This window comes from Rhododendron vialii, chromosome 2a, assembly GCF_030253575.1.
Source record: "Rhododendron vialii isolate Sample 1 chromosome 2a, ASM3025357v1".
Classification (NCBI taxonomy): domain Eukaryota; kingdom Viridiplantae; phylum Streptophyta; class Magnoliopsida; order Ericales; family Ericaceae; genus Rhododendron; species Rhododendron vialii.
In genome coordinates this window covers 33,877,245-34,021,423 of record NC_080558.1, presented here as the reverse complement: position 1 = coordinate 34,021,423, position 144,179 = coordinate 33,877,245, and the positions used below count along the sequence as shown (strand labels likewise).

Genomic DNA, 144,179 nt, shown 5'->3' with positions numbered 1-144,179 from the left:
TGGATCTATGTACCGGCCGTGGGAATGATATCCCTGCCGATGTTCTTCCTTACACCAGAACGAAGAGTTAATTAGGAATTAAAATACTACGATTAAAGTATAAAAACAGAAGACGAATCAAACCATAGGCCCTTGGACCTCACCACCTTGATCCCTCAGTGCTTGATTGCTTCGGATTGAGGGTTATTGACTGATCTTCTTCTCGAAACCCTAGGATTAGGGTTTGTACTTCAGGGTTTGATCGCTCGGGATGCGGTTGCTCACAAAGGTTTAGGGCTTTTGTAGAGAGGATATGAGAGATGATTTATGCAGAGCTTGGAGGTATGATATGGAGGAATTGAATATGAATTTTGAAACCCGAAGGCCTCTTTATATAGGCAAATAGTGACTTACTCCGGCCAATCAAATGGCATGAATCAATAAGGTAGTTTAGGGTAATAAGATCTCTGCTTGAATCTGCTTTCGTAGCTCTAAAGAATCGGAAAAAGGCTGCTCGGATTTTGGTGCGTCGATCAAACGAATGACAGAACATTCCAGAATTCTTGAACAAGACGATCTAGCGGCCAAGGAATGGATCTGGTGGCCGAGGATTGGATCTGGTGGCCGAGGATTGGATCTGGTGGCCGAAGGATAGATCTGGTGGCTGAAGAATCAATCTTACGGCTGATAGATGTATTTTCCTAAGATGCTGTATTTCTGTATTTCTGTCTGAAAGGCTATTTGGTTCTGAATTGGGTCCTCTAAGTGGCTAAAAGTACTCACCGAAGGTCCTAAGGCTCACAAGAAGTTAATCAGCAATCACTATATTCATTCATCATCGGGATGGTCCCCAAGGTGGGACTTGAAATAATCATTAGGCCAAATTGGGGTGTCTATAGATGCCCCTCTTTGACTGAACTTAGATGGATCAGAGACATGTTTAAGTAAGAGTCAAAGCTGTAAAAGGAACTCAATTTGGCCCAACCATTATTCTAAGGATTTTCGAAAAAGGTTTTAGTTATGGTCGGTTCAGGAGGCTGCCTACGTATTGCACGAGGGAACTTTAGACCAACCATAGTTTGGAGGCAATAGAGAAAATAAAAAGCTCACAGGGTTAGAAAAAGAAGACGTACCTTCGGGCTTAAAAAGCCATAGTGCAACGTACCTAGGCTAGGCCAGGATTTTGGTGGAGAGTAGTTGAAGGAGCGTGGGGCTGCTAGGGAAATTTTTGCGGAGAGCATCTTCAGTATTTTGGGGTAGATCAATACACAATGGGTGAGTCATTTGCTTTTCATGATCATCCTTACATTGATTGAGGGGAGCTCGATAAAGTAGCCTATCCTTGCGAATGAACTTGATGGAACTGATGTAATTAGGGTGGAATCCAAACCATCTTCTGGAGATGTTTTGACGCTGGTTTAGGAATATGGGGCACTAGGCTAGTAGCTGAAGGTGAGAGAATTGAGGTGTAGAGCCGGTTACAGTTGTAACACCCCGTCCCACATCGGAAGTCTACATGGATGATCTTGGGCATATAACAAAACCTTGTGGGCTACTACTAGTACCTTGTGCTTAAGCTTTTGGGCCATGTGGTGTGGCTTGTGGATCAAAATCAGGGTACTGGGCCAGTGGTCTGCTTGGGGCGTTACAAGTGGTATCAGAGCCATCCATGTACACGACCGTGTGGGCCCTTGGAGTTTGGTTTGATTTGGTTATTGGTTTGATTTATAATGGTGATTATAGTGCTCAAGCCCACGCGAGGGCGCGAGGCTATAAAGTTGGGGAGATTGTAACACCCCGTCCCACATCGAAAGTCTACATGGATGATCTTGGGCATATAACAAAACCTTGTGGACTACTACTAGTACCTTGTGCTTAAGCTTTTGGGCCATGTGGTGTGGCTTGTGGATCAAAATCAGGGTACTGGGCCAGTAGTCTGCTTGGGGCGTTACAACAGTCATGAGGCGAGAGCCCGAAGAGTTGGAGCTTGGAGCTTGACGTGATGGAACCGAGGTGTAGAGCCGGTATCAATCATAAGGTAAGAGCCTGAGGAGTCGGAGCTTGGAGCTTGGAGCTTGAAGTGATAGAACCGAGGCGTAGAGCCAGTTGTAACCTGTTTCAAATTCAAACATAGGGTATATTTGATAGCAAAACGCATTCAACTAGTGAATCCTATGAGTGTAGCACCAGGTTTCATTCAAGGGAATGCTCGGGCAAAATAAGTCTAGTGACTCATAAACATCATTATAATGCATCAAGAGATACAACGCCATGAGGCGTACAAGACGAGAGACATAATTTTGACTTTTGTGCACTCTATTTGGAATTTAGAATGTAACACTTATTCTATTACACCTCATGCTTCAAATCGTTTGACATGTGATTAGCATATGTCAAGTGACATGCAACAAAGACATCAACCACTGCAAGCTATATTATTCAAGACACAATGGTGTAAGAGGTATGTGCACATTATTTGGTTAATGGAATGCTTAGAGTAAAATAGGTCATACCACATTATAGGATGCCAATGGGCAAAATATGTCAAGAGACATAGTACACCACAATACCACATCATTTAGGGGCCAATAGGCATAACATATCGAGAGACACAACATATCAAGAGATGCACGGCCACAAGGCATTTAGGTCAATAGACTCAGGCGTCAAGGGACGCAACACCGAGAGGTGTATAGGTCAAGAGACCTAATACATCGAGAGATGTAATGCCAAGAGGAATAGTGGTCAAGAGACCTAATACATCAAGAGACGCAATGCCAAGAGGCATTGTGACCCAACACATCGAGAGATGCAAATGCCAAGAGGCATTGTGGTCGAGAGACCCAATACAACGAGAGATGCAAATGCGAAGAGGCATAATGGTCGAGAGACCTAATGTATCAAGAGATAACGCCTATTTTTTTTTCTTCAGAGCCAAGAGGCGTCACACCAACAGATAATCAAACACATTCATAATGCAAGCAACATGTAGTAGTGAAGACAAAAATCAACTATTAGATCAAGAGACCAATGCAAGACTAAATAACCACAAAGACATGAAAGCGAATCAAATGTGCTGGCCAAAGAGGCCCAAGAAAATGTCTAGATAAGACAAAACAATGAGGTGCTCATGTAGACAAATCAACTGTGTGGGCCAAGAGGCCAATGCAACTACCTAAACTACACATCAAGCAACCACGTGATTGTGGTGATATGCAAATAAGTGTTTTGGGATATCTCAACTTTTACGTACTCAAGCTAGTGCTTCTCCTATACCATAAGATGACAACAACCTCTATACTAGCCAAATGGCTATGACAAAGTAGACGATGAGACCCAAGAGACTTGAAAGATTGTAACACTCTAGCGACGCTACTAACATACTGTATGGCGAAGGGACCTTCTAGCTACACTCCTCATGAAATGGAAAACCCATGTTATCTCCGCGAAAATTTGCAAATAAGTTTTTGTGCTTGTATTGCTGTGTCAAAAATGCTTAGGATAAAATCAATTTTGAAAGTTTCTCCTTGAGGATTTCAAACCATATCATTTTACCTACATGATTCACATTCAAACCACTCAATCGTCACGAGACACAAAACTGTTCCACGAACCCATGACCCACGGCCTAGCGAGTTTACTGCTTTAGGAATTGACTACTTTGAATTGGATTGATAAGTGACCACTGCGTGCTTCATGGGAGATTGTGTGCTTCTAAAAAGGGGGATGTAGTTGCTCCCCTTTGCTTCATACCACTTTTCTTTGTCCACACCTTCCACATTGGTTATGCCCCTAGTATCTAGGACCTTGTTGCTAAGTCGTGTTCTTCAATCCGAAAGGACTTTATTATGGACCGTATTGTAGGTTAGGGTCTTGTCTTAAGAAAGGAAGGGATATAACGGCTCAAACCTACTTTCTACTCATGCTTGGGTTCTAAAAGCTAGCAGCCATCTAATTGCTCTATTTTGTATGAGAGAGAGAGATGTTTCTTCAAAATGCCCCCTATTTTTGGATTGGAAGTGATGATATTTTTCTTTTCTTCTTGCAAAACCCCTTTGTGTGACGGGATGTTTACTTTTTGTTTTATAGTCATCTCTCATTGCATTTTTATCTACCCCAGTGTGGGGGATGGTTGTCTAGCAGGCTTTATTTGAAAGAAACTATTCAAAGGCTCAATGTGGCTAGCAAGGGATAAGTGTTTGGATAGAGAAATGATGGCCTTTCTTCATTTTGAATCACACGACAGAGCAACTAGAATCCTAACCAAGAGATTAAGAAGCTTTGATGTTTTACCAAGTGATTCTTCAAAATCGAGGACAAGTGACTCAAAGTGGGTGCATGGAGACATGCTTAAATTTTCATTTTTTTTATATGCTTTAACTTTTGCCTAGACCGCCCTTGAGGGTTTTCAATCTAGCGAGCTCATTTTTTCCTTTTCTATCTTCAACAAGTTTCTCCTATGAGTGGCTCCATGAGAGCACACAAATGTTTTCAACTCCCCCTCAACTCAATCATGAATGACATGGGTCATAACTCATTCTTTGCATTTGACAACTCGAGTGATTTTTGATGTGTTTCAAGCGATATCATGAGATTACTTTGAAACCCTTGAAAATTATTTTCAACACTTTTAATGTCATCATGAGTATTCCATGGCAACAAATTAGCACAAGAGAAAACATTTTCAAAAATGTGGCCGACCCTAAGGTGCCTACGGATCTCTAAAGAGAATTAGGCCATTCATAGTTCATGTCTAAGGAGATTCAGATTCACATTTCATGTTGAGTGCAAAGAGTTGGTCCAAAACCATGACAAACAAAATGACTTTAATTTCAAGAGAAAATAAACTCAAGACTCAAATTCCTAAAGGAGAACAAACTCGAGACTCAAACCCTAAAAAGAAGCAAATAAAGGCCAAAAGAAATGCCTAAACTAAACTGACTCAAAACACATGACAGAATTTGGCCGCCACTTCTCAATCATCCAGCTTGGTTGGATCAACTACCCCTTGATCGATGAGATCTTGGACTGCATTCTTGAGAGCCCCACATTGTTTAATGGAATGACCACTCACTTAGTGATACTTGTGATACTCCTTTCCACCCTTCTGTGCAAGATTACTAGGAAATTTTGGTTGCAATGGTTTCAGATCGCCTGTTGCTTCTAAGATGCGGAACACATCTTCTAACTTCATTCCAAGAGGAATAAATTCCCTCTTACGCTTGTGATGAGATCTCACCATATTAATACCATTATCGTTGTTGGTATTTGTGCTTGTCTCTACCTCATGGCTGACTTCTCCATTGTAAAGTAATCCTTGATTAAGGCTGTTTTCAACTTGCAATCCAGTAGCATAAAGGCACTTAAAAGTAGAAATTGCTTGGGAATACATATGCCTCAAGAACTGTGGTTGTAAATTTCTCACCACCATTCTGACTTGGTCTTCTTCTAAGGGAAGAGTTTTCATCTATGCGGCTTTCTTTCTCCACCTAGTAAGAAAATTGGCAAAGCCCTCATTTGGATTTTGTTTGAGCATCTCCAAACCTCGAGTGGTTACCTTAATCTAGACATTGTAGGCATACTGATTGATGAAAGCATTGGCAATTTCTTGCCACCCCTTGTACTTGGTGAAGTCTAGAGTGAGAAACCAGTTAAGAGCACTGCCTGTGAGAGTCCTTTGAAAAGGTTGGGCAATGAGTTCATCATTCAGGCCCACAGGTTTCAGGGTGTTGATGATATGACAAACATGGCTGGTGGGATTGCCGGTGCCATTGAACTTCTCAATATTGGGCATCTTGAACTTTTCTGGCAGTTTGGCATTTGGGAAAAGGTAGAGTCCATCAAAATCAAGGATTTGATCTCCTTTTGAGCAAGCCAAGACAGCTTTGATGTCCTTGACTTATTGGGCAAGCTCATGGTTTTCCATTATGATCGCGACACTGTCAACTTCTGGAGGAAAGGGCTTCTGAGAGATCGGCGGCCACAACTGTCACAGCTAAGTCCAAAAGCAAATCTAAAAGAAGCAAAAGCTCAATTACATTTATGTTGAGACATCCAAAATCAAGAAAGAAATTTGTAAAACCTAGAGGAAAAATGAAACTCCTTTTTTTTTTTTTTGGTTTTTTAGGAAAGATCCTATTAAGGATTAAGAAGAAATAAATAAAGATATTTATAAATCCTAGAGGAAAAAGAAAACCCTTTTTTAGAACTCCTAACGGTTGAGAACTGTGGCAATCTCTCACAAGTCAAAATTTATCTCAAAGAGAGATAAAGTTATGCAAGGACTTTTCTTTATCTCAAGAAAGATAGACTTCATCACAAACTCTGAATAAAAAGAGCATGAAATTCATGTTCTACAGCAATTAAAACTTTACAAAGTGATAATCATTGAATCAAATAAGAGTTTGAGATATAATGCAACATATAGTCCTAACCTGCTTGGGATTTCCTGTCCTAGTTTGGAAAGAGTTCTATGGCTTTCTACAATATGCAAGGTTTCGGGTAGTCTCGAAGGGTGCTCTGTTAGGAATTTTCTGGAACCCCTAACATAGCTCGTAACATGTCGGGATACTAGGTGAACTCAGCGTGGGTTGCCCACTCGATGCACATGAAAAGAATTAAATAAAGTAAATATTAATTCCATGCTGAACTTTTTGGTTATGGCTCTCAAACCCTAGCAGAGTCGCCAAAAACTGTAGACACCTCCCAAACGGGGCATTGCCATACAGATTGATCATGCTTGTTTGTTCGCTTTCCACTTCATAAACCAAGATTGTGGACATTCCCATGGCTAGGAACATCGCCACACGATAGCGGTTATTATCAAAACAGAGTCGCCACCTAGTTCATAAAAACTAGAAAAAATAAATAGAGATTCCGGGTACAAGAGCCAAAAGTATGATCAGGGGAAGGTGTTAGGCACCTCACTTCATCCAGCCATGAGACTGGCCCATAATCATTCAACATACGATTATTACTTGCTTTATTTAATTCTAAACACATAGACTGGTTTTTAGCCTTTTGTAGGGGGATGAAAACAAATTGATGCTTCGGATCAATTTGGATTGCAATGGCTTATTCTTGCCTCTTCACCGGAACCCTAATTCGTCGTCTGAACCCTAATCTGCAAAATAGACAGGGGGTGAGTGCACCTTTGCCTCTCGTGGCAAAGGCCCTCCGATGCCTTAGTTAGTATCACGTACTAGCAATCAAACCCTAATTATCAGAAGGAAAGCAATAAGAATGCAGTGTATTGCGTACCTTTTACCTCTAGATTTACCTCGTATTTATAGATTTGGGTATGCTTGCTGCCCAAGCATCCCTGTTGCCCTAGGATTCCTAACTCGTATAGGAAACCCAGGATATCAAGGATTCTCGTTTCCTTTATCAGTTTAATAGAAAAGAGTCCTTTTAGGATTCTTTTCCATTACTGGCCGAACATCCCATTCTCAATGGGTATCTTTTTCAGATCCTATATTCTCGGGATCTTATTCCTTAACGGAATACCACTGTTTCTGGATTCTTCCAGAATGTTCCTTATAATTTGATTGGAGTTCTTTCCTTGTTCGGCCATCTCGTTGCCGAACAGACTGTCTGGACCAATGACTTCACATGTAACTTGGTCCAAACGTAATCAGAATGTCTCTATCTGCCAAACAGTTTAGTTTTCGCCATTGACTTCTCATGTCATTGGCCTTTAAATAGCCGAACAGACAGCACGGATCAATGACTTACGATATCATTGGTCCATATCGCTGTTCACCATACTGCTCGGCGATAAGTCCTGTCGTACTTACCACGTGCTCCTCAAATATCACGTGTTTTGGCAACTAAATGTAACTGCTTGGGGATACCTCCCTACAATTGCTCCCCAGCTTCATGTATTTACCACTGTTCGGGGGCAACATATGAAGCTTAGAAACAAAATTTTATTTAGACCAGATTCTTTTGATCCCGTGCAGCCATAATTTCAATACTTCATTGATGCCTTTTGGCGCCTCCGTCATTATACCATTTCGGGGTAATAACTCCACATGGCACGTTTCGTATGCCTATCATTAATTTCGAACTAACGTTCTTTGAAACGGCGTCAGAACAGACTTTGCTTTCCGTCACTTTAACCTGTAACGGCGTAAGAGGAGACGTTTCGTCTCCGTCTCTTGCCCTTAAACCCCTGAAAGGGCTGCTTTTTGGGTTTTCTACCCAAAACTTAAACTCGAACCCTCTGCCTTTCTCTCTCTAAGCTTTCCGCCATAACCACTGTCTCGAAGCTTTCGGTTGTACTTGCCGCTGCAAAACATCGTAAGATTCCTATTCCTTTCTTGTATCTCGTACTAGGATTTCTTTGTTTTGATTCATCCATTCCCTTAGGGCTTCAATCGTACCCGTTCCCTAGATTTTTCCTTTTAAAATCGGATATATCCATGGCGGGGGATGATGAGAATCCTTTGAGACCCAGCAAGTTTAGGAAATTATGTGAAACCCCTACTGCCATGGCGGCATTTAGGATGGAATATAATATTCCAGAAAACGTTGGTCTTGAACTCGCCCCCCTGGGTGCAGATAGAGACGAAGGTTCATGGGATAGAACGTGTATCCCCATAGTGGCCATTGTCGAAGGAGGAGTTCGATTCCCCCTTCACCCATTACTCCGTCAAATCCTGAACTGGTATCGACTCACACCAATGCAGGTTTCTACCAATTTCTTTAGGTTAGTGATGGGAGTAGTGGCCTTAAATAAAATCTTAGGAACCCAACTGGGGATTTGGGACATCCAGTGGTGGTATAGCATCGTGCTAAACCCCGATTATAACACTTATTATTTCAAGGTCAGAAGAGCAGAAAAGTGTTTCGTGCTCAACTTGCCAGACTCTGCTCGTGACCATGAAACTGATTTTCTCTACGTAACGGGAGCGTTCGAGCCAATAGGGGAGGACGGCCAAGTATTGGGTTTGCATTGCCCCCACATATGGGGCTATCCACGTATGCTCTTGCTTTTAACTCTGAAATTCTTCATTTTACTGCCTTCTCGTAGCTGTTCTAAGTGTCTAATTATAACTTTGAATTCTGATCTTGCAGCTGAAAATGCTAACAAACGTCCTAGACGTGAGCCAAGCTACGTCCGAACAGAGGACATCAACAAGATCCTGAAATACACAGGAGAACCAGGTACCCGAACAGCAGGTCGGGGTCGCAACGCCGAAGTGTTGCTGGAATACGATCCTTCGTATAAAGGGGTTATCGACAGAAGGCTCGCTCACCCCAGCACCAGCACTGCTTCTACCTCCACTGCTCCCCAACCACGCAATTCCAGGCTTCAAGCTGGTGTTACTCTTGCCGGTCAGTCAGGCGAAGTTGTTATTCCTGAAGGTGTACCTCAAACACGTATGGTACTCAGAAGATCTGTGCGTAGGCCAGTCATTGCCGAACAACAACCCGTTCCTCTTTGCATTACCAGTCAGTCGTCCTCCTCCGGCCACTCACGATCCCCCCTAACACCAGGTACGATGACTCGTCAACCAGTAAATCTTAGCACTCTGCTCACTGTCTCCACACGGGGACGTGGTGGTGCCAACAGGGTGGCTTCAACTGGTGCTCCCCCCCCCCCCCCACGATCACGCCGTAATAGGGGGGGATCTGCAAGATCATCATCGTCTCCTCGGGAACAAGATAGTTCCCTTGAGGCTACAGACGCTCATTGGGACAAACGACCTAGGTCTGAGGACCTAATTGGTACTGCTTCTCAAGCAGATACTGAGACTCATCCTCCAACTTCTCCAACTACACAAATGCTTCCCCAGACGTGGACTCCTCCATTTATTAGAGGAGACCGTCCTGTACACGTTGGAGATAGTGCCAGTTCATCAGAGACTGCACTAGCCCTGGCTCAAGGGTTGATGCTCCCTATTGATTTGCAGAAGGAGTCCTCGTCTTCTCCTGATCGGCTTGTGTCCACTGGTCTTGTCAGTGGAATTAAGGTAACAAAAATTTCTTCTTTGTTTTTCAAGCCCCCTCTTTGTATTGGTTAAAAAATTGTAACTTACATGTGGTATTTCTGCAGTTCATTCAAAAGATGGTCACTCTGGGCCAAAAATATCAAGAGGCTGATACTGAAAGAGTCAAGCTGATGAATGACAACACTCGGTTGCTCCGAACAGTCTCTAGGTTGGAAAGGGAAAGGGACAAAGCTAAATCTAACTTTAATGAAGCCAAAGGCAAACTCGAAATTGCCGAAGAGAGCCTCAACCAGGCTTTGTCAGAAATTGACAGTACCAAGAAAGCCGCCTATGAAGAAGGGTATCAGAAGGGTTTTGATACTACAACTGCTAACTACGTCGAACAGATGCCTACTATTCAGGATCAGATCTAGATTGCTTGCTGGGAAACATGTTTAACAAAAGTTGGCATTGTAGACGACTCCCCTCTTTGGATTGAGAATGAATTACCGAGCAACCGGACTGCAGCTCCCCAAGAAGATTTTGCTGGAACAGAGGAAGATATTCCATCTGGATCTCAGCCCGTCTAGTCTCCTGCTCGTGATCCAGTTGATGAACCTATCAACCTTGAAGAGAATCCAACTGGCAATGTTGCCACCGCTGAAGTTCATGCAGAGGTCCCAGATGAAACTGCTCCTGAGGTTCAGAATCTAGACTAACAGGTTAGTGTTTGGCATAAATAGTTTGACTGGTCCTGCGTGACCGTAAGCATTGGCCCTGCGTGGCACTAGTACTTTCAAAACTTTTGTTTGATACAGGTATTCGGCCCTTTGTGCCACAACTTTACGTTTTGCTCGGCTTTCCTCTTTGTTGCATCTGTTCGGATGCAAATTAGTTTAATCTAAGTATTTCGTACCTTTGATCATTTTAATCATATGTTGTGCTTGTTTCCATACAAGTGTTTCGTACTTTAGCAAATCCTAAAGACATGATTTCTTTGTACTGAATCTAAGTTTTTCGTACTTAAAAAATCATTTGTTTCTTAGTTTCTCGTACAGTTTACAAGTTATTTCATACTTGTACGTTTCACGTAAAAATACATACAAGTGTATTCATACTTGTATGTTATAAATAACACAAGTGTTTTCATACTTGTGTTTGTTAACTTTTAAGTGTCACGTACTTAACTAATTTAAGTTTCTCGTACTTTGAAGAAAAGAGTAAGTTTCACGTACTTAAACAATTTTAAGTTTCTCGTACTTGAATAAATATGGCTAACATATACTCGTTATGTTTTTAAGCCAAGCCAATTGCTTTATAAAAACGTTTACAAGTGTCTCGTACTTGTACTCGTTAAGTTTCACGTACTTAGATGTTGAAAATCACACAAGTATTTCATACTTGTGTTTAAGTTTCACATACTTAAAATGTATACCCTGCTCCCCAATACGAATGAGGAAAACTAATCTCGGAGTTCGTATTTAAAACAAATACCAAGAACACAACAGTTATACTAAGAAGTGACTTTATTCATATTTTGTAAAACGCAAGAGGGCGTTATTCGTACCCCTTGCAACTTAGAATAATCAAAACTAGAACAAGGGAATTATATTCGTAATTCCCACACAAGTACGTAGTGCAAATCTAAAACAGAACTTAATGCTTCTTTTAAACAAAGAATTTTCGTAGATTGTGGACATTCCAAGGCCTCGGAAGTGGATTACCATCCAAATCTGTCAATTTGTAGGCCCTTATACCTACAATCTCAATTACTCGATAAGGGCCTTCCCAATTGGCCCCCAACTTGCCTTTATTGGCCACCTTGGTGTTGCCGAGCACTTTTCGTAGCACGAGGTCCCTAACACCAAATTCTCGAGGATGAATGTGTTTGTTATAGCTTTTCATCAGCTGTTCTTGGTAAGAAGCCAGATGGACCAAGGCCTTTTCTCTCCTTTCCTCGGCGAGATCAAGCTCGATTTCAAGGGCCCTGTCATTGCCTCCACTTTCAACCAAAGCGGTCCTATTGGTCGGTAGACCCACTTCCAGAGGTATGACAGCTTCTGTTCCAAATGCCAATGAATAGGGGGTCTCTCCCGTAGACCTCCTAGGCGTTGTTCGGTGAGCCCACAGAACCAATGGTAGCTCATCAGGCCATTTCCCCTTGGCTTTGTCCAGCCTCTTTAGGGCAGCAATTTGATCGGGATTAGCCTCTATCCCCCTCGTGGTTACTAAATGACCCAGAAACTTTCCTGAACCAACTCCAAACGCACATTTCGAGGCGTTGAGTTTCAGTTTATATTCCCTCAGGATTTCGAAGACTTCTTTTAAATCAGTAATATGTCCCTGCTTATCTTTGCGTTTTACCACCATGTCATCTATGTAAACTTCCATAGTCTTTCCAAGCAGCCTCTTGAACATGATGGTTGCAAATCTTTGGTATGTTGCCCCAGCATTCTTTAGCCCAAACGGCATAACGCTATAGCAATACAACCCTCGTGGTGTAATAAATGAAGTCTTCTCTTGATCAGGCCCAAACATGGCAATTTGATGATACCCTCGATACGCGTCGAGAAAACTCATTCGTTCATAACCAGCGGTTGAGTCAACCAATTGGTCAATCCTGGGCAGAGGAAAACTATCTTTAGGGCACGCTTTGTTTAGGTCTGTGAAGTCCACACAGACACGCCACTTCCCATTCTTTTTCTTCACCACAACAGTGTTGGATAACCACTCTGGGTAGTGGACTTCATGTATTGCTTTAGCCTCCAGTAAACGATCAACCTCCTCAATTACTGCATCCACATGCTGCACGGCTGCCCTTCGTTTTTTCCTGAATGACCGGCTTGTGCTGAGGATCAATGTTTAAATGGTGACAGATCACATCTGCATCCACCTCGGGCATTTCTTCTGGTACCCATGCAAATACATCAATATATTCTTTCAGAAATCTTATCGATTCAGCCTTTTCGTCTGCTGGTAGTGATTCCCCAATTAAAAAATATCTTTCAGGATCAATCTCGTTGATCTGAATTTTCTCCAAGCCTTCAACCACTTTTTCAGCCGGACTTCTTCCAACATCCTCGATAGTTGGTTGATCTGGTATTTCTAACGTATGAACATGGTGGACTTTCGGGGCTGTTTTTATGATGGAAATCAAACACTGTTGGGCCACTTTCTGGTTGCCTCTAAGTACCTCAATCCCATTTGATCCTGGGAACTTCACCATCTGGTGATAAGTTGAGGAGACTGCTCTCATTTTGTGCAACAATGTTCTCCCTATAATCGCGTTATAGGAAGAAGGAACGTCAACAACTAAGAAATCTGTCCTTAGCACTACTGACCCAGCCCGAACAGGTAGTGTTACTTTTCCAAGAGGCCAGACTGCTCCTGCACCGAACCCAATGAGAGGTGTTGTAGACTGCTCTAAGTCTGTTTGGGCCAGTCCCAGCTTTTTGAACGCATCGTAGTACAACACCTTTGTACAACTCCCTGAGTCCACTAGAATTCTCTCGATGTCATATTCCTCAACTCGTAGGGTTACGACAAATGCATCGTTGTGGGGTATTTGGACCTCCCCCAAATCATCATCAGTGAATGCTATGCTCTCATTGCACACATCATTCTCTCGCCCTCTCTTGTTTCCCAATCGCATCACATGCTGATCATGCTTAACCTGCCTTTCCAACAGCCTGACCTCATTTCTCGTATAAGGTGTGGCCAACCCATGTATCATATGGATTACTCCTTTAGGGTTTTACTCGTAACCCAGCTCCATAGCTTTCCCTTTCTCCTTTGGGTCCTCCTGGATGAATTCCTTGAGATAGCCCCGTGAGACCAAATCATCAATATGCCTCTTGTACATCTCACAGTCCTCAGTCATATGGCCCCAATCTTTATGGTAACTGCAGTGCTGATTCGTAGCACGTTTTGCATCTTTGTCTCCGCCTAGACTTGGGGGCCATTTAAAATATGGCTGATTCTTTATTCGATAAAGAATCCTGTAAATTGGCTCTTTCCAAACCGTTGTGACAGAAAACAAAGATTTGGGGTCAGGAGCTTGCTTATCCTTGTACAGCTCTTTCTTAGCCTGCCCATACTCCCTCCTCTCTTTATAAGTCTTGGGCTCTGGCTTATCCACCTTTTTGGGAGGTATCTTAGGCTGCTCAGCAACAGTCCTGCCATCCTCTCGGAGTATGTCATCCTTCATTCGGGCATGTTGCTCTATCCGTTCCATCAATTTGGCCAGTGTGGCTACTGGATGTTTATTCAATGAACGACGCAACTCTCCCCGAACAGGCAAACCAGTCTTGAAGGTAGCAATTGCGTACTCCTCACTGCAACTTTCAATCTCGTTGAAAGTCTCCCAGTACTTCTTTGCATAATCCCTGATCTGCTCATTCTCCTCCTGTTTCATGGTGGAAAGACTCTCAAAGGTCTTTGGGGCTTTTCTTCTTGTCAAGAACCGAGCAGTGAATTCCTCGGCCAACTGCCTCCATCCTCCTATGGATCGTAAGGCCAGTTTATGAAACCAGGATAAAGCCACCTTGCCAAGACTGGAGGGGAACATCTTGCACAAGATGGAATCATCCCCTTCATGCATAAACATAGCCTGTTGATAATGCTGTATGTGAGCCACGAGGTCCGTATTTGTCTCGTAAAGTACGAACGCACCGTGCTTCACTCTGCTCGGCAACCTAGCTTCTTGTAGCCTCTTTGTAAAGGGTGAGACTGCAATATTACTCAGGGCCTTGCGTGCTGCTTCTCGTGCAGTCACTGTCCCATCCTCTAGCTCCTTTGACTTGTGAGCCGTAGCTTTGACCCAATCAGCATCAGGTCTCTCGTACCTATCTCGATGGTGTTTCCTAGTTTCCTCCTCTTCGGGGGTGGAACTTCGGTCTCTATCTGCTCCTCCTTTTTCGTGAAGAAGCCCTTCTCTCGAGTGTTCTTCCCCTTTTTCGTGGAGAAGCCTCATGACGCCCTATAACAGGACTTTTGCTCCCTCTTCTTCTTGAATGGGTCTGCTTATGGACTACCAGAGTCCGTCCGTCTCTCTGGGAATGCCTACGAGAGAGTCCAGAATTTTCTGGGTGCTCTCGTACCCGCTGTAATTCCCGTATCTCATACTCTCATTTTCTAATCAAACGAGCGTACTCCTCGATTTCCCTTCTCTTCTTATCAAGGACATCGTTATCATCGTGTATACTCCTTGAATGGGTAACTGATTCTTCTCTTCGATGAGACCTACTCCTTCTCGTGGAGCCAGTAGCAGTTTTGTCTCCTTTTTCTTTGGAGTTATCTCTGTTATGTCTACCAGTGGGCTTTCTCAGAGCGCCTGGTGGGGATTTATCTCTTCCCCCACTCAACTGGTCCTTTGGACTAAACGGAGTAACTGGATCTTCTTCCATCATGACTATTTTTTCAGAGAAATTTGTTGACTTCCCACAGACGGCGCCAATTGTAGGGGGATGAAAACAAATTGATATTTCGGATCAATTTGGATTGCAACGGCTTATTCTTGCCTCTTCACCGGAACCCTAATTCGTCATCTGAACCCTAATCTGCAAAATAGACAGGGGGTGAGTGCACCTTTGCCTCTCGTGGCAAAGGCCCTCCGATGCCTTAGTTAGTATCACATACTAGCAATCAAACCCTAATTATCAGTAGGAAAGCAATAAGAATGCAGTGTATTGCGTACCTTTTACCTTTAGGTTTACCTTGTATTTATAGATTTGGGTATGCTTGCTGCCCAAGCATCCCTGTTGCCCTAGGATTCCTAACTCGTATAGGAAACCCAGGATATCAAGGATTCTCATTTCCTTTATCAGTTTAATAGAAAAGAGTCCTTTTAGAATTCTTTTCCATTACTGGCCGAATATTCCATTCTCAATGGGTATCTTTTTCAGATCCTATATTCTCGGGATCTTATTCCTTAACGGAATACCACTGTTTCTGGATTCTTCCAGAATGTTCCTTATAATTTGATTGGAGTTCTTTCCTTGTTCGGCCATCTCGTTGCCGAACAGACTGTCTGGACCAATGACTTCACATGTAACTTGGTCCAAACGTAATCAGAATGTCTCTATCTGCCAAACAGTTTAGTTTTCACCATTGACTTCTCATGTCATTGGCCTTTAAATAGCCGAACAGACAGCACGGATCAATGACTTACGATATCATTGGTCCATATCGCTGTTCACCATACTCCTCGGCGATAAGTCCTGTCGTACTTACCACGTGCTCCTCAAATATCACGTGTTTTGGCAACTAAATGTAACTGCTCGGGGATACCTCCCTACACCTTTAACTGTTAATATGGTGAATCAAGACAGTAAGTAAAGCATGCATGAAATAAATAGGAAAATAGCAGACTGTCCTAGGGAATGGATCCCGCGGCCGATGAATTGGTGTCACGGCTGCAGGATCCCACTAGATCTATGTACCGGCCGTGGGAATGATATCCCAACCGGTGTTCTTCCTTACACCAGAACAAAGAGTTAATCAGGAATTAAAACACTACGATTAAAGTATAAAAACAGAAGATGAATCAAACCATATGCCCTTGGGCTTCACCATTTTGATCCCTTAGTACTTTATTGCTTCGGATTGAGGGTAATTGACTGATCTTCTTCTCGAAACCCTAAGATTAGGGTTTGTACTTCAGGGTTTGATCGCCCGGGATGTGGTTGCTCACAAAGATTTAGGGCTTTTGTAGAGAGGATATGAGAGATGATTTCTGCAGAGCTTGGAGGTATGAGATGGAGGAATTGAATATGAATTTCGAAACCCTAAAGCCTCTTTATATAGGCAAATGGTGACTCACTCCGGCCAATCGAATGACATGAATCAATAAGGAAGTTTAGGGTAACAAGATCTCTGCTCGAATTTGCTTTCGTAGCCCTAAGGTATCGGAAAAAGGCTGCTAGAGTTTTGGTGTGTCGATCAAACGAATGACAGAACATTCCAGAATTCTGGAAAAAGACGATCTGGAGGCCGAAGAATGGATTTGGCGGCTGAGGAATGGATCTTGTGGCCAAAGAATGGATTTGGTGGTCGAGAATTGGATCTGGTGGTCGAGGATTGGATCTGGTGGCCGAATGATGGATCTGGTGGCCGAAGAATCAATCTTACGGCCAATAGATGTATTTTCCTAGGATGCTGTATTTCTGTTTGAAAGACTATTTGGCTCTGAATTGGGTCCTCTAAGTGGCTAAAAGTACTCACCGAAAGTCCTAAGGTTCACGAGAAGTCAATTAGCAATCACTATATCCATTCATCATCGGGATGGTCCCCAAGGTGGGACTTGAAATAATTGTTAGGCCAAATTGGGGTGTCTACAACTTTTAATTTCCAGCCTTTATTAGTTTAGCTTTGCTATTGTTCAGTTTATTAAAGTTGTAGACAATCTTCCGATCTATCGTTTAATCTAGTTTTCTTCAAGTCTTGTTATTTCAATATGCTAAGTAGATTTTTGCTTGTCCTTATCTTTTTAGATATGTGTAAGTAGTTTTCCAAGGTTAGGTCATGGGGTGAATAGCACCTCATAGCTTGAGTAAAAATTGTATTTTTCACAAGTTAGTTTGAATCTTTGATTCGAAAATCGATGTGTAGTTCGGATTTGTTTATCAAATTGCTAAGGTGTTAACCTCTTTGATCATGTGTAGGCAAGCGCATCGCTTACTTGCCACACATACTCTTGCCTACACATGATGCTTGGAGCTCTGTCGCTTGAGGTGTTTGCTAAATAAATTCTAGAGCTAGCTTGGTAATCGAACCATTTTATCCTCCGGGTTAAGAACCTTAGTTGAGTGGCTTAAACCGTGTTATCGGGTGAAAAATGTAATTTAACTCGAGTTGCGGGTGTTAGTTATTCCTTGACCTAACTTGCTTTTTTATCCTAGTTAATTTGCTTTCAATTTAGCCTTTTTATTTCCATGGCAAAGTAAAACAAAGTTGGCTGTCTAAAAGCCGAAAATCCGTGCTTACTTCTACATATCCAATCAAGCCGTATTAATTATACCCGTGGGTACGATTCCGGTCTTCCGGATTATTATGGTTCAAATGACGTTTTTACCCTACGCTTGGGGTGATCTTATTTGATATATCAACGAACGAAGCACCGAGTGGAAGAAAAATTCAACCACACACAGAGCATTACAATGCTAAAATCCCCCAAAGCAGCCTTTATTCTGTTGCACACTTTGCAAAGTGTTGGAGAGAGATCGATACACATATTTCTAACAAGCCTTTCAATTACTTCGCTCAAAAATCATGTAGGAGCATCGATTGTAGAGTATGATACAAGACACCTCAAAAACAACAGATATTATGATTACCAACACTTAATCATGTGTAGGACTCACAGTGAGCTAGAGGATTAGTCAAGCAACAGAGGTAATTCCATATCCATTGCGCTATAAGATGAACCTGCCAAAGTAGAAGCAGCCTCCCGATGTCCAGTAAGGTCATCCTCTGTTGTATACTCAACGTTATCACAACTTTGTTTAACATTGGCGGTTGCCCCATTTGACATTCTGATCCGAGCCAACTCCATTACCACCTCCTTCATTGTCGGTCTGCTGCTTCCATTCAAGTACAAGCACCTTTTTGCGATATTAGCGACTGCCCAAATCTCTTTTTCTCCACCCTCTTTCACAACTCGAGCATCGAGAATATCATACAACCGGTTCTCCTTCATTGTCAATAGGAAGTATGATGTTAGGCTTCCCCCTTCATTAGACTTGCCTGACAAAATCGGTTTTTTTCCAGTAAGGAGCTCAACAAGTACCACCCCAAAGCTGTAACATCGCTCTTTTCTGTGAATTGGCTGGACTGGAAGTACTCCGGATCCAAGTAGCCTAGGGTACCCTGCACTGCTGTGGTCAAGTGAGTTTTATCAACAGAAATTGACCTTGAAATGCCAAAATCGGAGACTTTTGCTCTGAATTTTTCATCCAAGAGTATGTTTGCGGACTTGATGTCCCGATGGTAGATGGCTATGGAAGCTAATGAGTGAAGGTAATATAGAGCTCCTGCAATTTCTGTAGCGATCCGTAATCGCAAATCCCAGGTAAGAGGAAATTCTTCATTTTGGTCATGGAGACACTGGGAAAGGGTTCCATTAGGGATGAATTCATAAACCAGCATAGGAACTTCTGTCTCCAAACAACATCCAAATAGCTTAACAATATTTCTTATGTTTATTTTGGATAAAATGACCACCTCATTGATAAACGGCTCAAGGTTGCCTTCATCCAATGCTTTTGACTTTTTAATCGCTACGATTCTCCCATCTGTCAACATCCCCTTGTAAACAGTCCCTTGGCCTCCCTGGCCGAGGATTCGATTAGCATTGTAATTGTCTGTCGCCTTCTCCAACTCCTTCGATGTGAATAACTTGGTTGTCTCAAGATTACCCTGGTCTGATGATAACTGCTGCCGTAATAACAAACCACCATTTCGTTTGAAGAATTTTTCCTTGAGCTTTGCTTCCTTTCTTCTATTGACTTCTCGGTACAACCACCACATACAAATTAGTAGAAGTAAAGCTCCCAGACTTGAGAAAGTACCCGCCGAAGGTGAACAAAATAGTAAGGCTCATTTAGCTAACTTCGCAAAGAAATAGAGAAAGTCCATCTTTTTTTTTTTTGAAACAGGAAAGTCTATCTTACTCATACAATGAAGCCGATGGATATAGACGTGTTATCGGTTTTATCTTGGTTCTAATGACCATGTAACCATTACAAAACAGAAATCAACTCTTTTTTTTTTTATCGGCAAAACAGAAATTAACTTATCAAAGCACCACCTAATATTTAGAAATCAGAAACCTAATTTTCTCTGGGTTTAATTAATGGAACCGAATTGAAACATACCATCAGTTAAGCCCCTATCCTACATCTATAAAGTTTATTCAATTTGCATTTGTTTGTTTTGCCTCTTTTTTTTTGGATTATTGATTTGTCTCAACGAGAGGAATCCAAAAACTAAAAATTATTGTCGAAAGTAATTTTTTTTGAATAAATTAGGACAATAATCCAAAAAAAATTGTCTGTTTCGGCCACCACTGCCTGTAAGTCACTTGCCGCCGCGATCACTCACCGCCTTTGACATTTCACAACTTGTACCATAGCCACCCATTCAAGTGACCACCTCATAGAACCCACATAAATGAAGGCAAAAATCAAAAAAGTTGGATTACTTTTTTGTCTTTGTTCAAATTTTTTTTTCATTTTTAGTTTTGCATCCACTTTTCGTGGAAAGGGGTATAGAACCCCAAGTAATAAGAGGTTGGATAATAGGTTCTCGTACTGTGACCTAGACCTTATTCATTTATCTCGACAAGTGAAGTCTAAAATTAGGGTTTAGGATTTAAAAACTTATTAACCAAACTATTTTTTTTTTTTTTGGAATAAAGACAAAATTTTGAAATTTTTTTGCGAATTATTGGTTGATTTTTTATGAACTTTTTAAAGAAGATTATCTTAATTTTTTACTTTTTAGATTCCTCTTCTTGAGACAAATCAATAATCCATAAAAATTAAATGAAAAAGTAAAAATTAATTTTTTTTTGAATAAAGATGAAACAGTAATCTAGCCTTTTGATTTCTCAAAAATAGGCCTTAATATATGTGCATTCTTTTTTTATGCGTATATGTATGTTTATTTACTTTCTAACTCCTTATATATATCTATGTATATACCACAGGAAAAATAACATAAATGACCCATTTTACTGTATATACATGTACACACACACCAATTAATAAAGCAATGGATGAGGGCAAGGGGGCCAGGCAATGTCGTGATAACGGTGGAGTCAAACTTCAACGGTTATGGGTTCAATGAGGTGGTGACTTGAATGGGTGGCTATGGTATAAGTTGAATTGGCAAAGGCGTTGGGTGATTGCGGCAGTAAGTGATTTACAAGCAGTGGAGGTAAGTTGTGGCTAGAAAAGACAATTCTTTTTGGATTATTGTCGTAACTTATTCAAAAAAATTTACTTTCGGTAACAATTTTTAGTTTTTGAATTTCTCGACGAATCAATAATCCAAAAAAAATGATGCAAAATAAACAAATGCGAAAAAGATTTAAATAAACTTTATAGAAATAGGGTAGGGGCTTAACTGATATACAGTTATAAATATAAAGGGTGATATTTGTAATTTTCACTATCATTTTGACGGAAAGAGGTTACGGAGTTAATGGTGGGAACCTTTTAAACGCAAAATTGAAACGTTGGGGACCAATTTCACGCAATTGGTAGGTTGATGACTAAAACAGAACGCAAGTAAAACTTTGGGGACTAAAAATGTCAATAAGCCGTCTAACCTAACCAACAAGTTATGGGTAAATGCCCCTACAAATGTGTTTATTGTGGCATTTGAAAAGGGCAATCTAATTCAAATGTTCTGCAATGATTCAACGAATACGCATACTTTTTTCCTTTTCTCCCTGTCAAGCGAAGATTGTTAAAATCTGGATTTTATGTGGAATCCTTGGGAGAGATGGTTGGTCAAAGAGTAGATACAAAACGAGAAAACCGGGAGTCAATACGTACCGTATAAAGTAGACAGAATCGATAAAATTAGATACAAGGCAAATTTAGTTTTATTGAAATTTAAATGCATTTTCTAAGTGAACGTAATTGTAGTAGTGTTGTAGGACTTTTAAAATATGGGAAAAATTTCAAAAAAGTCCTTGAACTTTTAGAAACTTTACAAAAAATACCTGGACTTTAATTAATGACAAAAAACACCTAAACGTACCATTCCGTTAATAATTAGGCCCCCGTTGTCCAATTCCATCAAAATGTAATGGATGGAGCTAACGGAAGGCGTTAACCTACTTCTTTTTCTTACTTTTAAAAATTACTTTTAACCCTTTCTTTTTTTAGTAGTAAATAAATATACAATAATGTTTTATCAAAAATTACTATAACCCCATTTTTTTACTTTCAAATTTTACTCCTCTCACTCTCTTCTTTTTTTTTTTTTTAGAAATTCAACCCCGCACCATCAATCAACCCCATAACCAACCGCCAAAACCCTAGCCCCAATTTCAAAAATTTGAAATTACTTTTAACCTCCTTTTTTTTTTTAATTTTTACTTCCAAAAATTAACTTTTAACTGTTTTTAGTAATAGTTAGAAAAGGGGTTAAAGTAATTTTTGATAAATAGAAAAAAAAACTTTATTGCATATTTTTTTACTACTAAAAAAGAAAGAGCTAAAAGTAATTTTTGAAAGTAAAAAGAAAAAAAGAAAGGTTAAAAAAGGAGGTTAAAAGTAATTTTAAATTTCTAAAATTGGGGCTTGGGCTTTGGTGGTTGGTTGTGGGGTTGATTGGTGGTGTAGGGTCAAATTTCTATAAATAAAAGAGAGAGAGAGAGAGAGAGAGAGAGAGAGAGAGAGAGAGAGAGAGAGAGAGAGAGAGAGAGGTAAAATTTGAAAGTAAAAAAAAAAGGGAGAATTAAAGTTATTTGTAAATAGAAAAAAAATTGGGTTAAAGTAATTTTTAATAAATAGTAAAAAAATAATTTTATTACATATTTATTTATTATTAAAATAAAATAAAGAGTTAAAAGTAATTTTAGAAAGTAAAAGTAAAAAAAAAGGGAGGTTTAACACCTTCCGTTAGCTCCATCCGTTACAAATTGACAGAATTGAATGGCGGGGGCCTAATTGTTAACAGAATGGTAAATTTAGGTGTCTTTTTATAATTAGTTAAAGTCCAGGTGTTCTTTTGTAAAGTTCTTAACAATTTAGGAGTTTTTTTTAAATTTTCCGTAAAATATGCCAATGAGAGTCAGGAAGAAGCTTACTTGCAATAATAATCACTTTGGTACGAGAATTGCCGTTGTTAGGTAGAGCGGAGGCTGCAGGCATCTATAATTTATTCTAGTACCATTATCAACATCAAAAATGAGCTCCCCAACGGGGCAAGAACAATTGTAGCCCCCAGGAGTATTCGAGCAAAATTCCCCACAAGGGTTGAGACTAGGGTCGCTGCACTCATCAATATCTGTCATAACAAATCAAAGAAAAATCATATGGCAATTTTAACCATTTTTGAAGTTATGATCGGCGAAAGTCAATATTATTGTTAGATTAGAATCTTGGAAGAGGGGCCTAGGTGGCCAAAGACCATTTGGCTATACTAGTATGCAAATAAGACCAGAAACAGAGAAACTTTACCTCGACATCCACTAGGAAGATATGGGTTCCCTTCATAGCCTTCATCACAAAAGCATAAATAATTCACATCCATCGAAAAAAGGGCATAGTTTTTTTTTTTTGATCCGCAAAAAAAGGGCATAGTTTGAGCAGTGAGCATTAGCGCCACATAAATTATCGCTCATATTGCACCTCCCAATACCACACAACCAATCCAGCACTGCAGGAACATATTCCATATCCATTACATTAAGGAAGTCTTTATCGCTAAACCATTGGTACTCAACCATGAATGCGTACTTGCAACCATCTCGATTGTTGTTCGGACCAATGCTTCTTAGAGAGGCATTAACGAACTTAAGGCCACGCGGGATTCTGGTCTGGCAGCATTCTATCCCATAGCAATCTTTTTCACTCAGTTGAAGAGGGTAATTGTTGCAAATCGACATGCAACCGGTTACAGTGTCTGATTCATGGACTACTAGCGCGAGGTTGTCGCAACCCATGCCTGTGAGTCTATTGTTCATGTGAGAGAACGTAAACGGCGTCTCCAGCAAGTTAACGTCTTTGCCGTCGGCTCTATCGGGACAATTGGAAGTGATAACTGGATTGTTAACATGGACCGTTGACCCATTTACTGAAATCTTCAGCACTTCTAGATTGATGCTATTAATAAAAGGTTTGGGTGGATTGAAAGAGTCGTTGCAAGTTACTGCAAAACCTGAAGCAAAGGAGCAATTGGACCCAATTCCAAAGGGGTAGGGGATGTCTATGTCCCCGCATCTTTCTGGACAGCCAGGCTTTGCAAGAGGATATTTTGCTACTGATTCTGCTGTGGTTAGCCACAACAATAAGATGATAATTTGAAACATTTTAAATTCCAAAACCTCTCCCTCCCTCCCTCTTTCTCTACAGTTTTGCGTGAAATGATTGCAGAGAGAGTACACACAACAACCCTTTATAATAAGTACTCCTCGTTATAGAATAGTGAAGTTCCTTGAACCTTCTTTCCCATGTCAAACTGGTGCCATTGGAATTAATTAGTTTTGAAAAAGTAGTTGTCTTGGGGGCGTTCCGTTTTCTTATAAAATGAACTTTTAGAAAATGAAGGTAATTTCAAGTTAAAAAATCATATGTTTACGCAAATAATTTTTCTACAAATATGGATCTTGTTTAATAAATTTCATTGAGATCTTTTAAACGATGCAAAAAAAATTAAAAAATTAATTTCCATTTTTATTATATTTGAGCATGAAATTACTTTTTTTTTTGAAAAATAAGGTTTAAAATATTCCATAATTTTTAAATTATTTTTTTATCAGATTCAAGGTTCTTGTAGCGAGGTGGGACGCTACAAGGGTGTAATGCCACATCCCAACCGTCTAAAGTGTTTTCAATGTTTAGATTTTGTTAAAAACAAAACTCTTCCTCGGAAGAGACTACTCTTTAAAATCAAAACGGTTGATTTTAGGATAAAGGCGCTGAGATGCGACACTAGACTCTTGTAGCTACAAGTACCCTGAATTGGAAACCTTTCGTATCTGATCTGATTGGTGAAAATCCATTATATAGTACTTGTTATGTGACCAAAAATTCAAAGACGCGGACCTGGCTGTGCTTTTTGACTACACCACACGTACTACTACTACTACTACTAGTCTACTGCTACTATTACAATTAATTAATGCAAAGACAGCGAGGAGGAGTCCAATTTGGTGGATTTGTAGGTGTACCACACGCCAACTGAGTTTTACCGTTTCAAAGTCAAAATACGCGGATGGAATGGAATGGATCTTCCAACTTCACACATTTAGGCGTAACACCTTCATCCAACCTCACACATTAGGCGTAACACCTCTTTCGTTACTATTATTATTAACACCTCTTTCCTCAGTAGTATATTATCAACATTCAGAAAATAAAATATGAGAATCATAAAAGGAATATGATTCTTACACGGAGAAAGCTATGGTAAACATAATATACCGTATATCTAAATTATGATTTTTATTATGCGAATTTTTAATTTTCTAATGTATATTTATGATGTTAGTTACGACTTGTATTTTAAAATTAACCTGTCGAACAGGTCATTAACAGGTTACTCATAATTAAAAAAATATTGTTATTATGTAACAACAATTATTCGTATCAGAATCCATAATACTTATAGCCCAACCAAATATATACGTGCAAGATCAAAAATTAAATAAAGCTACCCACAAATGTTATAACAACACCATAAATTGATGTTATCATACCACAATGGGTCATACAAAAAATTCTTTGACAGGTATGATATTTCATAACAAAATCAAAATATATTGTACCAAAATCAATAATTGTTATGCCCAAGCAAAATGCATGTGTAAAATGCCACAAATTATTGTTAATTTTGATAATACCAAAATTTGTCATTTTATTAACATAATGTGTCGTATCAAAAGAAAACATGTCATATACCACAAATTATATGACATAATCACAATTGTTATGACACTATCAAAAATTGACGTTTTCTTACCACAATGTGTCTTACCAAAGGAATTTGATTAAAATATTCCATGACACGACCAATAAATGTCGTACTACAATAAAAAATTGTCATTACCTTAGCACAATGTGTTGTAATAAATTTAAACTAATTATTTTTAATTCCCGCCACAGTATTTTTCAGATTTTAAAATTTCCTCCATATTATCTTAATTTTCAATTCCATCCATACTATTTTTTCAAATTTTAAACTAAAAATGAAATTCCCGCTCAAAATTTTCATCCAAGAAATTCACCAAAAAGTAAGTACTATACCCAAATTTTTGAATATAACTACAATTTCCTCTCAAAATATTTTTCCAAATCAAATTCTCTGTCTAAAAATTCAATCCAAAAAATCAAAATCCCTCCAATTTTTCGTGAAAAAGTGAGAGTTCACTAAAAATTAATTATCCAACTATCTCAAGACAATGATTTGGGTTCGACCTTTCTGGTGAAATCGATTGAGTATGACCGTCAAAAGTATGACCAATTTTAACTTAAGTTTTGTTTTTTGATTTTTTGTTAGGATGATTGATCTAAATCGTTAGGATATCAAGTCTTATAATATTCAACATTGTTACTAAAATCAGAGATTATTGGATATTGATAAGTACGTATTAGAAGACATTGAAGTTTAATAATGTCATGTTGATCTAATTGGACTAAAAAATTGATCATATCGAATAGTCTAACTTTATTGTTTCATCACATTCATCAAACGCTTCCAATTTGATCATTTAACCATCTTAATAAAATCAAACTGTTCATATTGTTAGCTCATTAATGTGACAATTAAATAATGTAAACATAGTGATCATAATTATTATTATACTATAATAATGGCATTGTTTGGTAAAAAAAAAATTTATTTTATGGTTTTTTTTACTACTCTTTAACATACAGAGTCATACATAATTATGTGTTCAAATCGATATGAACACAATCAATAAATTACAACAATAAAAAATAAAAAAGATCAATTATTTTCATAATTTTAAATTTAATAGTTTAGAAAGTAAAAAAAATATTTCTTAAAAAACCAATTTCTAGTCCACCCAAATTGATATTGGATGCATGTGAAAGCCTATTAGAGATAGAAGAGAGATAAACTCAACAAGAGAGTGAGGGATGACCGGTTAGACATGTTGCCCTTTTTTTAATTAAAAAATTGAATGGTTAAGATTAGATTATCTAAAATCCAAATGAATATATAGAGGGTACGTACGATACACGCTTATTAAAGGGTATGTATGTACCATAGGTCTTCCCCTATATTTCTTGTTTATTCAAAAACTTTATAAACCATCCCCAGCTAAAACCTTTTACCAAAACCGTCAAAAGGGCATCTATAAAAAAGAAGAAGAAGAACTAGGAGAGAAGGCCGCCAGATGCGACGGCCGCATTTGCGCTGCGAGTCTAACACAAGAGTAATAAAACAAGTTTCGAGATGCATTTCACCCTGTATTAGAACTGTATACATAAATCAACTGGACAAATGATACTCTCAATATTTTTAACCCGTATCATGCACACGAGTTAACGAAACCATTTTTTCAAAAACTATAGAAAGATTTGTCCTCAACATGTGATAGAATTATTATATCAGCGCAGGCCTTAAAATTTCTACCCCATTAATTTATTATGAGTACACCATCATCTAAAAATGACGCATAAAAGATGTATTGATTGAATGCGATCAAAGTATTCTTCTCACTCGAACAACGACCTAGGTAAATTGGATATACAAATATAAGAGATGGAGAAAAAATTTACTTTCCGATTCGAATCAAAAAGTCAAAGCATTTGGACACAAAAACAAAAAAACGCGAAAAAATTCAAATAAGGACAAAACCAGACTTTTTCTAAAAGTCTTAGCGGAACACCACCTTTTTTCTTTAGAGCTATATTTGGAGAGGGAGAGAACCTTTGACGGCCTGGGTGAGAGAGAGAGAGAAGTATTTTAGTCATTTTAAATTTTAGCATATAGTATGTAATTGGGTTAATAGGCGAGTCAAGTTTGTTTCTAAATATATATAAATGGGTTGGATTGAGTATGAGTAATTAGACTCATAATTAATAGGTCTAAATGAGTCAATGACCCATTAAAGACCCAATTCACTTATAACTTATCTAATTTGATCTAAACCCACTCATTTGCCACCCATAACTAGACGTAGGTGTTTGTAGTCGTTTGTGTTGTGATGCAATCTGTTTGTACTTGCCGTTTGCCGTTCTGAATAAAATTTCCTATGCTTAGAAAAATCACAGTTTAGGTAGGATATGAGCTTCCCGTAATGCCAGATTTTTCTACATCGCTGCCATCAATCTGCACATCTCATTGTAAAGAGAGGGTGAAAATGAGAAGGGCCGACAACAGGAATCAAACTTTTTGACGATTTCCATAAAGGTAGCAGTTGGGTTGTCGTTTCCAATTAATTATACTAGAGGCTTGGGCACACGCGATGTGTGTGCAAGTCGGATTTTCGTAACATTTGTGAAAATTTGATCACATAATAAGTGAGAAGTATTTTTACAAAAATGTTGTGAAAATCCGACTTGCACACGCATCGCGCGTGCCCAAGCCTCTAGTATTTGTTATTAGCAAATACACACATTAGGTAGAATGCATCATTCCAAAGTAAGAACATGTTCAGCGATTTAAAGATTGTACACTGATGTTTTGCCTTCATTAAACATCGGTTTTGCCTTAATTATCATGTCTTGTAATTAGCTTTTCTTATTATGCACGGGCGAAATTAACATAATCTATCTACATAACTAAAAGAAAACATCCATACTGGAAGCAATAAATATGGAAAAAAATATCCAAACTGAACAGTAACAAAAAAAGAAACAACTCTTGGTACGATAATGCTAAATTTTAAAAATGAGTTATGATGACAATCTCATACTCATATCTGAACTATTAAAGCACGATGAACTCCTAAAACAAAATAAATTGACAAATTCAAATAATTGGATAGCATGCAACTCCAAATATTGTAGAGCTATATAGTTCATCAAATTCCAATCTTCGCTTCGCTACCTGCAAAAGGAACACATAAGAACATTTAGGTTGTGTTTGGTTGAGAGTTTAGTTTAGTTTAGTTTTGGTAGTGGGTGGAGAGAGAAATAGAGTAATGATTGAAGATATGGGTAATTATTGAAGAGAGATAGAGAGAGATGGGAAAGTAATAATTGAAAAAATAGGATAATGATTGGAAAAAGAAATAGGGTAATGATTGAAAACAAAACTAAAACTAAAACTAAACCACGAACCGAATTAATCGTTTGTTAGTGTATGATTTGTATTGAAGTAAAAATTTACTGAATGGGTAACAAACAATTTTTTCTTAAAAAATATATATTATTACCTTTTGTTGAGGTTTTTTTCCCTGCTTCTCCTCTTGTTCTGTAAATTGTTGCTCCACTTCGTCCAAAGCTTCTAAACAAATGATATCAGTCTCAATCTCCTCAAGCATAGCTCCCAATGCTCTCATATCCATGAAATTTAGTTTCAAGTTTTTGAAGATTGGTGCTTTAGGCCATGTGGGCAGGAGGTTATTAACTATAGCCTGAACCAAATTCTCAATGTTTGGCTTGCAGCCTTTTTTCCTTAGACTATGAAATTGGTTTTCTTTATTTAGAATGTGCGCCCTCACAGTTGAGTTTGGCATCATTGGCCCTTGCTCAAACTCCATCCACAAATAGTGGACATTATGCTCGTCTTCCATCAAAGCATTCATTAAATGTGTAGCATTTTCTATAACATGTCTTTGAAATATTGTTCGCTTTACATGCATCTAGCTTGGTGATAGAAGGTCTACTATTTTTCCTATAAGGTATTGTTCACTTATATTTTCTCCAACATTTTGCAAGGCTCGACATGTCTCTATTTTTTGTCGAACAAAATTTTCAACTGGTAAGCCCTCCCTCTGACGTTTAGATTCAAAATCATATACTGCATTCAACATATCTAAGTGATCATTACGACGCAAATATTGAGGAGGCCTCATGAAAACCTGCATAAAATATTATATGTATAATTATTTGAACCTAAAAGTTCTCAAGCGAAACAATTTACGACCCATGTAAGTTTAAAAACTTATTTAGAATCTCCGTTGGGGTAAAAAAAAAGAAGGTGTCCATAATCATGTACCGGTTTAGCCTCTCCATAAATCGCATCTTTCATTTGAAGATTTAAAAAAAAAAAAAAAACACCAACTTGCATGCGTATATAACAAATTATCTTTAAAATGTGGAAGGGAAAGAAAATAGAAGTTATAAGCATCATACTTTTTTCTTTTTTTCCATTGGCACCACTTGGCTACTCGTTTTCCTTGCCCTTTGTGGTTGCTATTTGTCTTTGTTGTGTCATTTCTCCTTACCTTCGATTTTTCTATTAATAATTGAATAGACGAAAATATTGGTTACAAAAATAATGTTGTGAGCAGCCCCCTCAAGTAAAGGGAATGAAATATAGGGAAAGAAGGGCTGTAAATGCATTCAGTCCTACGTCATTTTTTTGGTCACTACCCGTTCTTCACATTTGACAATAGAAAAATATGAATTATGTATATTTGTACGGGAAACAAATCTAACTAACCAAATCTTTTTTTTGGAATCCAGTTGCATTTCTTTATGCACAGGAAACAAATCCAACTAACCAAAATCCAATTACTATATACGGAAAACAAAACACAGCTTTAGTCACTACAATAGATGAAGCAGAGAGGAAATCATACCTTGTGGTTAGCAGAACTGAGTGGTGCGAGTTCCGAATTACTTTCAATTGTTAAAACCTTAAACCTGCCAAATGAATTCGCACATAAGGAAGAGTGAAGCATGGGTTATGAACTCATAATACGAACAAAAATGCATCCGAATTCCAGAAATTTCGTAACAAATGACATCATAATTGTTCAGTTCAAAGAAAAAGAAATTGAGAATGAGCATACTGCCATGAAAGGAATTCAACCACCTATGACATCAACTAAAATTTTAGTGAACCCAAATGGATAAAAGGTACGAAACAGTTTCTCGTTTCTTTCTTTTCTTCCATGTTTGACTAAGACTTAGTTTCTAAATTGCTAGTTTAAAGAGAATGCTCAATTTCTAGACCATAAGATCCCCCTTTTTCTTTTTCTTTTTTCTGATTTTTGAAAATGAACCTCCACAATAACATTCATAAGCCGACTTGATATACCCACCAGGCCACCAAAATCATCCTAATCAAACTTCGAAAACCTCTAAACAACATCAAAACCAAGGTCATACTGTAAACCCCAATAGCCAGAATTCAGAAAAATTACAAAACCCAGAAGCATTGGTGCATACCCAGTTCACAAAATAGCAAATTTTCACACAACCATCAAAAACCCAAGAGAGATTGGCAGTCAATTGTACCTACAATTTTAGGGGAAAATCGAATCAACGTACTTGGTTGAAATTCCTGAAGGCCTGTGATCAACAATTGATTCCCGTCTCTGAACCTCGTCTCTGGAAGATGGCCCTTGTCTCTGAACCTGGCCTCTGAAAGGCGCATATGAGACAAAATGGGGTATTCATAGCCCATGAGAGTGAGAGAGAGAGGGGGGTGGGGTTGTGGGAGAGAGGCGTGGGCGGTTGAGGAGTTGGGAGAGAGAGAGCGGTTGAGGAGTTGGGAGAGAGAGATGGATGCCGGCAGGTGTGTTTCAAGAGTAGTGGGATTTTGAAGTAGTAGTGGGGTTGGAGATGGACCGGTTTTTTTTCCCTCCCCCATTCTCTCTCTCTCTATTGAGGACATCTGGACATGCCGGCAGGTGTTTGTTTTTTTGTTAAAATGTCTAATATATCCCCAAAACTAACTATTTTGTTTTGTGTGGTTTTTCTCTTTAGAGAGTATTTTAGGAAAGAAAAATACATGACAAAGGGAGGAGACACCAAAGGGTGCTCTCCCTTTATATATTAGAATAGATGCGATAGATCCTAAAGCTACGTTGAACAAAAAGTTTGATTTCCTCATTGGCTGTATATGCGGAGACGCGCGAAGACCGAGACTCTGAGTCTTTGCAAAACTTGCTTTAGTGGCATGTGTTGTTATTATTATTATTAGGGAAAAAAAATGAAATGGTCTTCGTAGTTAAGTGTTTGTGTCAATTTGATTCTTGTAGTTGTAATTGACTCGATTTACACTCTGTATTTTCCATTTTCTTTCAACTTGGTCCAATTACTAATCGCCGTTAGTCCTTTTAACAGCAAAATCAAATGGCCCTCTTTTTTGGGGTTACAATAGTAATTCTCTCATTCCCCTATTGCCCTAATATTAGGGGTGTGCACGGGTCGGGTGGGGTTGGGTTTGACCCCCGAACTCGACCCGACTTGTCGGGTAACAAATGTTTTAGGCTCGCAAACCGAATCGAAAATGGGTAAGAACTGTCCGCAAGCTCGATTCTTTACGTCGGGTTGGGTCTGACCCAAAACTGAATTTTGTGAATTGGTCTGGTTGGGTAAGAAACACACCAACTACCCCGAACAGAAATTTGATTTTTAACAGAAAATGAACCCGTACCCGTTCTAACCACATGTTCGACCCCACTCAAGACCCTTCGAGTCGGGTTCGCGGGTGGACGAAGTTTTTGCACAAGCCTACCTAATATACCTCTGAACTGAAACACAACTCATTCTTCCATTCTCCATTGATAAGGAGGCACCTGAGAAGAAATTTGATTATAGTTTTCTAAAAAAAGTTGCTCTCCAATTCAACATTTTTATGATCAGCCATGAGGCAACATAATCACTGGTATTGTCTACCTATTCAACTTGTGGACAAATACTGAGATGCCTTATTTTTTTACATAGTACTGAAAATGCATATAGAACAATGTCTAAAAGTCATAACATGATATAGATCCAAAAGTCACAACATGATAAAGAACCATGTCCAAAAGTCAGAATATTACATAAACTCAGGGGTTGTTTGGCTAAATAAGCCAAGTGGCTTATTTTTTTGTCCTTATTTTTTTTTTCTGCATTTGTTAGTTTTTTATCAATTTTTCAGAAATGCTTTGTCTTGACGAGAGGAACCTAAAAAGTAAAAAATTACCATTGAAATTCAATTTTTTTTAATAAAGACGAAAAAATTGATTTATTGGCTTATTTTTGTCTTTATTTAAAAGGACTAACGGCGGACTAACGACAGTTAGCAATTGGACCAAATTAGAACAAAATGGAAAGTACAGAGTGTAAATCAAGTCAATTACAACTACAGGGACCAAGTTGGCACAAACACTTAACTACATGGACCATTTCGATTTTTTTTCCCTTATTATTATTATTATTATTATTATTATTATTATTATTATTATTATTATTTTGTATGCTACTATTAATTGTTCTTGTCAGATTCAGCTAATTTTTATAAGGACTGACATCAAGAAATGATTTTGATTATCTTTGTGAGATTTGAGATAATTTCGAAGGGAATCTATTTATGCGGGTAAAGATTTGGGATCTGTATAGCAATGCAAATAAAACAAAGTATCTTTTTTTTTGTAAAAAATGAGAAGATTGTATTGATAAACGCCCAACGACACTTACAAAATGGAGATCATTATAAAGAACTTGGACAAAGCCAAACTAATCATCTAACAAATACAAAACAAGGAAATCACAAGGCAATCGATGTCTTTCTTCCTAACCCAAATATGGCCTGACGCAATAGCGATACTTTTAAACTGCCTAACATCTAATTAGGAGTCTCAAACGAGAAAAACTGCAAAGTTAAGGACAAAAGACACCAAATACCCAGACGATCAGATGCACTCCACCCAAGTATGAAAGCACCAATGAATCCCCAAGAACTACAGATCTGCCAAGCCTTCACGGGTTGCCTCGCCAAAGACATCGTGTAGGAATAAAACGCTGAAGCATAGATATCGTTGTAAAGCAACCTTGATTAAGAGAACCCAATCTGTAGACAAAATTCGTCCAAAGATGAAACTAATAACTCTCGCTGAACGAGAGACAAAACTCTCATAGATCAAACGACAAGTCGTGGATCTGAAGAGAAGGAAGGGAACAAAAAAACAAAGAAAGAGAGTCGGTAGTACCTTGGCCTCTCCCACCCGCGACTACACACGGGTATGAAACCCACGGGGGGAGGGAAAGAAATAAGGTCGAGGAGTTGTGGTGGCTGGGGTTGAAAGAGAGGAAGAGAGAGATAGGGTTAGGATGATTATGCTTTGAGGACAACTCGAAAAAAGTGACGGCGAAAGAGGTGCTTGACTCTCTATAAATAAATAAAACAAAGTATACTGCTCCAAAAGTAATATGCTGGTCCAAAAGTAAATATTCTTTTTTCCGGCTAGAAGTAGGAGTGACAAATTGAACCCAAAATCATTAATCAATCCAAATCCACCCACTATAAAATGGAAAAGTGACAGCCAAGGACGTGTTTTGATAATTGATACCCGCCAAGGATATTTTCAGCATTAACAAATGTTCTTAGCTTGTCCTTGGTGGGTATTAATTATCAAAACACGTCCCTGGCCGTCATTTCCCCATCTGCCAAACTGATACAGTATTCCAAACTAGAGAAAATAGTACAATGCAGTTCGATTTAGGAAGAAAGACAAGTACTTTAGAAAATAACTTTAGCTTGTGATGTCTGCATGCACTCCGTACTCTCCATGACTGTGCTCCTGTGGTGTACCTGAAAATGATAGGTTGAGCTACCCTAGCCCAGTAGAGAAATCTATACTTAAGCTATGCGAAAATGCGAGAGAACATGCACCAAGAGTGAGTGAAGTTCAATAAGCGAACACAAGAAAGCAAGGTTTATCACAACAAACAAGCGGGCTACAACCATAGGGTTCTAGACGTCTTATAAATATTCCTAACTGTTCACACATCAAACTAGCAACATTAATAAACTCGCATCTGTATACCTCAATCAATAATCAGTCCTCAATCATCTCATCGTCTCTCGTATGATACCACAATCTTTCTCATTTCCACCTCATTCATCATCAAACCCCTTCGCCATGAAACTTTCCCTTCTGATTTCAAAAAAAAAGAAGAAGGTAAAGTATTACAAAAACAGATCAAGCTCCGTTGATTCGAGTTTGAATATCGGAGTCCGTTGATTTGTGCCCAAATACCGGAAACCATTGATTCGCTCAAGAATGTCGGAGGATTTTTTTAGCAAAATCCTTTTCCTTTCAAAAAAAAAAATTGATTAAAGCCAATCTTTCACCATTTTTCCAATAATCACACATTATTCAACATTTCATCATTTACGGTCTTCGCATGTATCGCTCGTAGTCCGGTCATATCACCAAGTAGTGATACCCGTTCATTTGGATGGTCCGGTCATATCACCGATTGGTCATGGTGATACCCGTTCATTTGCATTGTCCACAATATCAAACAATCATTCATTGTCCCATTTTTATTACAAACAAAGTACCATATCGTACATCGACAAATACACAAGTCTATGCCATACCTCTGGATATGTTCCCGCATCCCACACAATGTATTAACCACAAATAGCCTCTACTAAACCTAGTCTGCTAGTTCCTACGCTTAAATCCCATAGAACGAATACTCAAGAAATTTAGAGAAACCAATGAGACGAATCGCGAGGATACAAAACGACAAGCCGAAAATGAAACAATCATCTAGTTCACCATCACATTCAAAGTGTCCCGTGTTTCATAGTTAATAAGTCTTTTGTTTCAAGTGCACATTCCGGGTATTTGGGACCCCGTTCATCCCCTACCGGTCATCACACCAATAGGCGGACCCGTTCATTCACTACCGGTCATTGCACCAATAGGTGGACCCGTTCATTCCGGGTATTTAGGACCTCGTTCATCCCCTGCCGGTCATCACACCAATAGGCAGACTCGTTCATTCACTACCAGTCATCGCACCAATAGGTGGACTCGTTCATTCCGGGTATTTAGGACCCCGTTCATCCATTCCGGGTATTTAGGACCCCGTTCATCCCCTGCCGGTCACCACGCCAATTGACGGGCCCGTTCAAGTTTCCTTTAGCCATTTCATTACTCATATCATCGATTCTTATTACATCACCATGTCACAAAGTTCACAACTTGCATTCGGTGTTCGTGTGCTCCATTTCAATCATATTCCTCGCATAGTGTCTTAAGTTCTCGGTTTGGCATTTGGCAATCGTATACATCAAGCTATCGTCATACTTCCCGTTAAATATAAATTAACGTCCTTGAACTCATAAAGATACATACCATCACTTATGGAAACGAACCACGACATTAGAATGTGAAAACAAGAGTTTTTACAAAAATCTGCAGTGGCTACGGGTAGGACCAAAAACGGACTACGGGTAGCGGAACAAATGTTCAGTTTCTGATTAGTGGCTATGGGTAGGACCAAAAACGGACTACGGATAGCGCCTGGAAATTTCAACGCGATACACAGATTTCAAGGGCCAACAATACACTTCAAAACAACAATCAGACATGAGATTTAGGTACAAATTCAACTCATCAACGCATAGAACAAGTAAGAAATCCCTACCTCAAGGGTTTTGAGCAAAACCCGACCTTTTGACCAAGTCAACCGAGCTCCCACGAGGTCCGATCATGAATTTTCTTGGATATTGGGAAAGCCCGTGCTTCGTATAGCAACTTTAATTCTTGGACCTTGTCCGGCATCACACCATAGGTAGATAAAATCGAAGAGAGAAGAGAGGACGGAGTTTTTCGGAGGAGAGGAGGAGAGAGAGAGAGCCGAGAGTGAGAAAGAGAGAGAATGGGAATATTTCTCCTCTTGGAGAAATAATAAAGGTAGGGGAGTAATCCCCTACTTCTCAAACCACACACTCACACGTGCACTTTTCGCACAATCACCCTTATATCATTCCACGAATACGCCACACCAAATATCTGTACCGTCTATCTCGACGTGCCGTACGATTGCAAAAGAAAAATAGAACCTCAAAAATATGGGTATCTACATTGTGTTTGTGCCATTCAATGTGGGTAAATTTCATACAGAATTTGATTCTCTCTGGTACTTAATTTGGACAGGACAAGACAGTCTAAATCTGAATTATTCATTGCTATTTGCTGCAATTAATGGTTCTGTAGACACCTCAATCAGGGCTTCCGAATAATCTTTAAGTTCCCCGATGATGAAATAAGGAAAAATATACCTTCAAGGCTTGGATTGTTGCGCATTTGTTATTCCTTCTCTAAATCTCAAGAAAATCCCTTTTCCAAACATGTAAGGTGGCCCCCGGTTCAATTGCAAAGAGAAAAATGCGTTTGCTTAGTCAAAAATAACTTTTTTTCATGACACACTGATGGTAAAATGGGGACACATTTCAATGTATAAAACGTCTTTGAGTGAAACCAATTGGGTTAGAAAGAGGACTCGACAAGCCCAAATTCGAGTTCGGGAGTGTCTGGGGCGCTGATAAGCACCCAATAATGCATATTCTTTGTGCTTAAGTCCTTTAGTATGTTGTGTTTGTACATATATGTTGTCGTTTTTATGCGATATTGCACGTTAGGTAGGTTTTTGTGTATTTCAGGTAATTCGTATAAATAAGGCGCGTTTAAACACCATGGACATGCCTCGAGGGAGTCCGAGCTTCCAAGACCAAGTGGCGAAGTGCCACCGTTCTCTAATGAGCAAGATACGAAGCATCGGGTGAAGTTCGGAAGCGTCGGGTGCCAAGTTTTGAACCTAGAGGCCATTTCTGCAGCTAACAAGGCTGTATCCATACAACCGTTTTGGTTGTATCCATACGGTGGCCTTATATTTTGGACAGCTTCCTACGTATCTATACACAATTCTGGTTGTATCCATACAGCTCCTCTACGGAGCATTTCCAACACAGGCTTAACATCTCGGTATCCATACAACCGTTTTGGTTGTATGGATACAGATTGCTTACTGACAGTTTTTCAAAGTTTTTCAACCTTCCATATTTAGAAACTTGCTACTTGTAGTAACCTTTTAAGATATTTTGAGAGAGGAAGTTGGTTTTTATACAAATATCCCTCTCCTCTCTCCTAGGAAAGGGTAGTTAGCTTAGGTTAGTTTTTGCTCTAGGTTCTCCATTGTTGATGCTCTTAAGCTTTCTTAGTTAATTTTCTTAGAACTCAAGTAAGTATTCGTCTTATATTAATTTCTCGTTTATTAAAGTTGTTCGTATGCTTTAGATCTTTTATGATATCAAGTTTGTTTTGAATTTGTCGATTAAATCTTATGTCTTATTTTTCTAGCAAGCTTCATCTTCCTGCTATGTGTGAGTAGTCGATAAGGCTTGGCCATGGGGTGAATAACGTAGTGTGATTTAGGTTATTTGTGCTCTTCTCAACTTAAGACTTGAGGTTTGGTTTGTAAATGTGCGTGGTTCGCCTTTAATGTAACAAAACTTGTCGATGTCAACCTCCGGTGATCATATGCTTGCACATATGGTTCCGTTAGCTATGTCTCGCTTCGTGTTTGCCAAAAGAACCAAAGAACTTGCTCGCCTTTCCAAACAACGCTTCTTGTTCATGACCTTGATATTTAGTTTGAATGCAAGTCTTGGCGTTGTTAATCTCCGGTGATCATGTGCTCGCTCATATGGTTCCGGGAGCTATGTCATGCCTTGTATTAAGCTTGTTGTTCAAACTCTATATCAAGTCTAACCATTTTCATTAGCAAAATCTTCCGGTTGATAGCCTATGCCGTGCGATTCAACCGTGTTTTCGTTGAGAATTGTTGGATGGCCTAAGTTACGGACGTTAGTAACTCCATTGCCTTGCCATTTTTAATTCTTTGTTCAAACTCTTTTTCTAGTCATTTTCATAAGGGCAATTCTCACCTTTCAAAGGAAAACTAAAAGTTGGCCGTCTAAACGCCGGAAACCCTTACATCTAATCCGAACAAGCTATATTCGAACTCCTTGTGGATCGACTCGGACTTCCTCACTATACTATGCAAATCTTTAGTTGTAGTCCGGTTAATAAATAATTGAATTTGAAGGCCGTTTGGTAAACTTCAACGACTACCGAATGGGCTCGATCAGGGGCCGCCGCGAAGTTCAGTGTACTGTGTTGTCTCAAAAAACCGCGCGATATTTCAAAACGCAACGCGGCATTTCAAAAACGTGGTGCGGCATTCCAAAAATCACTCCACTATGCGGCATTTTCCCTTGCGCGGCATTTCAAAAATCACTCCACCGCGCAGCCTTTTCCCTTGCACGTCAGCAGAGCACATTTTTTCACATTTTTTTGCCTTTGGATGCACTCCAAGCATATTTTTACCTATAAATACACCCCTCCTCTTAGAGGAAAAGCGCACACCCCCCCCCCCGGATTCTCTTTGTACAACCTCTTACACCCATTACACCCACATTCATCTCTTTCTCGCTCTACATCAACCTACAAGCTGGGCTTATTACAAAATCAGTCTCAAACTGATTTTTCTCTCTTTCTCTCTCTACACTCATTTGCTCGCAAGTCTCTCAAAACTAAGTCCAAATCAACATCTACTCTTCCACTTTCAAGCACATCCAAGCCTCAATCAAAAGGTATAAATAAATTTCTTGAGCTAAACAACGTTTTGGCATTGAGGGGAGCTCACCGGGGCCTTTCCTAGTCCTTCTATACTGGGGTTGGGCCTTAAACGAGCTTTATATTCAAAAGGCACAAAAAATAGTTTCTGCACTGGATACGATACATCATGCGATGCTTTAGAACATCGCACAGCGTAGCGTACTGCACCGTGTGTTATTTTTAGTACTGTTCATTATTACTTTATTTTCTTTTTCTTTTTCTTTTTCTTTTCCTACTTTAGCTAATGTTGTTTAAAGATCGTACGGGTACATTCCAGAGTCAAGTTTCATGTTAAAAGTCATCTTTTTGACTTTATTAAATCTTTCAACATTTCAAAAAAAAAATTAACATTGTTTTACATGATAAGATGAACAAAAGGGTCTCGTAAATCATTTTTCAGAGATTCGGAAAATATAACAAACTATTTTGCAAACCTACGGTTTGTTTTGTCATATGAAAGTGAACTGATTCTGGAATATGTAGACAGGTATATCGCATGGTATTTTAGTCACACTGTGCGACGTATTCGAGTCGTCGTGCGGCATTTCACATAATATTGGCAAACTGTTGTACTGCTGTTATTTTACTTTTTGTACATTGCTCATCCATTTCATACTGTACAGTTCGCACCACAAGCACGCCAATGTGTTATATTATACCTCATGCCCCCCTTCCCGAACATGTTTTAAAGTTAAGTTTTTTTCAAATGATATTAAATCCCCACATTTAAAAGGCTTAGTAGAGACCGGTCTTTACCGGGCGAGCGGGGTGCATTTTCAACAAAACGTTTCTCGTTCGTAACATGGCTCCCGAACCGAAAATCTCTGGTTTTAGCTAAACCAAAAGCCTCTCTTTTTCTCTCAAACAAACTCTCGGTTTCTCGAATCATCCATCTTAAAAATTCGGGTGGCGACTCGCGAGCGCACCGATCGTGGAGCCCACAGTGGCGACTCTGCTAGGGATTTTTATTCAATATTTTACTTGTACTTTTTTTTAAAAAAAGGGACTAAAAAGTATTGAATAATTAAGAGGGCCAAGCTTGAAAGACATTTTCTTTGGGGGATTTAAAATCGTTCGAAAAATTTAACTTTGTTTTCTTTTACGCTCTGCACCACACAAGCCTCGCTAGTGTGTTCTGGCAATCCTGCCCGGTTCGTCGATGATAAGCACTCCCAGGATGCCTAGCAACCTCCGACCGTGATGAGCCATCGTACCATTCGACCATTGTCTCGCAATACACTTGACAACGAGAGGCACATCTTGGCTCTAGTCTGAAGAACCCTGTTAAACCAAAATCGGCCTTTTGCACTTGTACATAACCGTAGAACCTTCCAAATTAGGACAGAGACTCCTAGAGGTGTCAAATGGGCAGTGCCGGCACGGCACGTCACAGGCACGATCTTGGACTGGCACGGCACGACACGGCACGGTCTTAGTGGGCCTGGGGCACGGCACGGGCACGAAAGTGGGCGGCATGGCACGGGCACGCCACGAAAGTTAGATTGGCACGGCACGGCACGACACGGTCGTAGACGGGCACGACACGAGCACGGGCACGGGCACGAAAAGTGGACAGGAACGGCACGACACGGCATGGTTCTAGCCGGGCACGAGCACGGGCGCGGACACGGGCACGACACGGCACGATATGGGCGCGGAAGGGCACGGCACGAGGCACGAAAAAAAAGAGAGAGAACCAAATGGCATTTTTTTTAATTTAAAATATGTAAACAAATAAACAATTTCTATTTGGTAAAAAATATTTGTTTACCTTTAATTTAATTTTTAAAAAATTATCAAATTTTATTTGGTAAAAAAAATTTCTTTTGTTTTTGTTAGTGATTCAGTGAATAGGCTTTTGGACAATTGGACCATTGGTTTGTAAATTTAACATTACAAGATAACAAGTAAAATTAAAAAAACTTATCAAAATATTTATGGTTCAAGAGTAATTTAATACAAAAGGAAATGTGCAAGAGTCGTATATTATTTACCTCATAATCAGATTTATCGGGAAATAAGAAAAAAAATTTCAAACAAAAAATAAGAAAAAAAATACATAGTAGTAATAAGGAGAAAAAACAAAACAAAAGAGATTAGCTGGACTAAGACTTGAACCTAAGTCTCTAGGTTCTTTTATACACAAACAAACCACCATGCCACCAATTAACTTGTGTTATAGAATTGAAAATTTAGTATATAATATATAGCTCTATTATATAAAAATGAGACCATCAAGCAATAGCCACACAATCGCAACGCAATCACGATAATCGATACCATTCAATGCGTTCATTTTATTGTGCTTAGCATTTTACATGGGATCCAATTTTTTCGTGCGTCAGATTTTGAAAGTTCTTTCATCGACACGCTGATTCATTATTTGATTGAATTTTTTTTACGTCCGATCAAGTATGTAGCGATAAGTATTTTACTTGATTATTGGCATGAAATGATCTAATCCCTTCCACATAAAAGTTAGATGGTTCCGATTTTAAAAAAATAGCTTAGGCGGCCCTCAAGTAATGCATTATAGGATTTTAATGCCTTCGGAAGCACCGAATGTGTTCTAATCATGTGGTATCCGACATTTGATTATCACCTATTCAGGTGAGAATGATAAATTTGATAAGACGTTAAATCGTAACGGTTTAGATCGAACATTCGGAAAAAAAAGTCTGTAGCTACCTTTCAAGTCTATACATTGAACTTAATTGGTTATGAACCAAGGTATTCTACTATAGTCTAATGTACGTTGGCCACATGATCACAAAACAACTATGCCAATCCATACCGTTCATTTTGTTATTCTCTGTGTTTTAATGACTCTCACCAATTTTTGGTTCTATCGGGTTTTAAAAGCTCCTTCATCGGGACGTAAATTAATTATTATCAAAAATTTTGTTATTTACGATCAAGCACATAACGATAATAAATTTAATTAATTCTTGGCATGAATGATATAATCCCTCCAACGTAAAATCTAGATAGTTCCAATTTTTCAAAAATAGCTCAAGCGGCCCTCGAGTGATGCATCGTAGGACTTTACGAGATTTTTTCATTATTGGTGCATATGGATTACTGGTGTTGTGCATGCACATGATCATAGGGTTCCTATAAAACGGAAAGAGATGTTGCCCTAGCAGACTGCAGACATCTCTGACATCTCTGATTCTCTCTCTATCTCTCAGTCTCTCACAAAGTCACAATCCAGAATCTCACTCTCACTCTCAATGTTTGGATCTCAACATTCGGAATTCTCGACTTAACTTCAACATCTGAATCTCTCTCTATCTCTCTCACCCTCTAGTCTCTCCACACTCAACGTCTCTCACTCTCTCTCTCGCTCTCGTCTCTCTCACTCTCTCCATTCTCAACGGTGACTGGTAGTGGTCTGGCGGTGATTCAAACCCTAGATCGGCTGCCATTTCCGTTTCCGTTCAGGCGGTGAGTCGGTGTCGGTGACCATTCGGTGACTAGTGTTCAGCGACTCAAACCCTAGATCTACAACTAGATCTGAGTTTGCCTTTGCCCGACGGCCTCGACTCAAACCCTCTATCACGTTCAGCGATTTGTCTCTGAAACTCGATTGAGGTCGTTTCCGGTGAAAGACGTGTACGGCGAGTTTTCATCTCTGGTGGCACACGTCTTCATCATCAATTGTTCAGGTAAGAAATGGATTCCATGGAGTAGAGCAGAACCAAAAATGATAATCTCTTACGTATAGTTAGCACGTTGTTTGTAAATCCTCTGTATCATGATTTGTTGTTGTGATTTTGTTTTGTAAAATTCGAAGGGAAACCCTTCTGAAGCCGAACTGAAATGTGTGGGAGGTGGGTTTGATTCTCAATGATATGTGGATTGGCCTCTGACAGCCAAATCAGATTGCCATATATTATTTGGTCCTTCTAGTTTAGTTTGTAGTGTACACTGTAGGACATGCTTGCTGCATGAGTACTCATATGTGAGCTAAAACCAAGTATCCCCATCAAAGGATATGCTATGGTGCAGATAGGGATTCCATGATTCCCTTACACTGAAAAAAAAATTATGTAACCTTTTGTTCCCTCACACTGTAGCCTATAGGGCACCCTTATTATATTGAAAGGACTGGAATGGTAGCTGGAGCATTGACTTGTCTTTCATTGTTATTTTTTACTGTAACTTGACTATACTATATGTGTTTCATCATCATTCACAATAAGATATTCAATTCATACATGAGTCCACCCAATAGCAGTTACAATTACAACTAGCATTGTCTTTGTCCTTGTCATTGCCATCATTATAGTAGTATTATCATTAATTCAATGCTCTTTCTCAGATGTTTCTATTTACTACTACTGTATAGGACATGTTGAAAAAGAAGAAGCTGTTCTTGTTTGAGCAGTTTGTTTTGATTTTCTGAACTTTTGTACTAATATTCTAGACTTCTAGTGCACTAATTTTCTCTGTTTTGTTTTCAGTTTTTTATAGGAGATGGATCCTGAAAATATTCATTTTGACTATGAGGGTTTACACCCTGACTTGGATGATGATGGACGAACTCTACCACCGGAAAGGGAGTCTGTAGGTGAAGCTGCTTCAAACATTGCATCAGCTTCTACTCCTATGGGCGTAGCAAGTGGTAGCCAATCAGCCCAGTCAGGTGATAAAAGGCGTCGCTCTTGGGTATGGCATCATTTAACTATTGTTAAGAAGTTTAAAGATGTACATGGAATTGATATAGGACCTAGAGCTATATGTAATTATTGTCCAAAAAATTTTACTTGCGCAAGTAGTGGCGGTGTAGGTCATCTTCAACGACATTTAGAGAACAAACATAAAAAATTTAAACATACCTTGGTTAGTCAAGTCAATGGTGAATCTGGTGGTATTGATACCGTAGGTGGTACGTCGAATTTCGTATATTCTCAATCTAGTATGAGAGAGGGATTGGCCCGTTACGTAGTTGCAGCAGAACAACCGTTTACTTTTGGTGATGATATTAGATTTGAATATTTTGTCAAACATTATCCTAATCCTCTTTTTTTGAAAGTTTCTAGAAATACAACCAGAAGTGATTCTTTGAAAGTTTTTAATGAAGTTAGAAAAAATTTGATAAGTGAAATTGCGAAACTTGGTAATTTAATCTCTTTTACTTCTGATATGTGGAGTGGTCGAAATAATCTTGGTTACATTTTTGTGACAGCTCATTATATAGACGCCAATTGGATTTTGAATAAAAAAATTATTGCTTTTCGTTTAATGGAGTATCCTCATAATGCTATGAACATTTTTCAATGTATAATGGGTGTTTTTAGGGAGTTTGAAATTGTTGATAAAGTTTTCAGTATTACTTTTGATAACCATTCCGCTAATACCAGTTCAATTGATTTGTTCAAAACGAATTTGTCTACTCCTCATGCCGGACAATTTTTTCATGTGCGATGTGTATGCCATATAATTAACTTAGTTGTGCAAGATGGTTTGAAACATATAGGACCACAAGTGGAAAAAATTAGAGATGCTATTCTTTTTATTGCTACTTCCCCAGCTAGGCAACAAGAATTTGAAGGATTGTGTGTAACTTACAACGTTAAACAAAAACAAATCAAAACTGATGTTAAAACTCGTTGGAATTCAACATTTCTTATGTTAAAATCTTGTAGGAATCACGCTGATGTAATTTCTGCTTATGTTAATTCCAAGTACACGCGTCCTGATGGTGGTTTAACTCGAGCTGATTGGAAGATTGCTTTTGAGTTTATGAAATTTTTGAAAATATTTTATGCTGCTACCTTAGCTTGCTCAGGTGTTCGTTATCCTACTACTTGTCTTGTACTTAATCACTTGTATAATATGAGTCACAATCTTAAAAATCATAGAACGAAACCAAATTTTGTAGCTGCTTGTAAGTCTATGGAAGATAAATTCAAAAAATATTTTGAGAACATGCCAACAATATTTATTGTAGCTTCTGTAATGGACCCAAGGATTAAGGTAAATGGTGTTGAATTGCTCTTAAAAGGGATTGGTGAGAATTTAGGGATTACATTACCTTCTACTTTTGCTGTGACTGCACTGTTGACTTCAATATATGCTTCATATGAGTCTAAATTTGCAAGCACTACTACTACTGCTGGTCCATCTTCTTCAAGTATTGATGACCCATGTTCTACAAGTAACAATGAGAATGACCCATCTTGGTTTCTGATTTCAGGGTTTGGTAGAAGTGAAACTTCTTCACGCTTTGAACTTAGTCAATATTTAGAGATAAATTTACTTACCAAAGATGAGTTACAATCATTTGATATCTTAGCTTGGTGGAAAAAAACTGAAAGGACATTTCCCATTCTTTTTATCATGGCACGTGATTTACTAACACCGCCTGTGTCTTCAGTGGCTTTCGAATCTGCTTTTAGTGCAGGTAATAGAGTGTTGGATGAGAGGAGGAGCAGACTAGCTCCTGACATTTTGGACTGTCTTACATGCTCAAAAGATTGGGAGGATGCACGTCTTGGAATTCAAAAATGTCATCCTAGAGATGAATTCAGAGATTATTTTTCGGACTCAGATATAGATGCTGATTAGGGAGAGATGCATTGCTGATGCTGGTAACTTATAAGGTCTTAAATGGCAACTTAATGTTGCCGCATCCAGGTGCTATTCTTTATATATCTGAGTGTGTGCTATGATGATATAATCTGAGCTTTTGGTGTTTAGTGTGGCCATGATGATGTTGGTAACTTATGAAGGCCTTAAATGGCAACTTAATGTTGCCACATCCAGGTGTTATTCTTTATATATCTAAGTGTGTGCTATGATGATATAATCTGATCTGAGCCTTCAGTGTTTAGTATGGCTGTGATGATGTAATCTGAGCCTTTAGTGTTTACTGTCACTGCACTGTTGACTTCTATATATGCTTCATATGAGTCTAAATTTGCGTGCACTACTACTGCTGCTCCATATTCTTCAAGTATTAATGACCCATGTTCTATAAGTAACAATGACAATGACCCATCTTGGTTTCTAATTTCAGGGCCAGGAAGTAGTGAAACTTGTTCACGATCTGAGTATTTAGTGTGGCTATGATGATATAATATGAGCCAAATTGGTGTTTACTGTGGCTATGATGATATAAGCTGAGCCTAATGGGTGTTTAGTATGGCTGTGATAATTCATGATATAATCTAAGCCTAAACTACAGAAAACAGCATGTCAAACAGCAAGTTTCATAGGTTTTGGTGTTTGGTGGTATGCAAAAATTATGAACATGGGTGTTAACTTATTTGTGGGCAATGATGAATTAAAATTCAATTTATAATTAAGGTGGATACCTTGGCGCCTTGGCGGGGTATCATTAGATGCAGCCATGAGTACCATTCTAATTTCCAAAATATATTTTTTCTGAGCCCAATTATGTTTTCATTACTACCTTGATGCCATGCCTATGTTTGGTTTAGCATGTTGTTCTTCTGCAGTTTTGATGCTATTTTCTGGGCCAAAAGGCCTATATTTGAAGCTGTCCTGTGTGTGAAAGGGGCTGCTATTGTTGCTGCTGCTGTGTGAAACTGTTGTTGTTACTGCTGCTGTGTGAAACTGTTATTCTTACTGCTGCTGTGAGTGTGTGCAGCAGTAGGTGTGTGCAAGTGCAATGAGTGTGTGCAGCAGTAGGTGTGGTTTTGGGCAGTTTTAAGCTAGTTTGACAGGTTTGGTTTGTGTTTTTGGGGCATTTTTTACTGTTTGAATGCTACTCTGAGTTTTCTGGCTATGATGCTTAAAAATCTGAGCCAAAAGGCCTATATTTGAGGCTGCCTATGTGTGAAAGGGGCTGCTATTGTTGCTGCTGCTGTGAGTGTGTGCAGCAGTAGGTGTGTGCAAGTGCAATGAGTGTGTGCAGCAGCAGGTGTGGTTTTGGGCAGTTTTAAGCTAGTTTGGTAGGTTTGGTTTGTGTTTTTGGGGCATTTTTTACGGTTTGAATGCTACTCTGAGTTTTCTGGCTATGATGCTTAAAAATCTGAGCCAAAAGGCCTATATTTGAGGCTGCCTATGTGTGAAAAGGGCTGTGTCACGTGTGTAGCAGGTTTTACTTCCAGTTTTCACCTGTTATTTGGAGTTTGGGAATAATGTGTATGAGTGTGTGCATTGGCATATATGTTTGAAACACATATATGATTATTGCATACCACCAAACACCAAAACCTATGAAACTTGCTGTTTGACATGCTGTTTTCTGCAGTTTAGGCTCAGATTATATCATGAATCATCATAGCCATACTAAACATGGGTGTTAACTTATTTGTGGGCAATGATGAATTAAAATTCAATTTATAATTAAGGTGGATACCTTGGCGCCTTGGCGGGGTATCATTAGATGCAGCCATGAGTACCATTCTAATTCCCAAAATATATTTTTTCTGAGCGCAATCATGTTTTCATTACTACCTTGATGCCATGCCTATGTTTGGTTTAGCATGTTGTTCTTCTGCAGTTTTGATGCTATTTTCTGGGCCAAAAGGCCTATATTTGAGGCTGTCCTGTGTGTGAAAGGGACTGTTGTTGTTGCTGCTGCTGTGTGAAACTATTGTTGTTGCTGCTGCTGTGAGTGTGTGCAGCAGTAGGTGTGTGCAAGTGCAATGAGTGTGTGCAGTGCAGCAGCAGGTGTGATTTTGGGCAGTTTTAAGCTAGTTTGGCAAGTTTGGTTTGTGTTTTTGGGCCATTTTTTATAGTTTGAATGCTACTCTGAGTTTTCTGGCTATGATGCTTAAAAATCTGAGCCAAAAGGCCTATATTTGAGGCTGCCTATGTATGAAAAGGGCTGTGTCACGTGTGTAGTAGGTTTTACTTCTAGTTTTCACCTGTTATTTGGAGTTTGGGAATAATGTGTATGAGTGTGTGCAGCAGCAGGTGTGTGCAAGTGCAATGAGTGTGTGCAGCAGCAGGTGTGGTTTTGGGCTGTACCTTGGTGATTTTGGCCTTCCAAGTAGACTATACAAGATCATTCCACCATTCTCATGTCATGTGGAGTTCAGTTTGAGGCATTCCGAAGTTCAAGCATTCGGAGGCATTCGTCCATGTTGGTTCAAATGAATGCTTTTGGAGCTTTTGATTTGATTTCAAGGTTGTTTTGGTTTTCTGCTAGAGTTTCAGTAGGTGTGAGCTTCAATTAATTGTAACAACTTCTAGTGCCCTACTTACTGCCCTTTTGGAGCTTTTGATTTGTTTTCAAGGCTTTGAAGGCCCTTGAAGTCATGTAACTCTCAAGTGGATTACTTGGTTTTGTTAATGTGTCGCAGCTCTAGTACATTCCAGTTAGGACCATTTGTAATGTTATTTTTTTAATTGTTAAATTTTACTTCATTTTGCATTTGATTGATCAGGGTCCAGGGATACCATTATTATTCTTATTGAATGGGTGGAATTGGAACAAAAATAACATTTATATTTGAAAGTCACATTCTCATCATTCTTATCAATTTTAGTGTGGAATTGGAACAAAAATTGGAAGTCACATTCAAATAGACAAGAATAACATCTATATTCAAAGTTTCGAACGGAGCGTAACAACCAACCAAGCTTCCATAGCCATTATAATCCGTATCCTGGGACTATTTCTCATTGATCAACCTATACAAGACATTATCATCATCCATCATTGAAGGAATTCATTTAAAACGGCACGACTTAAAACGGCACACTCCGACCCGACACGATTAAGTAAACAGGGCGGCACGTCTTGACTCGATTGAAAATGGCACGACAAGACACGATTTAAGAAAACGGGCCAGCACGGCATGACACGATTTAAGAAAAAGGGCCGGCACGACACGACACGACACGATTTAAGAAAACGGGTCGGCACGACACGACACGATTGGCAAGCGGGCCAGCACGACACGACACGATTTAAGAAAATGGGCCAGCATGACATGACACGATTGGCAAGCGGGCCGGCACGACACGACACGATTTAAGAAAATGGGTCGGCACGGCACGACACGATTTTAGCAAAATACTGTAAATGGGCCGACACGGCACGGCACGAAGCACGGAGTTAAACGGCCGGCACGGCCCATTTGACACCTCTAGAGACTCCTTTACTTTTACTATGTGTCATATCCTCCTTACGTGCTCATCTTATATTGTCATGCCTCATGCACACCATATATTCATCACGCACTCATATAGATTAGAGGTCAGGCCCCCGCAAACCAGTAGGCTAATTCGGCTTTTAGAATAATTCTAGGTTCCACGGTTTTTAAAAGGTTGCTAACACCCGATGAAGAGGCGTGCCCCATGGGATACACATTGCTTAATACTAGTTAGTCATTAAAATGACACATTTGGGAGAAATCAATTCTTACTAAGTCTTCAATGCATTTTTCAATCAAAGGTTAAAAAAAAAAATGAAGGAATGACTAACGTAATAATGCTGTGATATTTACATCGTCTAGGCTAATAGCGTCACGTCGCTCTCGTCGCCTGGTCATAGTAGTGCGTCATTTTTACCACGTCATTTCAAAAACGGAAATTGAACCTTTGAAAAAAAAAAAAATGAAGACTCAGTTTGTTTTGGCGTCTCTTAAGTTTCGTTCTTTGTAAAGGATACATTGTCAAAAGAAACTTTGAGGACCGAGGCAACTTTTTAAAACCGTCTTCTGTGAGTCTAGGAGACTTAAAATTTATGGAGTTTGAGATGCCTCTTGTGTTCGCCATGTCCGAACGGCCTCTCTGGTCTGGATCTAGTCTTAGGATGTGCTTGTATCTAGGTTTTAGCAACCTCATTGCTTTATCTCCGATGGTCAAGGTAAGAAGATTGGCTCTGATTTTGAAGCATTCGAAATTTAACCTGCCTGACACGACTTACCCGTGGCTGCTGAAACCCTCGGTACAGTCACATTCTAAGTGAGATTTAGAGCTAAGGTAGGTTTTAGAATGTAGACGACACCGACGACATTGCATGGACATGATTTCCGGGCAGAATTTGAGCCGCCTTTTTGCTTTGCTGTCAGTTCTGAAATATTTGTCGCATAAGAAAATGGACTTCTCCCAATTGGAACGTCTGGCTCAATGGTAGGTTTGCAAAGAGAATCTTAGTCACCAGTGGTAATATTTGAAATGGTGGGTTAAGGGAATGAAATAGGGGAAATCAAGCAGGCCATGGTTAACCTAGAGGATCAACTCAGACAGTCAATTACGAACATAGATGGTCAGCTAAAGTCAGTCGTCGCCGATGTCCAAAAGAACATGACCATGATGTTCGAATCATTGCAAGAAATCAGTAACTGCTTACCAGCCAAATCTACTCTGAGCCCAGAATCATAGCTCTCCGGGGATGCGCTCGTTGTTGACCCCTAAGTGGCAGAATTGATTGCCAAAATCAGCAAACTCGAGGAATCTATCCTCAAAACAGAAAGGATGGGGAGGAGTGAAATAGACATGGATCATTTAAGCCTATTTCCCAATGCAAAATTGCATGAAAAGTTCAAAGGAATAGACTTTCCCAAATTCGATGGGACTACTGATCCAAAGGCCTGCTTACTAGGGTATGTTGGGTCCCTTTCCATGTAAGGAGTCGGAAAAGATGCAATGGCTTAGTTGTTTCACAAGTCACTTACTGGCCCGGCTCTACAATGGTTCCTTTCCTTGGCACCCTCGAAGAAAAAGACGTGGGAAGACATTGGAATGACTTTTGTGTCCCAATACGACTTCAACGTTGGGCTGAAAATGACCACCCGAGAACTTGAGAACACCAAAATGGGCGAAAATGAAAGTTTCGCTGACTATGTATAAAGGTGGAGAGCCAAAGCTGCCCAAATGCACGATAAGCCAGACCTAAAGAGCAGATGCATATCATCACAAAAATCCTGCCCAATGCCTTTGCCCCCTACATGGTTTTGTCGCAATCATCTCCCGATTCTGAGACCTTCTATGATTTTGGATTGGCTGTTGAAAAAGTCCTTAGGGATGGTACCCTCGAGAAGAAAGAACCCACCTTAAAAGGCAAGAGACTCCATCCCAGCGTTAGCGAAGTCCTTTCAGAAACAGCAATACCTTCCATGTCGGGAACTCCTCAAATGCCAAACCCCTCGAAATAAACCAGATAGTTGATAAATCAACTCGCACCTTCACCCAATTCATCACACCGCTATCCACACTCTATGAACAGCTCCTCAAAGTCGATCTCATTAAGCCGTTCCTTCCAACTCCTCTACCCCAAAAGCTTCCAGCCTACTATGACCCAAATGCCTTCTGCGCCTTTCACCAAATGCCCGGCCATGTTACCAATAAGTGTCGTCATCTCCGTCACAAAATTCAAGACTTTATCGATAGCAAAACCATCCTTCTGCCACCAAAAGAATCAAGCACCTTGTCAAACCACCACATTAACTACATCAACATTAGCTCCACTATATTTGATCCCACTCATTATGTCATCCCTGTTCACCTACCCAAACCAATTGTACCCATTCTCGATGAATCTAGTATTTCAGTATTGGAATTTGAACCAATGACGATGCAAATAGAACTTAAAGAGTTGAGGAAGGCTGTGGAGGAAATGAGCCAAAAAATGGATACACAAATAATCCAAATAAGGGCTTTAACACAAAAGATGGATAGTTTCCTCACCTTCATAGTCTCGGATCCAAATCTAAAGCGAAATGCTAAAGAAGACATGGATGAAGGACGTTCACCCCCAAAGATGAAGCTCTCCGAAATGTTCCAGGGCCTAGCTGAAGCAAGTGAGGCCTGCAACACAAGCAAAGATTCCGTTAAGGGCACCCCCAGTACCACAATGGGCCCTCAACTTAATCGAAGCGCCAGATTGAGAACCTCATCCCGCTTTTCAGCACCCCAATCCCTGGTTTATGGGGAGCTCCTTAAAGCTGGCGTCATCAAGCCATTCCCTCCAGCTCCTCTACCTCAAAAGCTTTCAGCATCCCATAATCCAGGTACCTTCTGCATCTTCCATCAAATGCCCGGCCATAACACAAACGACTACATCCGCCTTCGCCATGCTATCCAAGACCTCAAGGTCATTAAGGCACCTCTTTAACCAAAGCCAGACCTTGTGCCCAAGCGCAATCCTTGCATCAATGCTGCCAAAGAGGAGTAAAATGTCAAGAGCCATGCAACTATCCGACTTTCCACGAGTTTTGGAAATCTTTGAAGTTTTGAGTCAAGTTTTCATCCTTGTTGTGTCAGTCTGTACTTCGAGTCTTTCTTGTTTTTGCTTTTGTGTCTGTATGTTTTCAAATTCATGATTGTTGTCAAGAAAAGAAAAGAGAAAAATCAAAACAGAGAGTCAGTTTCGAAATCCTGAACTACGTTGTGACCTCATTCCTTTACCGGATACGTAGGCAGCCTCATCCTGAGGCCCGGTCACGAGCATTCAAATCAATCCCAAGGTTCGGTCATGCTCTTTCGAGTCAACCCCTACTGGTTAGGTCTTTGTCTTTCAAACGTCGCGTCTCTATAATAAACTCAGGGTTTCGAAATTGTTTTCCATCATCAGTTGAAAATCATGATAATCACTTCAAAACACGAGGTGATTTTTGATTGAACTCTCACCCCATGCAAGAAGAACAATTTCAAGGGAGCGCTCCCCGACGCCATGCCTTAACTCTGAAGAAAAAAAAAAAGAGAAAAGAAGAAAATTTCGCTAGGTCAAAATCTCAAAATCTGGCCTAGGCAAAAGTTAGAGCATGCAAACAGAAGCCTCTCAATGAGCATTTAGGATTTAGCTGTTAGGATGTGCAATCTAAAATGAAGAGAGGTCATCGTTTCTTTCATCCTACGCATAAAGATATACCCTTTGATAGCCTCTTTGAGCCACAGTCAAATTCTTTGAAAAAGAAGCCCAGCTAGCTAGCTATCCCCTGCATCGGAGTAAAATGAAAAATAAAAGTGCCAGAAAAAACATTGAAATTCAAAGCATCAAAAGGGTGAAAGTGCCAAACACATCGAGATTCAAATCATCAACAGGATGAAAGTGCCAAACACACTGAAAGGCATGAGAAAGCAAATGAAAAATGAAAAGAAGGCACCTACATTCAAAGATAGTTGCTAGCTTTGAAAACTCAAAAGAAAGTAAAATTTTTGAGCCTAATATCCTTTCTTTGTCAAGCCCAAACCATGATCCACATTACAACCCAAAAGTCCTTTCGGATTGGAAAGCACAACTTGAGAGCAAGAATCCTAGGTGTTACATTAAAGGGCATCAATACATCGAGGCATTGTGCGAAAGCCACATCAATCAAGGCGAAAATCTAAACGGGGATATGGGTCATCATTAGCAACTTGGTTCATGATAAAAACTCTTGTGTTTTGATCAATTGATGGAGTAAAACAAATTTCGAAGGGAAAAATCACAAAAAACCTGGCTTGTCGTAAATTATGGGACATGAATCCTATTTTCTTCAATGAGTCAACTCTCTGCCCAATCAGAGGCACTATTCGAATGTCGCTTCATTCATAAACAGTCTTTCCCTCCTTTGTATATTTGAGTCAACATAGTCCTATCAAAATCCACCCCCTTTGCTAAAAGGTTGAACCAGTCGTCTTAGTCTTGTCAATCATAAACTTGTGAAAGTCACCCTTGAGAAAAGCTTGTTAGGCTATAATCATAGCCTGGACTGCGCTTGGTCAACTGCTTGTCAAAACCATCAGGATTGGGGGTCGTTACTCACCAGGGTACATTGGCTCAGTGCAGTCTACCAGGGAAAGAAAATCCAAAACTCAAACCCTGGCCAAAGGCAAACCCCTGCTCAAATCCGGCACGGAATCCAACCAAAATTTGAAGTTCCTGAGAATACCGATCCATTGGCCAAAGACAGTAAAACAAATAGGGTGCTCAGATATGTCCCCTGTTTTTCAAAGAATGTCATCATCGTTGTCGTTCGGTGTCATAGGCGAATCTCGAATGATTGTTCAAGAGTCAATTCCAAGATCAATCCATGATCTTTTAAGCCTGTAGCTTCTCTTGAGCTATGGTATATATAACCGTCCTAGAAAGCCTTTTAGTCTCTCGAGCTGTGGTTTGTCCTCTAGGACTTCACTTTGTCTAGCCCTTCGTCCTCCAGGATTGCACTTTGTCTAGCACTTCGTCCTCCGGGACTCACACTCTATCTACACTTCGTCCTCTGGGACTGCACTTTGCCCCGCACTTTGTCCTCTGAGACTTCACTTTGTCTAGCACTTCGTCTTCCGGGACTCACATTCTATTTGCACTTCGTCCTCTGGGACTCACTTTTGTCATACTTGCATTGATTTTACGTGCTCACGTGACATGACATATCAACTTGCATCATCGTTTATGTATTGTCTCAATCGAACGTCAAATTCAAGCTCTTAAAGTTCAAGCCACTTTCAAAAATTCAAGCTCTTCAAAATTCAAATTATTCAATTTCAAATCTCTTCCAAAATTCAAGCTTCTTTCAAAATTCAAGCCCCTTTCAAAATTCAAGTTATTCAAACTCAAGCTTCTTTCAAAATTCAAGCTTCTTTCAAAATTCAACTTATTCAAACTTAAGTCTCTTTCGAAATTCAAGCTTCTTTCAAAATTCAAGTCCCTTTCAAAATTTAAGTTATTCAAACTCAAGTCTCTTTCAAAATTCAAGTCCCTTTTAAAATTCAAGTTATTCAAACTCAAGTCTCTTTCAAAATTCAAGCTAAAGCTATTAAAGCTTTTCAAAAAAAAATTCAAGTCTCTTCAGCGTTCGAGCATCTCGTCCTCTGGAACTCTTCCTTGCATAACACTATCTTCTTGCATCAATATACATGCATTGTCCCAATTGAACTACGTTGGTCTGATCCCAACAGAGGGGTACGTAGGCAGCTCCATGAGCGTGACCACATTTATTGCATTCTTGCATTTAACTTAAAGACTTTGGAATGATGGATTGGGATGTCTAATCTTTAACGTCATTTATACCAAGCAATGGTACCTAAGTCCAGTTAAAAAGGGACTACTGCAGACACTCCAATATGGGCCTCCGAATAATCTTTAAGTTCCCCGATGATGAAATAAGGAAAAATAAACCTTCAAGGCTTGGATTGTTGCTCCTTTGTTACTCCTTCTCTAAACCTCAAGAAAATCCCTTATCCAAACATGTAGGGTGACCCTCGGTTCAATTGCAAAGAAAAAAAATGCGTTTGCTTAGTCAAAAATAACTTTATTTCATGACACACTAATGGTAAAATTGGCACACATTTCAATGTATAAAACATCTTTGAGTGAAACCAATTGGGTTAGAAAGATGACTCGACAAGCTTTCCAACACTTCGAACCACGCTGAAATCCGAGTTCGGGAGTGTCCGGGGCGCCCTCGTGAAATTCAGTGTGAAAAACCACCCGGCATTCCAAAAATCACTTCACTATGCGACCTTTTCCCTTGCGCGGCATTTCAAAAATCACTCCACCATGCGGCCTTTTCCCTTGCACGTCAGCAGAGCACGTTTTTCACGTTTTTTTTGCCTTTGGGTGCACTCCAAGCATATTTTGCCGATAAATACACCCCTCCACCACATACATCTCTTTCTCTCTCTACATCAACCCACAAGCTGGGCTATTACAAAATCAGTCTCAAACTGATTTTTCTCTCTTTCTCTCTCTACACTCATTTGCTTACAAGTCTCTCAAAATTCATTCCAAGTCAACATCTACTCTTCCACTTTCAAGCACATCCAAGCCTCGATCAAAAGGTATAAATAAATTCCTTGAGCTAAACCACGTTTTGGCCTTGAGGGGAGCTCACCGGGGCCCTTCCTAGTCCTTCCATACTGGGTTTGGGCCTCAAACGAGCTTTATATTCAAAAGGCACAAAAAATAGTTTCTGCACTGGATACGATACATCGTGTGGTGCTTTATAACATCGCACGGCGTTGCGTATTGCACTGCTCGTTATTTTTAGTACTGTTCATTATTACTTTATTTTCTTTTTCTTTTTCTTTTCCTACTTCGGCTAATATTGTTTAAAGATTGTACGGGTACATTCCAGAGTCAAGTTTCATGTTAAAAGTCATCTTTTTGACTTTATTAAATCTTTCAACATTTCAAAAAAAAATTTAACATTGTTTTACATGATAAGATGAACAAAAAGGTCTCGTAAATCATTTTATAGAGATTCTGAAAATATAACAAACTATTTTGCAAACCTATGGTTTGTTTTGTCGTGTAAAAGCGAACTGATTCTGAAATGTGTAGATGGTTACATCGCACAGTGTTTTAATCACACCGTGCGATGTATTCAAGTCGTCGTGCGGCATTTCACATAATATTGGCAGACTGCTGTAATGCTGTTTTTTCACTTTCTGTACATTGCTTATCCATTTCATACTGTATAGTTCGCACCAGAAGCACGCCAATGTGTTATATTATACCCCATGCTCCCTTTTCCGAACATGTTTTAAAGTTAAGTTTTCCGAACATGTTTTAAAGTTAAGTTTTCTTCAAATGATATTAAATCCCCCATGTAAAATGCTTAGTAGAGACCGGTCTTTATCGGGCGAGCAGGGTGCTTTGTCAACAAAACCTTCCCCATTCATAACGTGGCTCCCGAACCCAAATATCTAGTTTTCGTTGGACCAAAAGCCTTTTTTTTTCTCTCAAACAAACTCTCGGTTTCTTGTATCATCCATCTCAAAAATTCGGGTGGCGACTCGTGAGCGCACCAGTCGGGGAGCCCACAAGTTTAGATTTGCCTGTTTAAAAACTCATCTCTTACCCCCTTAACGATAAGGATCTTTGAGGGGGAAAAATACTTTGAACAAATCCGAATCATTAATTATTTCAATGTATGGTCTAGATTTGGACTACCTCATCTAGTATAAAACTGGACCATTGATTATTTCAATGTAGAAGGGGTTGCATTGCTAAAAAAAGATGTGGCTGCTAGTCATTTTCCAACTTCATTCTCTGACTTTAGCTCACGGACTCCTTTCAGAGACTTGTCCACAAGTAGTTGAATGAAGGGGAAATCACGGAACAATGGAGAAAGGGGCAAAAAATGCCCAGGTCATGGACCACTTTTTTGAAATTCCTAAGTGATGGGGAGGAGAAAAATAATTCAAAAGACATGGGAATCAAAACAAATATGGACAAAATTACCCCTCTTCCAAGACGACGTCGTTCGTGTCTCCCACTCTTCCTTTTGTGTTTTCCCCCTTCCCACTCCCCAACTGAAGTAAACCCTTCTGCTCTATAAGAACGTAAGATGCCATATCCTCCTCCCTAGGGTTTGCTCCCCCTTCATCTCCTTTGTTCTCCATCGTCTAAAGAATTTCTTAGTACGAACGCACTTCATCTGCAGTGTGAAAGCCTCACACTTCCACGGTAGATCTGCTTGTCTGGTCCAAAATACCCCCCGCCGACACACCCACCTCCGCTCCTCACTCCAATGCCCGCTCCCACCAGGTCCCCCCCATCTCTCTCTCTGTTTCTCTCCTCTCCTCTCTCTCGTCAATTTTTATTTTTTGTTGATTATTTTGTGTTTTTGTGTGGGATAATGGCTGGCAGCCGTCGGATTGGATCAATAAGGTGGTGTTCGGAGGACAAGTCACCGATGAAGAAGTCGAGAGCTTGAACAAAAGGTGAGAGATCTGGACCCACTAAAACCTTAATTGTTTTGTATGTACAATATCGATGTATGCACATTTCTATTGACTATTTTCCCCTTATCTCGTTCCAAATATTGAAATCTATTTCGTGGGTTTCAATTTTACGACTGCTCTTTACTCAAATTTTTGCTTAAATGTAAATTAATCCATTCCTAATCCTTTTGCTCAAATGTAAGGAAAAGTTTGAATAGTGGCTGTAGATGGGCTAAGAAATCTAGATAACTCAGTAAGTCAGTATTATAGGGGTAAAATCTTCTATGAACATCATGGGGTCTGAAGACCTTGGATTTAGGAACTGGGTTTTTATTGCACTGGGCAAGCAACACAGAACAACAACAATTGTTAAGGCTACTAGTCTACTACGTTAAGTAAGGGAAAGGTTCCTAATTAGCATAACATGTCACTTTAGCTGCATTTGGGTCAAGGATTTTTTGGTGGGAAATGAAAAGGTGAAGGAAGAGTTAAGAATAATGGAGTAAGAAGGTTGATAGACATGATAAAGAATAATGCAGTTAAAAAGCTAATTTTTCCCTTCCATTTTCTTTTGCATCGTTATTTCCCTCCTCAATTGCTTGATCCAAATACATCCTAAGGTTCAAAGCTTCGGCTTTTTCCCGAGTATTTGACGGAATGCTAGTTATTTAACGTTCCCTGGATTTCTTAGCTTTCTGATTGTCAAAAAATAATTGTTCACATCACTAAACATTGTGATTTTGCTTGTATCAATTTGCTTTGTATATTTGAACACATCTTTTGATTGTTCCATCTACTCCTTTCACATGGTCATGTAGAGTAAGATAGGGGATACGACTGATTTAAGGGTATGGTAATAATCATCAGGAGATCCAATGTACACTTATCTTGTCCTAAAATCCTAGTTTCTATTTGTGGTTTACATTGTTTTGCAATTTTCAGTGTGTTCGGGTACTTCAAAGATTTATTATGTATTCAGCAAGCTAAAAGCCAAATTTATTCGTTAAAAGTGAAACAATGATATTTTTGCACATGATAATAAACTTTTGCCAGTCAATATTCATTTTTCGCTTGTCTTGTATGACCCACATGGTGATGACTGATGATGGATCAGTTGAGTTCCTTTTTTGTCTATACATGGATAATGAAACAGTTTGTGAATGAGCTCACATTTGGCACCTAAAGCCAAGATTTTTGTTTTGGCAAGCAAGGCTCAATAGAAGGAGATATTATATGGAGCTCACATTTGGCCCCTCTCTGTGTGTGTGTTGCTCTCTCCCTCCATTTCGTTGATCCCTCTTTCCTCTCTTTGTTGCCAACCGACGAACTGACAACCAGAGAGCAGCCCTAAATCTGCATGATCTTGTATAGGGAAAACGTGGCAAGCCATCTTCAGGTACAGAACTTCCCTTTTCCCATTACTTGTAGTATTCCCTTGGTCTGTGTTTGGATCCTAGATTTTGGTGAGATTGTAGAGGGAAAGATCAAGTAAGGGAAACTATCTTGGATTTGTGTAGGAAAATCACTTACGTTTCTTTTCCCTTGACAAATCCCCTTGCAAATTGAAGATTGTAATACAGCCTTAACTGATGTTGTAAAACAGCCATCTCTTGACCAATTTTTAGATTGGTTTGAGCTTTTCCACTCTTTGGGGAATGGAAAGGGCCTTTTTGTATTGTGGCCTTTTTTGTATTTGGGTGGCAATCCATTTTTATAAATAATTAATTACTTATCAAAATAAATAAATAAATGTTGTCTCGAACTGAAACACAATGAATTGGTTGGTTTGGTTAGTCCTAATTTAGAATCTGGTAAATTTGGTGAATGCTAAGAAAATCACTAGTATGCGATCTCCAAGAAGATTTTGTGAGGTCACAAGAAGCATTAAGAAGTGGAGATGAAATGCATGTTGGATCTTCCGAAGTGGTCTCTCTTGTGAATTATTAATTGGAACGTGGAGAACGATACTAGTCTTCTAGTAAACGAGAAAATAGAGTTTTGACAGATTACTTAACATTGGGGGCTGCTCACATAACTGATTAGCTTACGTAATGGAAAAGACTCATTATAAACTCCATACAACAATTCACCTGCTGTAATTCATCGGCTCCCTACATATATCTCAACACGTCACTGTGTCAGACCGCCCTGAAACTCTAATCCGAGGAAATAGTCTAGGCTTGAAGTGTGCATGAAAAAGTTGTAATTTTAGTGCTCATTTGGTTGCCTGATGTGCCAAATTGGGAATATGATTGTTATTTAGGTACTTCAATTGGCTTATGTGACGGTTATGTATGAGACTATATGAGACACCTTCAATTAGTTGACCAAAACAACTTGTAAATTATTGGATTGTGAATGTTGTTTAGGGGTTGAATCTTTTTTAGTTAGTCATTACCAATGTTGCATGACTCATCAGAATTTATGAAGTACACGGTTAGAACTATCTACACTCCGTTTGGAATGCAGGCTTTGGAGTAGTAGTGAGGGGTTAGAGGTGAAAATATAGTTGTTGAGTGTTTGGGTTGATTTTGAGGAGGGGCAAGGAGGGAAGGGTCTGGAGGAGGTACAAAAATTGTAACCATTTCTTTGTCCCATTTCTTCCCCTCCACTTGCGAGGAAATGGAAGAAATGGAGCGGAAGAAAGGGTTTTATGAATAAGGGAACAGGTTTAAAAAATATGCGCGGATTTGGGACAGAGGGAGTAGTAGTGTAGTACTGATTTCGGTATGCTTTGTATGCATAATTGCATGGGTTTGATATTAGGGTGTGTGTGTGTTCATAAGAAAAGCACACTAGGGAGTTATGAATTGAATTAGATGTAGATTGCTGCAAGAGTGTAACACCCGTCTCATTTGACGTTTAATTTTATATTTCATTGGACATTCTATTTGATACACGTGTTTTGTTATCATTTGCAGATCGTTAATTGTCTAGAGATACATTAGTAAATTTGAGAGTCTAATTAAGTTAAAGAAAATAATTGGTGTTAATAAGTGGAGATGTAGTAAAATACCTTGTTGTCTAGTGGGGACTTAACCACATGGGATAATTTTCCCTAAGCAAATTCTACTATGTTCTTTTCCATCGTTATCTCCATCGCTTTCCTCTTGTCGATACAGAGAGAGAGAGAGAGAGAGAGAGAGAGAGAGAGAGAGAGAGGAGAAGAAGAAGAAGAAGAAGAAGAAACCCTAGCCAATTTGTGTATCCTAGTTCAAAGATTGAGAGAAACCTAACTAGTTTCTTGAGGGCTTTGCACTAGAGAAGAGAGATAAGCCATACTCGAAGATTTTCAGAGGTAAACGTTCTCTTCACGTTTGATTTTTATGAGTTTGTTAGTTGTATGATGATTAGTGGGTGACACAATGGCTTCTCCATATAGGAATTCTATGAATTGGGCATATCCAAATCAGTTACATAGCTTGCATAATTTCCATGAATTCTATGCCTAAAACCTTTCTCACATGTTGTTTAAGTTGAAGAACAGATGTGGGTGTTATTAGGTTGGTCTAATTCTTGTTTCAGGTAATTTTTTGTTATTCTCGCGTAGAATCTGACAACACCGCCAGACTTTGGTAAAACGGTCATTATCTCCTTGCTCGAGACTCGAAAACACGCACCGTTTGTTTTGTTAAAAACTAGACCCACAGAGCTTTCCAACGATATAGCCCGTGCATCGTAGTTATGTTTGAGAAATAACAGATTTGCATTTGAAGTTGACCCAAAATCTGCCTTTACACCAATTTTACTGTTATACTAAGCTATAATCATGAGGCCGTAATAAGGTTACCCAAACTCCGTTTTTGATGTATGACCCATCGATTTGAAGGCGAAGAAGTCTATTTTTCAATGGTTTAAGTGTAATTCTTAAATTCAAGTTATCTAGTTGGGTATGGTCAGAACAGTACACGTTGGCCATGGACTAAGTCTCCATTCTTGGAAATCCTTGTTTCTAATCTCATTGAGTCATCTTTGGAGCATTGAAACATATCGTCCATCATTTTTATTGCATTGGTTGCGTTTGGTTCCATATTAGGGATGGAGATTAAGACTTAGAAGTGGATGTTAGGTTGTTCATGCATTTCCATTGCATTATAGCATAAATTGAGCATGAGCAGCACTAAGTGTAGTGTCATTCATATTTAAGGTTCGGGGATGTGTCCTTACCTCGAGATTGAGAAGGAGGCTTTTCGCTTTTGTCTTTCTGGATATATAAGGTGAGTGTGTTGTTTCATTGAAGTGGCTAGCTAATATTCAACTTACATTTTTTCTTCAAATGTTGAGATACTTTGATAATTATGGATATGGATCAAGGTGCTTGAAATGTGTTTTTTTTTTTGCAAGAGTATGCCATAGCTCTGATTTTGGTTGGATTCATTTTCTTCTTGATGTACACAAGAAGGGTATATAAATTGTCTATTTGCTGTACACAAACAGAGTATATAAATTGTTGAAAGTTTCCTGTTCACAGGGTCACGGTACTGTCATAACTCCTGGTTGCGAGGAAAGCAACCCTATGGCTTCTTGAAAAATTGTTGCTTACTCATGGTTTTGGGAAAAAGTTGTATGTTTCTTACTATCTATGATTGGAAGCATCTCCTGATCCATGTTTGCTCCTGTAAACTGTTTATATGCTTTCCACTTGAATGGAGCAGTAACACTCACTAACCATTTCAGGTGAATGAGGTAGAGTTTTGGTCCACTACTGGTCTGACAAGCTTTAAGAGTTGAGATGGGAGTTGTCTTGGAGTCCTTAAAGGCCTTGTGCATATTGCGATATATTTTTGAGAAGTTTGTAACATTTGGACTTATGGACACATAATACATCTTGTATAGCTCTACATTGTATATTTTGTTATAGAAGTTGGTTGAAATGTACTTTGTTGATCTTTTTTGGTATTAGTGGAGAGAACTTTGATTTATCAGGTAGTTTTGGACTGGTTAACCTAATCTTCATGGAGCGGGTCGTTACAAAAAGTGTTGCCACTACAACAAAATTGAGTTTTAATAGCATAATTTTACAGCATTCTTTTAAAAATGCTATAATAGAGTTGCATCTTGTGGTTAACATAGCGTGCACTACACTGTAGGGAAGCGGAACACTTTTGACAGCGCTCCATTAACTCGGTTACAGCGTTCTCCCAAAGTTAAAACGCCAAAATCAAATCCCTTCTCTCCAATTTCATACCTACTCTGCAATTCCAATTTCTCTGCCGATCTCACCAACGTCCGTCTCTCTCTCTCTCTCTCTCTCGTGCGCTCTCTATCTCTCTCTCTCTCTCTCTCACATACACACACACACACACGAAGAGAGGAGAGCAAAGGAATGGCGTGATTCAAAGCCACTGCCTTCACCAATCGAGCACCAGCGGTACCACCGTCCAGCCTCGATCCCGTCATCTCCTAGCCCATCGCTTGTCTGACCTCGACCAGAACTCGGTAAGTCTAATATTGCACTCTCAACATTTATTCTTGATTTACTTTGGAGTTTTAATTCAGGGATCTATTTTAGAGTTTTCAATTTGGGTTATCGATTTTGGGATTTCAATTTTGAGGGTTTCGCAAAATTTTCTTTGGTGTTTGGAGGCAATCACTTGATGAGGCTGCAGAACCAAGTTTTCTAGATCTATTTTCTTCTCTGCCATTTGACGGTTCTTGATTCTTCCATTTGAATTGATGATTTCTAGCAGGTGCTGGTTTTCGGCCATGGCCTCCGGTCACGATTTCCGGCAGCGGAGAGTTGTCTGTACATATGCTTTTTGTTAATCTTCCATACTTGAGTTTAAGATTACCTGCTTGATTGTGATGTCCTTTTTACTACTAAGATATTTGGGCATTCAATATCAATTGCTAATTTTGTGGTAATTGCCAAAAAAAAGAAAAGAGAGGCTAATGTTGTGTTAAACCCTAAATCGTTAGACTGTTCTCCTTATTCTTTTTCAGCAGAGGTCTTTTTGAATATATGCTCAACGATTAATTCTGAAAATTTGTAACTGTAAGTATATTGTCACAAAACTAGATTAAATTGAACCTCATAGCTAATACTCATTTATCTTAATTGAATCGTATGTGTCGTTGAGTAGAAAAATTGTTATTATAAGCAAAATTCTCAATTACATGCTTGTTTGTACTAGTGGTAGCCAAGAGCAACTCTGTATATTGTGATTTCATAGTTGTTTAGTTTTTTTCCCTTCAAGTTGCAGTTTTTGTGAAATTTGATTATGCAATGGGTAAATGTGTATGTGCTTATTTGCTTATAGCTATAGCTATCATATTTGTTGATATCTAATTGCTCCATATGTAATTGCCCAAGGCAAAAAAAAAAAAAATAACAGCATTAACAGTTTATTATACTTGACAAACCCAAGATCTAGATATAGCAAACCCCAAGTAATAAGTGTTTATCCTCCATGAAGTTGCGTGTTTGAATCCCACATAAGCCAAACATTCCAAACCTTAGAGCCGCTGGAGGTTTGCCCGGTCGTTAACTTTCAGGACCTTAGAATTAGTTGAGGTGTGCACAAATTGGCCCGGCCATCCGATTATCCAAAAAAAGATCTAGATATAGCAACCTTAAAAATTCAATGTAAACGTGATGAACTGACATAAATCGCATTGATAGACTTCACCCACGCTTCTTAGATATCTACAGAGACCTAATATATTACAGTATATACAAAGCCAATACTCATATGAATGCAACGAACAAAATATACACTTGTTTTCATATTTGGCCATGAGCTACGATTCTTTTCTCTCTCTTTTTTTCCGGTAAATATGAGCTACGATTCTTTGTTATTGCTGGGAGACAATTGATGAATACGCCATGAACATCGATTCTGTAATTGGTATTTTATTCAAGGCCATGGCAAAATCACTGAAATTGGAAGAGAACAGCTTCTTGAAACAATTTGGAGAAAGACCAATTATGCAGGGAGATTCGCCCTCAACCCAACTTGTACCAGACCAGACCAAGTGTTCGGGGTCAAACCCCATTCAGACGGATCAGGGGTCACTGTTCTACTGCAAGACAAAGAAGTACAGGGCCTTCCAAGTTTTGAAAGAGGGCCGGTGGCTTACAGTTCCCGTAATTCCTCATGCCCTATTTGTCAATCTTGATGATCAAATGCAAGTACATTCTTTTGTCTAATTTGCACACAAGCATCACGGGAATGTGGTTTGAACTGAGCATTGCTTGGATCTTTTTGGCCAATACATCACAAGAATGAAACCCGAAACAATTTTTGCCGAAGCAATTTTACCCATACATAGCAGATACCTAAGGCGCTTTTAAGCCCTTTACTAATCTCAGTCTTTCATCTAGTAATCCTTTAGAGAATAGTAGAACAGTAAATCATCTCCTGTATTCTCGTGTGTGGGCGTACAAAGCGGAAAATGATCAAATGCAGGTACATTCTTTTGTCTAATCTGCGACATTAGGTTTCCCATTTTTTTTTTAATCTGCCAATCATGCCTTCAAGGCTACAAAAAAAGAGCTATCAAAGCTTAAAAAAGACAAAGCTTAATAAGGAGGATTAGCCTAGCCCTCCAGTCAAGAGGAAGCTTGCTCGTCTTTGCCAAGGAGGGCACCTCATGCGCCACCCGATTCACCAATCTTTTACAAGTCGAAAGAAATCCCCTGCTCTTGAGCCAAATCTCCCAATATTGTGATTTCATAGTTGTTTAGCTTTTTTCCCTTCAAGTTGTAGTTTTTGTGAAATTTGATTATGCAATGGGTAAATGTGTATGTGCTGATTTGCTTTTAGCTATAGCTATCATATTTGTTGATATCTAATTGCTCCATAAAAAATAGCTTCCTTCTACTTCTATGTTCTTGGTTTCAAAGCTTGGTTAGGAGGTATGTAGAGTTGAACACTGAACTCGTCACATGTCACAATACATATTGCCCTCTTCAACAAAGATTTGGGAGAAGGAATAATTTATAGTTGATTTGGGAAAAAGGAGTAAGTTTTTGGACATATCTCTCAAACCATTGCAAATGGTGAAAAAATGGCCTCATTAGGTACGGTAACGTCTACAAATTATATTGTAGTGTCAAAATTCTAGATGTTTAACTTTGTACAGTCCTTGGTAGATCTTAACAGTGACTCTTTATTGTAGGGAGGTATTCCCGAGCAGATACATTTAGTTACCAAACACGTGATGTTTGGGAACACGAGGTAAATACGACTGGACTTATCGCCGGGCAGTTCGGTGAACAGCGATATGGACCAGTGATATAAGAAGTCATGGCTTCAAGTAGACTGTTCGGTTATGATACAGCCGAACAGATGTAGTAAAAAACCTAGCACGTGATACGAGTGATCATGGGTTGAGAACAATGCAATCGATATCCGAATAAATGGTACGTAGGACCATAGTTTGAATATAGACAGGACAGTCATCATGCTAAACAAGTGTTCGGCAATGTGGACCAGTGACATGAGAAGTCAATGGTCCAGAAAGGTTGTACGGGCTCAAGGACCAGTTACATGTGAAGTAACTGGTCCAAGCCGTCTGTTCGGCTATGAGACGGCCGAACAAAGATGGAACTCCAATCGAGAGTAGGAGCGGAGGGAATACTCTAGAAGATTCCAGAGTAGTCATGTCCCATAAAGGGATAAAGATCCCAAGAATATAGGATCTGAGAAAGATACCCAACGAGTATGGGATGTTCGGCTCTTAAAGGAAAAGAATCATAAAAGGACTCTTTTCCATAAACTGATAAAGGAAATGAGACTCCTTGATATCCTGGGTTTCCTATACGAGTTAGGAATCCTATGGCAATAAGGATGCTTGAACAGCAAGCATCCATAAATCTATAAATATGAGCAAGCCTAGAGGTAAAAGGTACGCAATATTGCATTATTATTGCTTTCCTACTGATAATAGGGGCTGAGTTTTCTAGTACGTGATACTAACAAAAGCATCGGAGGGCCTTTGCCACGAGAGGCAAAGGTGCACTCACCCCCTGTCTATTTTGCAGATTAGGGTTCAGACGTCGAGCTAGGGTTCCGGTGAAGAGGCACGAATAAGCCGTTGCGATCCAGTTGATTCGAAGTACCAATTGTTTTCATCCCCCTACATTTATTTTCACTATTGTGGATTTGTGATAATGGTTATTAACCTATCGATCTTTGTCTTGTGTATGTGCTTAGCTTTTTGCATTCTTAGTATGAGTTAATTTGTCAACTGAAATAAAACTATTACAGAAATTGAGAGTTTGAGAGACACCTATTGTTGGAGAGCATATATAAGAGTTAGAAATTATTTCTGCTTTTTGGTTCAGAAATTTAACATTCAATACCCTTTGGAAGTTTGGGTATAAAGTACTGTACAAAGTTCCACCTTATGCTACAATTTAATTTTGAGATTTGCCATGCTTCTTTGATTTGTCCTGCTTCTTTGATTTGGGTAGCAATGGAAGATTGTAGAACAAACATGCTTGTACTAGTAGGACCCAAAAGTACCCAAGCTTGTTTTAACCTAGTTATTTTGTTTTGCCCTTCATCTTGTAGGTTTTTCCTAAATCTTTGGAGACCGGTTTGGGCAACCACATGGATAGCATGCACAACCACACGGATTGCATGAACAATATATTAGGGTAGAACAAACATGCTTGTTCTGTTTTCCTTTCATTCTCTTTCTACAAGAAGAAAGTAGTATTTTCAATGTGCGAGGTAATGAGTTATACTAGTTTTTTAACCACTCTCATTACTTGTTGACTTCACCTATTATAGAATATGGACATGTTCTGTTCTGAATCTGTAGTTATATAATGTATTAGATTAGGGTGTGGTGAGAGCCATTTGTATGGAACTGAAGGTCCATTATGTTACTTGAAGAATGGAACTGTTGTTCGTTGGAGTCCTGCCCTTTGCAAGGAAGAAGTATGCTCTAGACTTGTTCTTATCATCTCTCCTATCTATAATTGGCTGGCATTTATGTCTTTGCAACCTCACAAAGAGCAAAGGTTGGACTTATTCCTTCCCTCTTTATATTTTCCTACAGTGTTGTTCATGTCTAGTGTTAGGGATACTGATTAATGCCTTTTGTCATTGTCTGGCATGAATTCTAGTGCATAACTCTGTAGCTTTTTGGAAATATTCGTCCAATTAATCAGAAAATTGGTTCATCTCACTACTACAAATATGGGTTTTTATAGCATTAGTTAATAGCATTCTATAAGGATGTATACAAGGGAGTAACTTCCATTTCATCTCAGTATTCAAGCCATTTTGACCTCTTGGGGCTTTATCTTGTTGGCCTAATTTGGTGCATTGCCTTATTGATCCTTTTTTAAGGATATATCTCATTGATTCTCTCAACGCTATAACAAATTGGTCCTCTAGCTGCCTAGCATAGCTTTGTACAGTGGAAAAATTGCTATGGGTTTCTATTTTTTTTGCACAGTAGGTTGATTACCCTACCTATTGAGCCAAAAAGGTTAAATAGATATTACAGACTCTAGTTCTCCTAATAGTATAAGTTAGGCCTTTTTAACAGCCCTTCTTATAAGATGCCATTTTACTGTCCAGCAAACAGGAAGATTACTAGTGAGTGGGGAAAGTAATCAGCTATAGAATTTGTACACTTTTTAAATCAGAAGTTTGAACTTGTAAGAAGTTAGTTTTGACTTTGGCTAGCACAAACATTGTTGAATAGAAGTAGTAGAAACATTGTTGAATAGAAGTAGTAGAGTGTAGGAAAAAATGAAAACTAGTTTCTTTGTTTCCACCCCACCAGTTAGAATATGGTATTCTAACGGCTGGAAACCGAGTTTTTATTGCTGCAATGTGCTGAAACTGTTAAGTACAGGTCTTGAAATAAGGATCAAGTGTAGCTAAGAGAAATCATCTTTACCTTGGCGATTTTGTAGTCTATGTTATTCTGTGGTCATTTGTTTCTAAGCTTGGATTATTCTCTTCGATTAGTCGTGTTCATTGGATTGCTTTGTTTTTTCCTTTTGTCCCTTATTCATTTCTATGTGTGTGTCTCTCTCTATCTCTCTCTTTCTCTTTTTGTTTTGAACTGGTGCAATCTATCTCTCTGCGTGGAGTTATCTGCATCTTGGTTTGTATATAACCCGTGGCTTAATATGTAAAAGTAAGCACTCATCTGATTTTGAATGAAATGTATTAGTTTATGCCACTTTGTGGGTCACTGAGGTGCATAGGAAGGATAGACTTTGGTTTTTTTCTCTTGTTTATGTGAAGGTTGGATACTCTGATCTTAAGAGACTAAAAGTTGATTTATTTTTAAAAATTGTGGTGGCTAAAAGTTGATTCTGAAAACATTAACCAAAGAAACCCGTTATTGACGGGATTTATGTTGACGGTTGGTTCTTTTGGGATGTAGACTATAAATCTTGCTGCTATCTGCACTCCGGCAGATTACAATACGAGGCCTTTGGACACAATTTACAGCAACTTCATTGATGCTCTACCCGTGGTACGCGCCTTTGATTTTCTTAATGTTTTATTCCAAAGCATTAATGAAATGCGCGTGGCTTTAATGGTGAATTGTTGTGATTCTTGACAGTTGTGTGTAGTTTTTTTGATTTTGTTGTTGGCATTGGTTGAAGCTGAATGTGCATTTTGATGTGAATTGGATGTTATGTTATTTGAGGTGAAGTACTGTTCGGAAAACAACAAGCGTCTCATTCACTTGTCTACTTGTGAAGTGTATGGGAAAACAATTGGTAGCTTCCTTCCCACAGATCACCCTATGCGACAGGTGAGGCTTCATTTTGTGCTTTGTTTATGCAAGGACCAGAACTTAGTTTTATTTAATACTCCAGGGACATTGTGGTGCCCTTTTTGTATTTTTATTTTTAATTATGAGGTTGCTTGGTAGTTGGATCATGAACTTATTAACGTTTCACTTGGAGCTTGGAAGTCTCGTTGTTTTTCCTTGTGCAGTTTATGAACAATGGGGTTTTAAGAAAAATGTGAAACTTGGACATGGTTGGGCGAATACTTGATGATTTGAATTATTTAGTACCAATTCACTGGTCTAGCGACTTTGACCCTACTTATAATGAAGTCATGTTCACGATGATAAGTTATAACCATTGACTTGATTAGTGCATGTTATGATCTTATATGGGAGCCATCTGATGGCGGTCCGAAGTTTTTTTGTTCATGTTAATCTGGCATGGTGATGATATTATGCATCAGGGGAAATATTCGAGTGTAGTTGCATGGATTACCATTGGAGCTAATTAGTTATTTATCTATCAGACGATCCCATTGACCAAACAAAAGATTATGAGTGTGCGCAAAAAAAGGAAGGGAAAATATTCTGGTAGTGATCACTTAGTCCAGGGACTTGAATTCTAGATATATGAGTATGACCAGGGATTATTTGATGCTGATGCTAGTTCTGTTTTATGCCATTCTAATTCTGAAATGGAAACAAAGATGCTTATTGACTAAAAGAGAGAAGCAGTCTCACGGTACAAGGTCCAGGGAGAGTTATGTGCTGTAAAACAAAGTTGAACTTAGGACATTTGATAGCCTAGTAATAGTTGGAAAGTCAATGAAATACTCTGCTCAACTAAAACTTGCCCCTTATGTAGCATGTAATTTTGGATATCATGCACACATTGGCTTAACATTTGTAAAATTCCCAACTCTACAGTGCCTTATCTATTGTGCATGTGCTTGTCGTGTGTATGAAGTCTCAGTAGGGGACCTTGGTCAGTAGTGGTGTTTTCTGAAATTCCATTTTCTTGTAGATGAATTAGTAAATTATATCTGGATAATGAGTGTTCAATATCTCTATGTAGGTGTTCGAGTTGGAAGAGAAGATCAATATTTCCTCACACTTTGATGAAGATGGAGACTACAATGGTGCAGCTAAAACTTAGTTGAAGTTTTTTCCTTAATGCTTTCCGTCTTGTGTCAAGACATGTGGGCAACTTTCGGGACAATAAGATTGTTTCACTCATGCCATTGTCTTTCAAAATGTTAGAAGGACATGGAGGCTTGCTATTGAATTTATTTTTATTTAAAGTTACTTGATGTTGGATGGAAATATTTTTCTCTTTTGTTTTGAATGAAATCCTGGGTGAATTTATGTGTAGTTCATTGGTTCATTTAGTATTTTGGCAAAAAACGTGTTGTCAAACGAGCTTATGAAATGCTTTTTAGGTAATTTGTAGAGAATACATAGCGTTCTAAGACTGCTATCAAAGGCCTATAATACATAGCATTCAAGAAACGCTATTACAAGTTTATGATAAACAGCAGTCAGAAAACGCTATGATCTGCCCCTCACTTTTAACAGCATGGGCTAATACAGCATTTTTCTGAACGCTATCTATTACTTTCTATAGCGTTCATTGCCCGCTATAAAAGAGATCAACAATAGTAGACAATGAATGCTATTGAAAGCAAAGACTTTTAATAGCATCGGCTAATAAGGCGTTCTCTTGAACGCTATGTATATGATACTATAGCGTTTTTGGCATGCTATTAAAAGCCTTATTTGTTGTAGTGTGCCTTTCCCTCCACCCCATACTCATGCTCCTTCAGACTCTTACTGACTTTCATAAGAAAATTCATGGGTGATCATCGAGTTCAAAGATAGGAGGAAAAGAATCCCTCATGAGTTTAATAGAGAAAGGAATAGTGCTACACTATTATTAGCTCTGTACCTTATAAAGTCAATTGAGATATTCAATAATATTGGTCACTAAGTCACTTGAAATGTATGTACCAATAGTAGCTAAACATACCAACCCATGACACAACCGGAAACCTCACTCCCAAAAAGACATCAACACACCCCAAAAAAAATGACCAAGACCACCCAAAGAAAATGTAGTTCGTGCCAAATCAAAGACACACATAAGTAGCTAAACATACCAACCCATGACACAACCACCAGAAGCAAAGACACACACAGGTTTCTAGTTTTTTGTCTTTTTCCCCCACTTCCTTAAGTCCCCATTATATAAAAGTCTGTCAGGGTGGTGAGTGGAAATGCTATTCAACAATTTTCTTTTCTGTTTTTTCTTTTTTTTCCTTTCTACATTGACTCTCCAAGATGTGTCATTTAGCCTTGTCAATATTTCAAAGTTGGAGATTATGGGGTATTAGTGGTCAAATTTGTGTACTTGATACTCCTGTGGATTGTGTGCAGGAAACTTTGAAGTGATTTTGTGGGTTGAAGTTGCATGTTTGGACAACTTTTGTTGGTGGAGATGCCAGTTTTATAGCGCCGTAGAACCCTTATTGTTGGTGGGTTCCTGATTTTCTACCCAGACGGCGACTGGGTTCTTCTCCTTTATCAGTTTGGTTAATGGACAAATATTATCCCCCAAATACTACATTTTCTGATTTGTAAGGTGCTAGTAGATGTGGATGCGGACAAATACTACAGTTTCAGATCTTCTTTTGTTATGAATGGTGACATCTTATTTACCTATTGTCTCATTGTCTCTTAGTTTTGATGGTAGTTATTTCCTAAAGTGTGTAGCTATTGTATTTACAATGAGCAATTATATGTTAATTTTGCAATTAGGTAACTTGTTTGGAAGATTGATTCTGATGGACTCAGTGTGATTTTTTATCCCTCCACCTATTGGTGTGAGTTGTTTATCTTATTTTGGGATTAGTTCAAATCATTTTTGGCCAGTTAAATGGTTTCAATGTTGTCTTCAAATTTTGCTTCTTCCCATGGAAGGGAATAGGCAATATCTATTGTCTAGGCTCAAATTCTGTCTGATGCCATTGAGTTAAGTTGTTCAATAGCAGCAAAAATTCCTCGGATATGCTTTCCATGTAGTGAAACCAACTGTTTTCTTTTCAGTTATAGTTTCATTGGAAGTTTAAAATGCATGGTTCTAGTTAGTAACTGACCTCCATGCATTATGGTACATTATAGAGCAATGGTCATCTATGAGGAACTTGGTTGTGTTGAATACTATGAGGTCATGTAACATGGTTCTTCGGTCACTTGTATTTACTCTGAATTGATGCAACGGGGAGTTCGATACAAGGGAGTCGTTGCTAGTGCATTGGCAAAACCTCGGAATATGTAGTATGAGAATAAGGGCTCAATTTTGAAGCATCCACCGAAAGAAAAGAAGAGCAATATTTAGGTATCTAATCAATCAATCTCCCCAACAACTTCGATCTATGAGAACAACATTGATGAATGGCTTTTCTTTTAACTTTGTGTACTTCATAGGGACCCTGGTATTGAACTGGAGTAGGACTACATTTAATTTGAGATGACAAAAAGACAGAAAAACGATCTGTCCTACCTATTACCATGCCTAATGGTTTTGGCCTTCAGAGACTATGAACCTTTGAATCCCATTTATTTAAGTAGGTAAGTAGGTTGCATTGAATAGTTAAAAATGATGTAAACCAAGAATGAATTTGGTAAAATTAATTTTAGATGAATGCTGGAAGTATGTTAGCTCAACAACGAGAAGACTAGGAGAAAGAAGAGAGAAAGAAAGGGATGGGAAGAAAGCAAGTGGGGATGGAGGGTTAGATAATATGCGATTCAAGGAGTCTACCAAGCTTCTTGATCACGTCCGAGGAAATAGACAGACTTTTTACCTTCGTGGGGCATTACTTATTAGATGTTCTAATCATCTGTTTGTTGTTGTCAGGGAACACCTTACTTGAAATGAAGTCCATGCAGTGGTCCAGGGAAAGATACATTGGTGAAATAAAATACAATTACTCCTATTCGTCATTGAAATGTCGACGATCATCCCCTTCATCCATCTCACTTGGTAGTCAGAACGACAGAAACAAGAGTTGATCGGTAGATCAACAGGTGAGGGGTGTACTAGTGGCACTTGGATTGGTAATCCACCATATTGTTCTATCGATCGTTCCACAACTTTCCTGTTTGTGAGAACTCTCATACTTCTTGTTTGAAGTAAACGATGCAGTTCTTGATCTTCTGCCGAACCAAAGAAAGGTCAGATGTTCGGATGTTGAACATGTGGGTGTGTACGTGTACGTGCCTGTGTACGAGAATGAGAACTCTCTCCCTTTTCTAGTCTTCTTCCAAAAGGACAGTTTGGATCCATATCGTAATTGTTTTGAATGCTTCATCAATGGCCGAGCAAGTGTGTATATAGACATCTAAATTAGTTGATATGACCTTTCATTAGCTCCCCTAGTCATGTATATGGTGTAACTTATTTTCATATAGAGAGAAACTTATTTGCCTCAAGGGGCAACTTAATTTCATAAAATGAGCCACATATGTGGACTGACAAAGCAAATGTCACAGGTAAAAAAAAACATAAAGGTGATATAACCTTTCACTAGCCTATCTTGTCATATATACAGAGCAACTTATTTTCATATACAGATCAACTTATTTTCTTATATAGAGCAACTTATTTGCCTTATGGGGCAACTTAAGTTCGTAAAAGGAGCTACATATGTGGACTAACAGAGCAAGTGTCACAAGTAAAAAAACATAAAATTTATATGACTTTTAACTGGCCCCTCTTGTCGTGTATATGGTGTAACTTATTTTCATATATATGACAACTCTTTTCATAGAGAGCAACTTATTTGCCTAATGGGGCAAATTAAGCTCATAAAAGGAGCTACATAAGTGGACTGACAGAGCACATATCATGGGTAAAAATGTAGGTAATGAATTCAACTCATAACCCAACTTATGTACACCACAACAAAAAAAAGTTATTACATTACGAAGTTTGCAAATTATATCCAACAAATATACAAAAGAAGTGGTTGAAATATAGGTCACTGCCCTTAACAGTTTGGGGCATACATTCTTACATAGAGAGCTACAAAAGTTCTTACAAAAAGTAACATTAGGTAACTTAAAGATCAACAATTTTATTTCAGGAAAACCATGTTGCATGATTTCAACAAGAACCACATTTCATACAGACCAACACACCTTTGTAAATGGACAACCATTCAGTGAGTTAAAAGGTCACTGCCCTTAACAGTCTGGGACATACATTCTGACATAGAGAGCAACAAAAATTCTTATAAGGAGTAACATCAGTTAACTTAAAGAGCAACTATTTTATTTTCAGGAAAAACATGTTCCATGACTTGAACAAAAACCACATTTCATACAAATCAACATACCTTTGTAAAAGGACAACTATTCAGTGAATTAAAATATAGGTCATTGTCCTTAACAATCTAGGGCATACATTCTAACATAGAGAGCAACAAAAATTTTTATAAGGAGTAACATTAGGTAACTTAAAGAGCAACTATTTTATTTTCAGGAAAAACATGTTGCATGACTTCAATAAGAACCACATTTCATACAAACCAACACACCTTTGTAAATGAACAACCATTCAGTGAGTTAAAATATAGGTCATTGACCTTAACAGTCCGGGGCACACATTCTTACATAAAGAGCAACAAAAATTCTTACAATGAGTAACATTAGTTAACTGAAAGAGCAACTATTTTATTTTCAGAAAAGCATGTTCCATGACTTGATTAAGAACTACATTTCATACAAACCAACATAACTTTGTAAAGGGACAATCATTCAGTGAGTTAAAATATAGGTCACTGCCCTTTACAGTCTGGGACATAGATTCTTACATAAAGAGCAACAAAAGTTTTTACAATGAGTAACATTAAGTAACTCAAAGAGCAACTATTTTATTTTCAGAAAAAACACACTACAACAAATAAGTCCTTTCATAGCGTGCTAAAAACGCTATAGAAAGATATACATAGCGTTCCGAAGAACACCTTATTAGTCGGTGCAATTAAAAGTCATTTCTTTCAATAGCGTTCACTGTCTGCTATTGTTAACATATTCCACAGCGAGCAAAACACGCTATAAAAAGTTAAACATAGCGTTTAGATGGGCGCTGTACTAGCCCCTGCTATTATAGATACTAAACCTTCCATAGCGTTTAAAGACTGCTTTAAATAAAAGACCTTTCATAACATTCAAAAATTGTTATGAACAAGTAACTACATTAATAAAATTTGGACATTCCATAGCGGTTATGCCCACTATAACTTGTCAACTTCTTCATATATACAATTGTAAGCATTCATCGCATCTTATGCAAAGCTCTGAAAAGAACAACCAAAACCAATCGTCAAGTTCAATTAATTGCCATAGAGAAGCTCCCATATATTCACATATTGTTCCATACAAAACTATGTAGTAGGAGACTTCATCTAACATCACTTAAGTCTAAATATAAGTAGCTAGCTAGCTATAGCCTTCATCTTTCTAACATTTGCAAGGAGGAAAGTTGCCTAGCTATATGTCTTCGTACAAAAAAGGAGCATTGAGGCTCTACAAAAAAAAAAAAAAAGGAGATATCAATGTGAAAAGTTCAATTGAGATCCAACGTCCAACACTAGCAAGATCATAATCTCCATCTCGAGCAAAAAGTGATGAATTATCGATCTTCTCTTTCAACCAATCGACCTACATACAATACAAGAAAGAGACTTAGAAGATAACACTTAAAATTACTTCCCGGGTTCTAATTCAATCAAGAAACTAGAGACACTAAATGAACTGAAGACCGGTACTTCACAGTTTCAGCAAATTGAAGCAACATAATCTCTCTATTTCCAGCAATAGGATACCATATTCTAGCAGTCTATCTATAAACAAAACATATTTTTTTGCCCTCGAACAAATCACCAACATGGTTTACAACTAGACTAGAAAAAATTAAAGCTTTTACATCAATCTAGCGGTTAAACAGCTCTATGTTGCTACCAGCTGAAGAACGACCGCAAATGAGACTGAAAGTAACATGGAGCAACGACCAAAAAATGAACTTCATGATCACATTTTTTTAGGAGTAAACCATGCACAAAATTAGAGGTGTCAAACATGTCATGCCGTGCTGGCCCGACCCGTTTAACTTCGTGCTAACCGTGCTTCATGCCGTGCCGTGCTGTGCCGGCCCATTTACAATATTTACTCAAATTGTGCCGCGCCGTTTGTCAATTGTGTCATGCCGTGCCGGCCCGTGTACTTAAATCATGCCATGCCGTGCCTTTTACCAATCATGTCGTGTCGTGCTGTGCCGTTTGCCAATCATGTCGTGCCGTGCCATTTTCAATTGTGTCGAGTCGTGCTGTTTTCAATCGTGCCAACTGTGCTTTGTGTCGTGCCGTGCCGTACAGTGCCCGTTCACATTATGGGTTGTGGTGTGTTCATAGACAAGTACGTGTATCGAACTTCAATTTGCATGTGGTCAAAGAACAAAGATACCTTCAGGACCACGAGACATTAATGTGAAGAATATATTATTGAGCTTCTCCATCTTCTTAGCATCCTGTGCCTGGTCCTTCTTAAACTTGAGACATTAGTACGAAAAGGAAAAAGACCAATTTGATTAAAGAAGACAAGACTTCTAATGGAAAGTAAAGAATTAAAGAAAAGACATAGCAGGAACTCGGGCTTTCACAAGTATAGTAGTATTTAGTATACTTGTAGGTATCTAAATTTTAGCATGTTTTTTTGTAAGTCACTATTTGTATATAATTAGCTAGCTGCAAGATAAATTAGAGTGCTCCGGGCACTCTCACTCCAGAGAATCTCCTGGATAAATCTTGGACAAAGACCAGCGTCAACCTCCACACAAAAATTCTTCACGTCATAAGAGAGCTGCAGATTTTCACTAGAAGATTTCGGCTTTCGTTCGTGTCAGAACTATAACCAAAAGATATAGAGAAGTTCGTACGTCAACAAAGAGAAAGCATGTAACAAAGCAACTCTTAGAACTTTAGGCACGACAAACATCAAGAGCGAAAACATTTGTTACCTTATCTATTGTTGGGGACAGAGACACAAAATGGAAGCTGTACTAGACTTGAGCCACAGTTGGAAAGCATTTATGTACAAAACTCAGCTAATAGATTAACAGAGAACCAAAGACAGTAGGTGATATAGAGAAGGCTTCCTTCTACTTTGTCTTACATGGATATAGGCAGAGAAGTCCATGTTCCTCTCAGTTATTGCATCCCCTTGTTTCTTAGTCACATTCTAATAATTCAACAACGTCAATGTAATCTAATAACAAAGCACAATATCATTGATGCCGTCAATACTAAGAGCATTTCCAACCCTTGATATCAAATTGGGGATGTCAATTTTTTTTTGAAGGCTGACCTGGCATTTTTGGCATCTCTAATTTGACATCAAAACCTCCTCTCCAACCCTTATGTCAAATTATATTTATTTGACATCAAATTATTCCTCTCCAACCCTTATGTCAAAGTATAAATGGTCAGTTTTTGAAATTTGGCAAGGAGGAGGGAGGCTGTCAAAGTTGGCATGGAAGGAGGAGGGAGGTTGTCAAAGTTGGCATGAAAAGGCTTGCCTTCAAATCCACGTAGGAATTGGCATCAAAGAAGGCTGTTGGGTTGGATTGAATTTTGGTGTCAAATTTTACCATTAACGTGTCCACGTAGGATTTGACATCTCCCGTTGGAGATGCTCTAAGATGGATTAACACATAAATTGCGGAAAAGGGCAAAAAATTTCATAAACGGGGACCAAAATGAGGGAGAAGTAACGTGTACCTCACGGTTATCGTTGACCTTGAGCACTAATTTACCATCACAGTGTCTGTACTTCATCGTATAATGCATCTGTATCCCATTGTGATTCAAGAAGACCAAGAAAAGAGTGAAAACCAGGAAAACAGAACAATCAGTAAAATCAAACGTAATTGACACCACTACATAAAATGGAGCAAAGTAGACTGAAAAAGTATCTCCTAAGTCTCCTACACTATCAGATGGAAGCACACTTGGAACCAGAAACTTAGGTTTAAATAATAATCATCCAGTTTATTTCATGTTAAATTTTTGGGGGTTATTTTGTTATGTATATCAACAGTCAACTCAATGTCTCAAGCAAGAGGCATATAAATATCGTCTTATGGATCTACTCGCCAAAGATTTAGTAAAAACCATGTTAAAATCCATATTAAAAAAATAGGCTTTCGAGGATTGACTATTTACTAGGCCCCAAGCATAACATGTGTAATCATCTTAATCAAGCATAGAAAAATGCAAAGCCAGAAAATGCTATCGAAAGTCACAGTTTTAGGACATTTCAGTAACAACTTTTCATTGTCTAGAGAATTCACCATGTAGTTTCTACTTCGGCATTTATATTCTACAACTTAAGAAAATAGAACACATAATTAGAAACCTTAAAGCAAGATTCACTCAGATGCAAGGATATACTGTTAGATGGCCCTGACGGAATCCACCTTGAAGCAGCATATTGATCCTTCTGCATCCGCTAGATAGAATGTGTTTATTCTATTTAGCATCTTCCAACAACTCCAAACCATTCAACCATGGTTGATGCTGACAATCTATGATAGAGAGGACCTGGGTGATACCCTCCTTTAATCTATCTGAAGTAGAATGTTGCTCTGCCAAAGCAGCTAATACATACAAGTCTTGAATGAGAAAATCTTCAACTAAGAAAATGCTGTGAGAAGCGCAGAACGGCTGGAAATTGAAGTCAACTATGGGATACTAGCGCTCCAGAGATTTCAACGGTGCTATCTCCCTTCGTGGAATATGCATTCGAGCTGTGAGGGATGCCGAAAGGAATGGCTTGAATGCAAGAGAGGCAATCAAAGCTATATTAAGGAGGATTCAGAATTTGCTTCTGATGATGATGTCTTCGACTATTTCGATTAACATCGTTTCTTCTGCTGGGGAGCTTAATTATGGGGGTCATGTCTTCCTTCTGTGTTTCACAATTCATAATGCTCCTATAGGCTATGTTGTGCAATATTTGTTCAACTTTGTTATATATTCTTTATGGCTTTATTACGTAATGCTCCTGTCAAGTTGTCATGTAATAATTAGGCCCTCGTAGCTGTTATAAGGGAGTCCAGAGCGATGATGATGGCTACCTAAAAGATGGCTAAGGCAGCCATGTTGTTTTCTGTAATGGTGGTCTTACGTATAAGTGCTTAATTATTAGTGTTGACTGTTGTGCTTGAAGAAAGATTTAAGTACTTCTACAACTTTCATTAAAAATAAGGGTTTGTCTACAAATAGAAAGAACTCTCACACACCACAAATGCACTGATCTTGGTAACATTATTCATGACCAACTATGCATAAAGCTGTTTGCAGGAAATGTTGCTAAATTCTGGACTAATACATGGTCAAGTGAACAATCCCAAAAAGGAATTTCCTAGACTCTACCTATTATCGACTCAAAAGAACGTCATGATCAGTCGAGTGGCTAATTCTAACAGCCGTGGGGATTGGAATTTCATTCAAGCATATTATCAAACACTATATGGGCAATATGTTATTTTCAACCATTAGGAATAATATTTTGTGGTTGTGGGAACTAATACGTTTATTCAAAATCAAATGAGTGCTTATCTTTTGCATAGCAAACTGTGGGATAAATACAAACCAAGACGCAGATAACTCATGGATTTCAATACTACAGTTTCCAATACTCATTTCCCATCAACCAAAACATAGAATTCCATTTCAAGGCGATAAGTCATAAAAAAAAGAAACTGGCATTACATATAATATATGTCCCAGAATTCCATTTTTGGGGCATACATTCTTATACAGAGAGCAACAAAAGTTCTTACAAGGAGTAACATTAGGTAACTTAAAGAGCAACTATTTTATTTTCAGGAAAAACATGTTACATGAGTTAGAACGAATTATGGACGACAACACATTATTTTTTTCTGCCGTAGTCATACTACTGTGCCTTGCACATTGTTAGGCTTAGAAAGTTCCAAATTTATTCCATCAATTACAACGAATTATGGTGCTAGGACATTGTCAATGGAAAAAAAATACTAGAGTGAAGGCCCTCGAAATGATTTGCTTGCGTTGTTTTCACGTCACTTTAAAAAGGAGAAAACTTAACCCAAAACCTAACAACTTCTACCTAAATCCAAAACCAGGCCACTCTCTCATACAATGAAAAAAACCAAATTGCTTGCAGATAGAGACACATGGACGAAATGAGAGAAGAGAAAAGAGAGAGAACTGCAAAAAAATTGAAACACCCAAAACATTCCTTACCAGATGCATACGGCTATGAAATTGCTTGGTCAAAAAGAAGATACTGCTTCTTCTTTGGTGGAATGGAGAGAGTACTGTAGCTTACAGAGAGATGAAGTGAGAGAGGAAGAAGAGGTGAGGGAGAAAGGTCGAACCAGAGCAGAAGCGGAACCCTCCCCTGTTGTTCTCTTCCTCTTCAGCGTACAAAGGAAGGATACAATGAGAGAACAGTGGTTGGGATTCAAAATTGGGGAAATCTTGGTTTCTTTCATCAGGGGCATATTAGTCATTTTAGGTTGTACTCTCCATGTATTGGGAATTAATTTTCTCCTTCTCATGTCCATATGAATTCAAAAAAAACTGGTTCATGACTTGGGTAATATTTGTGTCACGACCCTGACCCGCCCCTTAAGGTCTTAATCATGACAAATGCCAGTGATTTCTCACTAAGGCCAAATCACAAATCAAATATCATCTAAGCAAGCGATAATCAAAAGGGGCTAAACATAGCAGCGGAAGCAAAAGTTAACTTTTATTGATAACAAACTAAAGTCTTACATAGGTTTACAAACCAAAAGGATAAACCTCTCAGAGCTGTGCTTACCTACAAATTTACAAACTAAACAAATCATACACAAAGCTAAGTGGCCATGAAGCATAACTACCTTTTCCAAATATACAACACATCTCAAAAGTAAACACTCTGCCACACTACGCGTTGCTTCCTGAAAGGTGGAAAAGAAAATACATAAGCCAAAGCTCGTGTGAATGATTAATACTTAACTCACATGCCTTCCATGGACAATGCAAAATAATTTGATAATATTTCAAAACAAAGAACTCAAAACCATAAGCCAAATATAATGCACATTCCGCTATTCAAAATTCAAAAGCTACCGGGCGTCCCCAGCAGTGGATAAGCCAGACGTCTACGCATTATCCCAAAACACATACCAATCTCAAACACCCTTGCTAGCCATTAAGCCGTCCCCTAGCAAGACCGGACGTTGGGAATGCCATTAAATAGATTCGCAAATATTTTACAAATAAGTCCACCTTTCATTGCTATTCCATGGAGTACACAATTCATAAAATTTGTTCAAATAAATTCGTTAAAGAAAACAAGTTCAAAATCATGTAATTTAGGTATTAAATCACTCACCTCGATCCACGTGACGACTCGAACTTCCTAAAACATTCAATCAAACGGAAACATGTTTAGACAATACTCAATGATTCTATTTATGCTCAATACAATGCCCTAAAAGTGTTTAAGTTCAATTCAATCCAAATAAATCATACTCCCTTTCATCCTAAACCCAAAAATATTGAAACCAACGCCAAAAATTGCACCACTACAAACCCTACACTCAATAAAAATCCCAGGTTCAAAAACGAGAGGAGATTAACCCAACAATCAAAGGAAAAACAGTTTCGCAACCATTTTCGCCCTAGTCGACCAACCCTACTTTAGAAATTCACCAAAAATTGTATACTTAACCAAATTACTTGATTCCAATGCCAATCTCTTCTTAACTTAAATATGTTGCTCCTGTAAAAGACCGAAAGCCACCCAAAATGTTCGTCAAGCCCAGAAAGTTAAAAGAAGACAGCCACGCACAGATTCGCACATCCAGCAAACAGCCAGTATTCAAAAATTCATAACTAATTGTGTAATTTTCGGTTTTGCATGATCTTGGTACCGAAATCTTTGTATTGAAACGTACTTTAACAGTTATGAAGACACTAAAAATTGATTCCTAACAGAAGGGCTTCCAAAAGACAGATTTCCAAAACCCACGAAATTTTCAGCATATACCAGATTTGTTCAAGACTCAAAATAAATGATCAAACTTGATTCTCGTACATTAAACCAACACTTAACACATATAAAGAAGGCAAGGGATCTCTACCTCGAAGGTTAGAAGCAAGCCCGAACATGGAGGAAACCTCAAAGTGCTCCGATCATGATTCTTCTTCGATCGATAGGAAGATCTCGTCGCGTAGAACAACTTTAGTACTTGGGATTTTTCCTAAATCTCATTCTAAGGCGATGAAATCGAAGAGAGAAGTTTGGAGGAGAGGTGAGAAAGAGAGAGAGAGAATCGGCCAAAACATAAAGAATTATCCCCTACACACACCTTCACTTATACACCCATGCATATTACACTTGCATCCCGAACTTCTAAATTCTAGCACATTCGACATCCGAACTCATTCTCCATTTTATATCACAACTCATGCCTTCATAAAACATAAAGAATTATGGAAATAAAATACGGGGTCTCTACAATTTGCCCCTCCTTCCACTGTTCCGTTATTCTCTCTTGAAAGAAGCAGAAAATGAAAAAATGCAAAGAAATATTTTGGTCTTTCCAGAGACTTCAAAAAGGAAGTGGAAGTGAAGCTTTCTTTCTTTGAAATTAGACCAATTATTGTCCACCTGTTTGTAACAAATAAGAGCGACGAATATGGTAATTAAGTGTATAGGGGTAATTTGATCATTTTTGTAGTAAAGGGATAGTATGGTAATTTTAGTATACATGGTATTTTAGTCCTTTAAATTTACAGGGGTAATATGGTCATTTTAGTGTACATATGTATTTTAGTCATTTTAGTATATATTATGTAATTGGACTAATAGGCGGGTCGGGTTTACTTTTAAATAAATAGATTAGGTATGGGTAATTAGACTCATAATTAATTGGCCTAAATGGATCAATAACCCATTAAAGACCCAATTCATTTTGGTCCAAACCCGCTCATTTGTTACTCATACATTTCACAGATGAAGTTACTTACAGGAAGTAGCCGTTATAGAAAAGTGAAGTTCTTTGAACCTTCTTTCCCATGTCAAATGGACGAGAACATTCAAACTGGTTTTGGAAAAGTAGTTGTGTTATTCTTGTCCACAAATCAGTCCAACGCGCAATAAGATCAATTCAACGTTGCTACATTGATCAGATTGGTCGAAAAGGATTCTTCTACAGTTTTATACTTGTCCATTAGCTAGCTAGTTCAGCCTACAGTTCTGACCAAGAAAAATACATTACATTCCACATTTGAAAAAACCATAAAAGGAATATGATTCTTACACAGGTATTTCTTGTTTATTCAAAAACTTTATAAACTATCCCCATCTAAAACATTTTATCAAAACCGTCAAAAGGGCATCTGTTTCTCCAAAAAAGTGTCAAACCAAATCGGCTTGGAATCGCGGGCATGCTAGGACTGGATTGCAGTACAAATTCGTATCAAGGCCTGGATGCCTCAAATCTGACTTCGTATTGTGTACGACCTAAGGGGTGAAGCCGTATGTGGTTTGTGGTTTGTGGTTTGCCTTAACGAAAAAGACTTAAAATTTCCTAACCGTTGTTAGAAAATGGAAAGAAAAGCAGAACAAGGCCTAAAACAGAATTAAAGGGACTTCATTAAGGGTTTAACAAAGTTTGGTTACAAGGAAATAAAACATCAACTAGGCATGACTAGTGTGATGAAAGACAAAGACATTTGCTGGAAATATAAAGATAATTGAAATGTAATTTGGATAAGCCGTGGGCTTGATGGTCGTGGACCTTTGCCAAGGCCTTCAACTCTGGTATTTATAGGCAGAAGTTCCAGGCCTTGAACTGCTTCCTCAGGCCTTCATGCATGGCTGCCAAGTGTTCTCCTGGTAAAGGCTTAGGCTTGAACTGCTTCTACCTCCAATGAGTGATTGTCACTTGTCTAAGCCTTGCTCCTCACTCCAAGAAATCAGCTGAGGCCTGAAAGGCCTAAAAAAAACTCTCATTTCCTGCATAAAAACTTGTAAAAGGGCAAAAGGAATTTTGGCTGTGTAGAATCTCCAAGCCTTTTGAGCTGCTTGTAAGCTGCTTGAATGCCCGGATAGAAGATCTTGGGCCCACCAAGGTTAAAGGCCGAAGTTTTTCCAGGCTTTTCAACCATTATATTGGCTTTTGAGGCACACTTGCTTTAACTTCAGTCACCAAGCTTGGTTGAGCAGCTTGTAAGCTGCTTGAATGATGTTAGAGAGAACCTTCTAGGTCTTTGAGTTGCTTATGCAGGCCTAAGTTGCTTGTGAGCTGCTTGAGATCGATGTCTCCATGGCTGCCATGTGTCTCAAGCCTTGCTTCATGCTGAAAGATAGTAGAGACTCAGGCCTTGAGCTGCTTGCAAGCAGCTTACTTAGACCTACTAAGCCAGAACATTCTAGGCCTTCGAGCTGCTTGTGAGCAGCTTAAGGCTTTTTCCTGCCAATTGAAGGCCATATGCGACGTTGTAAGAAGTAGGCCCATCTGTCACTTGGGTCTGAGCTTGAGGTGAATCATAGGCCTCCATCCTTTGTAAGCCTTGTGAGCCCAAGTCTGGAGAAAAACCCAGGCTTTAATAGATTTGGACCTATTAGAAGGCCTTATTGTTTCTCAGAACTAGCCTAGGCCTCGATAAAACGCTCAGACCGAGTGGGTCGACCCTAGACTTTGGCCAGTCTTGGGTTCGAATTTGTGAAAGTGACATTTTTGGGCATTAGTTTGTCCCAAGTCTTTGCAAACTCAATTGGCTCTTTTGCATTCAAATTGGCCCAATTCTGTAGGTGACTGATTTATAAGGCTTTTCAAGGCCTGAAACTACCTCCAAGGCCATTCTTCTATTCGTTTTCTAATTTTGGCAAAAAATGAGTATAAACAGCATCTATAAAAAAGAAGAAGAACTAGGAGAGAAGGCTGCCCGATGCGACAGCCGCAATCGCGCTGCTGCTGATCTAATACACGAGTAACAAAACAAGTTTGGAGTTGGATTTCACCCTGTAAAAGAACTGTATACATAAATCAACTGGACATATGATACTCTCAATTTCTTTAACCTGTATCATGCACATGAGTTAACGAAACCATTTTTCAAAAACTATAGAAAGTTTGTCCTCAACATATGGTAGAATTAGGGCAACTTTCACCGACCTCCCCTGAGGTTTCTGACACAAACAGAAACCTCTCTTGAGGTTTCTGAAATAACACTGCCATCCCCTCCTTTACCTGACAATACCAACGGACCCCCCTCCGTTAACAGCACATTAGAAAATAGATGGAGAAGGTGATGTCATTGTACTATACTTATTACAATACCTATACTACCCTCACCAGACTCTTTACCCATCTCATTTATAAAATATAAAATATAAAATATAAACACTACTATACTTTGTGCTCGTTTCACTTTGAGTTTTTGTCCTTATTTAAAAGGATTCACATTTGTTAATTTTCTGTCAAACTTTTGTGAATTATTGGTTTGTCTCGATAAGAGAAATTGAAAAAGTAAAAAATTAAAAATTTTACCAAATATTTTGAGAAATTCAATATCTTGGGTAAAAGTAATAATTTTATACTCTTTTGATTCCTCTAGTTGAGACAGACCAATAATCTACAAAAATTTAATGCAAAACTTACCAATACAAAAAAAAAAATCAAATATGAACAAAAACAAAAAACCTAATAATCCCACAAATAAGCCTGCACGAAAAAATTCGAATATGAACAAAAACCAAAAAGTATTGCCATTTGTGCATGCATTAAGTGAAAATGTTAGAGTAGGATATTTCCTAAGGCCATCCAAAGTGGTATAATAAAAAATCGATAACCAAAAGTTGACACATTAGCTTTTAATTATTCACTTAAGTGGTTGCTAAGCTTAACAATGTTGAGGTTCACAATGGTCATTTCTAGTTTATAACCAAAATGAGTGGTCCACTACAATTTCACACAGTCTCTCTCTCCCCCTCTGTTTCCCACCATTCACTTAAATCACTTCCCTCCATTATGGTTTTTTTTTTTTTGGCAAAAATATATCGAACATATGGTGTTCCTCCTATTGCTATCTATCAAAACAACACCGAGACTCTTTTTTTCTTCCTATTCCTGTTACCTATATCACAAATCCACCACTCTATTAATCTTTCAAAAAAAATCAGATGTGTTCTTAAATTTAGAAAAGAATGCAAGGTTCTTCCTTTATTTTTTTTGCAAGGTTCTTCATTTACTTTTTGCAAGGTTCTTCATTTACTCAACCATAGGGGAGGAACAAAAAAGGAATATCCACTTTTTAGTCGAAAAAATCATTTTTTTTTTAAAAAAAAGTGATTATTTCTCAAAATACTTGGGTAAAAGTATAAAAAAAAAAATTACTTTTCCGATTCCTCTCATCGAGATGAATCAATAAACTATAAACATTTGACCCAAAACTAACAAATGCGAAAAAAATTCAAATAAAGACAATTTTTAGATTTAAGTTAAGTTAAAGTTAAATTCATAAGAATGCAGCCTAAAATAGAAACGGGAAAGAAGAGTGAAAAATCCGACAACAATGGGTTAAATAGTAGATGATCGAGAAACATGAGTTTCACTTTTGGAGGAAAAGAAAGAGAATGGTTAAAGTGAAGAAGATATAAAGCAGGTGAAGAAGAGAAGAAGAAAATATATTAGTTGAAATATGCATGTATATAAATTTTGGAACCAGTTAACTTAATTATGTGGTGTGGGATTCACAAATTTTGATTATTGAAAAAGGTTGCTAGTTTTGATTATCCAAAGCCCAAAATTTGATTGTTTCTACGGATGTTGCTAAGTTTGATTATACCATTGTGATGCATTTTTTGCACTAATATTGTTAACTTTAACAACAATTGACTTTTGATTATACCACTGTGGATGGCCTAAGTATTGACATTTTAGTTCTAAAATAGTAGAGTAGTTCTCTCACAAGAACGACGACCTACATAAATTTGGGTATACAAATATAAGAGATGGTGGAAAATATTACCATTTGTGCATTAAGTGAAAATGACAGAGTTGGATATTCCCTAAGTCTTTGGCATTCTAGTTCTAGAATAGTAGAGTAGTCCTCTCACCTGAATTACGATCTACATAAATCTGGGTATGCAAATATAAAAGTTGATGAAAAATATTGCCATTTGTGCATTAAGTGAAAATGTCAGAGTAGGATATGAGGAATTCAGTGGAATGAGGAGAGGAAGCATATAGAGAAACTAGGAAAATAAATAAATCAAAATCCATTGGATGTTTCAGTTTAAAAACCAACCCACGGGTAGAAAAAAGTTCATATTCTGGTGTATCCGTCGGTATCCGGAAAAGTTGCCATCCCCGATTTTCTTGATTAATTATTTAGCCGGAAATAAATACTCCGTACACAAGAAGAAATTACTAGCGTTTGTGCCCGATGCACGGGACCACCATTTTGTGGTACCCCAAATTTATTTTTCACCACACATGTCTTTCGGTACATAAATTAAGACTAATGCTAGCTTGCATTGAACACGAGACAGGAAAAAATATTAAACTATATTTTTTATCATCTAGCATTGTGACCGTTCGATGCACGGGACAAAAAACAATTTGTGCGGGCTCAACACTTTGTAGTGAGAACCAAACAAACATATGGTGAAGAAATAAGTTCAGCCACCACATAAAAATGTCACTGGAGCATTGGATTACTTTTCCTCCATTTTCCTCAAATATCTCTCTCTCTCTCTCTCTCTCTCTCTCTCTCTCTCAATTTAAAAAAATTAAAAGAAAATCAAAACTCTAGAAAATTAGGGATGGTGGTTGGGAGAATTGGTAAGCGTAAACACATTCCTCCAGAATATTGATATTGATAGATTAGCCATACACTACCTTTTACCAAAAATTTGAGAAACTTCAAAATATGGGAGATAAATGTCAATGGCCATTTTCATTGACTAATGAAAATTCCGCAATTGGTCATTTTGTGACTTTTAAACCAAATCGTAGTTTACCAAGGACATTCAGGAATGAACAAATTTTATGAAACAACAGATTATTATTATTATTATTTTGCCACGGTGATATATATCAGCGGGGGTTAGTGGGGGTGTTAGAGTTAGCACGGGGAGACTAGAAACTATCCACAGCCCTGGTCCCCTAAAGGACCTGCCCTCTGTGGAGCTCGAACCCAAGACCTTCCACGAAGGGGAGGCAATGACTGATCTGCCATGGTTCAAATCGTACCTTTTTCATCTCAAGTATCCCGCGCTTTGTTAAAAGTATGAAAGGCAATAGTTCTCATTACCTATGCTTTCTTTGGGTTTTGGATTTCATGTCCATCCGCAATTAAACGTGGAATAAAAGTACGATTACCACTTGCACATATTCACCATTTATAAGCAACAAACCCAAACATGACGTTTTGCAAGTTTCTAATAATTTTTTTCTTAGTTTCCTAACTGTTTGTCTATTTTCTACTTGTAGTTGATGATCGACTAAGAATTGTTGTGCGTGTTGGAATGTGGAAGTTTGTAGTAGTGGAGTTTGGTTCCTTGCCGTATTTCAGAACTTCTCTGGAAGCAAACTTGATGAAGTAAATGGAGATGAAAGAAGAACAAAATGGACTTTATTTTCAGGATAGAAGTCGATCGATGGTGAGAACACGATCGAATAGACGGTTAAGTTACAAGCTAATCCTAGAGCGAGAAAATTAAAGTACAGATAAAAAGTAGAAGCCTTTGGGCAATTGAGTGAGGGCTGTAATCGTCTTCAATTCTTATATTTATAGGCTGCAACTTCGATTTGAAATTCAAACTAGGTAGAGTTCCCTCCATTAATTTGAATCAAGCGGTTACTTCTTTTCTCCCTCTTCTTTCTCCACGATCATGGTCAGGCGGGTATTTCACACAATTATCTCATTGTTGTAGTTGCTTTTTCAACTGCCCTTGTTAACTGCTTCGTCCATGATCTGCTTGTAACTTGTTGAGTATGTGTCTTGATTTTGGGCATAATTCCCAACAGTTGATTAGTCCGTTCGATTCCTTGATAGGCATCACATGGATTTAAAACTAGTCTAAAACATGTTGACAAAAGTGTCAAAATTTAACCTAGTCAATCATGATAGACTAATTTACCAAATTATGGTGTAAACACTAACCTAACCAAAACAAAAGAAAAAATGTATAGATAAGGCCATTTTGTTTTTCCCGCATAATTTTTCTCTTTCGTCAATCATTATCTCTCTCTCTCTCTCTCTCTCTCTCTCTCTCTCTCTCTCTCTCTCAATTTAAACAAATTAAAAGAAAATCAAAACTCTAGAAAATTAGGGATGGTGGTTGGGAGAATTGGTAAGCGTAAACACATTCCTCCAGAATATTGATAGATTAGCCATACACTACCTTTTACCAAAATTTGAGAAACTTCAAAATATGGGAGATAAATGTCAATGGCCATTTTCATTGACTAATGAAAATTCTGCAATTGGTCATTTCGTGACTTTTAAACCAAATCGTAGTTTACTAAGGACATTCAACAATGAACAAATTTTATGAAACAACAGATTTTTTTATTTTTTTTGCCACGGCGATATACATCAGCGGGGGTTAGTGGGCGTGTTAGAGTTAGCACAGGGAGACCAGAAACTATCCATAGCCCTGGTCCCCTAAAGGACCTGCCCTCTGTGGGACTCGAACCCAAGACCTTCCACAAAGAGGAGGCAATGACCGACTTGCCATGGTTCAAATCGTACCTTCCTCATCTCAAGTATCCCGCGATTTGTTAAAAGTATGAAAGGCAATAGTTCTCATTACCTATGCTTTGTTTGGGTTTTGGATTTCATGTCCATCCGCAATTAAACGTGGAATAAAAGTACGATTACCACTTCCACATATTCACCATTTATAAGCAACAAACCCAAACATGACGTTTTTCAAATTTCTAATAATTTTCTTCTCAGTTTCCTAACCTAACCAAAATAAAAGAAAAAATGTATAGATTAGGCCATTTTGTTTTTCCCGCCTAATTTTTCTCTTTCATCAATCATTATCACAAGAGGGATTCTGAGAAGTGAATAGAGTAATTGATGAATAAATTGGTTTTGACAAAAATATGAAATAGCAGCAGTGTCATAACTACCAAATATGAGACGTTAGCAGCGGTTGCTCAACATCAATGTAAATATATTACACCACGGCCTTAAACTTTCACTATGCACAAAATAATTTCAAGGCCGTTGTGGTAGATTCACGAAGAAAGCTTAGGTTTAGGGCTTTCCCGACAGGTATCTCCCAACGTTGCACAAGCAATGGTATAAATTTGCTAGGTCTCTAGAAGCTGTTTTAGCCATCTTTAGCACCATTTTTGGTCCCTGCCATGGTTCGATTTTCTTGTAGTGTGCATGCTCTAAGAGATTATTAATATTGACAATTGGCCAAATGTCAATTGTCACAATTTCCTTATATATACGATGCTTCATCTTTCGCTAGAAACGTCTTGTGGGAAGTCATAATTCTAGAGGCTAGAATAGTCTCCTTAATATGCATGGCAACAAATTCTAACCCAATGTTCACATTCTCTTATTATTCTAGCCACCTATCCATTAAGCCCTATAAATAGCTGAACTTCTATCTTTGTTTACCATGCAAATTAAACAACTAGAAACAATATGAAAACTCCCACTACCTCGATGCTTTCATTTGTTTTTCTCCTCCTGATTTCATTTTCTTTGGCAGCTTCGGCTGATACTCATGAGGAGTTTCTTCAATGCCTGTCCCTTCATTCCCCAAACTCAACCTCGATCTCAAAACTAATTTACACCCCAAACAACTCTTCATATTTATCTGTCTTAAACTTCTCCATACAAAACCTTCGGTTCACATCACCGTCAACCCCAAAACCGCTAGTCATTGTCACACCATTCGACGAATCCCAAATTCAGGCAACTGTTTATTGCTCCAAAAACCATGGAATGCAAATTAGGGTTCGAAGTGGCGGACATGACTTTGAGGGCCTTTCGTATGTATCTAATGTCCCTTTTGTTGTTCTTGATATGATAAACCTAAGTTCCGTCACTATTGATTTTGAGAGTAAAACTGCTTGGGTTGAATCTGGGGCAACTATTGGCCAACTTTACTATAGAATTGCCGAGAAAAGTAAAAACCTAGGGTTTCCCGCCGGTATGTGCCCTACTGTGGGTGTCGGTGGTCACTTTAGTGGGGGAGGGTATGGCCTTATGTTGCGAAAATATGGTCTTGCGGCTGATAATGTCATTGATGCTCGAATCGTCGATGTCAATGGACAAGTTCTTGATAGGAAATCCATGGGGGAAGACCTGTTTTGGGCCATTAGAGGTGGTGGGGGTGCTAGTTTTGGAGTTATTCTAGCATGGAAAGTAAATTTGGTCATTGTTCCATCAACTGTGACTGTTTTTACTATTGCCAAGACATTAGACCAAAATGCTACCAATCTTATCTATAAGTGGCAGCATATTGCTCCCAAATTCCCTAAAGATCTACTCATTAGAATCATGATTAGAAGGGTGAATTCTAGTGAAAACGGAAAGTGGACAATCCAAGCCTCTTTTAGCTCCTTGTACCTTGGAGGAATCAGTAACTTGATTCCATTGATGCAAGAACGCTTCCCGGAGTTAGGTTTGACGGAAGAAGACTGCACTGAGATGAGCTGGATCGAATCCATCCTCTATTTCGCGGGTTTTCCCACCGATGAATCCCTTGATGTCCTTTTGGATAGGACTCCTCTCACAAGACTATACTTCAAGGCAAAATCAGACTATGTTAAGGAGCCAATTCCGGTATTTGGATTGGGTGGGATTTGGCGAATGTTTTACGAATATGAGGGGGAACTAGCAGAAATGATGTTGATTCCATATGGTGGAAAGATGGATGAGATTGCGGAGTCTGCAATCCCTTTCCCACACAGAAAGGGAAATCTCTACAAGATCCTGCATGTAGTTTACTCGAATGAAGAAGGGGAAGAGGTATCACAAAGGCATATAAGTTGGATTAGAAGGCTTTACAGTTATATGGCGCCCTATGTTTCTAGATTTCCAAGGGCTGCATATACTAACTATAGAGACCTTGATGTTGGAGTCAACAATAACAAAGGAAACACAAGCTATGCACAAGCAAGCATTTGGGGGATCAAGTATTTCAAGAACAACTTCAACAGATTGGTGCAAGTCAAGACCAAAGTTGATCCTGGAAATTTCTTTAGAAATGAACAAAGCATTCCTCCTTTCTCGGCATGGTGGAAGAAGGGTGACTAGGGAGCCCTTAATTGGCAGAGCAAATTAGTATGATTTGTGAATAAAAGTAAATAAAAACCATATGGTTCATCATGTAATCTTATATAAGATGCTATGAATGTTAATTTGTTGTGTGTGTTATAATCACTATAAATAAAATTTAGTTGTTGATTGTATTTTATCTTCTTTCGCTATGTAAAACGCTAGTTTGAAATGTTTCTTGTTAGTGCAAGGATGAAACATAATGGAGGCTACTTCTATGTTTGCTTATCTTGCTCACACACGCATGCAAATACACACAAAAGATAACTATAATGCAAGACCAAAATTTCGACAAAGTAGAAAACAAGGAATACCTATGGTGCTTCAAAAACGCCCTTTAAAAAAAATTAGTATGTACATTGAAAAGGAAAAAGAAAGGAAAGCGTTAGAAGAATATTTAAAAAAAAAAATTGCTTTTCAAGCACAATGCTTTCTTGCAAATAAACTCTAGGATGCAATAAAGCCTATGAACATAGAGAAATTCTATAGAAATTGCAGAATTTCTCCACTAGACTTTGAGTCTGTGGACAATTATGTACAGGACAGAGATTTTATGGGCTAAGAGCACCAAAAAGCAGTCTATAAATCAATATTATATCCCATATTCAACTTTTTTCTATAAGTTCACTCCTTAATTTCATGGATCCAAATATTGCGTGCGCTTGAGTGATTTCCAATGGTACGACTTTTTATTCTCATGACAAAGCGTTAGGGGAATCAACTTTTAGGGGGCTAAGTCCAGCTAATCCCGACTCGTTTTCCCTAAAAATGCTAACCAATGAGGACGGACTGCTTGCGATACATTATTCGGAAAGGCCCTGTTGAAGAGAAGAAAACACGAACAATCACCAAGCAGACACCATAGGCTGAAAAAATGGGGTTTTAATTGCAAACAACTTCGTGCATGAAAAATAGATAGTTTCTCCAACATATGCACGAAGGTTCCCTCCAAGTGTTTCTGCAGCTTGTCCGAAAATTAGACATTCAATGATTCAGTATGAGTTATTTGGCTGGTTTTGCAATAACAAGATGGTTTCATGTCACAAAAATAGTAAGGAAAACAAAAGAATCACAAGCGACACAAGCTACAATGGTTTAGAGTGGAAGAATTCAACTATCCGGAAAGATTTACGACACTAAGTTCTCAGAAAGCAGCATTTATTCTGTTGAACGCTTTAAGAAGTGTTGGATAGATATTGTTATCTTCTAAGTAGGGTTTCAATTATTTCGTATAGACCGTACAGTACAGTATAATAACAGACACCTCTAAACATAACTTAATCCTCATCAAGAAGTGATCCTGCAATGCCAAGCAGATATTATGATTACCAACACTAGTTACACTACTTATATGGAAGACTCGATGTACTACAAGGGAACTCACCAAAATTCTTCCCAACCAAGAGGATTCTTCATACAGTAGAATAGAAGGAACCTGTTGAAGTAGAAGCAGCCTCCCAAGGTGCAGACCGTCCAGTAAGGTCATCATCTGCTGCGAACTCAATGTCTTCACAAGCGGCAGATGCCCTATCTGACATTCTGATCGCATCCAACTCCACTACAACCTCTTTCATTGTTGGTCTTTTCCTTCCATTCAAGGACAAGCACCTTTTTGCGACATGCGCAACCGCCAAAATCTCTTCTTTCCCTGCTCCTTTCACAACTTGAGCATCGAGAATATCAAGCAGTCGGTTCTCCTTCATTGTCAATAGGAAGTATGCTGTTAAGCTTCCCCCTTCATCAGACTTGGCTGACAAAATCGGCCTTTTTCCAATAAGGAGCTCAACAAGTACCACTCCAAAACTGTAAACGTCACTCTTTTCTGTGAATTGGCTTGACTGGAAGCACTCCAGATCCAAGTAGCCGAAGGTACCCTGCACTGCTGTGGTCAAGTGAGTTTTATCAAACAGAAATTGACCTTGAAATGCCAAAATCGGAGACTTTTGCTTTGAATTTATCATCCAAGAGTACGTCTGTGGACTTGATGTCCCGATGGTAGATAGCTATGGAAGGTGCTGAGTGAAGGTAAGATAGAGTTCCTGCAATTTCTGTAGCGATCCGTAATCGCAAATCCCAGGTAAGAGAAAACTCTTCAATTTGGTCATGGATATACTGGAAAAAGGTTCCATTAGGGATGAATTCATAAACCAGCATTGGAACTTCTGTCTCCAAACAACATCCAAATAGCTTAACAACAAACCACCATTTCGTTTTGAAGAATTTTTCCTTGAGCTTTGCTTCCTTTCTTCTATTGACTTCTCCGTACAACCACCACATACAAATTAGTAGAAGTAACACTCCCAACGCCTGACAAAGTACCAGTCGAAGGTGGACAAAGTAGTAAGGCTCATTTAGCTAACTTTACAAAGAAATAGAGAAAGTCCATCTTTTTTTTGAAACGGAAAAGTCCATCTTACCATACAACGGAGCCGATGGATATAGAACAGTTATTGGTTTTATCTTGGTTCTACTGACCATATAACCATTACAAAACTGAAATTAATATATGTACCGTATAAAATAGACAAAATCGATAAAATTAGACACAAGGAACGTTCTGTTTCAGTGAAATTTAAATGCATTTTCTGATTGAACATAATTGTAGTGTTGTAGTACTATTAAAATATGGCAATGAGTCAGGAAGAAGCTTACTTGCAATAATCACTTTGGCCCGAGAATTGCCGTTGTTTATTATCAAGATGACGTGTTGGAGCAATCAGTAACCACACGTTGAAGAAAAGTAAACAAGAACAAAACGCTCCCTCCTGGCGTCTCTCTAGCTTGTCCTAAAATTAAGGTTTCGGTGAATTCAAGATGAATTATTCGGATGGTTTTGCAATAACAGAATGGTTCCTAGTCACAAAAATAGAAACGAAAAAAAAAGAATCACAAGCAACACGAGTTGTAAAATAGTCCAGAGGCCGAGTGGAAGAAAAATCCCCAAAGCAGCCTTTATTCTGTTGCACACTTTGCAAATTGTTGGAGCATCGATTGTAGAGTATGATACAAGACACCTCAAAAACAACAGATATTATGATTACCAACACTTAATGACAGTGAGCCAGAGGATTTGTCAAGTAACAGAGGTAATTCAATATCCATTGCGCGATAAGATGAACCTGTCGAAGTAGAAACAGCCTCCTGAGGTCCAGTAAGGTCATCCTCTGTTGCATACTCTACGTTACCACAACTTTGTTTAACAGTGGCGGTTGCCCCATTTGACATTCTGATCCCATCCAACTCCATTACCACCTCTTTCATTGTCCGCCTGCTGCTTCCATTCAAGTACAAGCATCTTTTCGCAATATTAGCGACTGCCAAAATCTCTTTTTCTCCACCCTCTTTCACAACTCGAGCATCGAGAATATCATACAACCGGTTCTCCTTCATTGTCAATAGGAAGTATGCTATTAGGCTTCCCCCTTCATTAGACTTGCCTGACAAAATCGGTTTTTTTCCAGTAAGGAGCTCAACAAGTACCACCCCAAAGCTGTAAACATCGCTCTTTTCTGTGAATTGGCTGGACTGGAAGTACTCCGGATCCAAGTAGCCGAAGGTACCCTGCACTGCCGTGGTCAAGTGAGTGTTATCAACAGAAATTGACCTTGAAATGCCAAAATCGGAGACTTTTGCTCTGAATTTTTCATCCAAGAGTATGTTTGCGGACTTGATGTCCCGATGGTAGATGGCTATGGAAGCTGATGAGTGAAGGTAATATAGAGCTCCTGCAATTTCTGTAGCGATCTGTAATCGCAAATCCCAGGTAAGAGGAAATTCTTCATTTTGGTCACGGAGACACTGGGAAAGGTTTCCATTAGGGATGAATTCATAAACCAGCATAGGAACTTCTGTCTCCAAACAACATCCAAATAGCTTAACAATATTTCTTTTGTTTATTTTGGATAAAATGACCACCTCATTGACAAACGGCTCAAGGTTGACTTCATTCAATGCTTTTGACTTTTTAATCGCTACGATGCTCCCATCTGTTAACATCCCCTTGTAAACAGTCCCTTGGCCTCCCTGGCCAAGGATTCGATTAGCATTGTAATTGTCTGTTGCCTTCTCCAACTCCTTCGATGTGAATAACTTGGTTGTCTCAAGATTACCCTGGTCTGATGATAACTGCTGCTGTAATAACAAACCACCATTTCGTTTGAAGAATTTTTCCTTGAGCTTTGCTTCCTTTCTTCTATTGACTTCTCGGTACAACCACCACATACAAATTAGTAGAAGTAAAGCTCCCAGACTTGAGAAAGTACCTGCCGATGGTGAACAAAATAGTAAGGCTTATTTAGCCGACTTTGCAAAGAATAGAGAAGGCCCATCTTTTTTTTTGAAACGGGAAGTCCATCTTACTCATACAACGAAGCCGATGGATATAGAAGAGTTATCGGTTTTATCTTGGTTCTACTGACCATATAACCATTACAAAACATAAATTAACTTATCAAAGCACCACATAATATTTAGAAATCAGAAACCTAATTTTATCTCGGTTCTTGCAGCCTTTTTTTTTCGTCCAATTCCAAGTAATCCGAACTTCTACTGAGGAAATATTTGGCCCATATGGTCCAACCTAGGTTTATTGACATTTTTGGTTCCTAAAATATTATCCGTGTTCCTTTTTAGTCCCCAACCTACCAATTGTGCGAAATTGGTCCCCAACGTTTCAATTTTATGTTTAATAGGTCCCTACCATTAATTCCATAGCCTCTTTCCGTCAAAATGATTGGGATAATTACATATCAGTTAAGCCCCTACCCTATATCTATAAAGTTTATTCAATTTTTTTTTTTGGATTATTGATTCGTCTTGACAAGAGGAATCCAAAAACTAAAAATTATTATCGAAAGTAATTTTTTCTGAATAAATTACGACAATAATCCAAAACAATTTGTTTGTTTCGGCCACCATTGCTCGTAAGTCACTTACTGCCACAATCACCCACTGCCTTTGCCACTTCAACTTGTACCTTAGCCACCCATTCAAGTCACCACCTCATAGAACCCACATATATGAAGGCCTATTTTCAAGAAATCAAAAAGTTGGATTACTTTTTCGTTTTTATTCAATTTTTTTTTTGTTTTTAGTTTTGCATCCACTTTTTGTTGAAAGGGGTATAGAACCCCAAGTAATAAGAGGTAGGATAATAGGTTCTCATACTGTGACCTAGACCTTATTCGTTTGTCTCGATAAGAGAAATCTAAAATTAGGGTTTAGGATTTAAAAACTTATTAACCTTACTAAATTTTTTTGGAATTATTGGTTGATTTTTATGAACTTTTTAAAGAAGATTATCTTAATTTTTTTACTTTTTAGATTTCTCTTGTTGAAACAAATCAATAATCCACGAAAAATAAATGAAAAAGTAAAAATTAAAAAATTTGAATAAAGACGAAATAGTAATCCAACCTTTTGATTTCTCAAAAATAGGCCTTAATATATGTACATTCTTTTTTATGCGCGTATGTATGTTTATTTACTTTCTAACTCCTTTTATATATCTATGTAAATACCAAAGGAAAAATAAGCTAAATGACCCATTTTACTGTGTATACATGTATATACACACACACACACAATGATAAAGCAATGGATGAGGGAGAGGGGGCCGGGCAATGTCGCGATAATGGTGGAGTCAAACTTCGACGGTTATGGGTTCTATGTGGTGGTGACTTGAATGGGTGGCTATGGTACATGTTGAACTGGCAAAGGCGTTGGGTGATTGTGGCAGTAAGTGACTTACAAGCAGTGGAGGTAAGTTGTGGCTAGAAAAGACAATTCTTTTTGGATTATTGTCGTAACTTATTCAAAAAAATTTACTTTCAGTAACAAGTTTTAGTTTTTGGATTCCTCAACGAATCAATAATCCAAAAAAAAAAATGACACAAAATAAACAAATACGAAAAAGATTTGAATAAACTTTATAGAAATAGGGTAGGGGCCTAACTGATATACAATTATAAATCTAAAGGGTGATATTTGTAGTTTTCGCTCTGATTTTGACGGAAAGAGGCTACGGAGTTAACGGTGGGAACCTTTTAAACACAAATTGAAACATTGGGGACCAATTTCACACAATTGGTAGGTTGGGACTAAAACGGAACGCGAGTAAAATTTTGGGAACCAAAAATATTAATAAGCCGTCCAACCTAACCAAACAAGTTATGAGTAAATGTCCCTATAAATGTATTTATTGTGGCATTCGAAAAGGCCAATCTGATTCAAATGTTCTGCAATGATTCAACGAATGCGCATACTTTTTTCCTTTTCTTCCTACCAAGCGAAGATTGTTAAAATTTGGATTTCATGCGGAATCCTTGGGAGAGATGGTTGGTCAAATAGTAGAGACAGAACGAAAGAACCGGAAGTCTATATGTACCGTATAAAATAGACAGAATCGATAAAATTAGACGCAAGGCGAATTCAGTTTTATTGAAATTTAAATCCATTTTCTAAGTGAACGTAATTGTCGTAGTGTTGTAGGACTATTAAAATATGGGGAAAATTTTAGAAAAGTTCTTGAACTTTTAGGAACTGTACAAAAAAACATGCACTTTAATTAATAACAAAAAAACACCTGAACTTACCATTCTGTTAACAATTAGGCCCCCGCCGTCCAATTCCATCAATTTGTAATGGGTGGATCTAACGAAAGGCGTTATCCTACTTCTTTTTTTTACTTTTAAAAATTACTTTTAACTCTTTCTTTTTTTAGAAGTAAATACATATACAATAATGTTTTGTCAATAATTACTATAACCCCATTTTTTTACTTTCAAATTTTACCTCTCTCTCTCTCTCTCTCCCTTTTTTTTAGAAATTCAACCCCACACCATCAATTAACCCCATAACCAACCGCCAAAACCCTAGCCCTAATTTCAGAAATTTGAAATTACTTTTAACCTCCTTTTTTTAATTTTTACTTCCAAAAATTAACTTTTAACTCTTTTTTAGTAATAAATAAATATGCGATAAAGTTCTTTTTTTCTTACTATTTTCCAAAAATTACTTTCACCCCTGTTTTTAAACTATTTACGATTATCCACGTTTTTTTTTATTTTCAAATTTTACCTTTTCCTCTCTCTCTTCCTATGTTTTAGAACCTCAACCCCACACCACCAATCAACCCCACAACCAACCAGGGGTATTTTAGACTTCCCCAAAATTCAAACATTAAATCATGCAGAGAGAGAGAGAGAGAGAGAGATAGAGAGAGACAGAGAGGGTAATTTGAAAGTAAAAAACGGGGGTCAAAAGTTATTTTTGTAAATAGTTAGAAATAGGGTTAAAGTAAATTTTGATGAATCGTAAAAAAAAATTTATTGCATATTTTTTTACTACTAAAAAAGAAAGAGTTAAAAGTAATTTTTGAAAGTAAAAAGAAAAAAAGGAAGGTTAAAAAGGGAGGTTAAAAGTAATTTTGAATTTCTAAAATTGGGCCTTGGGCTTTGGTGGTTGGTTGTGGGGTTGATTGGTGGTGTAGGGTCGAATTCCAAAAAAAAAAAAGAGGGAGAGAGGAAAAGGTAAAATTTGAAAGTAAAAAAAGAAAAGAAAGGTGAATTAAAGTTATTTTGTAAATAGTAAAAAATTGGTTTAAAGTAATTTTTAATAAATAGTAATAAAAAAAAGAACTTTATTACATATTTATTACTATTACTATTAAAATAAAATAAAGAGTTAAAAGTAATTGTTGAAAGTAAAAAGTAAAAAAAAAAAAAAAAAAGGGAAGGTTTAACACCTTCCATTAGCTCCATCCGTTACAAATTGACGGAATTGGATGGCGGGGGCTTAATTGTTAACAGAATGGTAAGTTCAGGAGTCTTTTTATCATTTGTTACGGTCCATGTGTTTTATTGTAAAGTTCCTTAAAATTCAGGAGTTTTTTTGAAATTTTCCCTAAAATATGCCAATAAGAGTCAGGAAGAAGCTTACTTGCAATAATAATCACTTTGGTCCGAGAATTGCCGTTGTTACGCCGGAACCATTCCGGCCAGCATATATTTTGTATTTTAGTACCATTAACAAAATCAACAGAGAGATACCCATCGGGGCAAGAACAATTGTAGTCCCCAGGAGTATTCAAGCAAAATCCCTCACAACGTTTGAGATTAGGATCGCTGCACTCATCAATATCTGCCATAACAAATCAAAGAAAAACCATAAGGCAATTTTAACCATTCTTGGAAGTATGATTTCCGGGAGGGTGGGGTTTTGATCTGTTGTAACGAACGCTATGAATGCAAGCTAAGAATGAGAAATTGAAAACTAAACAAGAAATCACAAAGACACAAGATATACGTGGTTCCCCAAGATGGGTACGTCCACGGGCGAGGAGAGAGGATTCACTAACCAACGTGAAGAAGAGATACAAAGAGCCGGCTATAATCCGTAACTCTAGAAAGGCCACAATATGAAAGCCCAAAAGATAATTCCTAGAAGTCCCCCAAAAGCCCTATTTATAATAGGCTACAAAAACGGGAACAAGATAATTAACCAATGTGGGACTAAAGAATATAAGGCATTCCTAACAATTCTCCACCTTGACTTGAATTCCACTGAACCAAATCACCAAATATAGCTATCCCCTTCTAACCTCTCACTCGCCAAATGCCCCCGAGGGGCGATCAACTGCAAATACCAAGCAAGCCCAAGCAATGCTTGAACTTGGCAACCGGAACCGGTTTAGTCAACATATCTGCTGGGTTATCTGCCGTACCCACTTTCTTCACCTCAACTTGCTTCTGTGAGATGATATCCCGAACGAAGTGATACCTGACATCGATATGCTTAGTCCTCTCATGATACATCAGATTTTTAGTCAAATGTATAGCACTCTGCGAATCACAAAATACTGAACTCACACCCTGTGCAAGACCAAGCTCACAAAGCAAACCTCTCATCCACAATGCCTCCTTCACAGCTTCAGCAATGGCCATATACTCTGCTTCTGTTGTAGACAGCGCAACTGTAGCCTGTAAAGTAGCTTTCCAACTAATGGCACTTCCGGACAGAGTAAAGACATAACCTGTCAGAGACCTCCTCTTATCGTGGTCACCGGCAAAATCCGAATCAACATAACCAACAGCATGATCACCAGAATTGACAATCCCAAACAATAGACCAACACCTGCAGTTCCGCACAAATACCGTAGTATCCATTTCACAGCCTCCCAATGTGCCTTTCCTGGACGCCCCATATAACGACTAACGACACTAACTGCATGTGAAATATCAGGACGAGTACATACCATGGCGTACATAAGGCTCCCAACTGCGCACGAATATGGAACCTGAGACATATACTTCTCCTCATCCTCCGACTGTGGTGACAACTCAGCTGAAAGTCGAAAGTGTGCTGCCAAAGGGGTACTTACTGGCTTCGAGTTCTGCATGGCAAAGCGCTCAAGTACTTTAAGAACATAAGACTTCTGATTCAAAAATAATTTGCCAGCTACTCGATCTCTGCAAATCTCCATACCCAAAATACGTTTTGCCGCACCCAAATCTTTCATCTCAAATTCACCACCTAACTGTTGTTTCAACCTGTTGATTTCTGACACACTCTTGGCAGCAATAAGCATATCATCAACATACAACAGTAGATAAACAAATGAACCATCTGGAAGTTTTCGAAAATATACACAACTGTCATACTCACTTCTTGAATATGACTGGCTTATCATAAAAGTATCAAACCGCTTATACCACTGCCTAGGGGATTGCTTGAGGCCATACAAAGATTTACGAAGTAAACAAACGTGATCCTCCTTACCAGAAACAACAAATCCCTTAGGCTGACGCATATAAATCTGTTCCTCAAGCTCGCCGTGCAAAAACGCAGTTTTGACATCAAGTTGCTCTAACTCAAGATCATAACATGCAACAATAGCAAGTAAAGTGCGAATGGAACTATGTTTTACAACTGGTGAAAATACCTCATTGTAGTCAACACCCTCCTTCTGGCTGTATCCTTTCGCCACTAGCCGAGCTTTAAACCGAGCGTCTTCTACCCCTGGAATACCTGGTTTGCGCTTGAAGATCCACTTGCATCCAACAATCCTCTTCCCTTTCAGCGGTTCTACTAACTCCCATGTCTGATTCTTCTGAAGAGACTCAATCTCCTCATTCATAGCAACAAACCACTGTGCAGACTCAGTGCTCGAAATAGCTTCCGTATAGCTGGAAGGCTCTTCATACTCAACTGTCTCAGCAACTGATAAAGCATAGGCCACCATCTCAGAATAAGCCGAATACCTTTCAGGAGGCCGAATCTCCCTCCTTGGCCTATCTTTAGCAATAGTGCGTGGTTGCTCAACTAATGCATCAACCTTTGTGTCTGAACTCTTGAACTCCTCTTCAATTGGCTTCTCAATGTACTTCTTCCCTGAGTCGGAAGATTCACCCAAAAACTCCACCTGCTTTGGAACACTATGTTCTTGAACTGTATCATCAACCTGCTTAGACCCCTTAATCAGATAATTTTCATCAAAAGTCACATCCCTACTGATCAAAAACTTCAAATCATCAGAGCACCATAACCTGTACCCTTTGACACCTGCTGCATAACCCAAGAAAATACACTTCTTGGCCCGTGGCTCCAGTTTACCTTCATTCACATGAGCGTAAGCTGGACACCCAAAAACACGCAACACAGAATAATCAGCCGGATGACCTGACCATACCTCAAACGGAGTCTTACACTCAATAGCAGTCGACGGAGACCTGTTCACCAAATAGCATGTTGTGGAAACGGCTTCAGCCCAAAATTCTTTGCCCAATCCGGAATTGGACAACATACAACGTGCCTTCTCCAAAAGAGTCCTGTTCATTCGTTCAGCCACACCATTCTGCTGAGGGGTTTTTCTCACTGTGTGATGCCTCACAATGCCCTCATCACTGCAGAACCTATCAAACTCGCCAAGACAAAACTCCATACCATTGTCAGTTCTCAAACGTTTTATTTTCTTACCAGTCTGATTCTCAATCAAAGTTTTAAACTGTTTGAATGTATTAAAGACGTCACTCTTATGTTTCAACATATACACCCAAACCTTACGAGAGAAATCATCAATAATACTCATAAAATATCGAAAACCACCTTTAGAAGTTACCTCTGCGGGACCCCAAAGATCCGAGTGAAAATAATCCACCGTGCCTTTGGTGCGATGAACAGCTGTACTGAATTTTACCCTGCACTGCTTGCCGTAGACACAATGCTCACAGAAATCCAGTTTCTCAATTTTCTGGCCACATAGCAAACCCTGTTTGCTCAAAACTGTCATCCCCCTCTCGCTCATATGCCCAAGGCGCATATGCCACAAACGAGTCAAGTCTGAATCTGAAACCTTGGATGAAGCAACCGTTGCTGCAGCACCTATAACTGTACTGCCCTGGAATGTATAGAGGTTACCACGCTTCTGACCCTTCATCAGTACTAATGCACCCCTTGAGACTTTCAAAACTCCACCTTCACCGAGGAATTTGCAACCATGAGAATCAAGAGCACCCAGGGATATAAGATTTTTCTTCAAATCTGGAACATGTCGAACCTCAGATAAAGTCCTAACAATACCGTCATGCATCCTAAGCTGAATCGTTCCTGAACCAACAGTCTTACAGGCCATGTTGTTGCCCATCAAAACTGTACCACCATTGACTGCCTCATAAGTAGAAAACCACTCTCTATGCGGACACATATGGTATGAACATCCAAAATCTAGAACCCACTCGGTATTAGAGCGAGAATCGCCCTCTGTAACTGATAACACATTATCTGACTCATCTGAACTTTCAGCAATTCCAGCAATTACTTTACCCCCTTTCTGGTCTTCTTTTTCCTTCTCCTTGAGTTTTAAACAGTCACTTTTCCAGTGCCCAGGTTTCTTGCAATAATTGCACTTTCCCTTCTTCTTACCTGATGATCTGAATCTTCCCCTATTACTCGACTCCACCCTTTCTGTTGTTCTTCCCCTAACAAACAAACCCTCCGCATGTGCATCACCCTCACCTGACACTTTTTTCCTCAATTCTTTCGAATATAGGCTGGCCTTAACATCCTCCATGGATATCGTGTCTTTGCCATACAATAGGGTTGTAACAAAGTGCTCATACGAAAGTGGTAAAGAACATAGCAAGATTAGGGCTTGGTCCTCATCCTCAATTTTACTATCAATATTTTTCAGATCCATAATAATACGGTTGAACTCGTCTAAATGATCTTTAACAGGTATACCTTCTCGCATACGAAACGTATAAAGACGTTGTTTGAGATATAACCTGTTGGTGAGCGACTTCGTCATATATATGCCTTCCAACTTCAGCCAAATTCCTGCTGCTGAAATTTCTTCTTCCACCTCGCGAAGAACGTCATCTGCTAGACTCAACTGAATAGAACTCAGAGCTTTGGCATCCTTATCATCCCAATCTTCCTCTTTGATTCCAGAACTAGTCTTGCCTAACAAAACCTTGTGCAATCCTTGTTGGGTTAGCAGAGCCTTCATCTTTACTCTCCAAAGACTGAAACTGCTGCTCTGCCCATCAAACTTCGCAATCTCAAATTTAGCCGCCATAGCCACAATCGGAAACGAAACCCTAGTTTTTGCAACCTAAGGCTCTGATACCAGTTTGTTGTAACGAACGCTATGAATGCAAGCTAAGAATGAGAAATTGAAAACTAAACAAGAAATCACAAAGACACAAGATATACGTGGTTCCCCAAGATGGGTACGTCCACGGGCGAGGAGAGAGAGGATTCACTAACCAACGTGAAGAAGAGATACAAAGAGCCGGCTATAATCCGTAACTCTAGAAAGGCCACAATATGAAAGCCCAAAAGATAATTCCTAGAAGTCCCCCAAAAGCCCTATTTATAATAGGCTACAAAAACGGGAACAAGATAATTAACCAATGTGGGACTAAAGAATACAAGGCATTCCTAACATGATCAGTGAAAGTCAATGACTCAATATTGTTGTTAGATTAGCATATTGGAAGAGGAACCTAGGTGGCCAAAGGCCATTTGGCTATACTAGTATGCAAATTCTAATATATAAAGGGAGAGCACCACTTTGGTGTCTCCCTTTTTTGTCATGCTTTTTCATTTCCAAAATTGTACACCCAATTGAATTCATTGGAGACTTAATTATAAGGGCATAATAGACAAAACCAACACCAATAACCACCTAACCCAATAACTACCCACCCCACGTCAGTTTCCCTCCCACTTTCTATCATTGTTTTACCACTGAGGCAAGAAGATGGTGAAGTGGGGTGTGCGTGAAGCTTTTCGGTGTCAACATTTTGGCCGAGAAAAAAGGAGAGGATTCCATGAGGAAGTGCAAGAGCATGGGGAATATTGTTGCATGTCAGGGAGAAATCGTCGCTACCGATGATGATGGGTATTCGTCGGATGGCCCCGTTCATTCCAGGAGAGCCCATGAAAGGAAGAAGGGTAAGAAACCATCGATTTCATGTTTACGTTTTTCTGGGTTCTTGTTGTTTCTTCTGTATATGCATAGATATCCACACTGTAGATCTAATCGTACGCCTGCCTAAAGATACTTACCCAATCTTCAGTTAACGTACACCCACCTACCCCTACTGAACTTCAATCTGGTTTACGGTACATACCTTTCTTCTCCTCTCATAACTCATATCCGTATGTATATCTATTGCCTCTGCATGATCACGTGGTTTGGTACATAGCATCACTTTTTGTGTTCACAAGGGAGGCTGGACTGGAGGAGGAGTAAAATGGCGTGGTCAAAGAATATCTTTGAGTAATTTATCAAAGTAATTTATTAGGGCTTCGTTGGGTTTTTTATTTTGTGGTGTGGATGCTGATTTTTTTCGAAAATGATATAAGTACCACCGGGGGAGGGAAATCGTACCAACGGCTGCCGGCGGGCCGTTTCCAGCCATCGGACGGTCGATCCGAGCCGTCCAAAAATTCTTTAAAAAAATACCAATGGGGCCCCTTGCGGAAATCAACAGCATCTGAGATGTGTAGGGTGTTTGATCCGAGCACCTATTTTCACGCCGGCAGCCGTCGGTACGATTTCCCTCCTCCAGTCGGTACATATAACACAACTCGATTTTTTTACCCTCACTAATGGTGGGATTTGCTCATTGAGTGTCGATTTGCAGGACGCGATTATCTATTCTAATAAATAACTTGATTATTGATCAGTGAATAACAATGAACAGAGAATAACAGTGATTGTGTTATTTTTAATTATTTTTTTGTTTGGCGATTAGAATTGAAAGTGAATTCGTCTTCTACTCAGGTACCACATGCGAAGCGTGTGTAAGTCCAAATTTAAGGCAATTTTTATCACATTTTTTGTCATAATCCGATTTGTACATGCATTGCGTGTGCTCCGTCCTCTAATTTTAATTTATACTAGAGGCTGGGGCACACGCGATGCGTGTGCAAGTTGGATTTTTGCAATATTTGTGAAAATTTGATCAAACAAAAAGTAGGAAGCATTTTTACAAAATGGGGGGAAAATTCGACTTGGCCTCCAGTGCAAATAAGACCAGAAACAAACAGAGAAACTTTACCTTGACATCCACTAAGAAGATAAGGGTTCCCTTCATAGCCTTTATCACAAAAGCATTCGGCGCTCCTCGAACTACTGGCATTATCGTATAAGCAGTGAGCATTAACGCCACAGAAACTTTCACTCATATTGCACGTCCCATTCAAAGCCCAATCCAGCACTGCAGGAACATATTCCATATCCCTTACATTAAAGATGTCTTTATCGCTAAACCATTGGTAGTCAACCATGAATGCGTGCTTGCAATCGTCTTGATTGCTGTTGGGATCGATGCTTCTTAGGGAGGCGTTAATGAACTTAAGGGAAGGAGGTATTGTGATCTGGCAGCAGTTGATCCCACAGAAACCAGTTTCGCTCAAAGATTCAACGTTGCAAATCGACTGGCAACCGGTTACAATGGTCAATCCATCGGTTATTAGCGCGAGGTTGTTATAAGCTGAGGCTGTGAATCTACTGTACGTGTCAGAGAACGAAAACGGTGTCGCCCGCAAGTCAACGTCTTTACCGTCGGCTCTACTGGAACAATTGTAAGTGATAACTGGATTGTTAACTTGGACAGTTGACTCATTTACTGGAATCTTCAGCACTTCTAGACTGATGCTGTTAATAAAAGGTTTGGGTGGATTGAAAGAGTGGTCGCAAGTTACTGCAAAATCATCAGCAATGGAGCAATTGGACCCAATTCCAAAGGGGTAGGGGATGGAAATGTTCCCGCATCTTTCTTGATTGATGTAGAAGAAAGGAAACAATTTAAGGGACACGGGAAAGTTCAAATGTACGTAACGTGCTTAACCACTCACCTGGACCAAAGATAATGCAAATCAAAACCCAAAATTATGCTAACCTGTTACAAAATAAATCACATTTGATTACTAACAACCCAATAATATAACATTACCCTATTGTTACAAGTAAATTTCCCAAGTCTATCTCATCAAGACCCTAACTGCCAACAAAAATCATTTCTGAAGCCCAACCCACTTAGCTCCACGCATAACTCCCATTGGATCCACCAATTGCATAAATCCCCAACTCCTCCCTTTTATTGTCTAATCCAATTCTAACAAATAAACTACTAGAACTAGCAAAACCACTACATCGGATCCCTCTTTCCATGTCACCGTGCACCGCACACCACATCCAACTACCACTGCCAAGACACCAAATCCACGCCACACAAGGCAACTCCGAGCGCATGTCGCTCTATTATCCACAGACTCCCATGACCAAAAGCAACCAGTAATAAAACTAATAGAATAGGAAGAATACCACAGCAAGTTTACCACTGTGAGAAGCCGAGGAAATCGTTGAAATCGACCGCTACTGCTCTCTCTCTCTCTCTCTAGAGAGAGAGAGAGAGAGTTTCTCCAAGACTTCCTATCTCAAACGTTCTCTCCAGATATAACCCTACTCCATATATATATATCTCCTTAAAAGTAACTTTACAAAACTACTCACTTAACACACATTGCACCCTAAATTATAGCTAAGTAGTTAAATAGAATTCATTTAGAATACAAAAATTTATTTAGGGCGCCGCTATTTGCAGCCCTTTATTTTCTCCCGTAGCCCACTGCATTTCGGTAAATGGTTGTTGAAAATCATAAATAACATTTCGGTAAATTGCCGTTGAAAACAAGATTATATTTCGGTAACTACATGTCGAAAATATGTTTAACTTTCGGTAAACAACTGCCGAACATGCTTTTTCAGTAAACATCTATTGAAAAAAATATTATATTTCGGTAATTGGATGCTGAAAATATATCTCAATTTCGGTAACTAACTGTCGAGTATAATTGAAAATTTTTAACGGGCTATGGGAGTAAATAGAGGGCTGCGAATAGCAGCGCCCTTTATTTATAATCCAATTCATAATAATACAAAAATTTAGAATTACCATCTAGTACCACTATTTTACCCGCAATCAATCTCATACTCCAAAGGTTACAATTGTGCAAACAATACCCATAGCACACTCAAAAATAATTAATTGGGACCCAACCACAACACCTCAGTAATTGTAGCAATATAGCTAAATAAATAAATGAATAAAATGCTAGGCCGTAACATCGTTTCCCCCTTAAAATAAATTTTGTCCTCGAAGTTGCATACTAACCTCGTTCATACAAATGTGGGTACTTCTTGCGCATATCTTCATCACACTCCCAAGTAACTTCTTCAACCGCGTGATTACATTACACCACAACACTTAACCAATAGAATCATTTTTTTTTTTGCTCACGATATACCTTGTCCTTTAAATCAAGAATCTTTACGGGTTGCTCATCATAGGTTAAATCATTGCGTACATGGATTGGCTCATAATCAATTACATGGGACGGGCTATGCGCATACTTCCTCAATATCGACACATGAAAAAGATTATAAACTTGGCCAAACTAGGCGGCAATGCCAAACGATAGACCACCTCACCAATCCTTTCCAAAACCTCAAATGGCCGAAATATATCGATAACTCAACTTCCCTTCTTTTTTTTTTTTCTAAATCGATAAACTCCTTTCCATGGAACACCTTAAAAAAAAAAAAAAAAAAACACCATATCTTTTAACGCAAACTCCAAATCCCTCCTACGATTATTTGCATAACTTTTCTATCTACTCCAAGCAATTACAAACCTTTTCCGAATAATTTTTTTTCGCATCCTCCACCAAGTCAGGACCTAAAAGTCGCCTTTCTCCAACCTAAACCTCGTACCAACAGATAGGAGATCTACACCTCCGTCCATACAAATCCTCATATGGAACAACTCTCAAACTCGAATGATAACTGCTATTGTACGCAAATTCCATAAACAGCAATTGATCATCCCAATTTTCTTTTCACTCTAAGGTACATGGTCTCAATAAATCTTCCACAGTCTGTATACTGCTCTCACTCTAACCATCAATTTGCGGGTGGTAAGCAGAGCTAAAAAGTAAACGAGTACCCATCACTACCTGTAAGGCACCCCAAAACTTAGATACAAAATGGGGATCACAATCTGACACAATTGATTCAAGTGCACCAGGGAGTCTAACAATCTCCTAAAATACAACTGTGACAACGATCCAACTTATACATCATGTTAATAGCAATAAAATGTACTGACTTAGTGAGCCAATCAACTACAAACCCCAAACTTGACTTTCATGTAAGAGTTATAATCTCTTAGCAACTCTGTATCACTCACAACAAGATCAAAAAAATGTATCCAGTCATTCGAAACTCCGAAAAGAATCATGCCTCCATAAGATTGAACATCTCGAATATCAAAGAAGTCCAAAAATTTGCCAACCATTCAATAGTTACTGCTTCATTATGTCCAATATTAGTACATCCAAGTGCATCTAATCTTATTCCAAGTGGACCAACTGTACGTAAAATCCGGCATCAATAGAGCAATTCAAACAAAATGATTATTCTCTAACCAATGTCATCATGTCTTCTAAAACTCCAAAATCTCAATGGTTCATCTCATTAACCTCTTCATTATACACCAACATAGTTTTCAATAGGCAATCAAAAGATCAGAACAAATTGCACCACCATTACAAAACATGACACATCCATACTCCACTACAACATATGCTTCAAGGACCACCAACCCATGACTAATTGTTATTCTCTCTTAAAAGTGTTACATAAACCGGTGCATAATTTAGACAATCACCTGTTCCACACTAAAACTCCGTACGTCATCCTAATCCCTTAAGGTATAGCAATAAAGCTCCATGTCATCTTACTACCATCCATAGCAACCAACAGAAATATTTCTACAGAAACAAAAATCTCCTTGATCTAATAATTCAACTTCAACAGAAAGGGACTAACTTAAAACTAGAAAATAAGATAATCTACCAATTAGTCAATAAGTATAGAATTAGCAGTCAAGGAAAGAATCAAAATAATTTCAGCACTAACCAAGTACGCCAAATTCTAAGTATTGATCTCCAACAATTAACTACTACAATCCACTCACTCACAAAAACCAAGTCTACTAATGAACTCCTCAAAGATTTTGATAGTTGTTATAGTATCACAAGTTGATCACGTGACCAAACAGATCACCTTTTGTTATTGATTGGTTTACTAATTAGCTACATGTCTCACGGCCACACCCTCCAAACAGTTTCATTAATTGGATCATTCTCAAATAAGTCTCCATGAGAGTCCAACAAATCCTCAAATCCCAAACTAATCTTAGGTAACAACATGCCTCACAAATATCATTTTCTATTCCACACATCCGAAAAAAAAAGCTACAAGACCATAATTCTTCAATAATTGCAATCTAACCTTGTCACTTCAACCAAAGTTTGAGACGGGCACCAATAGTTAGCTAAACAGAATCTCACACAAAATGTCACGAGTCATCATATATAGATCTACAACCTTATGAATTTCCCAAACTCAATCGTGTCTTCAAAACTAATTCTCAAACTAATAGCTCCTAGTCCCATTTTCCATGTCAACACAAAATACACATCATTACCAGAAAATCCTTAAATTCACCTCGCAACTTGAAGGCTAACTCCATGCACTAACCCAAAATTCAACTTCAAAGGATCCTGCGTTCATTTTTTTTTTTCATACAAAATCACGTGTCTAATTCATCCATAAGGACCCAAAAGAAAGAGTTTTAACCTTAGCAACAATTAACATAAGAACCCCAAAACTACTTATGACCCAAGTTGGTAATACTCCATATTCATTTCAACGGCACAATCACAACTCTAATATCATAAGCTTACCTATCAACTTTCTCTTTCCTACCTTCCCACAATTCACGATACTAATACTGTAATGCATTAAACTTACAAATTGCCATTAGTGCACTCCATAACTTTACTATCTATTCACCAAACAAACTATGACAATCCCCTACCATATACTCAAATCAACCCAAACACTGACATCCCGCTATAGCCAAAGCCTACTGCATAGCTACTACCAAACAAGGGGTTGTAACCTTGGCAAAACATGTCCATTTTTTTTTCTAGTCCCCAAAATCCAGTTGCTACCACTCGATCAGAAGAACCCACAATTTCAATAATCCACTACTCTCACTTTAAAACATCTGCGTCTTCTTCTTTTTATTCGGTTTGGAATGACGTGACATCGAAATCCTTACCATTCTTACCAGTATTCATCTCCTAATACACATTAGCAGTTCCTAGAGAATTCCCTTAGTCAAGCATAATTATCGTCCTATCCTAACAGAACATAACATGCATAACCAAATCTCTACTAAGATACTAAGGATAAGAACGAAGGACCAATCAAAGAGCTACAATTCAAGAGTATCTGCCTATCTGAAATGTATTGAGCATTACAAATAAGAAAATCTTAGCACACACTCACAAAATTCAACTAGCCCATCGTCCATACCAACTTGTAGCAGTCCTCTAAGTTACATTGTCAATCTCCAAGTTTACAACCACAAATACCAATTCATCAAATTCAATAAAATCATAGTCCAACTCCATTCAGTCACCAAGGCACTTGTAAAATAAGTGTGTCGATCCAAATACGAATAAAATCACATATGCCACATTCTACTCCAATACCCTATCCGAAGTCTACAGAAAAATAAAGTTCCCAGCGAAAGACTATTATCTCAATAGTACTATGTGGTACCAAAGCACATCAAATAACAAAAGCTCTTACAGATAGTAAGACTCTGGGGACTCAGATCTCCACTAGATGAACATGATAAAAATGAATCCAAAAGTAGTTTTTTTTTTTTTCAAACTTGGCTTTGATACCACAATTGTCACACCCCAAAATGAGAAGTGACCGGCCATGAACCACAAGACACAAACTCGCAAAACATGTAGCCTAAAAGAAATTTATTAAACACCAAACCTTTGAATTACTAAGCAGTGACCAATCTTTTTTTTCCAAAACAATACCAGCCAAAAAGGTTCAGTCAAAAGCATGGGGCACAAACATCCCATGAGCCAAACAACACTCATGAATCCACCATAATAAAAGAAATCCAAATCTCTGACAAATTGTTCAAATGCGGAAGCGATGAATAAATTAAATTAGGATGAGACACCCTAAGGAGGTCAACAAAAATAAATCCCCGAGATGCCTCCAAAGTCCTTTCCTAACTCCCCAACTTGCCTAAAAAAGAAGTTGGAATAAATTCGTCAGCTGACGAGCTCAGTGAATGGCAGGCATGTATATTAGAATAAGGTTCTGAAATAGGAATCAAAATAATTTACCATGTCAACATAATTTGGCATCTGCGGTGAACAACAAAATATAAACCAAACCAATAAACAGTTCAACCAATGTCCTAATGGTGATTACAATACAATATCCAACCACAATGGGGAACCACAACCAATACCAAATAGTACCAAGTGTCAGTGAACAAATATCTCAAAATTGGATCCAATATCGAAACTTAAAGTCACCACGAGTTGGCAGCCCATGGAACTTTTCCCTAAGAATGATCCGGTCAGTTACAACCGTTGAGCATTAGGGTCACCAGCCTAATCCGGTCTCTTCCCTAATGGCCAGAGTCACCTGCACACAGAGGATTAATTTCCCTGGACTTCCAAAATATGTTCCCATCGATATCCACAAAGTTCTCACCAAAAGATTATTCGATCAACAAATGATTTCACCGATACTGCATGCCAATTTAACATAATCAAATATAAATAATATGTGTTTCCAATTTCAATAGTAAATTTTTCCGAAACAACAATTTAAGGGATACAAGGAAGTTCAAAAGTCCGTAACGTGCTTAACCACTCACCTGGACCAAAGATAATGCAAATCAAAACCCAAAATTATGCTAACCTGTTACAAAATAAATCACATTTGATTACTAACAACCCAATAATATAACATTACCCTATTGTTACAGGTAAATTTCCCAAGTCTATCTCATCAAGACCCTAACTGCCAACCAAAATCATTTCTGAAGCCCAACCCACTTAGCTCCACGCTTAACTCCCATTGGATCCACCAATTGCATAAATCCCCAACTCCTCCCTTTTACTGTCTAATCCAATTCTAACAAATAAACTACTAGAACTAGCAAAACCACTACATCGAATCCCTCTTTCCATATCACCGTGCACCGCACACCACATCCAACTACCACTGCCAAGACACCAAATCCACGCCACACAAGACAACTCCGAGCACATGTCGCTCTATTATCCACCGACTCCCATGACCAAAAGCAACCAGTAATAAAACTAATAGAATAGGAAGAATATTACAGCAAGTTTACCTCTGTGAGAAGCTGAGGAAATAGTTGAAATCGACCGCTACTGCTCGCTCTCTCTCTCTCTCGATCGATATAGTTTCTCCAAGACTTCCTATCTCAAACGTTTTCTCCAAATATAACCCTACTCCGTGTATATATCTCTCCTTAAAAGTAACTTTACAAAACTACTCACTTAACACACACTGCACCCTAAATTATAGCTAAGTAGTTAAATAGAATTTAGATGGATAAATAGCAAAACAAATTTATTTATAATCCAATTCATCCTAATACAAAAATTTAAAATTACCATCTAGTACCACTATTTTACCTCAATCAATCTCATACTCCAAAGGTTACAATTGTGCAAACAATACCCATAGCGCACTCAAAAATATTTAATTGGGATCCAATCATAACACCCTAGTAATTGTAGCAATATAGCTAAATAAATAAATGAATAAAATGCGAGGCCGTAACATAGTACGCTCTCCCCGGTTGATTGTGCAAATAAGACCAGAAACAGAGAAACTTTACCTTGACATCCACTTGGAAGATAAGGGTTCCCTTCATTGCCTTTATCACAAAAGCATTCGGCGCTCCTCGAACTACCTGCATTATCGTATAAGCAGTGAGCATTAACGCCACAGAAACTTTCACTCATATTGCACGTCCCATTCATGGCCCAATCCAGCACTGCAGGAACATATTCCATATCCCTTGCAGCAAAGATGTCTTTATCGCTAAACCATTGGTAGTCAACCATGAATGCTTACCTGCAACCATCTTGATTACTGTTGGGATCGATGCTTCTTAGAGAGGCGTTAATGAACTTAAGGGAAGGCGGTATTGTGGTCTGGCAGCAGTTGATCCCATGGCAACCTGTTTCACTCGAAGAATTAACTTTGCAAATTGAGACGCAACTGGTATAATGACTACTTGGCGGGTTATTACCGCGAGGCTGTTACAACCGATGCCTGTGAATCTATTGTACGAGTAATTATTCAGTACTCTCGGTGTATACTCTCTCCACTCACATAACATGTGGGGCCTATGCGTGGGTCCTGCGTGTACCCCACATGTTATGTTAGAGGAGGGAGTATACACCGGGATTATTGAATAATTTTCCTTATTGTACGTGTCAGAGAACGAAAACGGTGTCGCTAACAAGTTAACATCTTGACCGTCGGCTCAACCAGAACAATTGGAAGTGATAACCGGATTGTTAACTTGGACAGTCCCATTTAGTGAAATATGCAGCACTTCCAGATTGATGCTGTTAATAAAAGGTTTGGGTGGATTGAAAGAGCCGTTCCAAGTTACTGCAAGTTAATGTTTTCGCATCTTTTTTGTGTTGGACAAAATGAAATTTTATTTAATAAAAAAATTATTTGGGAGTGATTAAAATTGACTCCAAAACAATCACATGAATTTTGGTTGAAGTATGGAAGGGATTTGTATTTCACATTGGTTAGGAATGTGGGAGATAATAAACATATGTATAGAAATTGGGCTTGATCAACCCAGTCGTTATACATATGTTTTGTATGTGGAAAAGGGAAAGACAAGAGGTTTAAATTGGTTAAGTTCAATAATCAATTTGTGCCGTTAATTGCCGAATAGGTGTGTCTGTTCATTGGTAGTTCTTACCATTAACAGATGTGGCTTTCCAAAGTGTTCTTCCGAGTGGCATTTGTTTGCCACCAACAGTTGCATCTTTTCCATTTTGGTTTGACCCGAAGAGTTCCCACCCTCCCATAAGGCTTCGTTCATCTCTTTAAATAGTGCTCGTTTGCATCTTTTTAAAACACCGGAAAATTACAGAGCACATACATTCCATTCATATTGAGTCTGAGAGAGAGTACTACACAAGTTTGCGTTCGCTTGTTGAATAGATTGAAGTGCTACTTCCGTTCATCGAAAATCGGATAATCCTGGAAGGCAAACGTTCAAGAGACCCAAAAGCACCAGTGTGGGGGACGATTTTGCTTCTATTACAGTTTGATAGCAAGTCACGTTTTCAAAATATAAGTGCGTATTTGGTACGTGAATTCTCGATTTTTCAAAAGTGTTCAGTAGGTTTTGATTACAGTAATTTTGTTTCTACAAATTAGATTACAGTAGCCTTTAAGATTACTGCGTAACTGTTGTGGTTTTAAAGTTTCAAACTGTTTGTTACTCTCCGTTTTTAGTATTCAGTTAGTTGGTCCAAAATGACTTCCGAAAGAGTGGAAGAAAGTGGGAAATGCTTTGTGGGTGATAAGCATGGACATAAGGCTGTTGATTGTCGAAGCAAGCAAGGTAATCAAAACAATAAACCAATGCAAGCCAATATGACTGAGATGGAGATTGAGACTCTCTCTGATGGAGTTGATGATCTGAAGCTATCGGCTGTGGTTTCAGAAGTTAACTTGGTGGGTTCTAATCATAGTTTGGAGTTGATGATCTGAAGCTATCGGCTGTGGTTTCAGAAGTTAACTTGGTGGGTTCTAATCATAGTTTTAAATCGCGGTATCGGTCGCCGTCGCGGTATCGGTCGCGGTATATCGGTATCGGGACATATCGGTGATACGTCGCGGGAATCGGGTGTCGCGGTCGTGAATTTTTAAAAATCATCAGCAACATGTATAAAACTTGAAAAATATACTTTTGCCCCAAACATTGGCTTAAATTATCACATTTTAATTAATTTAAGACATGTAATAGCCCATTCTCTTCATGTGAAATATCCGATAATTTATCAAAACTCGCAAGTCAATAAGATTTTACAAATATGAGAAAAATGCAACATTATAAGTTTCGATATAATTGACATAAATAGCAAAAATAAGATGAAAACATTAAAATAAACACACCATAGAGGTTTTACATTACATAATCGCTAGGCACAACTAGTTTCAAGCTCATAGCTTTTAAGTCAAACATAATTTTGCTAATACAACTTCAATGCCAGAATGAATGACGTGTGGGTACCAATACGTACATGAATGACGTGGAAGCAAATATATACATATGTGTGGAAGGAGCTCTGTTTTTTGATTTTTTCTGTTTTTTTTTTTTTAGCTTTGTTTTTTGGTTTTTTCTGTTTTTTTTTTTTCCCAGAACCGATACGTACCGGCCGTATCGGCCGTACCGGTCCAAAAATCGGTTACAGACCGATACGTATCGGGAACCGGCCGATACGTCTGTGAATTTCAATCTCACCGATATATCGGCCTATATCCGAACCGGGAGTCGAAAATTCCGGTACGAACCGGCCGATACGTACCGTATCGGCCGATATTTAAAACTATGGTTCTAATCCCAAGGAGAGGTGGCTGGATACTGGCGCTACTCGCCATGTGTGTGCGGACAAGAAAATGTTCACCACCTATCAATCGGTGGAATCTGGCAAACAACTCTTCATGGGAAATTTGTCCAGTTCCAAGGTTGAAGGACAAGGGAAAGTGCTGCTCAAGATGACTTCTGAAAGGGTGTTCACTCTGAATGATGTGATGTATGCGCCAGAAATTCGCAAGAATCTGATATCTAGCTTGCTCTTGGTCAAGAACGGCTTTCGTATGGTTTTCGAAGCCAACAAGGTTGTGCTGACTAAAAGTGGGGTTTATGTGGGTTGGGGCTACATGTGTAATGGGCTATTCAAAATGAATGTACTGACTAAGGTTCCGGCCTCTCCGGGTATCAATGAGATAAACACATCTTCTGCTTTATCCTTGAGTTTTCTCAATTGTGGCATGGTAGATTAGGTCATGTAAATTATGGCACTTTGCGCCATTTAATTAACTTGGACTGTTTGCCTAAATTTCATATAAACTCGGATCATAAGTGTGAAATATGTGTGGAGGCTAAAATGACAAGGAATTCGTTTTACAAAGTTGAAAGAAGTACAAAACCTCTTGCTTTAATCCATTTGGATTTGTGCGATTTGAAAGTTGTTCAAGCTAGAGGAGGTCGTAAGTAACTTTGTTACTTTTATTGATGATTGCACAAGATATTGTTATGTGTACTTGCTTAAGAGCAAGGACGAAGCCTTAGAAAAGTTTATCCCCTACAAAAGTGAAGTGGAGAATCAACTTGGCAAAACAATCAAAGCAATTAGAAGTGATCGAGGGGGTGAATATGAAGCACCTTATGGTGAATTTTGTGCCCAACATGGGATCATTCACCAGATGACTGCTCCTTACTCACCGCAATCTAACGGAGTTGCTAAACAAAAGAACAGAACTCTAAAAGAGATGATGAATGCCATGTTGATAAGTTCAGGATTACCGAGAAATATGCGAGGAGACGCAATTCTCTCTGCTAACTATATTCTGAACAGGATCCCTTACAAGAAAACAAATGTTATACCATATGAGTTATGGAAAGGTCATAAGCCTTCCTATAAGTTCTTATGAATGTGAGGGTGTTTGGCGAAGAGAATGCCAAACCATCACGTGAGATGCAACGGAGGTTGAACCCGAATATGAAGGAGGTGGTAATGAAGGAGGTGTGAAACTTTTGGATGCGGGTATCATATACCCCATCACGGATAGTAAGTGAGTGAGTCTGTCACGACCCAACCCAGAGAGGGTTATATCACGTGACCGGCCAGAAGATTAACATCCTCCTAAGGCCTCTTAATAAACCAAATTATGATTTTCAAAACTATAGTATATAATTATTTGTCCCATTGTAGCACAACATACCGGAGCATTCTAAATTACACGTGTTTACAACAACTGAAAGCAGAAAGGCTCTAAAGCCCTAAATCCACAATTTTTACAATGTTCGAAAGTAAAGAAATATGTACAATTCTTAGCCAAGCATATGGTAGTCCACAAAACTTTCTCCTAGAAACATCGCAAGTGGCCAAGCAAAACTTCAAAAGATAACTAAAGTCCTTCGCATATTTACTTCGTGTCGCCAGTAAAAATGGATTTAAAATTTCATAAGCGATAAGCTCTTATGAATATATAAAGTACCAAAATTACATTATTTCCATGGAATAAACGTAGCTTAATAAGATTCGCAAAGGTTCAAACTCATGTATTAAAAACAAGGTAATTAGCGCATTGACAACCATGTAACAATGACCGTAAGAGGTCTATCCATAAAAAGATAGGAACGGTAGAGGTTCAACAAATCAGATTTTCATAATATTCGAAACGGTACTTATGGATCAACCAGTAATTATCAGGGAGTGACCCCGAATGCCAGCTGGTGGCGGTGAAATGATATCAAATCACGGGCACATGGTACCCAAATGAGCGCCTGGTGCACGTTCCAACATCACCTTATATCTCCTAATACCCACAATTCCTTTATCGTCCGTTGAGGACTGGACGCCGTATCCATATACCATTTCGATAGTAATAGTGTCAAAAGATATCGTTTTTCCGTGGATTTCATAAAGAGCCAATATTAAACAACATTAATTCAAGCTTTTATTATACTTTTAAAACTATCAGAAGATGACAGTTTACGAGAATAAGGTAATTAGGGCATTTATATACTCACAGTGGTTACTAGAGTATAGACGAGTGATGGCTAGCAAGCGGGTAGCTTCATAGCTCCAATTCAACCCCTATTAATTTACCAAGATATGAACAATCATTAACAAGCCATACTAGTATTGATAAGCTCTAACTATGACCTAATTGTAGCTATCAAACCCGACTGCCCACTTACAAGTCAAGATTTTGAAAACAAGGCTCTTTCGATCAAGGAACATTCGGTCAATTGATGTATGGTGAAAACAGGTATTGGTCAAGCCACAAAACTTCCATGAGTTCATCAACTGATGAGGAAATTGTTACAATAGCATGAGATTTGGTACCAAGATTAATCAATGTCCCAAACCGACACCTCTTGATATAAAAATCATAACTAATTCATTCAAGATCCAAAAAGGGTGAAACTAGCGCACAATGATAGATAACTAACAATAAAATTTTCAGAAAATTGTTGGAGACCAAAACTCTAAGTAGATTCATCATGGGAAGTCAAACAAGTGACTGATTTTCAGACAGGAACAACACAAAACAGCCGACTTCCAAAAATCACCATAGATCGAGCTCTTAATATTTTCAAGTGATTTTGGTGTCAAAAGTTGCGCAACAGAATGAACTTCGAATGTCATAAAGGAACTGAAATCAAATTCGAACTTTAAGAATGAAAAACTAAATGAATTCCAAGGCTATACGAATCTGTCAAACAGCAAACTATCGGAATGCAAAGCAGTTTTTGAATTTCGCTATAAATTGAATCTTCAATATTTTTGAGTGATTCCAACGCTTAAAGATCAATCTTTGAGTCTAGTTTATATCTCATGAAGGAACTTGAATCAAATTCGAAGTATAATGACGAAGACACAGACAGATAGCAAAGCTGTACGAATTGGTTCTACAGCAGATTTTCAGAATGGTGAGCAGATTTCGAAAATTCATTGTAAATTGAATTCTCAACGTTTTTGAACGATTTCAACTGTAGAAGAACAAGCTACCAATGTACTTTAAATCTCAAGAAGAAGTTGAAACCCAATTCATAGTTTAACAGTAAGAAATCACCCAACAACGGTGACCCCGAAAGCTGTCCCAAGAATGACAGATCACTGATATGTTGTTGTATACAAAAATTAAATCCAGAAACTGAAAGAGATATGAGAGATATACTTGTAGAGAAGAGGTTTGGAGGTGAGAGTGATGATCGGAAGTGACGGTGGCAGTCGGCGATCGAAGCGGCAGTCGATGGTTTCCTCTTTCTTCCAACCGGTGACCTCCTCTTTCTCCTCTAATGCCTTCCTTTCTAATTCTTTTTTCTTTTCCAATGAGGTGGGTTTTGTTGCTCTATACTTAATAGGCTGAGTCATAATAGCCACGTGCCAATCCTAGGTATAAATGTGCATTATCAGGTCACCAACCAAATTGGCATGGTTCGGAAGGAATAATCGGGTTCAAATCAAAGTAGGTTCACTAAACGATCTCTGAAAAATACAGGGAATGTTTCAAAAGTCTCAGCGGGGTCCCGACTATATTAATCAAGTGGTTGGACGCACCTTTAAGATTTTCTAGCACAATCAAGTAATAACCTAGAGTATCAAACATAAGAGCAAGATTAAACGTACGTTTATTACGCTACTAAGGGTCGGATTGTTACAGAGTCCCACTCAGGTGGTGCCCAAGAAGTCGGGCATAACTGTGGTCGAGAACGAGAGAGGTGAGCTTGTCCCAACACTCGTCACCACGGGGTGGCGTGTTTGCATTGACTACCGTAAGCTCAATTCTATGACTAGGAAGGATAACTTCCCATTGCCTTTCATTGATCAAATCTTAGAGCGGTTAGCGAGCGAAAGCTATTACTGTTTTCTGGATGGCTATTCCAGATACAATCAAGTGCCCGTCGACCCTGCAGACCAAGAGAAAACTACGTTTACTTGTCCTTTTGGCACTTTCGCTTACCGGCGTATGCCATTCGGTTTGTGCAATGCACACGCTACTTTTCAGCGGTGCATGATGTCTATTTTCTCCAACATGGTGGAGGAGTTTCGTGAGGTCTTTATGGATGACTTTTCGGTCTTTGGGACCTCGTTTGATGATTGACTCCGCAACTTGAGCAAGGTGCTTGAGCGATGCATTGAGAAAAATTTAGTGCTAAGTTGGGAGAAAAGCCATTTTATGGTTTAAGAGGGGATAGTGTTGGGACATGTGGTGTCTATGTGGGGGATTGAGGTGGATAAAACCAAAGTTGACTTAATTTCGCAACTCCCTCCCCCATCTTCTGTTAAGCAGATTAGGTCCTTTTTAAGGCACGCGGGCTTTTACCGCCGCTTTATTCGTGATTTTAGCAAGATTGCTAAACCCTTGTGCGATCTCCTCGCCAAGGATGTGCCATTTGTGTTTGACAAGGCATGCATGAAGGCCTTCGTTAAGTTGAGAGATGCCCTGTCCTCTGCACCTATTATGCAGTCACCCAATTGGGAATTACCTTTCGAAATCATGTGTGATGCGTCCGACTACGCAGTTGGCGCTGTCCTTGGCCAACGGGTTGACAAAGTTCCCCATGCGATTTACTATGCGAGTAAAACCCTCTCCGATGCTCAATTGAATTACACCACTACGGAGAAAGAGTTGCTCGCCGTTGTTTTTGCGTTAGACAAGTTTAGGTCGTACCTCCTTGGGTCTAAGGTTATTGTGTATTCTGATCATGCTGCATTGTGTCACTTGCTTTCTAAGAAAGATGTGAAACCTAGGCTCATTAGATGGATTCTGTTGCTACAAGAGTTTGATTTTGAAATTCGGGACAAGAAAGGTTTTGAAAATTCTGTGGTCGACCACTTGTCGAGGATCCTTGTTGACTCCTCATGCGACACTGTGCCTCTTCATGACTCATTCCCCGATAAGCAATTGTTTGAGGTGTCACAAGTTCGGCCTCCGTGGTATGCTTTTATTGTTAATTACCTAGCCACTGGTGAGATTCCGTCGCATTGGTCCCGTCTCGATAAGGACTGATTCTTTTCTCAGGTTGGGCATTATTTGTGTGAGGATCCGATACTTTTTAAGTATTGCGCGGATCAAGTGATTCGGCGCTGTGTCCCCGAGTGTGAGTATCATATTATTTTGACCTTTTGTCGTACTCTTGAATGTGGGGGACACTTTAGTGGGAAGAAAATGGCAACAAAAGTGTTGCAGAGTGGCTTCTATTGGCCGACTCTTTTTAAAGATGCCCACGAGTTTTGTAAGACGTGTCTTCGGTGCCAGCGTGCCGGAAACATGTCCTGTCGAGACATGATGCCATTGAACTCCATTCTAGTGGTGGAGTTATTTGATGTGTGGGGCATAGACTTCATGGGACTGTTCCCTAATTCTTTTGGGAATGAGTATATTCTTGTAGCAGTAGATTATGTGTCTAAGTGTGGAAGCAGTGGCTACGAAAACAAATAATCATAAAGTTGTGCTCCAATTTCTTAAAAGCAACATTTTTAGTTGATTCGGCTATCCAAGAGCGATCATAAGTGATGAGGGTACCCATTTTGTTAATAAACATTTTGCGGCACTAGTGCGTAAGTATTCCATCACACACAAGGTGGCGACACCTTACCATCCGCAAACTAGTGGCCAAGTTGAGGTTTCAAATAGGGAGATAAAGAAAATTCTTGCTAGAACGGTTAGGACTGATCGCAAAGACTTGTCAACACGACTAGACGATGCGTTGTGGGCTTACCGGACTGCGTATAAAATCGCTATTGGCATGTCCCCTTACCGGTTGGTTTTTGGTAAGGCGTGTCACTTACCCGTAGAGTTGGAGCATAGGGCATTCTGGGCCATTAAAAAGTTTAATTTTGATATGATTGTTGCCGGGTCTCATCGTCGTCTCCAATTGAGTGAGCTTGAGGAAGTGTGTAATGATGCTTATGAGAGTGCGCGTATTTACAAGGATAGAACTAAAGCTTTTCATGATAAACATATTATTCGGAAATCCTTTGAGCCTAACCAAAAGGTGTGGCTTTTTAATTCTCGTTTGCGTCTCTTTCCGGGTAAGTTGCGATCAAGATGGGATAGGCCTTTCATAGTTCAAAAAGTTTTTCCCCATGGGGCGGTTGAAATTAAAGATCCACGGGATGGCATAGTTTCTAAGGTTAACGGTCAACGTTTAAAACCATATGTAGAACGAATTTATAATGAGGAAGTGTTGAGGAAGTAGACTTAGTTGATCCGGTTTATCTAGATAATTGAGTTTTAAATGAAGTCTAGGAGAATTTAAATCCATGGAGGGTGAGATACCTCCAGTGTTTGCCGTGCTCGAACGGCTTCCAACGGTTTGGTATAGCCACCTTGCCAAATCTATATATGTAGTACTTAGGAGGTTGGGTCTGGCAGCAGGCGCGAAGTTAGCAGTGAGAAATCTGTCTGAACCATCTGACTCTAGTGTCCAGCTTGGCAGAGATTGTTTCATAAGCCGAATGGTGGGTAAGGAATCTGGCAGCCCCAGAGGGAGTGACAACCTATTAGATGATGGCACCACTTCTCAAGATATCGTTGAATCCTACGCATATCGTTCTTCCAACAAGTAGGGAACCACAGTTTTTGACAAGGGAGAAAAGTAGTACTTGTGTCTTTCGCGTGAAGAAAGTGGTGGTTTTTAATTGTTGTTTATGTTTTTATGCAATCTCATGAGTTTTCTTTTCTTTTTGCTTAGTTTTTGTTTTGTCAGTTAGTTTTTATTTATTTATTTTCGTATCGTGTTTTGATGGAGACTAACACATTGCAGGTTGTTTTGTTCAAGTTGGGGGGCCTCCCGGCCGCCAGACTCTTTTCTGCTTAGTTCTCCGCTTGAGGTGATATCTGTCCTCCCTCTTTCTTTTTATTGTCTTATTTCTTTTCGAGTCTTTGCATTCACTGAGGGCAGTGACTAGTTTAAGTCGGGGGGCGGAGAATACTTCGGGTGCTTTCTTTAGTAGTTTGTAAAAAAAATTGAGAAAATTGAAAATTAAAAAAAATGGGAGCATTTTTGCATGAGATTATTGTTTGTTGTGCTCGATTGTTGATTACTTGAGTATAAGCATTCTGCTACCATTTCGATATCTCTTTGGCAGAGTAGTTTCAATTTGCTAGACTGCTGGCACTTTTGTTTTAGCATTTTTGCACATTGCGCGTCGAGCCTTGATTGTTTTTGAGCTGTGATTTGACTGTTCTTAAAGGCTATGATTAGTGGAGACTTATACCCTTGTGAGCTTTTGAGCCTTATCTTTTATTGGAGTGGTGCCAACTAAACTCTTTGTTTGTCATGGAAAGAAACACATTTGTTGTCAATCTCATCATCTTTGGTCGCCGAGTATTGGAACTTGAATGCATAACAATATCCTTTGGTTTTGGTTTGTCACATGGATGTTACACCCCTGGGGGAGGATTATAGGCACTTTCTTGATATTTGGGCCAATTCATTCCTTTGTGTTCACATTTATCCCTTGCGAGCCACATTGAGCCTTACAGATTTAGCCTTTTCTTGGTTAGCTCCACCTTCCATATTGTGCTTGGAGAAAGGCGAGAATGTAAAGGTTAATTTTTTGGTAGATTATTGAATTTTGCGCTTGAATTGTTGGTGTCCCTTAAAAAAAGAAACGAAAAAAAAAAGATACAAAAAAAAGGAAGAGAAAAAAGGGCACCGATAAGTTGAAAAAAAAGAGGAATGGTTGCTTCGTGACTGAAAGATGTTGAAGGGTTAGAAGAAGCGATAAGGTGGAGTTGAATTAATGTTAGCGGGGTACACATTGCATATTTGCCCCATTTAGTTGAAATACTCGCCTATTCTCTCACATCTGAATCTATTTTTTTACCCTAGCCTTGATACATTATCTCATCCGTAATGCTATGACCTTGAATAAAGTCATGTTTGATCTTAGGGGTGTTGGGGTGAGGATTGATGGTGAAGAGTTCCAATGCTTGGCATTTTGTTCATGAGATTGTGTGTCCACTATATAAAGCGTTCTTTTCGTGTCATAGTGTGCGGAATACTTTGCTTTCCATTTACATAACCTCCAAACCGCGCACTCGAGAGTTCATAATGCACCTTGTTTCGAGTGATTTCATTTGTGAGTGCATGACATGGTGAGAATTGAAGTTGAGGCTCGGTCCAGAGAGAGTGGTTGGTTTGCCTTGCTATATCTTTGTGGTAGCTTTGTGTCCTCTACTTGATATGCCGATGAGTGCATGACAGGTTGTGTTCTTTGTATTGAAAGGTTCCTCGAGTTTGTGGGTGTTCACTACTGATAACCCTCGCACTTTTACGAGACTAAACTCATCCTACCGGGGCCACCTGGGGGTTTCAAAGAACTATCCATTTTAATTTGTTTTCATTAGTTGCATTTGTTTTGGTTTGCTAGGGACTAACAAAGTATAAGTTGAGGGGTGTGATAAGTACCGAAATGTTGATATTTTGGCCCTCCAAACTACACTTGTTAGTCATTTATATTTGTTATCTAATGTTTATTTTACTTTGATTTTGTTTATAGGTTGATCGAGCTCATTGCCCAAAATATCGGATAAAAAGAAGATCTAAAAAAGAAGTTTGGGTTCTAAGTGTAGATTGTCTTAAAGTTGCATGGTTGATCTACAATTACACAAAGTCCAGAGGGCTCTTATGTAATTAATTCTTAAAACCCTATTTCTACAATGAAAACCACCAACTTCGGCAGCAGCTTTTTGGTTGGAACTTGAACGGGGAATTAAGGATTGGCCGTGGGCATCGTGGCAGCGGCAAAAAAAAGACAACATGGAGATCAATCCAATATCATTCGATTCATTTCTTTCGATGGCCGGCTAAACTCTTGTCTAGGGGGAAGATGAAACCTCATACCAAGTAACTCTATTTTATATATGGGTTTTAGGTTTATTATTCGGATCAATTGTATAACTAAGAACCCTTTCCGTTTCAATTGACTGGAATGATTTTGATAGTTTTAATCTATTGAATATTTGTATGCATGCTTTTAAATACGAGTTATACAATGGTTTTCATCGATTGTAATTGGAGTTCTGAGATAGATTATACTCGTAGGACGGGCCGTGCCGTTAGGCGGCCAGACCGTACTCCTGAGACGGTTTGTGCTATGAGATAATTTATGCCTTTTAACAACTCAATAATTTTCTTGACGATTATTGCTAGGGTTTGCAAGCCCTCACAATAATCCCTTCTGATTCGAATAATTAATCTTACCTATGCATGTTGAAGTTACGCGGTCAAGGTGGATTCGAACCCTAGATTTTCTCTCCAATTGTTATAAACTTTCCATTTAATTTATTCTCTTGGATTTAATAAACTATCCAAATTCAAACAACCAAACTTCCTTTGCCATAATTAATCTAAAAATTAATCGAATTTATCGTAACTCAGCCATACTGTCTCTGTTGGAACGATACTCGGTCTTGACCACTATTTTATGGAGTAGTAGTTAATTCTCGGTTTTATAAATATATTTTTGACACGGAACGACGCGATCAGTTAGCCACAACAATAAGATGATTTGAAACATCTGAATTACCAAATCTCTCTCTCTCTCTCTCTCTCTCTCTCTCTCTCTCTCTCTCAGGATGAGCACATGCCTACACAGTACACACCTAGGAACAGATTGGAAACGTGACAAGACGTAGGACTGCAAATGAATGAGACGTTCGTGAGCCGTTCGGTGTTTAATTCCATAAAGTTTCGTTCAAGTTCGATTTGTCTACTAAATGAACCGAACCTGAGCTTCAATTTTAAGCTTGTTCAATAAATGAACCGAACCAAAACCTGATGTGCAAAAGAGAAAATTGATCAATTGAAAACACTAAAAACGTTCCACTTTGAAAAATTCTTTATCAGCCAATATCTATAATCTTACTATAATCTTTCTAGTCGACCCACCCCAATATAAATCATTCCCATTCCCCTATTAATCTTTTTCCTGCGTTTAGTACTCCGCAAGTTCGTAGATCCAAATATTGCGTGCGCCAATGGATTTCTGATGGTATGACTGATTATTATCGAGACGGCATGTTGGAGCAATCAGCAACCACACGTTGCAGAAAAGTAAACAAGAACAAAACGTTCCCTCCTAGTGTCTCTCTAGCTTGTCCGAAAATTAATGTTTCGACGATTCAAGATGAATTATTTGGATGGTCTTGCAATAACAAAATGGTTCCTAATCACAAAAACAGAAACAAAACAAAAGAATCACAAGCAACACAATAGTTAAAAAATGGTCCAGAGGCCGAGAACGGAAGAACAATTCAAACATACACAAAGCATTACAATGCTAAAATCCCCCAAAGCAGCAGCCTTTATTCTGTTGCACGCTTTACAAAGTGTTGGAGAGAGATACACTTATTTCTAACTAGCCTTTCGATTACTTCGCACAAAAACCGTGTAGGAGCATCAATAGTAGAGTATGGTACAAAACACCTCAAAAACAACAGATATTATGATTACCAACATTTAATCATGTGTAGGACTCACAGTGAGCTAGAGGATTTGTCAAGCAACAGAGGTAATTCGATATCCATTGCGCAATAAGATGAACCTGTCGAAGTAGAAACAGCCTCCTGAGGTTCAGTTAGGTCATCCTCTGTTGCATACTCTACGTTATCACAACTTTGTTTAACAGTGGCGGTTGCCCCATTTGACATTCTGATCCCATCCAACTCCATTACCACCTCTTTCATTGTTGGCCTGCTGCTTCCATGCAAGTACAAGCATCTTTTCGCGATATTAGCGACTCTCAAAATCTCTTTTTCTCCACCCTCTTTCACTACTCGAGCATCGAGAATATCATACAACCGGTTCTCCTTCATTATCAATAGGAAGTATGCTGTTAGGCTTCCCCCTTCATTAGACTTGCCCGACAAAATCGGTTTTTTTCCAGTAAGGAGCTCAACAAGTACCACCCCAAAGCTGTAAACATCGCTCTTTTCTGTGAATTGGCTAGACTGGAAGTACTCCGGATCCAAGTAGCCGAAGGTACCCTGCACTGCCGTGGTCAAGTGAGTGTTATCAACAGAAATTGACCTTGAAATGCCAAAATCGGAGACTTTTGCTCTGAATTTTTCATCCAAGAGTATGTTTGTGGACTTGATGTCCCGATGGTAGATGGGTATGGAAGCTAATGAGTGAAGGTAAAATAGAGCTCCTGCAATTTCTGTAGCGATTCGTAATCGCAAATCCCAGGTAAGACGAAACAGTAATCCAGTCCTTTGATTTCTCAAAAATAGGCCTTAATATATGTACATTCATTTTTTATGCGCGTATGTATGTTTATTTACTTTCTAACTCCTTTTATATATCTATGTATATACCACAGGAAAAATAAGGTAAATGACCCATTTTACCGTATGTACATGTATACACACACAACAATTAATAAAGCAATGGATGAGGGCAAGGGGGTCGGGCAATGTCGCGATAACGGTGGAGTCAAACTTCGATGGTTATGGGTTCAATGAGGTGGTGACTTGAATGGGTGGCTATGGTACAGGTTGAATTGGCAAAGGCGTTGGGTGATTCACTACAAGAAAAATGAAAATTGGTGACGAAAAAGTGGCGACGAAATTTAATTTTGTTACTAAATGAGTATATTTGGCGACGAAAAAATAAATTCGTCATCGTTTTGACAACTTTCGTGACGAAATAATTTTGTCACCAATTATACCTGTTTAGCGACGAAAAAAATATTTTCGTCACCAAAAGTACCCATTTGGAGACGAAATACATTTTTCGTCACCAAAAGCTTAAAAAAAGGTGACGAAATTATTTTTTGTCGCCAAAGATAATCATTTGGTGACAAAAAAAAATATTTCGTCGCTAAATGAGACCAATTTAGTAACGAAATATTTTTTTTGTCACCAAATGCTTAACTTTGGTGACAAAAAATAATTTCGTCACCATTTTAACGCTTTCAGCGACGAAAAATATATTTCGTCATCAAATGGGTACCTTTCGTGACGAAATTTATGTATTGCGCTTTGTCACTAAATGTATTTCGAACATAACTCTTTACTAAAAACTCCGATTGAGATAATTCAAATTGGGTTTGAACAATAACTCAATTGCCTACAACTTTCATGTTTATCAAAATTACTAATTTTAATGTTTAAAGGTTCAAAATTACATTTGAAATATATTTTTATGTTAAACATATATGTTATATATTAGATATTTCAAATATTTATTGAAAAGTGTGTGTGGTGCAGTTGGTTAGAACTTGTGCAAAAATCTCAAAAGACTCGGGTTCGAAACCCAGCAAAAGTAAGAAAGAATGATTTTTTTCCCATATGAAAATGTCTTTTGCAACGAAAATTTTCGTCACCGATGAGACTCATCAGTGACGAATTTTTTCGTTGCCAAAAGGAATAAATTATGACAAAAAATTTCGTCGTCAAAAAACACAATAAGTGAGGAAAAAACTTTCGTCACAAATTATTCACTTTTTGATGACGAAATATTTTGTCATCAAAAGACACTATAGGTGACGAAAAATAGATTTCGTCACCAGAGAGGAATCCTCGACAACCTTTAGTCGACAAATTTTTTTTCGTCACCTATATTATTTGTGACAAAAAACAAGCAATTTGTGACGATATTCATTCGTCACCCAATGCAATTTTTCTTGTAGTGATTGCGGCGGTAAGTGACTTACAAACAGTGGAGGTAAGTTGTGGCTAGAAAAGACATTTCTTTTTGGATTATTGTCGTAACTTATTCAAAAAAAATTACTTTCGGTAACAATTTTTAGTTTTTTGATTCCTCAACGAATCAATAATCCAAAAAACAAATGACGCAAAATAAACAAATGTGAAAAAGATTTGAATAAACTTTATAGAAATAGGGTATGGGGGATTAACTGATATACAGTTATAAATCAAAAGGGTGATATTTGTAATTTTCCCTATCATTTTGACGGAAAGAGGCTACGGAGTTAATGTTGGGAACCTTTTAAACGCAAAATTGAAACATTGGGGACCAATTTCACGCAATTGGTAGGTTGGGGACTAAAACGGAACGCGAGTAAAACTTTGGGGACTAAAAATGTTAATAAGCTCTCATACCTAACCAACAAGTTATGGGTAAATGCCCCTACAAATGTTTTTATTGTGGCATTCGAAAAGGGCAATCTGATTCAAATGTTCTGCAATGTTTCAATGAATGCGCATACTTTTTTCCTTTTCTCCCTATCAAGCGAAGATTGTTAAAATTTGAATTTTATGTGGAATGCTTGGGAGAGATGGTTGGTCAAATAGTAGAGAGAGAGCGAGAGAACCGGGAGTCTATATGTACCGTATAAAATAGATAGAATCGATTAAATTTGACGCAAGGCAAATTCAGTTTTATCGAAATTTAAATGCATTTTCAAAGTGAACGTAATTGTAGTAGTGTTGTACTACTGTTAAAATATGGGGAAAATTTCAAAAAAGCCCCTGGACTTTTAGAAACTTTACAAAAAAAATATCTAGACTTTAATTAATGACAAAAAATACCTGAACTTACCATTCCGTTAACAATTAAGCCCTCGCCGTTCAATTCTGTCAATTTGTAATGGGTGGAGTTAACGGAAGGCGCTAACCTACTTCTTTTTTTTACTTTTAAAAATTACTTTTAACTCTTTCTTTTTTTAGTAGTAAATAAATACTCCCTCCGTCCCTTATTTTGTGTCCAGTATTCCATTTTGGGCTGTCCCTTAATAAGTGTCTATTTTGTAAAGTTAGTGGGTAAAAGTTGGTGTATTGTCTATTTTGTCCCTAAAAATAGATTCCATTTTGAAAAGTAAGTGATTAAAAGTGTAATGATGATGGGTAAGTAGGGAAAGTGAAGGAAAAAGTTGATGTGAAATGTATAATAATGATGTCCTTTTAATAAGTTGGAGTTACGAAGTAGGACATTTAAAAAGGGACGGAGGGAGTATACAATAATGTTTTATCAAAAATTACTATAACCCTTTTTTTTACTTTCAAATTTAACTTCCCTCTCTCTCTCTCTCTCTCTCTCTCTCTCCCTCCCCTTTTTTTTTAGAAATTCGACCCCACACCATCAATCAACCCCATAACCAACCGCCAAAACCCTATCCCCAATTTCAGAAATTTGAAATTACTTTTAACCTCCTTTTTTTTAATTTTTACTTCAAAAAATTAACTTTTAACTCTTTTTAGTAATAATAAATATGCAATAAAGATATTTTTTCGTACTATTTTTCAAAATTTACTTTCACCTCCGTTTTTAAACTGTTTACGATTATCCATGTTTTTTTTATTTTTAAATTTTACATTTTCCTCTCTCTCCTCCTATGTTTTAGAATCTCAACCCCACACCACCAATCAACCTCACAACCAACCAATAGGGGTATTTTAGATTTCCCCAAAATTCAAACATTAAATCATGGAGAGAGAGAGAGAGAGAGAGAGAGAGAGAGAGAGAGAGAGAGAGAGAGAGAGAGAGAGAGGTAATTTGAAAGCAAAAAAATGGGGGTTAAAAGTTATTTTGTAAATAGTTAGAAACGGGGTTAAACTAATTTTTGATAAATAGCAAAAAAAAAAAAACTTTATTGCATATTTTTTTACTACTAAAAAAGAAAGAGTTAAAAGTAAAAAGAAGAAAAAGAAGATTAAAAGTAATTTTGAATTTCTTAAATTGGGGCATGGGCTTTGGTGGTTGGTTGTGGGGTTGATTGGCGTAGGGTCGAATTTCTAAAAAAAGAAGAGGGAGAGAGAGGAAAAGGTAAAATTTGAAAGTAAAAAAAAGGAGAATTAAAGCTATTTTGTAAATAGTAAAAAATTTGGTTAAAGTAATTTTTAATAAATAGTAAAAAAAAAGAACTTTATTACATATTTATTTACTATTAAAATAAAATAAAGAGATAAAAGTAATTTTTGAAAGTAAAAATTAAAAAAAAGGGAGGTTTAACACCTTCCGTTAGCTCCATCCGTTACAAATTGACGGAATTGGATGACGGGGGCTTAATTATTAACGAAATAGGAAATTCAGGTGTCTTTTTATCATTAGTTACAGTCCAGATGTTCTTTTGTAATGTTCCTGAAAATTTAGGAGTTTTTTTGAAATTTTTCCTAAAATATGCCAATGAGAGTCAGGAAGAAGCTTATACTTGCAATAATAATCACTTTGGTACGAGATTTGTTAGGCCGCAGGCATCCGTAAGTTACTCTAGCACCATTGGCATTAATATAATCAAAAGAGAGATACCCATCGGGGCAAGAACAATTGTAGCCCCCAGGAGCATTCAAGCAAAATCCCCCACAATGGTTGAGATTAGGGTCGCTGCACTCGTCAATATCTGCCATAACAAATCAAAGAAAAACCAGAAACACAGAAACGTTAACCATTTTTGAAGGTATGAACGGCAAAGTCAATATTGTTGTTAGATTAGCATCTTGGAAGAGGAGTCTAGGTGGCCAAAGGCCATTTGGCTATACTAGTATGCAAATAAGACCAGAAACAGAGAAACTTTACCTTGACATCCACTAGGAAGATAAGGGTTCCCTTCATAGCCTTCATCACAAAAGCAATATCTGCCGTTCCACGAAGTATTGGCATTGTATAATGAGCAGTGAGCATTAGCGCTACAGAAACTTCCATTCGCATCGCACCCCCAATCCAGCACTGCAGGAACATAATCCATTTCACTTACATTAAAGATGTCTTTATCGCTAAACCATTGGTAGTCAACCATGAATGCGTACTTGCAACCATGTTGATTGTTGTTCGGATCAATGCTTTTTAGAGAGGCATTAACCATCCTAAGGCCATGCGGGATTCTGGTCTGGCAGCAGTTTATCCCATAGCAACCAGCTGTTTCATTAAGAGAAGGAGGAAGAAAAGCGTTGCAAATCGACATGCAAGCGGTTATAATGTTTGATCCACGGACTAGTAGCGCAAGGTTGTTGCAACCCATGGCTGTGAATCTATTGTGCGTGTCAGAGAACGTAAACGGCGTCGAGAAGAAGTAAACGTCTTTACCGTTGGCTCTACCGGGACAATTGGAAGTGATAACTGGATTGTTAACTTGTACAGTTGACTCACTTAGTGAAATCTGCAGCACTTCCAGATTGATGATTTTAATAAAAGGTTTGGGTGGATTGGAAGAGTGGTTGCAAATTACTGCAAAACCATCAGCAATGGAGCAATTGGGCCCAATCCCAAAGGGGTAGGGGATGTCTATGTTCCCGCATCTTTCTTGACAGCCAGGCTTTGCAAGAGGATATTCTGCTACTGATTCTGCTGTGGTTAGCCACAACAATAAGATGATAATTTGAAACATTTTAAATTGCAAAACCTCTCCCTCCCTCTTTCTCTACAGTTTTGCCTGAAATGAATACAGAGAGAGTAGACACAACAACCCTATGTAATAAGTAAAGTACTACTCGTTACAGAAAAGTGAAGTTCCCTGAACCTTCCTTTCCATGTCAAGTGGACTAGAACATTCAAACTGGTGCCATTGGAAGTTAATTAGTTTTGGAAAAGTAGTTGCGTTATTCTTGTCCACAAATCAGTCCAACGTGCAATAAGATCGATTCAAACATTGCTACATCAATCAAAGAATTTTGTCTGAAACAATGGCATGCAACAATCTTTGAATGGTTGGTTATGTCGATGAGTTTTAATTGTACGATCAGATTGGTCGAAAAGGAGTCTTCTACAGTTCTATACTTGTCCATTAGCTGGCTAGTCCAGCCTACAAGTTCTGACCAAGAAAAATACACTACATTCGACGTTTGAAAAAACCATAAAAGGAATATGATTCTTACACAGGTATTTCTTGTTTATTCAAAAACTTTATAAACTATCCCCAGCTAAAACATTTTATCAAAACCGTCAAAAGGGCATCTATAAAAAAGGGAAAGTCTATAAAAAAAGGTAAATTAGATTTATTCATAACATTTTAGCGTGTTTCGTAACTTTTGCTCTAGAATTCATAACTTTTTAGCAGTACAATTCGTAACATTTTCATTATGATTCATAACATTTATGTGTATTTTGTAACATTTATACGATTCGTAACTTTAGCAATAGAATTCGTAACATTTTCTTTATAATTCATAATATTTTGGGAGGTGAATATGATACACACCCAAATAAAGGGTGTGTATTGTAGTCTTTCCAAAAAAAAAAGAAGAACTAGGAGAGAAGGCCGCCCGATGCAACAGCCGCAATCGCGCTGCTGCTAGTCTAATACACGAGTAACAAAAGAAATTTTGAGTTGGATTTCACCCTGTAAAAGAACTGTATACATAAATCAACTGCACAAATGATACTCTCAATATCTTTAACCGTATCATGCACACGAGTTAACGAAACCATTTTTCTAAAACTATAGGAAGATTTGTCCTCAACATGTGGTAGAACTATTATATCAGCGCAGGCCTTAAAATTTCTACCCCATTAATTTATTATGAGTACACCATCATCAAAAAATGACGCATAAAAGAAGATGTATTGATTGAATGCAATCAAAGTATTCTTCTCACTCGAACAACGACCTAGGTAAATTGGATATACAAATATAAGAGATTGGAAAAAAAATTACTGTTCCGATTCGAATCAAAAAGTCAAAAAAATTTGATGCAAAACAAAAAAAAGCGAAAAAATTCAAATAAGCACAAAACCAGACTTCTTCTAAAAGTTTTAGTGGAACACCACCTTCTTTCCTGGGAGCTATATTTGGAGAGGAAGAGAAAGAGTAGCTTTGACGGCCTGGGTTAGAGAGAGAGAAGTATTTTAGTCATTTTAAATTTTACCATATAGTATGTAATTGGGTTAATAGGGGGGTCAAGTTTGTTTCTAAATATAAATGGGTTGAATTGAGTATGAGTAATTAGACTCATAATTAATAGGTCTAAATGGGTCAATGACCCATTAAAGACCCAATTCACTTACAACTTATCTAATTTAATCCAAATCCGCTCATTTGCCACCCATAACTAGACGTAGGTGTTTGTAGTCGTTTGTGTTGTGATGCAATCTGTTTGTACTTGCCGTTTGCCATTCTGAATAAAATTTCCGATGCTTAGAAAAATCACAGTTTAGGTAGGATATGAGCTTCCCATAATGCTAGATTTTTCTACATCGCTGTCATCAATCTGCACATCTCATTGTTAAGAGAGGGTGAAAATGAGAAGAGTAGTTCTACCTCCACATCCAAAACACACACCAATATACACATCCACATACACAAGTGTGATACTAGAATAATTGAAATGGGAATGGCCGACGACAGGAATCAAACTTTTTGACGATTTCCATAAAGGCAGTAGTTGGGCTGTCGTTTCCAATTAATTATGTAGGGTAACCGATAGATCCTAAAGCTAAGTTGAACAAAAAGTTTGATTTCCACATTGGCTGTATATGCGGAGACGCACTACAAGAAAAATGAAAATTGGTGACGAAAAAGTGGTGACGAAATTTAATTTTGTCACTAAATGAGTATATTTGGCGACGAAAAAGTAAATTCGTCACCGTTTTGATAACTTCCGTGACGAAATAATTTTGTCATCAAATATGCCTGTTTAGCGACGAAAAAAATATTTTCATCACCAAAAGTATCCATTTGGAGACGAAATACATTTTTCGTCACTAAAAGCTTAAAAAAAGGTGACGAAATTATTTTTTGTCGCCAAAGATAATCATTTGGTGACAAAAAAAAAATTTCGTCGCTAAATGAGTCCAATTTAGTAATGAAATATTTATTTTGTCACCAAATGCTTAACTTTGGTGACGAAAAATAATTTCGTCACCATTTTAACGCTTTTAGTGACGAAAAATATATTTTGTCATCAAATGGGTACCTTTCATGACGAAATTTATGAATTGCGCTTTGCCACTAAATGTATTTCGAACATAACTCTTTACTAAAAACTCCGATTGAGATAATTCAAATTGGGTTTGAACAATAACTCAATTGCCTACAACTTTCATGTTTATCAAAATTACTAATTTTAATGTTTAAAAGTTCAAAATTACATTTGAAATATATTTTTATGTTAAACATATATGTTATATATTAGATATTTCAAATATTTACTGAAAAGTGTGTGTGGTGCAGTTGGTTAGAGCTTGCGCGAAAATCTCAAGAGACTCGGGTTCGAAACCAAGCAAGAGCAAGAAAGAAGGATTTTTTTTCCATATGAAAATGTCTTTTGCAACGAAAATTTTCATCACCGATGAGACTCATCAGTGACGAATTTTTTCGTTGCCAAAAGGAATAATTTATGACAAAAAACTTCGTCGTCAAAAAACACAATAAGTGAGGAAAAAAATTTCGTCACCAATTATTCACTTTTTGATGACGAAATATTTCGTCATCAAAAGACACTATAGGTGACGAAAAATAGATTTCGTCACCAGGTAGGAATCCTCGACAACCTTTAGTCGACAAATTTTTTTTCGTCACCTATATTATTTGTGACGAAAAACAAGCAATTTGTGACGATATTCATTCGTCACCCAATGCAATTTTTCTTGTAGTGACGCGCGAAGACCTAGACTCCGAGTCTTTGCAAAACTTGCTTTAGCGGCATGTGGTATTATTATTATTTCGTATGCTACTTATCAATTGTTCTTGTCAGATTCAGCTAATTTTTACAAGGACTGACATCAAGGAATGATTTCGATTATCTTTGTGAGATTTGAGATAATTTCGAAAGGAATCTGTATATGCGGGTAAAGATTTGGGATCTGTATAGCAATGCAAATAAAACAAAGTTTTTTTTTGGTCAAAAGTGAGAAGATTGTATTGATAAACGCCCAACGGCACTTACAAAACGGACAAAACGGAGATCATTACAAAGAACTTGGACAAAGCCAAACTAATCGTCTAACAAATACAAAAACAAGGAAATCACAAGGCAATTGATGTCTTTCTTCCTAACCCAGACATGGCCTGACGCAATAGCGACACTTTTAAATTGCCTAACATCTAATTAAGAGTTTCAAACGAGAAAAAGTGCAAAGTTGAGGACAAAAAACACCAAATACCCAGACGATCATATGCACTCTACCCAAGTATGAACGCACCAATGAATCCCCAAGAACTACAGATCTGCCAAGCCGCCACGGGTTGCCTCACCAAAGACATCGTGTAGGGATAAAACACTGAAACACAGATATCGTTGTAAAGCAATCTCAATTAAGAGAATCCGATCTGTAGACAAAATTCGTCCAAAGACGAAACTAATAACTCTCGTTGAACGAGAGACAAAACTCTTACAGATCAAACGACAAGTCGTGGATCTGGAAAGACAGAAGAGAAAGAAAAACAAAGAAAGAGAGTCGGTAGTACCTTGGCCTCCCCCTCCCGCCACCGCGCACGGGTATAAAACCCATGGGGGGGAGGGGAAGGAAGAAGATCGAGGAGTTGTGGTGGCTAGGGTTGAGAGATAGGGTTAGGATGATTATGCGTAGAGGACAACTCAGAAAAAGTGACAGCGAAAGAGGTGCTTCACTTTCTATAAATAAATAAAACAAAGTATACTGCTCCAAAAGTAATATGTTGGTCCAAAAGTAAATATTCTTTTTTCGGTTAGAAGCAGGAGTGACAAATTGAACCAAAATTATTAATCAAGATCCAGCAATCCAAATCAATAATTGATGAAGCATCGTATATGGAAGGGATTTGGAGAATGTTTTACGATGTTTTACGATGTTTTACGAAGATGAGGGGGAACTAGCAGAAATGATCTTGAGTCCGTATGGTGGAAAGATGGATGAGATGGTGGAGTCTGCAATCCCTTTTCCCATACAAAAAGGGAAATCTCTACAAGATCCAGCATTTAGTTTACTAGAATGAAGAAGGGGAAGAGGTATCACAAAGGCTTATAAGTTCGATTAGAAGGCTTTACAGTTATATGGCGCCCTATGTTTCTAGATTTCCAATGGCTGCATATATTAATTATAGAGACCTTAATGTTGGAGTCAACAATAACAAAGGAAACACAAGCTATGCACAAGCAAGCATTTGGGAGATCAAATATTTCAAGAACAACTTCAATAGATTGGTGCAAGTGAAGACCAAAGTTGATCCTGGAAATTTCTTTAGAAATGAACAAAGCATTCCTCCTTTCTCGGCATGGTGGAAGAAGGGTGACTAGAGAGCCATTGGCAGAGCAAATTAGTATGATTTGTGAATAAAAGTAAATAAAAACCATATGCTTCATCATGTAATCTTATATAAGATGCTATGAATGTTAATTTGTTTTGTGTATCATAGTCACTATAAATAAAATTTAGTTGTCGATTGTATTTTATCTTCTTTTGCTATGTAAAACACTAGTTTGAAATGTTTTCTTGTTAGGGCAAGGATGGAACATAATGGGGACTACTTCTATGTTTGCTTATCTTTCTCACACACCTATGCAAATGCACACAAAAGATAACTATAAAGCAAGACCAAAATTACGACAAAGTAGAAAACAAGGAATACCTATGGTGCTTCAAAAACGCCCCTAAAAAAAATTTAATATGTACATTGAAAAGGAAAAAGAAAGGAACGTGTTAGAAGAATATTAAAAAAAAATTTACTTTCTTGCAAATAAACTCTAGGATGCAATAAAGCCTATGAACATAGAGATATTCTATAGAAATTTCAGAATTTCTCCACTAGACTTTGAGTCTGTGGACAATTATGTACAGGACAGAGATTTTCATTGATCCGACATTTTTTCGATGTTATTACTACTAGACATGTCATGGGCTAAGAGCACCAAAACGCAGTCTATAAATCAGTAATATATCCCATATTCAACCTTTTTCTATAAGTTCACTCCTCAATTTCGTGGATCCAAGTATTGTGTACGCTTCAGTGATTTCCAATGGTACGACTGTTTATTGTCATGACAAAGCGTTAGGGGAATCAGCTTTGTCGTACCGTATGACTGTTTATTGTCATGACAAAGCGTTGGAGGAATCTTTATGAATTAAACATGTCTCCTTACAGGAAGATTGTACGCCTCCTTGACAAAGCAAGAGGGGGTAAATCTGCTAAGTCCAGCTAATCCCGATCCGTTTTCCCTAAAAATGCTAACGAATGAGGACGGACTGCTTGCAACACATTATTCAGAAAGGCACTGTTGAAGAGAAGAAAACATGAACATTCTTCGAGCAGACAGCATAAGCTGCAAAAATGGGGTTTTAATTGCAAACAACTTCGTGCATGAAAAATAGATATATAGTTTCTCCAACATATGCACGAAGGTTCTCTCCAAGTGTTTCTGCAACTTGTCCGAAAATTAGACCTTCAATGATTCAGTATGAGTTATTGGGCTGGTTTTGCAATAACAAGATGGTTCCATGTCACAAAATTAGTAAGGAAAACAGAAGAATCACCAGCGACACAAGCTACTATGGTTCAGAGTGGAAGAATTCAACTATCCGCAAGCATTTATTCTGTTGAACGCTTTACGAAGTGTTGGATAGATATTGTTATGTTCTAAGTAGGGTTTCAATTTTTTCGTACAAACTGTACAGTACAGTATAATAACAGACACTTCAAAACATAACTTAATCCTCGTCAAGAAGTGATCCTGCAATGCCAAGCAAATATTATGATTAGCAACACTAGTTACACTACTCATATGGAAGACTCGATGTACTACAAGGGAAGTCACCAATATTCTTCCCAACCAAGAGGATTCTTCATACAGTAGAATAAAATGAACCTGTTGAACTTAAGGGAAGGCGGTATTGTGGTCTGGCAGTAGTTGATCCCATAGCAACCTGTTTCACTCGAAGAATTAACATTGCAAACCGAGACGCAACCAGTTATAATGACTGCTTGATGGGTTATTAGTGCGATGCTGTTACAACCGATGCCTTTGAATCTATTGTACGAGTAATTATTCAGTACTCTCGGTGTATACTCCCTCCCCTCATATAACATGTGGGGCCTACGTGTGGGTCCTGCATATACCCCATATGTTATGTATGATGAGGGAGTATACACCGGGAGTATTGAATAATTTTCCCTATTGTATGTGTCAGAGAACGAAAACAGTGTCGCTAACAAGTTACTAACAACTTGGACAGTCCCATTTATTGAAATATGCAGCACTTCCAGAATGATGCTGTTAATAAAAGGTTTGCGTGGATTGAAAGATTCATTGCAAGTTACTGCAAAACCATCAGTAATGGAGCAATTGGGTCCAATTCCAAAGGGGTAGGGGATGTCAATGTTTTCGCATCTTTTTTGACAGCCAGGCTTTGCTAGAGAAGATTCTGCTGCTGATTCGATCTGTTGTGGTTAGCCACAACAATAAGATGATTTGAAACATCTAAATTACCAAATCTCTCTCTCTCTCTCACTCCAAAAGGATGAGCACATGCCTACACAGTACACACAGTCTTTTTTTTTTTGTAAATTAGGAATTTAATGTTGATTTATGTTGTACCATAGTCTTTATTAACGTGTATATACCATTTTCGTTCCGAGTAAAGTTTAGCTGCTTGATTTGCATTTGTGTTGTGTCTTCTTTTGCTCTATAGAACATTAGTTTGAAATGTTTCTGGCCAGTGCGACTGTGCGAGGATGGAACTTCATGGGGACCTCTATGTTTGCTTATCTTTCTCATGCATAGATATACATACAATCATTATCACTAGTTGGGTTGGGCGGAAGTTGACGCCCCTAATGAAGTGACCACAAAAAAATATATCTAATGCAAGACCAAAATTATAGCACAATCGAAAACAAGGAATACGAAAGGAAGGTATCACCATTCAGAACAATATACCAAAAAAAAAGCTTTTCACACACAATTACCTTTCTTGCAATCATATCTAGGATGCAATAAGCTTCTGAATTCTCCATAGAGAATTTCGATAGAAATGTCAGAATTTCTAAGACAGAGATTTTGAGTCTTTGGAGTATCATGAAAAGACTTAAATCTGTAGGAAATACAGTGCAGAAAAACAATAAACAATCTTACCAATATATGGAATTAACAACTTGAACAAAAAATACAGTGACTGAAATAAAAAGATAGAAACTGTAAAGGAATAAGAATAACCAAGGCTTGTGTTTCACACGGTGCCTTTAAGACAAATTCGCCGTCTCACCGGTGCTGGAGGTTATGTCGATGTTCGTCTCCCAGGATTGACTTGATCTCACTTAGTCGCACGAGCATCGCCTTTGACTGTCCGTCAAATGAATTTGTGTTTGTACTCTCTCAGTCGCAGGAGCATCCAATCCAATCCTTTATTTCATGAAAGGACTAAGCATATTGAAGTTGATTGTCATTTGATGCATGAGAAGTTAGCTAGTGGTGTGATAGCTACTCTGTTTGTGTCCATAGAGGCTCAACTGGATGATATGTTTACTAAGTCGTTGTTCAAGCCAAGATTAGAGTAATTATGTAACAAGTTGGGACTATGTGATATCTATTTTCCAGTTTAAGGGGGAGTGTTAGAATATAGAGTGTCATTATCTTAGTCCCAAGTTGGTTAGTATAATATTGTAATGAGGTATTACATTATATTAATAAGAATCATGTGTGTTGGCCTGTTAGGATTCATTAACACCCTATACACTTTTCTCTTGTCTCTGACAACACAATTTAACTCTGTTACAATCTGTTTCATTGTTGGCCATTTGCTTCTATTTAAGGCAAAACATCTTTTTGCGACATTAGCAACTGTCAAAATCTCTTCTTTTCCACCCTCTTTCACGACTCGAGCATCGAGAATGTCAAACAACCAGTTCTCCTTTTTTTGCCCATACGGGGTCAATCCGAAAAGAATAAAAAAAAAGTCTTAATGGGACGAGGTAGCTTCTCTGGTAGAGATAAAGGGGGAGATGCTGTTAGGCTTCCCCCTTCATTAGACTTAGCTGACAAAATTGGCCTTCTTCCAGTAAGGAGCTCAACAAGTACCACCCCAAAATTGTAAACATTGCTTTTTTCGGTGAATTGGCTCGACTGGAAGTACGTTGGATCCAAGTAGCCAAAAGTACCATGCAGTGCTGTGGTCAAGTAGCAGTGGTGGACCTGGTGGTGGTGGTCATGGAGAGATAGATGGCGATGGAGGTGGTGCTAGTGGTGACGGTAGCGAGTTGTTTGAAGTCATGATGGTGAAGACACGAGTTAATGGTAATGGTAGAAGGTGGTGGAGAGATGGTGGTTGTTAGAGCAGTCGTGGTCATAGTAAAGCGCTGGTGGAGTGATACTGGTAGTGATGGTGGAGTAGCGAAAGTGGTATAGCGGTGGTCAGAAGCAGAACTAGGATTAACAGGCACTGGGGTCAAGTATCAAAATATATAATTTGGTATTCCTACTTGACTAACATGAAAATATTATTACTCTAGAAAAATGCACTTTGCTTTGAAAACTTCATTGTAACTTGTAAAAGTTGATAATTAGCGGTACATCTATTTGGAAAAATCTCTCTAAAGAAGGCCACAAATAAGCTTGCTTATGTTGGATTGAATCAAAACTCAAGCCCTAACTTAGGGGTGTTTTGGCTAAATAATTGAGTCAAATTCCTTTTTTGTTCTTATACATTTTTTTTTTAGCATTGATTAGTTTTGCACCAATTTTTTTTAAATTATTAATTCGTAAAAACGAGAGGAATCTAAAAAGTAAAGAATTATGAAAAGTCAACAACTAGAAATCATGGGGTTGCTTTGCTTTGCTCAAAGTTAGCTTGCTTTTCTGTTCAACAGTACGAATCAGTTTGCTCTAGAATCTAGAAGTCAGACCACTTTTTACCCAGATCATTTGGTTTGCTAGTTTTCGTTTTTGGCTTTGGTTAAATTGCTTGCCTGAATCCCTCTTTTCCAATGGGTTTTCTACCCTTTTACTCGCTACTCTAGCGCAACATGGGGTATAGCAAGGCTGATATTGATGATCTAAGTTCCAAATAAGCAATTTTGGAGTGAAAATTATAACTATCTCTATTGACATTTGGAAGGCAGTGGGTTAGCTGACCACATTTGTCTCTCAATCCCAGAGGCCCTGGCGA

The 144,179-nt window shown here is 38.4% G+C and overlaps 5 protein-coding genes, 3 long non-coding RNA genes and 2 pseudogenes across 9 annotated transcripts; 3 read left to right on the top strand and 7 right to left on the bottom strand.

The window, feature by feature from the left end:
* Positions 1–18,189: 18,189 nt before the first annotated feature.
* Positions 18,190–24,034, bottom strand: LOC131312683 (wall-associated receptor kinase-like 8; annotated as a pseudogene).
* A 4,221-nt stretch (positions 24,035–28,255) lies between these two features.
* On the bottom strand, positions 28,256–29,715 carry LOC131312674 (uncharacterized). The gene is made up of 2 exons (XM_058340597.1): positions 28,996–29,715; positions 28,256–28,667 (listed from the first exon to the last, which is right to left on the bottom strand). The coding sequence occupies exons 1-2, from the start codon at positions 29,422–29,424 to the stop codon at positions 28,590–28,592; spliced, it is 507 nt and encodes a 168-aa protein (XP_058196580.1). The 5' UTR covers positions 29,425–29,715; the 3' UTR covers positions 28,256–28,589.
* A 1,040-nt stretch (positions 29,716–30,755) lies between these two features.
* Positions 30,756–31,365, bottom strand: LOC131312698 (uncharacterized). The gene is made up of 2 exons (XR_009195948.1): positions 31,061–31,365; positions 30,756–31,027 (listed from the first exon to the last, which is right to left on the bottom strand). It is a non-coding gene; the product is annotated as an uncharacterized LOC131312698 (long non-coding RNA).
* Positions 31,366–62,766: 31,401 nt separating this feature from the next.
* LOC131312688 (uncharacterized) lies at positions 62,767–67,702 on the top strand. 2 transcript variants are annotated; one of them, XR_009195945.1, is made up of 4 exons: positions 62,767–63,216; positions 63,290–63,523; positions 67,296–67,457; positions 67,570–67,702. It is a non-coding gene; the product is annotated as an uncharacterized LOC131312688 (long non-coding RNA). The 2 variants fall into 2 exon arrangements; XR_009195946.1 differs by having other exon boundaries at positions 67,565–67,587.
* A 13,632-nt stretch (positions 67,703–81,334) lies between these two features.
* Positions 81,335–82,937, bottom strand: LOC131312692 (uncharacterized). The gene is made up of 3 exons (XR_009195947.1): positions 82,733–82,937; positions 81,982–82,008; positions 81,335–81,544 (listed from the first exon to the last, which is right to left on the bottom strand). It is a non-coding gene; the product is annotated as an uncharacterized LOC131312692 (long non-coding RNA).
* Positions 82,938–91,254: 8,317 nt separating this feature from the next.
* LOC131312620 (tetrahydroberberine oxidase-like) lies at positions 91,255–93,054 on the top strand. Its single transcript, XM_058340510.1, has one exon. The coding sequence runs from the start codon at positions 91,275–91,277 to the stop codon at positions 92,892–92,894; it is 1,620 nt and encodes a 539-aa protein (XP_058196493.1). The 5' UTR covers positions 91,255–91,274; the 3' UTR covers positions 92,895–93,054.
* A 647-nt stretch (positions 93,055–93,701) lies between these two features.
* LOC131317462 (wall-associated receptor kinase-like 22) lies at positions 93,702–95,069 on the bottom strand (annotated as a pseudogene).
* An 823-nt stretch (positions 95,070–95,892) lies between these two features.
* On the bottom strand, positions 95,893–116,024 carry LOC131312613 (wall-associated receptor kinase-like 8). The gene is made up of 4 exons (XM_058340497.1): positions 115,947–116,024; positions 107,484–108,045; positions 100,854–101,054; positions 95,893–97,177 (listed from the first exon to the last, which is right to left on the bottom strand). The coding sequence occupies exons 2-4, from the start codon at positions 107,710–107,712 to the stop codon at positions 95,931–95,933; spliced, it is 1,677 nt and encodes a 558-aa protein (XP_058196480.1). The 5' UTR covers positions 107,713–108,045; positions 115,947–116,024; the 3' UTR covers positions 95,893–95,930.
* Positions 116,025–117,025: 1,001 nt separating this feature from the next.
* On the top strand, positions 117,026–118,983 carry LOC131312665 (uncharacterized). The gene is made up of 2 exons (XM_058340586.1): positions 117,026–117,153; positions 118,030–118,983. The coding sequence occupies exons 1-2, from the start codon at positions 117,038–117,040 to the stop codon at positions 118,460–118,462; spliced, it is 549 nt and encodes a 182-aa protein (XP_058196569.1). The 5' UTR covers positions 117,026–117,037; the 3' UTR covers positions 118,463–118,983.
* Positions 118,984–127,854: 8,871 nt separating this feature from the next.
* LOC131317461 (wall-associated receptor kinase-like 8) lies at positions 127,855–134,581 on the bottom strand. The gene is made up of 4 exons (XM_058347011.1): positions 133,686–134,581; positions 133,419–133,509; positions 131,273–131,338; positions 127,855–129,419 (listed from the first exon to the last, which is right to left on the bottom strand). Exons 1-4 carry the CDS (start codon positions 134,491–134,493, stop codon positions 128,684–128,686), a joined length of 1,701 nt encoding a protein of 566 aa, XP_058202994.1. The 5' UTR covers positions 134,494–134,581; the 3' UTR covers positions 127,855–128,683.
* Between the last annotated feature and the right edge of the window lie 9,598 nt (positions 134,582–144,179).

Bases quoted from the DNA above. Each gene is read 5' to 3' on its own strand.
- LOC131312613 (XM_058340497.1), bottom strand. From the start codon at position 107,712: ATGGTTGACTACCAATGGTTTAGCGATAAAGACATCTTTAATGTAAGG. The intron at 101,055-107,483 runs GTAAAGTTTCTC...TTGTTATGGCAG, and splicing joins TCTTCTTAGTGGATGTCAAG to ATATTGATGAGTGCAGCGAT. The intron at 97,178-100,853 runs GTAAGCTTCTTC...CACCATCGGCAG, and splicing joins CAAAGTGATTATTATTGCAA to GTACTTTCTCAAGTCTGGGA.
- LOC131317461 (XM_058347011.1), bottom strand. From the start codon at position 134,493: ATGTTTCAAATTATCATCTTATTGTTGTGGCTAACCACAGCAGAATCA. The intron at 131,339-133,418 runs GTATCTCTCTTT...CATTTGAATCAG, and splicing joins AATTGTTCTTGCCCCGATGG to ATTGCCCTTTTCGAATGCCA. The intron at 129,420-131,272 runs GTATGAGAGCTT...GAGAAATCAAAG, and splicing joins ACCCATAACTTGTTGGTTAG to GACTGGATTACTGTTTCGTC.
- LOC131312665 (XM_058340586.1), top strand. From the start codon at position 117,038: ATGCAAGCCAATATGACTGAGATGGAGATTGAGACTCTCTCTGATGGA. The intron at 117,154-118,029 runs GTTGATGATCTG...TCCCAAGGAGAG, and splicing joins GGTTCTAATCATAGTTTGGA to GTGGCTGGATACTGGCGCTA.
- LOC131312620 (XM_058340510.1), top strand. From the start codon at position 91,275: ATGAAAACTCCCACTACCTCGATGCTTTCATTTGTTTTTCTCCTCCTG.
- LOC131312674 (XM_058340597.1), bottom strand. From the start codon at position 29,424: ATGCATGTAAAGCGAACAATATTTCAAAGACATGTTATAGAAAATGCT. The intron at 28,668-28,995 runs GTAATAATATAT...TTCCTTTTGCAG, and splicing joins GAAAAAAACCTCAACAAAAG to GTAGCGAAGCGAAGATTGGA.